The sequence below is a fragment of the Ceratotherium simum genome, chromosome 5 (assembly GCF_057802395.1).
Source record: "Ceratotherium simum simum isolate JZ-2026a chromosome 5, ASM5780239v1, whole genome shotgun sequence".
Taxonomy (NCBI): domain Eukaryota; kingdom Metazoa; phylum Chordata; class Mammalia; order Perissodactyla; family Rhinocerotidae; genus Ceratotherium; species Ceratotherium simum.
In genome coordinates this window covers 71,402,657-71,546,835 of record NC_141904.1, presented here as the reverse complement: position 1 = coordinate 71,546,835, position 144,179 = coordinate 71,402,657, and the positions used below count along the sequence as shown (strand labels likewise).

The following is a 144,179-nucleotide window of genomic DNA, read 5'->3' as shown; positions in this document are numbered from 1 at the left end:
TATAGGTGGGGAAGGCCTCAAGTAGCCAATGAAAAATGACAAACTACGAAAAAAGGAGCATCTGGAAGTGGCCAGGTCTCACAGACATGCCTTTCCCAGGGCCGGGCCAGTCTGGAGGAAGCTCAGGCAGGCACATGATGCCTGTGGGTGCAGAGTCAGGGGAGTCCTCTCTCTCCAGGGGAGCTCGTCCAGGCTTGGGGCTCTGACACTTCCTGCACTGATGACACCCCTGACTTCTGTCTCTCTCATGACCAGCAGACCTGGCACCCAGCCACCTGCCGTCGTCTCCACTGGGGTGTCTAAAACACATCCCTGCTGTGTCAGGGCTGAAATAGAGCTCCCGGTTTTCTCTTGCAAACCTGCTGCTCCCCAAACTCTCACAGACAGTTCTAGTCTGAAAGCACAGCCACCCCTCTGATTTCTCTCTTCTTCTACCCTCTCATCCAACCCACCAGTTCCTGTCGGGTCTACACCCCTCAACAGGTCCCACATCCATCCGCTTCTCCCCAAGCCGCCGTGCTCTCCACTCTTCCCCTCTGGCTTCTCCCGGCCTCCACACAGCAGCAGAGGGAGCGTCTAACACAGAAGTCTGATCCCTGCGTCCTGCCTCTGCTAAAGGGCCTCATCAGACTTAGGATTAATCTGTACTCAGCCACATTGGCCTTTGTGTTCCTCACACAACCCGGGGCGGCGGGGGGCGGGCTCCCACCTCAGTGCCTCTGCGCTTGCTGTGTGGCTGGCTCCTTTCATTCAGATCTCAATCTCTAAATACCACCTTGTACAAGGCAAACGTGTGTTGTGAAGCCCCAAATGGGGACGTTGTTAGGGGCTCTGGCCCTTCACCCCCCTACACCTGGGCCATGAGCTCCGGGGGGGCCTGGGGGTCTGAGAAACCACCGACCCAGCCAGAGAGCAAAGGAGCTGACAGTTGATGCTGAGGCCAAGAGGATACAAAACGTGGGGACTGACATAAAATGGAGTTCCCAGAGATCTAGCTTGGAGGTAGCCTGACGGCCCCTCCAGCCCGGGTTGGGGTCGGGGCTGGGGGGCCACCTCCACTTCCCAGGCCACCATGAGAGGTTTGTTTCATGTGACAAGAGGATAGGAGATTTATATGGATGCACTGTAGGTCGTGTGTCGGAACTTGTTAGCTTTCAGCCTGCTGGTCTTAAATGGAACATCCCAATCAAGAGTTAGCATATCTCAGGGCTGGCCTGGTGGTGCAATGGTTAAGTTCACGTACTCCTCATCCACAGCCCGGGGTTCGCAGGTTTGGATCCCGGGCATGGACCTATGCACTGCTTCTCAGGCCGTGCTGTGGCAGTGTCCCACGTACAAAATAGAGGAAGATGGGCACAGATATGAGCTCAGTTGTAGTCTTCCTCACAAAAAAAAAAAAAAAAAAGAGTCAGCATTTCTCTTCTATTAAATCTGCTCAGCCTCTTGGTTTCTCAGTATCAGACAAAACTGCATCATTCTTGAAGCCTCCCACGTTGTAGCTGACTCCTGCTGTGCCCTCCACTCTTGGCCATCTCCCCACCCAACACCTAGTTGGTGTCTGCCTGTGTGTCCCTCTCTGGAGCTCTCTGTCCCTCAGCTGGCTCCTCTCTCTGCACCCGGGTTTTCTCCTGTCTCTTCTCTCCTACCATTGCTCCTTGACCTTTCTATATTACCCCTTTGACCTTGGCACTTCATTGCTCTGCAACTTTTCATGGCTGCCCAGTGCCTTAGGGAACCGAGTCTGACTTCTGAGTCCTGCCTTGAAGCCATCTTATAATCTGTTCCCCAAGGCTTCTTTCTCATTGCCACCCCACCTTCACACCTGGTCCAGCCCCTGGTCCTTGAAGATGCTAGAGTTTTCCTCATCGAAGGGCCTGCCTTCAGGTGTTTGGCCGTACCTAGAGGGCTCTTAGCCTCATCACTTTCTCCAAAATTTATCTATCCTTTGACACTGAGTCTAATTCCATCTTTTTTCCTCCAGGTCTTTCTTGTAGCTTCTGTAATCTCTATTCATTCACTCACTACCTCTGCTCGTTCCTTATTCCATACACGTTGATTGCTGCCATGTGCGTGCAAAGCTGCATATTGATAGGAGTGAAAGACATGGAGGGGTCATCTCCCTAGCTGGGGACAAGGAGCTCTGGGTGTAGTCCTGGCTTAATAAGGACCAGCTCTCTGACCACAGGAAAGTTAGTGTCCGATTGGTAATGCCTTCCTTAAAGTGAAGTCTGATTGAATAGAAGGACATATGTCAAGTACTTAGTGGTTTTATTTGGAAGAAGCCATTTCCAGTTGAGGTTTGAGTTTCCTGGTATTTTGAAGCAGCCCCGTCTGCAACAACTCCAGGAGGGCGGGAGCCTTGCCTATCTAATCCATCTCCAGCACCAGGAGAGTGATTGTCGCATAGTAGGTATTCAGTAAGTACTTCTGTTTGATTGACTCAATGATTCTTCCTTCTGCATTCTAGAGGAAGTGAGACATGTCATTCTGAGGCAGAGAAGGTCATTTGGAACTGACAAATTCCCTGCTATGCTGACAAGTTTAAAAGCTGAGTTTGAAAAACCAACCAAATTCCAGTCACAGTTTGAGGGCAGAGACTGGGACTTGGTCAAGTCTTGGTCTGAGCCTTCAGTCTGAGGAGACAGATATTTAAGACTTCAAGGGGTCTGGTGTTGTCCATGCAATTTCTGATATGCCCTCCACTCTTATGGAGCCTCCAATTTTACTGGGAAAAGGAACTCTACTGTATATTAAAGATTTTATTTATTCAGCTTTTTCCCCCCAAAGCCCCGGTAGATAGTTGTATGTCATAGGTTCACATCCTTCTAGTTGCTGTACGCGGGACTCGGCCTTGCGTTGGACGGAGAAGTGGTGCCTCCGGGCGCTCCCGGGATCTGAACCCGGGCCGCCAGCATCAGAGCGCGCACACTTAACCGCTAAGCCACAGAGCCGGCCCACTACTGTATATTAAAATATTAAACTTGTTGAAGATATTGTAAAAGGGTACATAGGTCGTGCTTCATTTGTTTACGTTAAGTGTCTGCCAAGTGTCTCCCAGGGCTGGTTTAAAATAGAATGTATTTATGGAAAATTTGAGGTTCAGTAAGGCCAATAGATCAGGAGATGATGAAAAGATAGTTTGTTATTTACAGTTCCCAGAGGAGAGGGCACGCCATACCACGCAGGGCCACACGGGGAAGCACCCGGGTGGTCAGGAGGCAGAGGGAACAGGGCAGCTGTGGGCAGGAGCCTTTACTGTGGGTTCTGCAGGAAGGAGCAGCAGGGCGGGGTAAGCAGGCTTAGGACTGGCTGGTCTGAATAATCGCACAAGCTCTGGCCATAGGGGCTGTCCCAGTTGTCTGGTACCTGCCCTAGATGATGAGGGCAGGGGGATAGTGGCCGGGAGTATGAGTGTGCAATAGAGGAGATAGTTGGGGTGTGGATGGACACTGGATTGGTTGGTTTGTATTTGAAAATAGGGCCCAAGAAGGAGGGTTCTTCCTGGGGGTGGGGAGGACGGGGTGACAAGGGAGGCAGGAGGCCGAGTTGAGGGGATTCAGAACAAGGTGTGTGCCGTGGATGCACGCAGGACAGATGCTAAAGCATCAGGTTTACAGAAGCTAGAAACATGGTCCAGACAAGGGCTCGGCTCAAGTGATACCTCCTCAGAGATTTCCCTGCCTACTCCATCTACAGTGACAGCCTCCCCACCCCAGTCTCCCTGCCGTCACCCGCTTCATTCCCCTCACAGTGTTCAGGGCCCAGCCGCCTGCTCAGCACCCTGCCCTGACTCTCCCCACCAAGAGGAAAAGTCCTCACTGGGGCCCCCAGGCCCTGCACCATCTGGGGCCCTCCACCTCTCTCAGCTCCTCCCACCACTGTCCCCCTCGTCCCCTGCCTCCTGATCCCTGAGCCCTGCTTTTCCTCTGTAGCACTTCTACCTTCTAACCTGCTGTGCTCTTCTCACTCTTTGTCCCCCTCTGCGATGTTGGCTTCAGAGTTTGTTTTCTCGTCTCCTTCACTGCTGTTTGTGCCTACAGCCTAAGTCAGGGCCAGGCACAGATTGGGGCTCCATAAACAGCGAACAACACTTAGCACTCCTGGAAATCTGCTTGTTTATGGTCTGCAGCGTTCACTCACCCAGCGCACATCACTGAGGCCCTACGGCACGCTGGGCCAGCTCCAGACACCAGACACAGCAGCAGGTGAAGCAGGCAGAGGTCTCCATCCTCATACAGCTGACAGCCTAGTGGGGAAGACAGAGAAAAGATGAGTAAAATATACATAAAGTCAAGTGGTGACATGTACCATGGAGAAAAATAAAGTCAGGAAAGACGTTTGAGCAAATTCCTGAAGATATTTAGGGAACAAGCAATGCAGAGGGTAGAGTGTTCCAGGCTGGGGGACCATCAAGTGCAAAGGCCCTGAGGCCACAGTGGGCTGCATGTTTCAGAGTCTTTTGTTATCAGTGTGGATTCTTAGTTTTGTCTCCAGTCTGTACGCTTTTGTTTGTAATCCTTGGTTTCACCTTTCTAGCTAATTAACCTGATTGCAGCAAATTCTGTTCCAGTGATTTATAGTAGAAACAGGCAGATTTGGGTTAAGTCAGTATGTGTTTATTGAATGGCCTCCCTGGGCCCAGCTGTGTTAGGCACCAGGAGGCTGTGAAATCAACACGGCAGTCTCCACCTCGACGAACCCAGTTAATGAACGTCCTCGACGTCCTCCAGCCCCTTCCACTGCCCCTCTGCCCCATCTCATCTGGGTCTCAAGCTCCAACCCTGACCCTCTGTCGTACTTTTACCGCCACGTCCAGCTCCTCCTAGGCTTCTCTGTCTGGGTGTCTCCTGAGCTTCTCAAAGTCAGCGTGTCCCATACCGAGTTCAACCCTTGCCGCATGACTGTCTCCTCTCCATGAAAGCCCTCTTGATGAGGGAGCCACCACCAGCGGGATCCTCAACCACCAAAAAGGGCTCCTCCCCACGCCACACTGCTGACACGTCCCACACCATGGATCCACCGCCTCAGGAACCCTGTGATCCTCTCCCTCCTGTCTTCAGACTTGGGCTGCACACCAACCTCCCGCTCTTCACAAACCCCTGAGAGGCTGGTACAGTTACACATGGGGATACGGAAGTGACACGTGCGGGTGTGGCTGGGAGTGATGAACAGTATCCCAGAGCAGAGGGCAGACCAGGGCTCCTGAGTGGCCAGAGCATGGCTATTGTGGGTGCAAGACTGCCATGAAGGGGCTGAGGCGGGCACCCCACTGCAGCCCCTCCCTACGCTCCCCAGGGTGCAGCTTGGGCTGGCTGCCCCTCCTTGCTGTCTTTTAGGTGGGTGCCTATTCATTTGTTCACTCACTCATTCGTTCATCGTGTATTTGGTTCCTGCTCGGTACCAGGCCCTGGCTAGACGATGGCTCATCCTTGGAGGCCCAGCTCAGATGTCACCTCCTCCATGAAGCCGTTCTTGGTCTCCACCCCCTCCTGCAGCCCCCTCTGGCCTCACCTGGAACCCCCCAGTGCTGTGATCACACTCTGATGACCTCTCCAGCCTGTGAGCTCTGGGAGGGCTCCGGGCCAGGTGCAGAAAGGGGCTCAGGAAAACGTGATGACAGCTAAAACACTGAATAGACGAAAGGATTACCCACGAGCCGCGTGGGGGTCCAGGTCACCTCCTCCCTCTCTCCCTCCAGGACCAGGGCTCCTTTGTTATCAGGAACCTGAGGGACCTTCTCTCACCGTGTGCTCATTTAGACCATTAACAGTCTGGATTTTGTTTTCAGTTTTAACTTTTTTTAAACTTTGAAGGCATGTCATGAGGGTATCCCTCAGTAACGAGAAACTTAATTATCACTTCAAGGGCGGGAATCCATCTGTTGTGTCTGAGCCAGGTCAGGACAGTATGGAAAGAGCAGAATGCTGAGGAGGAGCTGGCTCGGGGTCTGGGCCTCAGGGTGGCAGGAAGAGGGGCGACAGAGAGAGAGATGGAGGCACAGCTGCCAAGGCCGGGGTCAAGTGGGAGGAGGGGGAGTCCAGGGGCTTCCGCGTGTGAGGGCGGTGGCTTCCAGTGTCCCCCTCTGTCGCATACAGGCCGTGTTTCTCACGCTGCAGCACACCTCCAGGCCATTGCACAAGCCGGGTCCTCCAGCAGGAATGCCTTTCCTCTACGCACCAGACAGCAATGCCCTCACGCTGCAAGACTCTGCCCTTCTGGGGATTGTTCCCGAGCCTGCCTATCCAGTGTCCCCGCCCCACCATGACACGCAGCCAGCTCTGTGCTTAGTTCACCTGATTGTCATTGCCTGAGCTGGCCTGTCTCCTTGCGTGAGACCGGCAGACCTACCTTCCAAGCCTTTCGAGTCTGCGTGACCTTGGACAAGTCCCTTGTCCTTTGGATGTTCAGATTCCTACTATAAATGGGTCTGGCAGTGGCCCCCTCACAGGGCACTGTGCTCTATGAGCTGCTGGAAATGGAGCGTTAGACAGTGCCTGTTGCTGGTGACCTTGGTGCTGACCCTGGGGTCATGGCCCCAGCATGCCCCGGGGTTTATGGAATGCCTGGATGCAGTGATGCATGAGGGAGTGGGAGACGGGCAGGAGGTTAGGGTGCAGCTTTGGAATTCCTTAGGGACACTTGCCAGAGCCCCTGGTCCCGTGCCTCGCCCACCTGCACCCCTTTTCATCTGCCTTCGGGGGCACGCAATGAATCCCTGCTTTGAGGGCTGCATTCTCAGTCCATCTAACCTGCCTGCCCAGGCTGGACACTGCTGTGGTCCTCATGTGCCAGGTGAAGACGTGAAGCTCCATGCAGCTAAAGGGAGGATTACAAACTCAGATGCCTCCAGGGGTCAGGCCCGGAGAGGCAGGGGGAGGGCCTGGGCCAGGGGGAAGCTTAGGGAGTGGCGGGGACTGTGGCAAGCTCAGGACACAAGCTCCGTCCGGAGAGCGGCTCCAGCTCAGCTCCAGAAGACCGTTGCCCTGAGGGACTGTCACAGGTGGCCAGATCTTCTCATTTCATACAAAAAAAAAAAAAACAGCTAGACATAGATTGTGATGATGGTTTTACAGATATATACTTATCTCCAAAGTCATCAGGTTGTATGTGTTAAATATGCCCAGCTTTTGTATGTCAAATATACCTCAGCAATATGGTTTAAAAAAAGTAAGAATGGGTGGAGAGGAAACTGATTTGGTCTAGAAAGCTACTGAAGGCCTCGTGGACAAGGGAACTGGGACACTTACAATCCTTGTTAACTGAGCAAAGCTGGCATAGAATGATATAAACTGTCATTTTGGCTATATAAAAAAATGGATAGAATACAAAGCCCAGAAGTAAACATGCAAAAATACCACAGTGATTACCTCCAGGTGGTGGGATTACAGATGATTTTTACTCGTTTTTCTTAAGCTCGCCTGTATTTTTTTCACACAAGACAAACAATAGAGGTGATTTCAGAATCTGAATTTGTGCCAATCGCAGTGATTAGTTGCAGACGACAGAATCCACTCTTTCTGGTTTGAGCAGACGGGAATTTATTTATGGGCGTTAGGACTAAGATTCCAGGACTACCAGGGGATGGAGCTTGGATGCCCCATGGCCAGGGACAACAGTAACAGTCACCTGGACAGTCACTAACCACCCCCAAGACTGTTGCCATGGAAACCCCCTGCCTGTGATGCTCAGGCCCGGACACTGGCGCTCGCTGCTGTGGGAGAACCAGACCCCTCTGTTCACTGCCAGCCAGGAGCCCCATCCTCCACCACCTTGGGTCGCTCACTTCCACCTTTTAAATCTTGGGCAGGCGTCTGTCCAGAGGAGCTGAGGCCACTGGCAGAACTCTAGCTGAAAAGCAGTCAGGGAAAGGTAGATTTCAGTTTTTCCAGAGACTCACATGCAGCCAAGCATAGAAGGAGGGGGTTGGCACACGTGTTGAATGAGTCAGCCCGCAGGGTCCAGCACAGAAGTGAAATAGGAGTGACAAAAGTGATCACTTGTACCCTGGCCTTCCGGAGGCTCCATGAAGGCTGAGTTATCCACTGGATTATATGATAAGGACAGCAGGAGGCTCTCGCTTAGTCCAGGGAGCACCGACTGTCAGAGCCCCTCGCCCTAGCCTCTCAGTGCACACTGGCCTGACTGCCAGCTGCCAGCACTCCTCTGCCTGGGGACTCGCCTTACTGCTGGAGGCTCCTTGGCCGCCTGTGTGACAGGCTGAAGTGTGGAGACTTGCTGTCCCCCAGGAGCACCTGCAGCCGCACCCGTCGGGTGGGAGAGCTCTGAGGGGCGTGCTCTGCCCCGGCTGCCAGGGCTCCCTGGTGGATCGAGCTTCTGTTGCCCACAGGGGTGTGTGTCCAGAGCGGGGGCCCCCGCGATGATGGGCAGCTTGATAGTAGCCGTTACCAGCCGCCTTCTCTTCCTTCTCTCAATTCCCGACCCTCCTGCCTTCACCTCCCAGATAAACTCCTTGCTCCAGAATCCTCCTCTCCACGTCTGCATCGGGCGCTGTACAAGCTGAGGCGCCCGTGGCCTGAGCGTGTGCAAGTGTAAAGCCGTGTCCTGGCTCTGAAGACCTGCTGGGCACGGTCCCCTGGGCCGTGAGTTCACAGGTGTGAGGCTGCTTCTGTGACCTCACATCTGTTCACCGCAGTCTGGAAAGTCATCCTTCCTGGTTCTCATCCTCGTGGGCAGGAAACCAGAGGGCCCCAGGACACTCTCAGCTGCCCGATGCCCCACCCCTGCTGCCACTAGGACCACGTGTACACACAGGCATCATCCGCCCCAGGGTTCTGCCCGGCCCCTCTCCGCCTCTTCTCCCCACATCAGTCAGGACTCCTTCTGCCCTGGGACCAGCGACGATACTCTGTGGAGTTCAACGGCACCCTCTGAATGTGCCATGCCTGGTTTAAGTGGGACTCTGCTGTGTGTTGCTGTTAGGGTGTGAGCTTGGAGGCAGCTCTGTCATGGGTTCACACAGCAGACGTTCCCCTGGAGCCCGCTCTGCTCAGTGTACGAGGACGCTGGCTCCGGCCTGGGGATGCGTCATCTCCTGTGACATCAGCTGCCCTCCTTGCACTGTAGGTCTGCCCTGGAGCAGTCGCCCAGCAGCCTAGCGGCAGGGAGCTCGTGTTCTCGAATTACACCTTCAGGCAGGAGGTGGGAGAAGCAGCTTTACCATCATCTAGTCTGGTGCCAGGCCTGTGCCTCGTCTCCTTACAGCATTCTTGGGGGCTAATGGTTGCTATCATTCCCAATCCACAGATGAGGAAACCGAGGCTCCTACAGGTTGAGTGACTTGAGGTCGCTTGGGCCTGGGGCTGGGGCTGGGGCTGGGGCTGGGACCGGGAAGGTCTGACTCAGGGTCTGTGCTTGTTCCCTGGCATGTTGTGGCCTCTCAGACACGGGACACCCCAGAAGGATGGGGCTCCTGGTTTTCTGCATTGCTGCCCCTCAGCCATTTCACAAGGAGCCCCTGTGTTGTCTTCCCACTGGGGACCCTACAGTGAACCTAACAAATCCCTTGTCCTCCTGGGGGTTTCCTCCTAACGAGGAAGAGAGAGACAGCAAAGAGACATCAGTAACAAGGCGTCAGGTGGCCCTGAGGGAAGGCTGTCACGCAGGTGATGGCGGACAGGCTTTGAGGAGGAGGCTGTCTATTGCTGGGGAAGAAACGACCCCACCCTTGGCAGCCCACAGCAGCAAATGTTTATTGTGTTGGTCCCTGGGCGTCAGGAACCCAGGAGCAGGGTGGCTGGGTGGTTCTGACTCAGGGCTCTCGTGAGGTCACGGTCAGGATACCGGCTGGGGCCCCATTGTCCCAGGGACTGGGAAATCTACCTGTCGGCTCACGTGTGTGGCTGGTGGCAGGAGGCATCAGGTCCTCTCCACGTGAGCCTCTCCACAGGGCCGCTCACAGGCAGGGCAGCTGGCTTCCCAGGGGGAGAGACGGAGATGGAGATGGAGACTGAGGTACATACACGCGCACGCACGCACACACTCACACGCATGTGCACAAGCGCCCCTGCCTGCTTTCCTTCCGCATGGCTGTGATGAAATGGGAAACAAATCAAGGAACAAGCACCTCCTCCCGCTGCTCCCGGGCTGCCCTTCCTCACCGCCGGTGGCTTGCTGTCCTTCAGGCTGCCTGAGGATGTCCTTGGAGAGTCGTCCAGCTGACAGAGGGCTGTCTGCACCTTGTCCCTGTCCCCTGGGGCAAGGGGACAGCACAACTTTCTGCAGGCCATTCGGGTCTTCCGTCACTTGCCAGCGCAGGGGGCAGTGTGGCGGGCACCGATGCCTGCTCGGAATTGCTGGACAGGGAGTCCCCTGTCCTTCTAGAACAAGGGGTTTACATTGAGGTAGCTGGAACGCACATTGCTGGGAACTACCTGCTCTGGGTCTTGCTTGCTGCTGGCGAGAGTGCGGGGCAGACTGGGCGCTGCCAGGGGATGCCGGGTGGTCCCCCTGGGACAGCGGGCCTGGGTGTTCGAGGAGCAAAGTGGGGGCTCTCTCCCCTTTTTTAAAAATGATAATCCATCACTTTATTGAACAAGTGCTCATTTTTTCCATTTTAATGTTGTAACATACACACAGAAGACACACAAACTACATATGCATACATATGTATATGTGTGTGTATACAGTTTAAAGATTCACGTGGTATAGACATCTGTATTCACCACTCAAGTCAGTAAATGGGACATTTCCAGCAGCCCAGAAGCACTCAAGTCCCTCCTGACAACAGCCCCTCTCCCCGGGGGACCGGTGCCCTGACTTTTGTGACGGTCATGTCCTTGCTCGGCATCCCAGTCTCACTCCCTGGTGGGCACCTCTCAGCTGAGGTGTTCCATTTTGCCTGTTTTTCTCCATTCACATGGATTGTGATGCGTGCCCTCTCTGGGGACCGGCTGCCTGGGCGACCTTCTCGGCTGCTGGGGGTAGTGAGGGTGCAGGCATTCCCGTGGCTGTTTAGTGTCCCTTGTGTGGATGGGCCACGTTCATCCATTCTCCGGTTGAGACCCACTGGTCCCATTCGCGCTCAGGGCTCCAGGAGCACACTGCCCGGGCCGTGTCCCATGCTTCACTGGCGTTTATGACTAGGAGCGGAACTTCTGGGTCAAAAGGTGCCCTTACCTTCCTGGGCAGTGCCGCTGTCTCTTCTACAGGGGAGCACTTGTGTGTGCCAGGTCCTGTGTTGAGCTCAGGCTGGGCAGCGTCCCCCCAGGCATCTCAGCTGCAGACTGGCCTGTGCTGTGGCGGAGGGGCAGGCTGCTTGCAGAGGGATGAACAGGGAGGGAGGCCTGGCTGAGTGTGTGGAGGGCGGTCAGAGATGCCCCCCTGCGTCAGAGAGACAGTTGCTGAGATGACCTATGGTCAGACGTTAAGCACATGGAGCGTTCCAGGCAGGAGGAGTGTGTGCAGAGGCTTTGAGGCAGGGGTGACCCGTCAGCTCAGCTGCCACAAGAAAGTGCCAGAGACTGGGTGGCATGAGCAACAGAAGTTCATTTTCCCACAGTTCTGGAGGCTGCAAGTCCCAGGTCAGCATCTGGCAGGGTGGGTTCCTGGTGGGACCCCTCTTCCTGGCTGGCGCTTTCTCCCCATGCCCTCACATGGCAGAGAGAGAGCTCTGGGGTCTCTTCCTCTTGTGAGGGCACTAGTCCTGCCGAGTCAGGGCCCCACCCTTATGGCCTCATTTAGCCTTTAGCACCTCCTCACAGGCCACATCTCCTGATACAGCCACCTTGGGGGTTAGGGCTTCCACATATGAATTTGGGGGCCACAACCATTCAGTCTGTAACAGGGGGTGAGGGGAATTTGAAGAACCGGAGCGTGTGTGGAGCAAGGGGGTAGGTGGTGTTTTAGTTATCTGTTGCTGTGTAACAAACCACCCCTAAACTTAGTGGTTTAAATTAGATTCATCATTTATTTACTCAAGATTTCACAGTCTGGGCAGGGTCCAGTGGGGACAGCTCCTCTCTGCCCTATGTGATGTCAGCTGAGGCCTTGCTCACAATGGCTGGCGAGGTGGTGCTGGTTTGACAGCCAGCTGTCAGGGGCTGATGGCTGGGGGCCTTGGTCCTCCTCCCCGTGGCTCCATGGGCTTCATCAGAGCGTGGTGGCTGGTTTCTAAGAGTGAGAAAGCACAAGTTGCCAGTCCTTTTGAAGGTTGGGCCTGAGCCTGGCAGGAGTGTCATTTCTGCCATCGTAGAAGTCACAGAGTCCGAGTACAGCTACTGGCCATTCATATCACAGATCTCTCTTTTTTTTTTAATAAAAATGAGATATATTTAAGGTGTACAGCGTGTTTTGGTATATAGATACATAGGGAAATGGTTGCTACAATAAAGCTAATTAACATGTCCGTCTCTTTACATAATTGTCTTTTTTTCCCATGGTGCAAGCACCTGAGATCTATTCTTAGCAAATTTCCAGTATATGAAATGGCACTGTTAACTCCAGTCATCGTGCTGCGCATTAGATCTCTGGACTTATTTATCCTCCCTCACGGCAGCCGTGTGCTCTTTGACCGATCTCTCGATTTCCCGCCACCGGCCCCTGCTGACCACACAGACCGTGTCTTCTCTCGGCCACGTGCTGCAGGAACCGCGCCCCTTTTGTGTTGGGCATCACCTCCTAGGCTATATAGCTCCTTGGCCTTGAAGCACATATTGGCGGCTCTTGCCCCAAGCCAGCACAACCCCAGATGGTTAGACACGGGGCGGGAGCACACCAAAGCCGAGAAAGTCAGGGCTAGCTGGAAGAAAAAAGAAAAGTGGACCATTCACCCGGCTCAACGGAGAAACTTCCCTTGTCCCCCTCTTCCATAACAAACTCTCCTAAAAATAGTGGGCAGGGAGCTGCATTTGATGACCAGAAAGGCAGTGTCTGGATTTCATTAGCTTGGCTCACTGAGGTATTGATGGATGCCAAGAGCTAGTGGTCTTTGCTAAGTGGGAAGAAAATGAACCCTGAGTGTCCCCCCTGTACCCTACCCCTAACCCCAGGGGTCCCTGCTGGGTGAGGTTATTTTTCTTTAGACTCAAGTGATCCTAGCTGCTACCTTTCTGGTTGGCTGTTTCAGCCTCCCCGAGCAGCAGGGAACTGTTTTTACCGGAGAAACCTGTTTGTGAATTCGTGTGCACTATTTTCCCCGAGGTGAGACATTTGCAAGATCGGATGTATTCATTTTCCACAAATGAAAATGTTACCAAACTGGAAGTGGGTTTACCCACCCGTCGCGCAGCAAGCCGATCTCTGACATGGGGTGTAGTGGAAGAAAGTAGGAATTTTATTGCAAAGCGCTGAGCAAGGAGAACAGGCAGCCAATGCTGTAATCCCAAACTCCCTGAAAAGCTACACACGAGGGTTTTTATTTGGGGATTTAGGTAGGGGAGGGGGAGCATCCATGTGTCCTTGGGGGCTGAAGTTTGAAGAGTCCTCTGCCCAGGCACGACTGTCTTTCATGTTTCTTCATGGGGCGCGTTTGCAGATTTGAGAGGGTTCTATGTGTTGCACGTGGCGGAGTTTTAGTCTGTGACGTCTAAACTTTACAATCAGTCATTTTAGCTTCTCAGTGCACCTGCGCGATGTTTAGTCAGGCACGGGACGGGGCGAGGCTGTCAGCAAGCTGCTCTCTTAGCAGCAGCAAGCGGCTCCTGGCCAGGAGCAGCCGGTGAAATCCGAGGACTGCTTGTTTGGGGAGCATGGGAGCTGCTTCTGGAGAAAGTGGGCTCAGTTACAAATGTCGTCTTAATTGGAACCAAGATGTGTAAGTGAAAGCAATTAGTCAATATTAATCCATTTTCCCGTGAACTCTCCGCTCTGCACCAAGGCAAGACAGCCTTTGTAATTAACCAGGCCTTTTTCCCCAAACCCAAAATGAGAACGTGCAGTTTATTTTGTGTGCAAAGAGGTACGAAAATTGCTGAAGGTGGCAGACGAAGCTGGGAATGTTTGCTGTGTGGGGTAAACAGAGCTGAACACTCAGTCTCCAGGACAGAATGAGAGCTGGCCCCAAATCAGAGATGGCCTGGGGGCCCTTCTCCTGCAGCCACGTCTGGAGGTGCTGGACTAAGGGCTGAGCAGATGCCCTCGGGAGGTGAGCAAACATTTCTCAGCACCATGGAATGGAAGGAGTAGAGGCACTGGGGTCAGACAATTCTGAATTCAAATCCTTTCTCCTCGTCTTACCCTCTGTGTCACCATGGACCAGACACTGAACTCTCCAAGCCTCAGATTTCACACTCGATCAACAGTCTTGATTGAACACCTACCGCGTGCATGTTTTTGAGCTAACCACTAAGGGCGTGAAGGCCAATGAGATATGGTGATTATCTGCTCCACAATGAAATGGGAGCGAAGATCTCAGCCTCACAGCCAATGGACCCATTAAGTGAGGCTGTAGATGAGACAGTGTGTAACATGTAGTAGCATTCAGTTAACATCCACTTCCTTCTTTCCTTTCTCCTCTCTCCACTATAGTCTCTGGACACTCGCCTCCTTGGAATCCTGAGGGAGGGTTAGAGGCAAGCCCACATTTGCTTGAGAAGGCAATGCTAGCCCCAGCTTGGGCAATATTCCATTTTGCTCTCTTCCATCCTCCCTTCTCTCCCCTGGGGTTCTGATTCAAGTTTCATGGGCCTTCCTGTCTTTCAGAGCCTATCTTTTACATTTCCATCTCCTTGGCTCTCTGTGCTACATGCCGAGCAATTTCCTCAGGATGGTCTTTCAGTTCACAATACTCCCTTCAGCTGTGGATGTCCACTGTGGGCTGAGGCCCCTGGATGGGGTCCATATGTGTTCAGCCTGATTCTGGAGGCACTGCTGGTCCTCTCTTCACACAGAAAGTAGAAATATCTTATAGGATCCAGATTCAAGTCCCTGGGCAAAGAACCCATCTGGCTGGATATTTTAGCAAAATCCTCTGGTGACTGTCTAGAAGATGGGCCAGAGATATTTGAGGGGTATCAAGGCAATGCTGGCCCCATAGAATGAGTTAAGAAGTGTTCTTTTTCCTGAATTTTCAGGACGAGTTTGAGAAGGATTGATGTTAGTTCTTTAAATGTTTGGTAGAATTCACCAGTGAAGGCATCAGGTCCAGAGCTTTTTTAGTTGAGAGGTTTTTGATGACTGATTCAATCTCCTTACTAGTTATAAGCCTATTCAGATTTTCTGTTTCTTTGTGATTTGGTCTTGGTAGGATTTGTGTTTCTAGAAATTTGTCTATTTCATCTAGGTTATCCAATTTGTTAGAGTACAGTTGTTCATAGTACTTTCTAATAATTCTTTTTATTTCTGTAGAGTCAGTAGTAATGTCCCCACTTTCATTTCTGATTTTAATAATTTGAATCTTCTCTTTTTCCTTAGTCTAGCTAACAGTTTGTCAATTTTGTTAATCTTTTCAAAGAACTATCTTTTGGTTTTGTTGATTTTTCTCTGTTGTTTTTTTTGTTCTCTATTTTATTTGTCTCTTCTCTAATCTTTATTATTTCTTTCCTTCTGCTAGCTTTGGGTTTAGTTTGTTCTTCTTTTCTAGTTCCTTAAGTTGCATAAAGTTAGATTGTTGGTTTGAGATCTTTCTTGTTTTTTAATGTAAGTGTTTATAAATTTCCCTCTTAGCACTGCTTTGTTGTTTCCCATAAGTTTTGATAAGTTGTGTTTCATTTTCCTTTATCTCTGAAGTATTTTCTAATTTCCCTTGTGATTTCTTCTTTGACACATTGGTATTTTAAGACCATGTTGTTTAATTTCCACAAGTTTGTGAATTTTCCACTTTTCCTCTGTTACTGCTTTCTAACTTCATCCCATTGTGGTTGGAAAAGATACTTTGTACGATACCTATCTTTTTTTTATTTTTATTTTTTTAGAGTGCAAAATGCTTCTTATTAAATACGTCAGTAACACAAAAGTGATTTGTTTTTAAACACAGGAATACTTTTCTGAAGGATCGTCACCACAGAGACATCCATTGCTGGCAATGGTTGTTGAACAAAACTGCCAGCTTGGGGAAAATGCAACCTTCAGATTTTGCATTCGGTTTCTGTGCCTGTCCAGATGACCCCATTCATTTTTATAAACTCGTTGTTGGACTCTGGTACATGCCCATGTATGCATCACAGAGAAGTCTTTGTGCACAGCCTTGGATTCTTCTGGAGTCCAAGGAATGCAGGTCTTCTAGAAACATTTTCAAGTATTCTCCTACTTCTGCACATGGGGTAACTTGAGGAATGTTGAAGCCATTTTGACCACCATCCCCATCAGCCATGCTGTCAAAGAAGAGCCAGGCAGAGTCATCTTTCCCGTACTTCACAAAAGCAACATAGTGGCTTGTTTCTATGCAGAGAACAGAAAATAATTCCATCTTCTGGCAGGGGATGCAGCCGTGGCTCCAGTCCCAGTCAAGTAAATCTTTGGTCGGTGACACTGGGTTATATTTGTGATTCAGTCTTTTGGGATGAAGGTGGACTTGAGTGTTGCAGGTTTTACAAAACTGCTTGATTTTTCCAGGGGAGATGTCAGGATCATCGTAGCATTCTCTGCACTCATCCGTGGCAAGGCCTCCACATATCTGGCACTGCCTGGGAGTGTCTTCAAGTAAATCTGTTATGTTTAACTCCAGAGAAGGAAAAAAATTTTAAATAGTTTAAAGTCTTTTCCAAATTGAGGCATCTGAATAATCAGACATGATGGTGGCTCTGCACATTTCAGGTTACTGTTGATAAAAGACCATTCTAACAACTGCTGAATTGTAGGAACCCCAACTTTCTCACTTTTTTCCATAAAAATTTGACAGTAGTAACAATCTTGTACTTTTTGACCTGCTGGTCTTATTCTTTTTTTTTCACATTTTTTTGTTTTTATTCTGAAATTTTTGTTGTACATTATTTTTTATCAATCACCTTATAACTGCATCCCTCCACCCCTGGTAACCACCAAACCATTCTATCTGTGCGTGTGTTGGTTTATCTTCCACATATGAGTGAAATCATGTGGTGTTTGTCTTTCTCTTTCTGGCTTATTTCACTTAACTTAATACCCTCCAGGCCCATCCATGTTGTGGCAAATAGGACGATTTTGTCTTTCTTTATGGCTGAGTAGTATTCCATGGTATATATATACCACATCTTCTTTATCCATTCATCAGTCATCAGAGGGACACTTGGGTTGCTTCCATGTCTTGACTATAGTGAATAATGCTGTGATGAACATAGGGGTGCAGAAACCTCTTTGGATTGTTGATTTCAGGTTCATTGGGTAGATACCCAGTAGTGGGATAGCTGGATCACAAGGTATTTCTATTTTTAATTTTTTGAAAGGTATTTCTATTTTTAATTTTTTGAGGAATCTCCATACTGTTTTCCATAGAGGCTGCACCAGTTTGCATTCCCACTAGCAGTGGATTAGGGTTCCCATTTCTCCACATCCTTTCCAGCATTTGTTGCTTCTTTTCTTGGTGATTATAGCCATTCTAAAGGGTGTGAGGTGATATCTTAGTGTTGTTTTGATTTGCATTTCCCTGATGACTAGTGATGTTGAGCATCTTTTCATGTGCCTGTTACCCATCTGTATGTCTTCTTTGGAGAAGTGTCTGTTCATTTCCTCTGCCCATTTTTTGATTGGGTTGTTTGTTTTTTTGTTATTCAGTTGTGTGAGTTCTTTATATATTATGGAGATTAATCCCTTGTCAGATATACAGTTTTCAAATATTTTTTCCCAGCTGGTGGGTTCCCTATACATTTTGCTCCTCGTTTCATTTGCCTTGTAGAAGCTCTTTAATCTGATGAAGTCCCACTTGTTTATTTTTCTTTTGTTTCCCTTGTCTGAGTAGACGTGGAATTCAAGAAGATCCCTTTATGGCTGATGGCAAGTAGTGTACTACCTATATTTTCCTCCAGGAGTTTTATAGTTTCAGGTCTCACCTTCAGGTCTTTGATCCATTTTGAGTTAATTTTTGTGTATAGCAAAAGAAGGTGGTCTACTTTCATTCTTTTGCAAGTGGCTGTCCAGTTTTCCCAGCACCATTTATTGAAGACGCTTTCCTTTCTCCACTGTATGTCCTTAGCTCCTTTGTCAAAGATTAGCTGCTCACAGATATGAGGTTTTATCTCTGGGCTTTCAATGCTGTTCCATTGATCTGTGTGTCTGTTTTTGTACCAGTACCATGCTGTTTTAATTACTATCGCTTTGTAGTAGGTTTTGAAGTCAGGGATTGTGATGCCTCCAGCCTTGTTCTTCTTTTTCAGGATTGCTTTAGCTATACGGGGTCTTTTGTTGCCCCATATGAATGTTAGTATTCTTTGTTCTATTTCTGTGAAGAATGTCCTTGGGATTCTGATTGGGATGGCATTAAATCTGTAGATTGCTTTAGCTAGTATGGACATTTTAACTATGTTTATTCTTCCAATCCAAGTGCATGGAATATTTTTCCGTTTCTTTATGTCATCATTGATTTTGCTCAATGATGTCTTACAGTTTTCATTGTATAGGTCTTTCACTTCCTTGGCTAAATTTACTCCTAGATATTTTATTCTTTTGTTGCAATTATAAATGGGATTGTCTTCTTGAGTTCTCTTTCTGTTAGTTCGTTGTTGGTATATAGAAATGCAACTGATTTCTGTAAGTTGATTTTGTACCCTGCCACTTTGCTGTAGTTGTTGATTATTTCTAATAGTTTTCCAATGGATTCTTTAGGGTTTTCTGTATATAAGATCATGCCATCTGCAAACAGCAAGAGTTTCACTTCTTCATTGCCTATTTGGATTCCTTTTTCTTGCCTAATTGCTCTGGCCAGAACCTCCAGTACTGTGTTGAATAAGAGTGGTGAGAGTGGGCACCCTTGTCTTGTCCCTGTTTTCAGAGAGATGGCTTTCAGTTTTTCCCCATCGAGTATGATGTTGGCTGTGGGTTTGTCATATATGGCCTTTATTATGTTGAGGTACTTTCCTTCTATACGCATTTTGTTGAGAGTTTTTATCATACATGGATGTTGGATCTTGTCAAAAGCCTTCTCTGCATCTATTGAGATGATCATATGGTTTTTATTCCTCGTTTTGTTAATGTGGTGTATCACACTGATTGATTTGCGGATGTTGAACCATCCCTGTGTCCCTGGTATAAATCCCACTTGATCATGGTGTATGATCTTTTTAATGTATTGCTGTATTCGGTGTGCCAATATTTTGTTGAGGGTTTTTGCATCTATGTTCATCAGGGATATTGGTCTGTAGTTTTCCTTCTTAGTATTGTCTTTGCCTGGCTTTGGTATCAGGGTGATGTTGGCCTCATAGAATGTGTTGGGAAGTGTTCCATCTTCCTCTATTTTTGGAATAGTTTGAGAAGGATAGGTATTAAGTCTTCTTTGAATGTTTGGTAAAATTCTCCAGAGAAGCCATCTGGTCCTGGACTTTTATTTTTGGGGAGGTTTTTGATTACTGTTTCAATCTCTTTACTTGTGATTGGTCTATTCAGGTTCTCTACTTCTTGATTCAGTTTTGGGAGGCTGTATGAGTCTAGGAATTTATCCATTTCTTCCAGATTGTCCAATTTGTTGGAATATAGTTTTTCATAGTATTCTCTTATAATCTTTTGTATTTCTGTGGTATCTTTGTAATTTCTTTTTTTTTATTTCTAATTTTATTTATTTGACCCTTCTCTCTTTTTTCCTTCATGAATCTGGCTAAGGGTCTGTCAATTTTCTTTATCTTCTCAAAGAACCAGCTCTTTGTTTCCTTGATCCTTTCTACTGTTTTTTTAATTTCAATTTCATTTATTTCTGCTCTGGTTTTTATTATTTCCCTCCTTCTGCTGACTTTAGGCTTAGTTTGTTCCTCTTTTTCTAATTCTGTTAGGTGTAGTTTGAGGTTGCTTATTTGGGCTTTATCTTGTTTGTTAAGGTGGGCCTGTATTGCTATGAGTTTCCCTCTCAGGACTGCTTTTGCTGAATCCCATATGAGTTGGTACAGTGTATTTTCATTTTCATTTGTCTCCAGATATGCTTTGATTTATCCTTTAATTTCATCAATGATCCATTGGTGGTTTAATAGCTTGTTGTTGAGTCTCCACAGCTTTGTCACTTTCCCGGTTTTTTCCTTGTAGTTGATTTCTAACTTTATGGTATTATGGTCTGAAAAGATGCTTGTTATGATTTCAATCTTCTTAAATTTATATAAGTATGCCTTGTTTCCCAAAATATGGTCTATTTTGAGAATGTTCCACGTGTTCTTGAGAAGAATGTGTAATCTGCTGTGTTTGGATGGAGTGCTCTGTATATGTCTGTTAAGTCCCTCTCATCTAGTTTTTCATTTAGGTCCATTATTTCCTTATTTATTTTCTGTCTGGATGATCTGTCCATTGATAAGAGTGGGGTGTTAAGATCCCCTACTATTATTGTGTTGTTGTTAATATCTCTTTTTAGGTTTGTTAACAGTTGCTTTACATACCTTGATGCTTTTGTATTGGGTGCATATATGTTTAAAAGTGATATGTCTTCTTGGTGGAGTGTCCATTTTATCATTATATAATGCCCCTCTTTGTCTCTCATTACCTGCTTTATCTTGAAGTCAACTTTGTCTGATATAAGTATGGCAACACCTGCTTTCTTTTGTTTGCCATTAGCTTGGAGTATTGTCTTCCATCCTTTCACTCTGAGCCTGTGTTTGTTTTTAGAGCTGAAATGTGTTTGCTGGAGGCAGCATATTGTTGGGTCTTGTTTTTTAATCCGTCCCACCACTCTGTGTCTTTTGATTGGAGAGTTCAGTCCATTTACATTTAGGGTAATTATTGATATATGGGGGCTTGTTGTTGTTATTTTATCACTCTTTTTCCAGTTGTTTTGTATTTCTTTTGTTTCTCATCCCATGTGTTTCAGACTACCAATGCAGTTTGGTAGTTCTGTGTGGGAGTTCTCTTGGTTTTCTCTTTCTTTATCATGTGTGATTCTGTTCTGATTTTTTGGTTAGTGTTTACCATGAGGTTTGTATAAAAAATCTCGTGGATGTGATAGTCCATTTTTTGATGGCCTCTTATTCCCTTAGACTAAATCGATTTGATCTCTTTCCTCTTCCCTTTCTATGTTATTGTTGTCACATCTTATTCCTTCTTGTGTTGTGAGTTTGTGTTTAACATGATGAGGTTATATTTATGCTTGGTGCTTACCTTCCCTTGATCTTTGGTTTTATAATTAAGTGTTTGCTAATCTATTTTGATAGAGGACTGCAATTTTTCCCATTTTGATGACCTATTTTCCTCCTCGTTCAAAACTTTGAATCCCCTTTCTCTTTTTTTCCTCAGGGATGAGGGCCTTCTTGAGCACTTCTTGTAGTGGGGGTCTTGTGGCAATGAATTCCCTTAGCGCAGTTTCCTCTTGCTGGCGCTGGGTGGGGGTCAAGGGCTGTGTAATCTGACCCACCTCAATCCGTGGGCACTCTTGTCAGCCCCTAGCTGATCTGTAGTGTGGCTGAGTGGAGGCTGCTCGGGGGGAAGTGTGGAAATAGCTGGAGCTGGAGTGCAGCTAGGCCAAAGCAGCTGGGGCTCAGGTGTGGGTGGGTTGAAGCAGCAGCAGCTGAAGTGCTGCTGGGCCAAAGAAGCTGGAACTGAAGTGTGCTGGGCTGAAGAAGGAAGAGCTGGAGTGCCGCTGGGCCAAAGAAGCTGGAACTGGAGTGCACTGGGCCAAAGAAGGAGGAGCTGGGGCGCTGCTGGGCCAAAGAAGCTGTAACTGGAGTGCACTGGGCCAAAGAAGCTGGAACTGGAGTGCGCTGGGCCAACGAAGGAGGAACTGGAGTGCGCTGGGCCAAAGAAGCTGGAACTGGAGTGTGGTGGGCCGAAGTTGCTTGCACCAAGTCAGCTGGAGCCTGCACATAGGCCAAGCTAAAGCAGTCTGGAGATTCCAGCACCTCAGTCCTCGGGTGTACGGCTGCCTAGGTGCCTCACATGTCCCCTGTGTTGTGTGAATAGCTTCTGTTGGAATATGAATGTCCTTTTTGTTGTGTCTTAGAGGGGGAGAGTTCAATGGGGGAAGCTCACTCCACCATGATGCTGACGTCACTGGTCTTATTTTTAACAATAGTTCTACCATAAAATATGACGAAACAGGATATTCAAGAATTCTTCAGGATCTTTTTCTTCAGAGGTAAATCCTGATGCAGCCTCAACTTTTTCAAATATTTTCCTCAATTTCATAGTGTTTGTTGCACACACATATCCATATATTCTCAGAGGATTGACAGTTTCTATCCTCAGCAGCTCATGAGTTTCACTATAATGTTCATTCTTTTCTTTGGGTCTAAGTAACACTGTGTCCAGAACAGAACTAAAAGCAGACAAGCAGAGTAAGGTTGAGTATATATAACAAGAATCATAATAACCCTGGATACATTTCTTCTTTCCAATCAGTATTTCTAAACCTTCTTTTTCCATTTTTGGTGGAGACTTTTCTTCTACTACGTCACGGAGGTGGCCTCCAAATGCTAAAGAGTCACAGCATTGGATCTGATTGGAAACCGGCTGCAGGGATGCAAACCTTGAGTTGGTCCTGCAGCTCTTCAGTTTCATGACCAGCACCTTCTTCAGGGCACGGGGAAATACCAGGTGCCCTGAAGGTCCCGTCTGTACTGCCCACACACTCGTCTTCCAGTTCCAGTCCATCTAGTACTTCATTGAGTCCTGGTGGCTGACCAATCCAACAGATGACTCCATAGAAAGGAGGGTTCTCTTTGACTTCAGCGAGTGAGCCCACTTCCAGACCATGTGAGTTACCAGAAGATCCGACTCTCCTGTACAGGTGCGTTGTTTAGCTCTCCCATCACAGACTGAACTGACAGAGAAAGAAGACTGTGGCCAATACTTCCATTGATATTGGGCATCTTTGTCAGACTGAATGGTAAAGAATGAAATCTGTTCTCGCTGGATAATGAGTTCACAGAAGGAGCTTGCAGCGTGTCCCAAGTCTGGAGATATCTCTATAAGCGATTTTGCAGGGTCTTCAGCAACTTCATCAATGTACCACATATTTTTTGATTTGGATTGTGGTTGTGAGTCAACAGAAGACCCATTTAAGGTGTAAAATAATTCAGATGTGTTTCTACTTCAAGGGTCTGAGGTAGATCCTGTAGCCTTTATTATGGCTGGATGAATGCTGGTCCCCAACACCTCTTGACATAAAGGCAAGTTTGGGAGGCCTCCTTTCCTGTGTCATGCTATCTGTGATGATATCACTGGTATGCAAGAGAATTGTAGTTTCAACACTTGCAAAACTACAAAGCTGTACTCCATCAAATCTCCCATCTTAGTTGCCAATAGGATTATCCATGTCCACACAACGAAAGATCCTAAGCTTTCTTTTCCCAGAAAAACATCACAAAATATAACTGTTCCAGATTCTATAGTTTCTCCAAGCTTCAAAGAAACTCTTGAGTTTATTTCCAGATGGGGATGTTCAACCTGTATTGTGTCCACTGGACCTGCATAATCACTTTCCAATCCGTTGTCATCATCTTCTATGATTTCTAGCTTGTCAAATGCAACAAATACTCCACAATCTTCACCACATTGAAAAAGCTTTTCCCTTGATATATCCCATCAGTGAAACCATGGCCACGACCTTCAGTAATTCTACTCCAAAGAATATTCCCGATATTGTCCTCTCTGCTAATAAGAGTCCTCTGAAGCTCACAACTCCAGGAAATTTTTCTTCCCTAGATCTCAGCTGTACTTTCACAGGGCAGCCACATCTATTCGGAGGCCTTTACTTAGTCTGCTTCTGTTTTTAAACAGGCTGAACTTCTCCTCACAATTGGTAATTGCCAAAAGTAACTCTGAATTTTTCATTTATTTCTACAACATCTTTTTCATCAACAGAGAACTGCATGTGGTTGTGTCACAAACTAGGTGCCCCAAGAAACTCAAGGGTGGGTTTGGAAGCAATTAACTATTTTCCCAAGTTGTTGTTTTCCCTTTTGTATGTTAAGGAGATGCAACCACCAACCACCCTGAAACTGACCAAACCTTACCACAAGAGCTACAGCCCGTGACCTTTGCCTTCTCTTTAATGCAAAGATCTCTCCAGGAGGAGCTTAGGCCTCATTACTTAACCTGCAGTGTATATGGAAGCATGTTTTCCAACTGAGCCTGCGCAAGCGAATACCCACCTCTCCCTTTTGAATATTCACTCCCCATCCAAAATAAAAGTTCCTGCTTCCCTTTGTTCGAGGACGCCATGACTTTGGAAATGATTCCTCATGGCCTCCTATTTGCTGCAAACACACTTTACTCTGTGAGACAACTTCCACTGGTGTAGAGTCTTATTTAACTCACCAGGAGGCAAGCCCGCCTGGTTCGGTAACAGTTGCTCTAGAATTTTTAATCCCATCTGATTTTTCTTGCCTTTTGCAGAAGGAATCCTCGAATGCCCCACAGAATGATCTTGGATATACTGTCCTGTACTCCCCTTTGGTACTTTAAAGAGCTTTTGTGTTTGTTTGTAACACTGCGTTCTTGAAGAAACAAATAAAAAATCGGCTCTTCCCAGTAGGGTGAAGTAACTTTTCCTTGGCTCCATGAGCCCAAACTCATTGTGATATTAATTCCAAAAGATTAACTCAAAAAAAGAGGGAACTATCAAGTTTGTAGTAAAACCGCAAAAGATAAATTCACTGGCAGTCCCAAAGCAAGCTTTTAGCAATTTGTTGTCCACACTGTAAAAACACAGCAAATCAAAATGCCTTATTTCAACAGAGTGCACCTTTCAACTAAACTCCAGGTTGTTGTGTAAAACTATCCTCACCCTGGAAAGAGGGAAACTCAGGCGGCGGGGCGTTGCCCCTTCCCTGGCCTTGTTAGCCCGCGTCCCAGGCCAGGGGTCCCAGGCTGGCCCCGGCGCCCTACACCCACCGCCCTAGTATTTACCTCCAACGTGCTGATATCTATCTTTTAAAACCTATCAAGGGCCGGCCCCGTGGCTTAGTGGTTAGGTGCGCGTGCTCCACTGCTGGCAGCCCAGGTTCGGATCCCGGGTGTGCACCAACGCACCACTTCTCCGGCCATGCTGAGGCTGAGTCCCACATACAGCAACTAGAAGGATGTGCAACTATGACATACAACTATCTACTGGGGCTTTGGGGGAAAAAAATAAATAAATAAAATTTTTAAAATAAATAAATAAAAATAAAACCTATCAAAACTTAAATTGTGGCCTAATATATGGTCTATCCTATGTAATGTCCCATGTCCACTTGAGAAGAATGTGTATTCTGTTGTTGGGTAGTGTCCTGGGTATGTCTGTTAGATCTAGCTGGTTTATTGTGTTGTTCAAGTCCTCTGTCTCCTCAATTATATTCTGCCTGGTTGTTGTATCCATTATTGAGAAGGGGGTATTGAAGGCTCCAAATGTTATGTAGAATGATCTATTTCTCCCTTCAGTTCTGTCAATTTTTGCTTCATATAATTTGATGGTCTGTCATTAAGTGTGTAAATGTTTATTATTGTTATATCTTCTTGCTGTATTGAACCTCTTATTAATATATAAAGTCCTTCTTTGTCTCTTGTAAACTTTTCTTTTTGTGAGGAAGATTTTTTGTTAGCCCTGAGCTAACATCTGTTGCCAATCCTCCTCTCTTTGCTGAGGAAGATTGGCCCTGGGCTAACATCCGTGCCCATCTTCCTCCACTTTATATGGGACACCGCCACAGCATGGCTTGATAGGTGGTGCACAGGTCGGCACCCGGGATCTGAACCTGCGAACCCCAGGACACTGGAAGCGGAGCCCGTGAACTTAACCACTGTGCCACTGGGCCGGCCCCTCTTGTAAACTTTTTTGATATGAAGTCTGTTTCATCTCACATTAGTACAGGAACCCCAGCTCTCTTGGTTACTGTTTGCGTGGACTGTCTTTCTCCACTCTTTCATGTTCGACTTTTTTGTGTCGTTGGATCTAAAGTGAGTCTCTTGTAGACAGCAAATAGTTGGAGAATTTTTTCATTTGGTGAGGAAGATTAGCCCTAAGCTAACATCTGTCGTCAATCCTTCTATTTTTTCTGCGGAAGACTGGTGCTGGGCCAACATCCGTGCCCATCCTCCTCTACTTTATATGGGACGCCGCCACAGCATGGCTTGACAAGCGGTGCGTCAGTACATGCCCAGGATCCGGGCCTGCCAACCCCAGCCAGCCGAAGCAGAGTGCGTGCACTTAACCACTACGCCACCTGGCTGGTCCCTGGATAATATTTTTCTATCCGTTCTGCCAGTCTGTCTTCTGATTGGAGAGTTTAACACACTTACATTTAAAGTAATTACTGATAAGGAGGGACTTACCTCTGTCATTTTGCTGTGTGTCTTCTTTACGCCTTATAGCTTTTTTGTCATTCCTGCATGACTGGCTTCTTTTACATTTAGTTGACTTCCGGTAGTGAAACATTTAATTACCTTCTCATTTCCTTTTGTGTATATTCTTTAGCATTTTCACTTGTGGTTACCTTGGGATTACACTTAACATCCTAAAGTTACAGCACTCTAATGTCAATTTAGACCAGCTTAACTTCAGTAACGTACAGAAACTCAACTCCTATACAGCTCTGACTCCACGCGCCTTCAGTTATTAATGTCACAAAATTACATCTTTAGGCATTGTGTGTCCAAAAACATATAGTAATAATTGGGTTTTTTGATACTTTAGTCTCTTAACGTAGAAAACAGAAAGGGGAGCTACACGCCAAAGTTCCAATAGCCCTAGCTTTTGTAATCATCCACGTACTTGCTTTGACCAGAGATCTTCATTTGTTCATAAGGCGTTGAGTTACTGTCCCCTGTCCTTTCGTTTCAACCTGAAGGACTCCCATCATTGGAGGGCAGGTCTAGTGGCAAGAACTCTCTCAGCCTTGGTTTATATGGGAATGTCTTAATTTCTCCCTCATTTTTTTTTTTTTGTGAGGAAGATCGGCCCTGAGCTAACATCTGCCAATCCTCCTCTTTTTGCTGAGGAAGACTGGCCCTGGGCTAACATCCATGCCCATCTTCCTCGACTTTATGTGGGATGCCGCCAGCGCATGGCTTCATAAGTGGTGCGTCGGTGCGTGCCCGGGATCCGAACCAGTAAACCCTGGGCCGCCGGAGCGGAGCTCACGCGCTTAACCACTTGCGCCACTGGGCCGGCCCCTCTCCCTCATTTTTGAAGGACAGTTTTGCCAGATATAGGATTCTCAGCTGGATTCTTTTTTCCTTCAGCACTTTGAATACTTCAATCCATGCCATCTGGCCTCCCAGGTTTCTGATGAGAAATCTGCTCATGATCTTCCTGGGGAAAATACGATGAAAGCTCTCTTCCTCTCAGCTTTATAAATGCTGATGATGTCCCTTCTCATGTCTTATGCAACAGACCATTTTCCTGTAGTATTATAATATCAGTTAAGTTGTAGGATCATTTTGAGACTAATCAGAGTTTAAGGAAAAGGAATATTTTAAGTGTAGACATTATGAGGTCTTTAAAAGCCAAAAATTATTACAGATTTTTAAATTAGAAATGAAAAGGCCACTGAAGTATCCTACATATTTTAACTTCCAATAAGGTAAATATCACTCTCTAATATCCCACATAAATAAAAAGCTCTTTGGGGTCATTTTTTTTTTAAGAGTAAAGGGGTCTTGAGACCAAAACGTGAGAAAACCACTGTGGTTATCCCTTGCCGTGACTGGCCCATTTCTTGCTCTGACCTCAGAAGGAGCCATTGTGACGGAATTTACCAATACCTATATAAGTCTCTGGCCGGGCCTAGGTTTTTGGTCCTTATGGCTGAGGAAGCTCCTTTGTGGTGACCTGTAGCGCTTGGACTGTGGTTAGCTTGTTTTCCCATTTTGTTGTTTTTTCTTTTTTTCCCCATTTTCTTTATTTTTTCCCATTTTCTTTTTTCCATTTTTGTTTTTTCCCATTTTGTTTGTTTTTTCCCATTTTGCTTTTTCTTTTTTTCCCATTTAGTTTATTTTCCCTCATTTTTCTTTTTCTACTGTTTTTCTCTTCTTCATTTTTCTTTATTATTATTTTTATTTTTATTTGTTCTCCTTTCTCATTTTGTTATTCGTTTTCTCTTTTTCTCTCATTTCTTTTTTCTTTTTCTCAATTTTTCTTTTTTCTTTTCTCATTTTTTCTTTTTTCTTTTTTTTGTTCTTTTTCTCATTTTCTTTAAATTTTTAATTTAATTTATTTAAATAAATTTATTTTATTTTTTTATTTTGTTAGTATTATTAGTACAGTTAGTATAGTTATTATTGTTGGTATAGTCAGTATAGTTAGCATATTAGTGTTTTAGTGTTATTTATTAGCATAGTTAGTAAGCAAAGGTGGCATTGTTAGTATCATTAGTTAGTATTAGTTAGCATACTATAGTTTTCTTTGTTAGCATAGTTAATAAGCATAGTTAGCATTCATTAGTTAGTATTTTTAGTTAGTGTAGTTAGCAGGTCACCATGCTTCCAGGCCCTGCGGCTACCTCTTCTGACAAGAGGACCCTTATTAACAACTATGAGTTCATTAAGACCATTGGGGAGGGCAGCTTTGCCAAGGTGAAGTTAGCCCACCACATCCCAACTGGGACAGAGGTGGCCATTAAAGTCATTGAGAAGAACCCACTGAGCTCCACTGGCATCAAGACACTTTCCCTTGAATTCCAGAGCCTGAAAGCCTTGGAGCACCCAAATATCATCAAATTATTTGAGGTGATTGACACCAAGGAAAGATTATTTCTCACTATGGAGCACATGAGCAGAGGAGACATGTATGATTACCTGGAAGATCACGGCCCCATGACAGAGGAAGAGGCCCGGGGCAAATTCTGGCAGGTGGTTTCGGCTCTCCACTACTGCCACCAGAAAGGCATCATCCACCGGGACTTGAAGCCAGATAACATTCTTCTCGACACTGAACTGAATGTAAAACTCATGGACTTTGGGCTCAGCAATGTGTTCACGGGTGGTAAGCTGAGAACGTACTGCGGTAGCTTCCATTGTATGGCCCTGGAAATCTTCCAGCACCAAAACTACGATGGCCCCCCTGTGGATGTCTGGAGCCTCGGTGTGCTCCTTTATACTATGGTCACAGCGTCCCTGCCTTTCCCGGGAGATGACTTTGTTACATGGGAGCAGCAGGTACTGAGAGGGCGATTCTTGCTTCCTATGCACTTACCATCGGAATGCAGAAGACTCTTGAAAAAAATGATGACCCTCAACCCTAGGAAGAGAAGAACTTTACAAGATATTATGAACGACCCGTGGGTAAACATGGGCCAGGAGAAACTCAGGCCTTACAGGGAGCTTCCCTGTGACAAGAGGGACCCCTGGGTGACAGACGGAATGAGGAACAAGGGCAGTTCTCCCCCAACTTGCAAGGTGCAGCCAGAGGTCTCTGTTCTCGGAGTAAGACACAGTCACAGCCAATCTCGTCTTCCCACCTGGTTCCACAAGGCAGATCAGCGGGCTGAGGAGCACCAGGGGTCAGGGCTGAAGGCTGAAGAGCCTGCCAGTCCCCTACCCAGCCTGGAGTCGAGGACCACCACCCCCAGGTCAACCCCCCAGAGCAGCCCTGGGGCCGTCCCCTCCACCCACAGCTCCAGCAAAAGTAGAGGAGCCCCAGGGCGAATCAACTGCCCCCATGGTGGGCAGCCTGATGGGGTGACCCCGGCCTCTCCCTCTGGCCCCAGCCAGGGCTGGTGGGGGGCGACTGGGAGATTCTTCAGCTTTCTAAGATGTTTCTGTTTTTGTCTGCCCTGCAAGAAAAAGCATGGCAAACGCAACAGAGTGAAGCCACTTTAATGTCAAGGCAGGGACAAATCACAGATTGTGGGGAGGTCAAGCCACACCCCTGCATTTTAAATGGAGAGCAAGATGCTGAGCTCCAGGGAGCCTGGCAGCGTAGTGTGTGAGTTTGGACAGAGGCTGGACACATTCAGCTGCGAGTGGGAGCAGGGCAAGCAGTACAGGCTGTCTGTCCACGGACATCTGGGGAAGAGGATTGGGTCCAGTGGATGACAGAGATGTGCAAACTGCTGCAGCCTTCTCTGCACGGGATTCAAGTTGCAATGGTATCTGGCACCCGCATGGCCTTCAGAAGCATCGTATCCAGAATACTTGGTGTACTTAGAGGATGGTCTGGAGGAGAGGCCTCCCTAGCTGCAGGTCTGCCAGACCGGACTCTTCTTCCTGGGGCACTTCTTCTCTGTCTCTTCTTCCATGTTTGTGGGGAAGAGGGACGGTTCTTGTAAAGTACTTGGTTTTCCAAGTCTTGTAATAAACTTGATGCTCCAGAAAGATGTGGCACAGGGACGCTGTTTTGCATCCTCCCTGCACAGGATGGGGCTGTGCGTGCTCGAGTGTGAGAAGTGTGCAGTGATGTAGTGCTTGAAGTTAGTCAGAACAACTAAACGGGGAAGCGACTTAGAATTATGATGGTAACTCTCAACAGCAATGAACGTGGTTCTGAAGGGAAAAGGCTGTGAGCCATATTGCAGGGCAGAAAGGCAGAAACTGGGTACTGACATTACCTAACATTCTCAGAAGGCCCAAGAGAAACTTCAGTGGCCTTGATTAACTACAACCAAGAGGTCCATAATAGCATAACAAAGTCCCGTGAGCCAGCCTGTGTGGGGCGTCAGAGAAGTGGCATGTGTGTGGGCCCCCAGAGCGGCTTCAGGGTCGCTTACAAGTGAAGCTGAGTTTTCTGACTACAACACGGGAGTTGGGCCTTTCCACTGTGAGGATTTCTCCTGTTTATAACAGTGGCACAGAGCAGTCCCTCTAAGAGTCCTGACCGAGGTATGGGCTGTTCAGCCAGCTCAAGGTTCCAGGGGAGCTCCAGGGGCAGCCAGACATCCTGGGGGGTCCAGAGGGAGGGTTCCTCTATCAGGGAGCTTCCACATGGGCTCCTAAGAAGCCCAAGGAATGTCCAGGAGGCCCCTGGCTGCTTCTCGAGGGGCTGGGTTGCAGTGTGTGCAGAGTCTTTCAACGTGATCACGAGACTGCCCAGGGACGGCCCCAGCATCTGGCCGGTCAGAGAAGACTTTCCTTCTCCCTCTGAGAGCAGGGCCAGGGGAAGTAAGCAGAGGGCTGGGGATGGGCTGGGAGTCTTGTGACTCCCCCGTCATGTCCGCCGTTTTGGTTTTCTTGACACTAAACAGCCCAATGTGTGAGGAAACAGTGTCGCTCTCCTTGAGATCTGTCCATGGCTCTCATTCCCTTCAAGGCAAGTCCCAGTTCCTTAGTGGGCTTTCGGGACCCTCTGTGAGCTATCCCCTGCAGACCTTTTCCCTACCACCCCATCCTTGCATTTGACTCACACTGAATTGTTCAGTCTCCCGCAGATGCTCTGCCCATGAGGTTTACTCTCTGGGAAACCGACATGCCAGGCACTTGGCCAAACTCCATCGGGCTCCCTGAGATGAATCAGACATAGGTCCCACCCGAAGAGCACGGTCCAGCTGGGAGAGAGACAAGACACGGACCTAACTATAGTACGGTCACCTGTTCACAGGTACAAAACAAGGACATTCACAACACAGCACACGCTCACCTGATGCTGGCGGTATCAGGACAGCGTCTTGAGGGAAGTGGCATCTAGCAGGGCCCTAATGCATGGCTCTGATCATAAGAAATGGAGAGGAGGCATTCCTAACACATGTTCCAGTGATTTCACTCTGCCTGGGGTGTTGAGTTCAGCTCAGGGCACCCGGTTTGAGCGGAATGTTAACTAGCTAACTGCAGTGTGTGGGGGGCTGGGAGGAGCAATGAAAAAATAGGGGCAATTGATTCTGAGAAAAGAAAACTTGGGGTCGGGGGCGGGGAGGTTGAATGCTGTCATCAAATACGTGATGGGCTGTAGGGAGAGGGTCTGGGTGTCAGACAGGGTGACAAGTTACGGGCAGGGAGACGTGGGGTTTCATCCACAGGAGACATTGGCAGTGACTGGAGTGCCTGGGACTGAAATGAACTTCCGTGGAGAAGGAAGCCGTGGAGCAGCAGCTGGGCTGCACTTGAAGAGTCAGCGGGCGGCATGACGCCAGTGTCCCCATCCCTGCCCGCACACTTCAGGGCACCCCCATCCAGCACCTGCATTTCTCCACCTGAGGCTCTCCCCCTGCACCCATGCTCTGCCGCCCACAAGGCGGGCCAGAGGCCCAGGGGGTCCCGTCCCTCGGGAGCGGCTCTTCACCCACATTGGTGGGTAAAGACCCCAGCTGCCCCCCTTGGGGGGTAACTCTGCGTTGTGGGGTCTACCCTGTCCCCCGGGGCTCCCAGCAGGGCCACGACTTGGTGAGGCAAGAGAGATGTTCCCTCTCAGGGCCGTGCAAACTTTTAAAGCCTAAGAATTATACAAGTTCATCATCAAGTGTGTAAAATTTAGGTTTTTTTTTTTTACTTTCTGAGTGGAAATCATTGTCTGAGCCTGAGACCCCATCCCGCCTGAGAGAAGACAACATACAGTCTCATCACATTCAGATTTTCCCTGTGACTTCTGGGGCTTTCTCCATCTCTTTGGGTTTAACATCCAGACATTCAGCTGGTTTCCCTGGGTCCCCTTCTCCCTCCTGGGGACTTGCCAGATACCCCCAGGGCGTCCAGGGCCCCAATCCTGGCTGGCAGACCCCCTTTGTCTCTCTTCGCTCAGCTCCCTCTGGAGCTAACAGTCCCCTGTTCTGTGAGTTTCCATCTTCTCTCTTGAAACCCTGTTTCCGTCTTGTGCTCACAGCTTTAGAATTGCACCCTCTGTTCCTCCTCCTCACAAGGGTCCCCAGCACGGGGTGCACCCCCAACACATCATGCATGCCTGAGCACATCCACAGGGAAGCCAGAAGGCCAGAGAGCACCTTGGTGGATCGCTGTCCATCCCACTCACTCAGCTGTCCAGCGGGCACTGCAGTCTCAGTGCGTGCAAGACCTGACTCCCGGAGGGCCCCATGCAGAGTCTCCCCATCTCCATATGTGGCAACTGCTTGGGTCAAAAACTTTGGCGTCACCTTGGCTCACTTTTCTCTCACAGCCCATATCCAATCTGTCAACAAATCTTGTCAAGCCCACCTTCAAAATGTATCCAGGGGGGCCGTCCTGGTGGCGTAGTGGTTACGGGCCCATGCTCTGCTTCGGTGGCCCAGGGTTCCCAGGTTCGAATCCCGGGTGTGGACCTACGCGCCACTCATCAAGCCATGCTGTGGCAGCATCCCGCATACAAAATAGAGGAAGATGGGCACAGATGTTAGCTCAGGGCCAATCTTCCTAACCAAAAAAAAATACATATATATGTATATATGTATCCAGAATTTCACCACTTCTTTGATGGAGAACTTTCCTCTCTCTCTCTCCCCCATTCCTCTCCATTGCACTCAGTTTCTCTCCTTATCATGCTGTTTCATTGTCTCCACAGGACTTTTCACTTTCTGAAATTATCTGGTTCATTTGTTTCCTTGTGTGTTTATTTCCTGTCTCCTCTCTCTGAAACGTAAGCTCTGTGAAGACAGGGACACTGTCTTCTTCGTGCCTGGGTAAATGGATAAATGAAGGAACCAAGAACTTGCATTCTTAAAAGCAGGCAGCAAACTCAGCTTCCAGCAGCAGAAAATTGAACATTGAGGTTCTGTCCTTCCTTTCCATTAATGCTCTGCCTCCGTTTCTCAGCTGGTTTTCCTTTGGGTCCCTGTCCTAATTCTCACACACCTGAGCGTGACTTACACCACTTCCCTTTCAGATTGTATTGTTTGTCCTTCAAAATGTCTTTGGCACATTTCACTGAAAGGCTCTGTCGACAAGGCTCCAAAATGTGCCTACATATCTTCTGCTGTGGTTACTTTGAAGTTTGTTGAATTGTTTTGTTTTGACAGGACTGTCACATCTCGAAACTTGTTGCTGACTAAAAACATATGCAAGACCTTTTTTCCTTCTCTTTTTCTTTATTTTTACTTTTAAAGAAAAACTCCACCACCATCTTGCAACTAAACATATGGCCACAAGAGGACATCACGAGGCTGTGCTTCTGCTCTGTGTGTAAAAGTGGACAGAACATTGAGAGACCTGGCGGAGGTGGTGCAAAACGCGGGACCCTTATTAATCTTTCTTCATTCCGTGATCTGCTCTCTCAGTGGTAGTACCCCCTTCGGGGAGCAGGCTTAGAACACTCAACTCTGGTACAACATTAGTGACAAGAATAACAACAAACGATAACAAGCTGCAGAACTTCTTCCAGTGAATAGGGACGTTACGAAGCACCACATTAACTCAAATATGCTTCTTTCTAAGTTCTTTTATCAGGGTTGAGTGAAAGTGTATATAGATCAAGAACGATAAGCATAAACCAAAGACATCTGAAACTGCAGTCAGTTACAGCCTTCAGAAGAACTTCCTCTGTGATAGAATCTCCAGACAAGGTGATAGAGGAGTTGGAAGGGGTGAAGAGGACTCAGGCCCCCTTGTCGTAAAGAGGGCCGTTCACACTCCATCAACTTCTTAGGTAGTTACGACCTCAAAGGGAACTTTGGACCTTCAGTAAAACTGTGAAAGGGATTGTTTGATGGATTTGGAAGAACCGGGGAGAGGGAGGAATAGGAAAAGGTTTTAAACATGCAGGCAAATGTTATAAATTGCCCTTACATAGGGTTGAGGCCAAAAGGAAAACTGAGGCTTTGACATCAGAGAACCTTTTTCATTATTTAACTAGCTGTGTGTCATTAGAGAGGTTAATTTACCTCTCTGAGCCACCTTTTTTTTTTTTTTCTCTCTCTACAATAGGGATAATAACAGTACCTATCTCCAAGTGGTGAGGTTTAGGAATAGGAAATCTAATCACCTGATGCATATGGATGCCAAAATGGCTACAGTAACGATCATTCATTTTGCATGCCCAGGCTGGACTGGTGGTATGACTTGAGAAATGCCACTTCTGAGTGTCAATTTAAAAAGAAATGTTTCTATGTTGCTATAGGTTATGAATTGGATCCCTTTTGAAATTCCTCAAGAGACACCAGGAAAGATTTCAATAGTTTTTTTTTTATAAGCTTCCATTTAGATTATCAAATTAAACAAATATAAAAAGTGTATTGTTAAATTGTTATAAAAATTTCTAAACACTCTCAGTTTCTGTATTTATATCATTGAGGACCGATAACAGTTTGCAGAGCAATACTAGTTTTCAGGCTACATTTTGAGTAGTATGGATTTATAATTCACCGTCCATCCCCCCTTGGCCTTTCAAGAGAGATTGATAATTATTTTAGAGGCAGAAAGCTTTGAATAACAAGACATCTGCATAATATTGAGACCCTGGAAACCACGCACACCCATACAGGTTACTGTCTACATTAAGGGGACTTTATCATTCCCCTATCTTTATCAACATAACTTTATTCCAAAAAACTCTTGCACAGAAAGATTAAAGTTACAAATAATTTCTTTTTATTCAAAGACTTCCCCCAAAATCTCATTGAAATAAACATAAAACCCTTAAACTTTTCAATAGATAGCATTAAAAAGACTTATTTACTCTTGTCTTGCCTTGTGTTCACTAAACCTATACTACTCTATCACAAGCCTTAGCCAAAATAAATCAAGCATCACCCCATTGAAAGACCTGCCTTAAACTAGATTCCAAAACCTTATAAATATCCCCACTTTGACCTCCCCCAGTCCAAAATGCTATTAAGATTCCGCCAAGGCAGGGCTTTTCTTACCCTGATATACAATAAACTCAGTTTTACCTTCTTTTTTTTTTTATTTTTTTTATTTTTTGTTTATTGCAGTAACATTGGTTTATAACATTGTATAAATTTCAGGTGTACATCATTATACTTCTATTTCTGCATAGATTACATCATGTTCACCACCCAAACACCAATTACAACCCATCACCACACACATGCGCCGAATTATCCCTTTCGCCTTCCTCCCTCCCCCCTTCCCCTCTGGTAACCACCAATCCAATCTCTGTCCCTATGTGTTTGTTTGTTGTTGTTATTATCTACTGCTTAATGAAGGAAATCATACGGTATTTGACCTTCTCCCTCTGACTTATTTCACTTTGCATGATACCTCAATGTCCATCCATGTTGTCACAAATGGCTGGATTTCATCATTTCTTATGGCTGAGTAGTATTCCATCGTGTAAATATACCACATCTTTATCCATTCGTCCCTTGATGGGCACTTAGGTTGCTTCCAAGTCTTGGCTATTGTGAATAACGCTGCAATGAACACAGGGGTGCATGTATCTTTACGCATTGGTGTTTTCAAGTTCTTTGGATAAATACCCAGCAGTGGGATAGCTGGATCATATGGTAGTTCTATCCTTGATTTTTTGAGGAATCTCCATACTGTTTTCCATAGTGGCTGCACCGTTTGCGCTCCCACCAGCAGTGTATGAGAGTTCCCTTCTCTCCACATCCTCTCCAACACATGTTGTTTCCTGTCTTGTTAATTATAGCCATTCTGACGGGCGTGAGGTGATATCTTATTGTAGTTTTTTTTTTTTTAAAGATTTTATTTATTTTTATTTTTTCCCCCCAGAGCCCCAGTGGATAGTTGTGTGTCGTAGCTGCACATCCTTCTAGTTGCTGTATGTGGGACTCGGCCTCAGGATGAACGGAGAAGTGGTGCCTCGATGTGCACCCGGGATCCGAACCCGGGCCGCCAGCATCGCAGCGCGCGCACTTAACCACCAAGCCACAGGGCCGGCCCTATTGTAGTTTTGATTTGCATTTTCCTGATAGTTAATGATTTTGAACACCTTTTCATGTGTCTGTTGGCCATCTGTATATCTTCTTTGTAGAAATGTCTGTTCAGGTCTTTTGCCCATTTTTTAATTGGGTTGGTAGTTTTTTTGTTGTTGAGATGCATGAGTTCTTTATATATTTTGGAGATTAACCCCTTATCAGATGTATGGTTTGCAAATATCTTCTCCCAATTGTTAGGTTGTCTTTTCGTTTTGTTGATGGTTTCCTTTGCTGTGCAGAAGATTTTTAGTTTGATGCAGTCCCATTTGTTTATTTTTTCTATTGTTTCTCTTGCCTGGTCAGACATGGTGCTTGAAAATATGTTGCTAAGACTGATGTTGAAGAGTGTACTGCCTATGTTTTCTTCTAGAAGTTTCATAGTTTTAGGTTTTACCTTCAAGTCTTTAATCCATTTGGAGTTAATTTTTGTCTATGGTGTAAGATAAGGGTCTACTTTCATTTTTTTGCATATGGCTATCCAGTTTTCCCAAAAGCATTTGTTGAAGAGACTTTCTGTTCTCCATTGTATGTTCTTGGCTCCTTTGTCAAAGATTAGCTGTCCATAGATGTGTGGGTTTATTTCTGGGCTTTCAATTCTATTCCATTGATCTGTGTGTCCGTTTTTGTGCCAGTACCATGCTGTTTTGGTTACTATAGCTTTGTAGTATATTTTGAAATCAGGGAGTGTGATACCTCCAGCTTTGTTCTTTTTTCTCAGGATTCCTTTAGCTATTCGGGGTCTTTTGTTGTTCCATAAAAATTTTAGGATTCTTTGTTCTATTTCTGTGAAAAATGTTGTTGGAGCTTTGATAGGGATTGCATTGAATCTATAGATTGCTTTAGGAAGTATGGACACCTTAACTGTGTTAATTCTTCCAATCCAAGAGCACGGAATATCTTTTCATTTCTTTGTGTCTTCTTCAATTTCTTTCAGCAATGTTTTATAGTTTTCGGTGTACAGATCTTTCACCTCTTTGGTTAAGTTTATTCCTAGGTATTTTATTCTTTTTGTTGAAATTGTAAATGGGATTGTATTCTTAATTTCTCTTTCTGCTACTTCGTTGTTAGTGTATAGAAATGCAACTGATTTTTGTGTGTTGATTTTGTATCCTGCAACTTTACCATATTCGTTTATTACTTCTAAAAGTTTTCTGGTGGATTCTTTAGGGTTTTCTATATATAAAATCATGTCATCTGCAAATAGTGAGAGTTTCACTTCTTCCTTTCCAATTTGGTTCCCTTTTATTTCTTCTTCTTGCCTGATTGCCATGGCTAGGACTTCCAGTACTATGTTAAATAGGAGTGGTGACAGTGGGCATCCTTATCTGGTTCCTGTTCTTAGAGGGATAGGTTTCAGTTTTTCACCATTGAGGATGATATTAGCTGTGGGTTTCTCATATATGGCCTTTATTATGTTGAGGTACTTTCCTTCTATCCCCATTTTATTCAGAGTTTTTATCATAAATGGATGCTGTATCTTGTCAAATGCTTTCTCTGCATCTATTGAGATGATCATGTGATTTTTATTCTTCATTTTATTAATGTGGTGCATTACGTTGATTGATTTGCGAATGTTGAACCATCCCTGCATACCTGGAATAAATCCCACTTGATCATGGTGTATAATCTTTTTAACGTATTGTTGTACGTGATTTGCTAGTATTTTGTTGAGGATTTTTGCATCGATGTTCATCAGTGATATTGGCCTGTAATTTTCTTTTTTTGTGTTGTCCTTGTCTGGTTTTGGTATCAGGGTAATGTTGGCTTCGTAGAATGAGTTAGGGAGCTTCCCCCCCCCCTCAATTTTTTGGAAGAGTTTGAGAAGGATAGGTATTAAGTCTTCTTTGAATGTTTGGTAGAATTCACCAGGGAAGCCGTCTGGTCCTGGACTTTTATTTTGGGGGAGGTTTTTGGTTACTGTTTCGATCTCCTTACTGGTGATTGGTCTATTCAAATTCTCTACATCTTCTTGATCCAGTTTTGGAAGGTTGCATGATTCTAAGAATTTATCCATTTCTTCCAGATTGTCGAATTGGTTGGCTTATAGCTTTTCATAGTATTCTCTTATAATCTTTTGTATTTCTGAGGTGTCTGTTGTAATTTCTCCTCTTACATTTCTGATTTTACTTATTTGTGCCTTCTCTCTTTTTTTCTTGGTGAGTCTAGCTAAAGGCTTGTCAATTTTGTTGATCTTTTCAAAGAACCGGCTCTTGGTTTTATTAATTTTTTCTATTGTTTTTTTAGTCTCTATTTCATTTATTTCTGCTCTGATTTTTATTATTTCCCTTCTTCTACTGATTTGGGGCTTTGTTTGTTCTTCTTTTTCCAGTTCCTTTAGGTGCATTGTTAGATTGTTTATTTGAGATTTTTCTTGTTTGTTGAGATAGGCCTGTATTGCTACAAACTTCTCTCTTAGAACTGCTTTTGCTGTATCCCATAAATTCTGGCATGTCGTATTTTCATTTTCATTTGTCTCTAGGTATTTTTTTATTTCTTCTTTGATTTCTTCATTGACACAGTCATTGTTCAGTAGCATTTTGTTTAATCTCCACGTATTTGTGGTTTTTCTGATTTTCTTCCTATAGTTGATTTCTAGTTTCATACCACTGTGGTCAGAAAAGATGCTTGGTATTATTTCAATCTTCTTAAATTTATGGAGACCTGTTTTGTGGCCTAATATGTGATCAATCCTGGAAAATGTTCCATGTGCATTTGAAAAGAACGTGTATTCTTCGGTTTTTGGATGGAATGCTCTGTATATATCTACTAGGTCCATCTGTTCTAGTGTGTCATTTAAGGCCAATGTTTCCTTATTGATCTTCTGTTTGGATGATCTATCCATTGGTGTAAGTGGAGTGTTAAAGTCCCCTACTATTATTGTGTTACTGTCTATTTCTCTTTTTATGTCTGTTAATAATTGCTTTATATATTTAGGTGCACCTACATTGGGTGCGTAGATATTTACAAGGGTTATATCCTCTTGTTGGATTGTTCCCTTGATCGTTATGTAATGCCCTTCTTTGTCTCTTTTTACAGTTTTTGTTTTAAAGTCTATTTTGTCTGATATGAGTACTGCTACCCCAGCTTTCTTTTCATTGCCATTTGTGTGGAGTATCTTTTTCCATCCCTTCACTTTCAGTTTGTGAGTGTCTTTAGGTCTGAAGTGTGTCTCTTGTATGCAGCATATATATGGGTCTTGTTTTTTTATCCAATCAGCCACTCTATGCCTTTTAATTGGAGCATTTAGTCCATTGACGTTTAAAGTAGCTATTGATAAGTATGTACTTACTGCCATTTTTTATCTTTTTTTTTCCTCAGGGTTTTAGTAGTCCTTCTCTGTTCCTTTCTCCTTCTATACAGAATTGATGGTCTCTTTAGTTTGACCTCTGTCTGAAAGCTGTACTCTTTAACTCCCCTCCTCCCTCATTTTATGTTTTTGGTATCATATCTAACCTCTTTTTTGTGCATTTATATCCATTACCCTCTTACCATGGAAATAGATAATTTTTCCTATTTGTGGTCTTCTCTTTTCCCCTTAAATCAGTCCCTTTAACTTTTCTTGTAGCACTGGTTTCTTGGTGACAAACGCCTTTAATTTTTGCTTGTCTGGGAAATTTTTTATCTCTCCTTCCATTTTGAATGATAACCTTGCTGAGTAGAGTATTCTTGCCTGTAGGTTTTTTCCTTTTAGCACTTTAAATATATCGTGCCACTCTCTTCTAGCCTGTAAGGTTTCTGCTGAGAAGTCAGCTGATAGCCTTATGGGGTTTCCTTTGTATGTAACTTGTCTTTCTCTTGCAGCTTTTAGGATTCTCTCTTTATCTTTAATTCTGGACATTTTGATTATGATGTGTCTTGGTGTGGGCCTCTTTGGGTTTATCTTGTTTGGGGCTCTCTGTGCTTCCTGTACCTGGATGACTGTTTCCTTCCTTAGGTTAGGGAAGTTTTCATCTATTATTTCTTGAAATAGACTCTCTGCCCCTTTGTCTTGCTCTTCTCCTTCCGGGACACCTATAACACAGATGTTAGTGCACTTGATGTTGTCCCAGAGGTCCCTTAGACTGTCCTCACTCTTTCTAATTATTTTCTCTTGTACCTGTTCAGCTTGGGTAATTTCTTCTAGTCTTTCGTCCAGCTCGCAGATCCGTTCTTCTGTATCCTCTACTCTGCTTTTGAGTCCCTCTAGTGAATTTTTCATTTCCAGTATTGTATTCTTCATTTCTGATTGGTTCTTTTTTATATCTTCCATTTCTTTGTTGACATTCTCACTGAGTTCATCTATTCTTCTCCCCAGATCAGTGAGCATCCTTAACACTCTTTGTTTGAACTCTCTGTCGGGTAGGTTGCTCATTTCTGTTTCACTTAGTTCCTTTTCTGGGGTTTTGTCCTGTTCCCTTACTTGGAATGTATTCCTTTGCCTCCTCATTTTGCCTCTTTCCCTGTGCTTTTGTCTACATATTAGGTAGGTCAGCTATGTCTCCTGCTCTTGGATAGGTGACCTTATATAACTGATGCCTTAGGAGGCCTGCAGTGTGCTTCCCTCAGTTCTCAATGTTCCAGGGGTGACCCCTATGTGGGCTACGTGTGTCCTTCTGTTGTGGCCTGTTTTCTCTCCCTGTAGGCACCCAGGGAGGCCGAGTTATGCTCCTGGCCAGCTGTTGTAATGCTCAGCTGCTTGTAGTTGTTGTGGGCCCTTCAGTCTCTTTATCAGGTGTGGGGAGCCCCAGCACAGTTGGCTGCAAGATCTAATACCACATTTGTGTTGCAGTATTTCTTTTAAGTGAGTAGGCCCCCAGCGTGGCAGGTTGTTAGGCTCAGGGGCTTACAATTGCTATAAGCCTCCAGCCTATAGGTGTCTTGTCAGCTCTCTGAGGATTGCAGCTGGGTGGGGCTGGCCTCAGGCATGGGAGCACCCAATTGTTTCAGGCTTTGGAAGGTGGGGCAAACCCCCTATGTGGGTCTTTGAGAAGCACAAGTCTTCTGTAGCTGACAAGCCCTGCTGCCCACAGGTCCGCACACACAGTCAACACAGTCCTGCCCCGTGTGCGTGCCCCGACCTCCTGAAGTGGACCCAGTCTCTCCACGGCGGGAGCCCCACATTCTCCACCTGCTCCTTGTGCATGGCCTGTCCCACTGAAGTGGGCTCAGTTGCCAGGCTGCAGAGAATCCAGTCACCAATCTATGCAGGCCCACAAGTTGCCTGAGGGCTTGTTGTTGGGTGGGGCCAGTCTCTAGGGTGGGCTGCCTGCCCTGGCTGAGCTGGATTAAATTGGTGCTCTAGCGGGTGGGGGAGACCCTGGGCTAGCAGGCCCCAGGGAGAACTCAATGGCGTCTGTGTCAGCACGCCCACACCAGGCCACAACAATGGCCGCCGCCAATGTCCCAGTCCCTGGAGAGGTCTCACCTCTCACCAAGATGCTCAGGACCTATCAGGTGAGTCTCTTTTCACCAAAGCACTGTGCACCTTTCTTTCTGGTGATTTTAGGTTGCTTTCTGAAACAGGTGAGTTTGCACATGGGCCCTTTAAGAGCTGGTTTTAATTTCCTTGTGAACCAGCTTTTCTGGGGGTACTCCCCAATGTTTTAGCAGCAGGCAAAGTCAGATATTACGCCACTCGTCTCAATTGTGCTGGGTCCACAAAATGCCCACAGCGGCGGCGCTCCCGGCTCAGGGCTCTGTGCCTCCAGGGAGGGCTGCATACCTTTGGGTTGCTCCTGGGCGGCCATGAGGCACTGCAGCTTGTGAAGGCGGCATTTTTCCTCTCCAGAAGGGAATTTCTGCCTCTTCCACCTCAGTTAGGATGGTCGTTTGTTGCAGGAGTTCCTCTTATCCAGTTTTCAGTGCTGTCTCAGGGGTAATTTTTCCACGAGTAGTTGTAAATTGGCTGTGCACGCGGGAGGAGGTGAGTTCAGAGTCTGCTTATGCCACCATCTTGACTTCTCCCCTCAATAGTTTTTAATTCACATTAATTCTTGGAAAGCATAATCTCTTGATAATTGCCATTTGCTTTAGACATTCCTACCATAGAGCATTGAGATGTATTTAAAGACCTACTTTTAGGTTTTGTTGACATCAACATCAGGCCAATGGCTGAAGTAAAAGCATCTTCAAAATACTTTTTAGACAGCATTCGAGAGACACAGTTTTCAGAGAACATCCAGAGCCTGCTTAGGGCAATGTTTGGGATGGGGGGGTGGAGATGGAGGTGCAGAAAGCTCACCTCCTGCTTTAAAGTATTCTCTCTCAATAAAGAAGACAGGGGCTTCAACAACAAAAGATAGCACAAGAATTCACTGGAAGATCACATCAGCTAAACTGAATTTCAGCTTTCTATCAACCACAAGGTGTGGGGCCCAAACTTAGATTTTATTAAAGAGCACATTTCTGCTTTATGCTCGGCCAACCTCACATGTTCGTTTTCACCATCATGCTGATCTCCTCACAGGAGAAGGTGACTGTTCCCTTCAAAACTTGGGTCTGATTACATGTAGGCAGAGGAGGTCAGGAGAGGGAAGAGAGAGGGCAAAGCGTACAGAGCAGAGAACAAAGCACTTTCTCCTCATGAGGAAGCGCTTCCTGTGGACTTCTGCCTTCACGTCCTTGACCAGAGCTGTACGATATGGCTGCTCCCAGCAGCTGGGGGGCCAGTGGTCCCTTTCCAGCCTCCACAGTAAAGGCAGGCAAGGGCAGAGGGAATGATAGCGGCTTTGGGGTATCCATCAATAGTCTGCCAAGGGGTCCAACCAAGGGTTTTCAATGTTTTATGTTACCAATTAGACACGAACACACACCACCAACTCTCACCTATTACCTCCATCACTTCATAAAAGAAAGGAGATTTTAACACTGCAGAAGGAGGAAAGACAATCTCAGAATAATGATCTGTTCTATACATTGCATCCATTTAGTTATCTAAAAATATTCTCCACATTGTTTTTAGTTTCTGCATTTCTTCAAAAGCCACTGAAAACTTCAACACAGGTGGTTACCAGTCCTGGGAACAGGGTGGGGCATGGCTGCCCCACAGGTCTGCAGTGAGACAGGTGAGAACAACAACAGAGAGACTCTGGATTTTGGAGACTCAACACAGAAAAATGTTTTTCAGATTTGTTCATACACGTGACCATGGAAAAAATTCTAGGGGAATTAAGTCTTGTTACCAACTTTCACAAGCTGTCATAAATGGAGATGTAGATTATTAGGCCAAACTAACACATCTGTTTCTGTTCCAGATGATTAATATTCTACTCATAAAAACCAGGTTAGCTGGGGCCAGCCCTGTGGCTTAGCAGTTAAGTGCGCGTGCTCCACTACTGGCGGCCTGGATTCAGATCCTGGGCGTGCACCGACACACCGCTTCTCCAGCCATGCTGAGGCCACGTCCCACATACAGCAACTAGAAGGATGTGCAGCTATGACATACAACTATCTACTGGGGCTTTGTGGGGGGTGGGGCGGAAACCAGGTTAGCACCTGAGATTCCAACTCCTAAATGAGACGTCAGAACTGATGCGGAGGCGGGTGGGGGGGGGGAGATGTCTTCAGGAAGAACACCTGAGCCGCCAGCTCTGTCCTCGAAGGCCTTCACAAAGAAAGGAGCAGATCAGGTGAAGTCTTGACAGAAGCAAAGACACAGAGTCAATCCTCCCAGTCTGGGAACCCTGGACTCAGGCATCTGGCTGATGCAAACTTGGGCCGCTGTCCCTGCTCTGGGCCCCAACTGATGAGGAAACCATTGTGGATGGTAGCTCCAAGGGGGTGTGTTGTCCTTTCTCTTCTGAAGAGCTCACATGGCTAGGTAGTTTGACTATTTCCCTCCTTTTCCCCAAAGAAGATTCTGTGCCTCTCACAAGAAATAATCCCATTTAGGGGAAAAAAGCAATTTTCACCTGGAAGAGAAAACAGACCTTAAGTCTTTTGTCAGTGGTATTATAAGTTATTTCTCCACTAGACAAATTCTAGGTGTTTCAATGATTGATAGCAGCCTTTCAAATCTGTTTTTCTGCTAATTTTCCCCCAACCTCGGTTAGGCTCTGAATCGTCAAAAGTAGGACCAGGCTAGTCACGAGTGACTACAAACTCAGAGGACATAGGTATGCATTAAAACAGCAACCCCTTAGAACAGAGGTCGGCAGATTTTTTCTGTAAACAGTCACGTAAGTATTTTAGGCTTTGTGGACCATATGGTCTTTGTCGCAAATACCCAACTCTGTGCTCGCAGTGAGAAAGGAGCTGTAGATGATAAGTAAAGGAACGGGCGTGGCTGTGTTCCAATAAAACTTTATTACAGACACTGAAACTTGATTTTCAAATAATTTTTCACGTCACAAAATATTACTTTTCTTTTGTTTTTCTTTCAACCATTAAAAATGTAAAACCATTTTGGGGCCAGCCCAGTGGCGCAAGCGGTTAAGTGCACACACTCCGTTGCGGTGGCCCAGGGTTCGCTGGTTCAGATCCTGGGTGCGCACTGATGCACCGTTGTTAAGCCATGCTGTGGCAGTGTCCCATATAAAGTGGAGGAAGATGGGCATGGATGTTAACCCAGGGCCAGTCTTCCTCAGCAAAAACAGGAGGATTGGCAGATGTTAGCTCAGGGCTGATCTTCCTCACCAAAAAAAATGTAAAACAATTTTTATCTCACCGGCCATACAAAAACAGGCAGTGGGCCTGTAGTTTGCCCACCTGAGTTAGAAAATGAAATAGATAATGCACTCAGGAGCAAACTTAAGAAAAACATGCAAGCCTACATGAGGAAATTTACAATTTTTTAAAGTCACAAAAGTGAACAGAGAGATACAGCATTTCTCGGTTAGAAAGATTCAACATCAGAAAGGTGCCAATTCTTCCATAGTTTAATTTCAATATATATTACGATCAAATTAAAGTACCAACAGATCATTTTTCTGGAATCATACAAGCCATTTCTAAAGTTCATATATAGCTTATAATACTCTATAATAAATATATTTGAAAGTTGCTAAGAGAGTAGATCTAAAATGTTCTCACAACAAAAAAGAAATGGTAATTATGTGATGGGATGGAGGTGTTAGCTAACACTATGGTGGTAATTATTTTGCAATATATAAGTGTATCAAATCAACATGTTCTACACTTTAAACTTAAACAATGTTATATGTCAATTATATCTCAGTAAAGCTGGGGGAAAAAGTACATATGAAAACATAAACAAGCAAGATTAGGTCTGAAAAACCCAGGAAAAAAAAGAGAAATAAGGAGAACCAGCTGTACTAGAAATTAAAATACACTAAAACATTGGCAATTAAGCCCATGTGGTATCAGCCCACGTGTGGGCAGATAGAACAACACAACAAAGTGGAAAGTCCAGTAATACACCCAAATTCACCCAGGAATTTACTATGTGATAAAGGCAGCATATCAAATCAATGTGATAAAGATAAGCTTTTTAATAAATGATGTTGGGCCATAAAGACACACTTAGATTCAAACCTCACACTACACATCAGGATAAACTTCAGGTGGACCGAATATTCCATGTAAGAAATGAAACCACACAACTTAAAATGGAGGGAAGCCTTTCTAAAAGTAAATTAAAGATTAATTTAAATCCACAATCGTTAAAAGAAAAAACTCATCAAGTGACAGCAGCATCATGGCAGAGTGAGCTTTCCTATAAACTCTTCCCCCAGTAAGATACAACAAAAGGGACATTCACAGACCAACAAGGGAGTCTCACACAGCAAAAAGTGACCTCAGAAAGACCCACACTGCTGCACATCTGAGAGTGGATGTACTGGGGCCCCTGGAGGAAGTGGGGAGAGGTAAGGAGAAATCCTCTCCCTTCCCATCAGATCCGCGATTCAGGTCCTCACGGGTCCCAGAGAGGGGGGAGGGGCAGCTCTCTGCAGGGAAACCGTAGCTCTTTGGTTTCTCTCAGCCAGTGGGAAACTCACACACAGAGGACTCAGAACCGCTGCAGGGGTGCCATCAACATTTGAGCACCCCAGGAGAGCAGATAACGAGGGGCGAGAAGCCCCTCCCCCCAGGGACCCAGCAGGCAAAGGAGAGAGCCCCTCCCGACCCCCCTGCATGCCTGACGTTGCAGCTCAGCCGCATGACTCTGACTCAACCAGTCAGAGCAGCCGCCGCGGAGGGCAGGCAGCCGCCGTGGAGTGCAGGGGGCTTAGATTACACAGCCCTTCACCCCCACACAGTGGCAGTAGGTGGAAACTGCAACCAGATATTTCCAGGATGAGGAAAAACAAAGTGAATACAGTAACCACAATGCAAAGATACATTAAATTGCCAGACTAGAAGGAAAATGACAAGCACCCATAAATCAACCCTGAAGGCACAGAAATCCATAATCTAAATGACAGAGAATTCAAAATAGCTATCAGAAAAAAGCTCAACAAAATACAAGAAAACACAGATAAACAATTCAATGAGATAAGGAGTTTCTTCACAAAAGAGATTGAAATCATAAAGAAAAAACAATCAGTGCTGATGGAGATGAAGAACACAATGGAGGAGATAAAGGAGAATCTGGGATCTTTAAAGAACAGAGCTGACAATATGGAGGAAAGAATTAGCATTATAGAGGATAGGAATACAGATATGCTCCAGATGGAGGAGGAGAGAGAACTAAGACTAAAAAGAAAGGAAGAAAGTCTCTAAGAAATATTTGACTCTATTAGGAAATGTAACATAAGAATTATAGGTATTCCTGAGGGAGAAGAGAGGGAAAGAGGAACAGAGAGCCTATTCAAGGAAACAATAGCTGAGAACTTCCCAAATCTGGGGAAGGAGCAGGAAATACCAGTAAGTGAAGCCAATAGGTCGCCTAAATATGTCAACAGGCAAAGGCCCACGCCACGGCATATAGTAGTAAAGCTGGCAAAAGTCAATGACAAAGAAACAATATTAAGGGCAGCTAGACAAAAACACAAAATAACGTACAAAGGAACTCCCATCAGGCTCTCAGCGGATTTCTCAACAGAAGCTTTACAGGCTAGCAGAGACTGGAATGATATATTCAAAATACTGAAAGACAAAATCTTTCAGCCAAGAATACTCCATCCAGCGAAAATATCCTTCAGATATGATGGAGAAATAATAACTTTCCCAGATAATCAAAAGCTAAAGGAGTTCATGGCCATGAGACCCCGACTACAAGAAATGCTCAACAAGGCCCTCATGCCTGAAAAAAAGAAGAAAAAGGGAATACAAAGCTTGGAGTAAGGAGAAAAATAGGTAGACAAACTCAGAAAAATAGTAGATCTTTACTGGAATAGGTTAGCAACCACTTAAGTACAAAAATCAAAGATCAAAGGAAGGAAACCACCAAAAATAAATATAACCTCATCACTGTAAACACACACCCACAACACAAGATAGAATGTTGTGACAAGAATAACTTAGAAGGAGAAGAGGAAAGAGATTGAATTGACTTAGTATAAGGAAATAAGAGGCCACCAGATAATGGACTATCTCATACACAAGATTTTTAATACAAACCTCAAGGTAACCACTAAACAAATAATTAGAACAAAATCACATATGACAAATAAAGAGAAAACTAAAAGAGTCATAAGACAGAACAACCAAACTGAATTGGCAGTCCGAAACACACAGGACAAGAAGCAAAGGAAATGCAAAGGAACCAGAAAATAAGCGATAAAACAGCAACATTAAGCCCTCATATATCAATAATTACTCTAAATGTAAATGGATTGAACTCTCCAATCAAAAGATATAGAGTGGCAGGATGGATTAAAAAGCAAGACCCAACAATATGCTGCCTCCAGGAAACACATCTCAGCTCTAAAGACAAGCACAGGCTCAGAGTGAAAGGATGGAAGACAATACTCCAAGCTAATGGCAAACAAAAGAAAGCAGGTGTTGCCATACTTATATCAGACAAAGTTGACTTCAATATAAAACAGGTTAAGAGAGACAAAGAGGGGCAGTATATAATGATAAAAAGGACACTCCGCCAAGAAGACATATCAATTATAAATATATATGCACCCAACATAGGAACACCAAAGTATATAAAGCAACTATTAACAAACCTAAAAGGAGATATTAACACAATAATAGTAGAGGATCTTAATACCCCACTTACATCAATGGATAGATCATCCAGACAAAAAGTCAATAAAGACATGGTGGACTTAAATGAAAAACTGGACGAGATGGACCTAATAGACATATACAGAGCACTCCATCCAAAAACAGGTGACTACACATTTTTCTCAAGCACGCATGGAACATTCTCAAGGATAAACCATATGTTGGGAAACAAGACAAACCTCAATAAATTTAAGAAGATTGAAATCATAACAAGCATATTTTCAGACCATAATGCTATGAAACTGGAAATCAACTACTAGAAAAAACTGGGAAAGTGACAAAGATGTGGAGATTAAACAACATGCTACTGAACAACCAATGGATCACTGATGAAATTAAAGGAGAAATTTTTAAAAAATCTGAAAATGAAAATACGCCATACCAACTCATAAGGGATGCAGCAAAAGTAGTCCTGAGAGGGAAACTCATAGCAATACAGGCCCACCTTAACAAACAAGAAAAAGCCCAAATAAGCAACTTTAAATTACACCTAACAGAACTAGAAAGAGAAGAACAAACAAAGCCCAAAGTCAGCAGAAGGATAGAAATAATAAAAATTAGAGCAAAAATAAATGAAATTGAGACCAAAAAAACAGTAGAAAGGATTAATGAAACAAAGAGTTGGTTCTTTGAGAAGATAAACAAAATTGACAAACCCTTAGCCAGACTTACTAAGAAAAAAAACAGAAAAGGCTCAAATAAATAAAATTAGAAAAGAAAGAGGAGAAATTACAACAGATACCATGGAAATACAAAGGATTATAAGAGAATACTATGAGAAACTATATTCCAACAAATTGGACAATCTAGAAGAAATGGATAAATTCTTAGACTCATACAATCTCCCAAAACTGAACCAAGAAGAAATAGAAAATCTGAATAGACCAATCACAAGTAAAGAGATTGAAACAGTAATCAAAAACTTCCCAAAAAATAAAAGTCCAGGACCAGATGGCTTCTCTGGAGAATTTTACCAAACATTCAAAGAAGATTTAACACCCATCCTTCTCAAACTATTCCAAAAAACAGAGGAAGATGGAACACTTCCTAACACTTTCTATGAGGCCATCACCCTGATACCAAAGCCAGGCAAAGACAATAAAAGAAGGAAAATTACAGGCCAATATCGCTGATGAACATAGATGCAAAAATCCTCAAGAAAATATTGGCAAATCGAATACAGCCATACATTAAAAAGATCATACACCATGATCAAGTGGGATTTATACCAGGGACACAGGGATGGTTCAACATCCACAAATCAATCAATGTGATACACCACATCAACAAAATGAAGAATAAAAACCACATGGTCATCTCAATAGATGCAGAGAAGGCATTTGACAAGATCCAACATCCATTTATGATAAAAACTCTCAACAAAATGGGTATAGAAGGAAAGTACCTCAACATAATAAAGGCTATTTATGACAAACCCACAGCCAACATCATACTCAACGGGGAAAGTCTGAAAGCCATTCTTCTGAGAACAGGAATGAGACAAGACTGCCCACTCGCACCACTCTTCTTTTGTTTTCTTTCTTTTTTTTTTTTTTTTGTGAGGAAGATCAGCCCTGAGCTAACATCTGCCAATCCTCCTCTTTTTTTGCCGAGGAACACTGGCCCTGGACTAACATCTATGCCCATCTTCCTCTACTTTATATGGGACCCCGCCACAGCATGGTGTGTTGGTGTGCACCCGGGATCCGAACCTGCGAACCCCGGGCCACTGCAGCAGAGTGCGCGCACTTAACCGCTTGCGCCACCGGGCTGGCCCCCACTCTCACCATTCTTATTCAACATGTTACTGGAGGTTTTGGTCAGAGCAATTAGGCAAGAAAAAGGAATAAAAGGAATCCAAATAGGCAATGAAGAAGTAAAACTCTTGCTATTTGCAGATGACATGATTTTATACATAGAAAACCCTAAAGAATCCATTGGAAAACTATTAGAAATAATCAACAACTACAGCAAAGTTGCAGGGTACAAAATCAACCTACAAAAATCAGTTGCATTTCTGTACGCTAATAGCGAACTAACAGAAAGAGAGCTCAAAAAGATAATACCATTTACAATTGCATCAAAAAGAATAAAATATCTAGGAATAAATCTTATCAAGGAGGTGAAAGATCTATACAATGAAAACTACAAGACATTATTGAAAGAAATCGATGATGATATAAAGAAATAGAAAGACATCCCATGCACACGGATTGGAAGAATAAACATAGTTAAAATGTCTATATTACCTAAAGTAATCTACAGATTCAATGCAATCCCAATCAGAATCCCAATGACATTCTTCAAGGAAATAGAAAAAAGAATACTAAAATTCATATGGGGCAACAAAAGACCCTGAATAGCTAAAGCAATCCTAAGAAAAAAGAACAAAGCTGGAGGCATCACAATCCCTGACTTCGAAACATACTATGAAGCAACAGTAATCAAAACGGCATGGTACTGGTACAAAAACAGACACACAGATCAATGGGACAGCATTGAAAGCCCAAAAATAAAACCACACATATACGGACAGCTAATTTTCAACAAAGCAGCTAAGAACATACAGTGGAGAAAGGAAAGTCTCTTCAATAAATGGTGTTGGGAAAACAGCCACATGCAAAAGAATGAAAGTGGACCATCTGCTATCGCCATTCACAAAAATTAACTCAAAATGGATCAAAGACCTGAAGGTGAGACCTGAAACTATAAAACTCCTAGAAGAAAATATAGGCAACACACTATTTGACATTGGTCATAAAGGAATCTTTTCAGATGCCATGTCTACTCAGACTAGGGAAACTAAAGAAAAAATAAGCAAGTGGGACTTTATCAGATTAAAGAGCTTCTACAAGACAAATGAAACCAAAATGAATAGACAACCCACCAGCTGGCAGAAAATATTTGCAAAACATATATCTGACAAGGGGTTAATCTCCATAATATATAAAGAACTCACACAACTGAACAACAAAAAAACAAACAACCCAATCAAAAAATGGGCAGAGGAAATGAACAGATACTTCTTCAAAGAAGATATACAGATGGCCAACAGGCATATGAAAAGATGTTCAACATCACTAATCATCAGGGAAATGCAAATCAAAACAACACTAAGATATCACCTCAACCCGTTAGAATGGCTATAATCACCAAGACAAAAAAGAACAAATGTTGGAGGGGATGTGGAGAAACAGGAACCCTCACACACAGCTGGTGGGAATGCAAAGTGGTGCAGCCTCTATGTAAAATGGTATGGAGATTCCTCAAAAAATTAAAAATAGAAATACTCTATGATCCAGCTATCCTACTACTGGGAATCTATCCAACGAACCTGAAATCAACAATCCAAAGAGGCTTATGCACCCCTATGTTCATTGCAGCATTATTCACTATAGCCATGAAGTGGAAGCAACCCAAGTGTCTCTCCACTGATGATTGGATCAAGAAGATGTGGTGTACATAGATACAATGGAATACTACTCAGCCATAAAAAAAGATAAAATCGTCCCATTTGCAACAACATGGATAGACCTGGAGGGTATTATGTTAACTGAAATAAGTGAGAAAGAGAAAGAAACACTGTATGATCTCACTCGTATGTGGACTATAAACCAACACATGGACAGAGAAAACTGTACTGTCGTTACCAGGGGCAATGGGGGTGGGGGGTGGGCACAAGGGGTGAAGGGAGACATGTATATGGTGATTGACAAACAAAAATGCACAACCAAAATTTCACAATGTTATAAACTATTAAGACATCAATAAAAAAAAAAGAAAAAATATACATTCAACTACAGAAAAATAATTTTTTTGCTTATGATTTTTTTTCCATGCAAAGACCAAAGGAAACGGGCCGGCCCCGTGGCTTAGCAGTTAAGTGCGCGCGCTCCGCTACTGGCGGCCTGGGTTCGGATCCTGGGCGCACACCGATGCACCGCTTCTCTGGCCTTGCTGAGGCCGAGTCCCACATACAGCAACTAGAAGGATGTGCAACTATGACATACAGCTATCTACTGGGGCTTGGGGGAAAAAAAGGACTAAGATTGGCAATAGATGTTGGCTTAGAGCTGGTCTTCCTCAGCAAAAAGAGGAGGATTAGCACGGATGTTAGCTCAGGGCTGATCTTCCTCACACACACACACAAAAAAGACCAAAGGAAAAAGACCAACTGGAAAAAAAATGATTGCAACTCCTACCACAGAGTAAGAGTTAATTTCCATAATGTATAAAGAGTTCTTGGAAATTCTAAAGAAAAACGACCAACAACCGAATAGGAAAATGGGCAAAGGACATGAACTGAGAGGTCACAGAAAAATACCAACGGCCCTTAAACATGTGAGAGACCCACACCGTTGGTGAGGTCGTGGGAAACAGGCACCCTCATACACAGCTGGTGGGAGGACAAAGTGGCATAACCCTTATGAAGGGTTTTTTTTGCCGGGAACACCCAAAATACTGAAGCAGTTACCTTTTGACTCAGGATCCCTCTTCTGGGAATCCACCCTCCAGACACCACTGCACATGAATCAAATGACATATTTACAAGGGTATCTATCCACTGAAGCCTTATTGTAGGAGCAAAAGATTGAAAACAAGTGTACATCGTCCTATGAGATACAGTAAAGAGAGAATGAAGATGATCTCTTGTCTTGGGTGGGGGGTGAGCACCAGGATCTATAAAGTGAAAAGGGCAAGGAGCACAACAGTGTGTTTAGTGTGTTACCTTTGGGTAGGATAGGGAAATAAGACCATATATTTTAATTTGCTTGTATTTGCATCAGGAAACACTGGAAGAAAAAGCAAGAAACCAACAAAAACAGTTACCTACAGAGGGTTGAGGGGATGGGGGATGGGGACACGGGTAGGAGTGAGTTTGATGTCATCTTGACATTTTAACTATTCAAAAAAAATCTAATTAAAAAAATGATTTCAGTTGTTCATTTAAAAAAACTTATTGAGCAATGTCCCAGACTCATATGAATACCTGGGTGGGGGTGGGGGTTGGGGAGTAGGTAGACAACGTGACTGCATGGTCATAAATGTGTCTATTTTTACATATTGAAAAATGAATCTCTGAATATCTGCTTTGGTGTCAATGGAAAATAATTAAGTTCCATTATTAAGAAGCCAAATCTAGTTATTAATTGGAAATGCATGAGTATGAGAAAAAGAGAAGAATTCGAGGGACCCCATTCAAGATGCAAGTGCGTTCTCAGAGACAGACAGTCGCTGCCTTCGACGGAGCAGAGCCCCTCCAGGGGGCACACCACCACACTCAACACAAAATGTCATTTCAGAGACACCCTATTTAAAATAGGACAACTCTCCCCCACTCCCCATCCTCCTCCCTGCTTGATTTAGGTCCAGAGCACTTATCACCGTCTTACATATATTTCTACTTACCTTATTTGTCTTCATTAATTACTGTATTCCCAGACCCAGGCTCATAAGTAGTCCCTGAACAAATACATACAGATGAACGAAGGAGCAGGTCACTGCCTGGATTCATTGATGGCTCTCTCTAAGATGTTTGATTCCAGCATGCTCGTTTATCTTCTCGGAAATCTGGATGCATCTCTCAGTTGCCGTCGGCCAGTGGTGGTTGTGGCCACTGCGAGAGCATGTGCAAAGTGGTCATCACTGTTCATACTGCTGTCACTCCAGTTGAGTTCTGTGCCTGGCTGGTACACAATATGTGTTGAAATTGCCACTGAAAATGTCTCTAAAAGGCTTACACTACAAATCCCCATTGAGACAAAAAGTTATCATGCCTCTCCAAAATGAAGTGATCATGTCCAGAAAGTGATGGAAACAGAGTAGCAAGGAATAAATCTGGCATGAGTAAAGCGAGTATTCGTCTTTGTCGGAACGACTGAAATTCCGTATTTTCTTGCCAAGCAACAACCAAGAGTTTTGCAGAGCCTAAGAAAGGGAAATACTCACAAAGAGGTGAAGCTGTGTTCTGTTTAATTGCAGGACTGCCCATCACAAGCCAAAGCAGTGCAAACGATGGAGAAATTGCAAAACTCTTCAGAAGATAGGAAGTTGTCAAGCCAGGAGAGACTGTGTTCCATGCACTGTGCAGGAATCTCACCAAGCATGTGTCATATTCCAATGGGCGGCTTATTTTCTTACTTTACATGAAATAAGTGTATCTTACAATTTTAGATGGCTCGAAATATAGTGTGTGGTTTGTCTGACAGATAATTCCCCATCCTCCCCTCCACCACATCCCCAAGGGCAAGGGGTCTATGTCACACGTTACTTAATAATTCTTTAAGGGATAAAGTTCAACGGCCTGTTTAGTTTAGTTTAGTTTTGCTGGGGGGAGGCGATTTTAAATGTCCCAGTCTCAAACTGCTCCAACTGAGCAAGCAATGGCCACAAGTCAAAATATTATGAGGTCGGGCCAGGCCCGTGGCTTAGCGGTTAAGTGCGCACGCTCCACTACTGGCGGCCCGGGTTCGGATCCCGGGCGCGCACCGACACACCGCTTGTCCAGCCATGCTGAGGCCACGTCCCACATACAGCAACTAGAAGGATGTGCAACTATGACATACAACTATCTACTGGGGCTTTGGGGAGAAAAAGAGAAAAAAAAAAAAGAAGAGGATTGGCAATAGATGTTAGCTCAGGGCTGATCTTCCTCACCAAAAAAAATATATATATATTACGAGGTCACTTAGAGGGGGGCTGGTTAACTAAACTATGGTTCACCTATACACTGAAATACCAAGCAGTTGTTGAAATGACTGGGGTGGCTTTCTAGGTCCTGATGCAGAGGTATCACAAAAATACATAGGGAAGGGAAAAAAAGGCAGGTGCGTTTCAATGTGTAATGTGCATTCACTATGGAAAGGGGTGTCAGGGGAGAGGGAGGGACGAAACTTTCGTGCTTGTTAACAGTGTAACTTTATCTTTGGAAAGATATAGTAAATGTTTTCGAATTGCTGTTTTTTGAACTCATATGCGTGTAGCGCTTACTATATGGCCAGACCCTTTTCTAATGGTTCATCCTCATAACAGCCCTATGAGGTAGGTACCTCATCCTTATCTTACAGGCATGCAGAGATCACACAGCCAGCAAATGGCAGAGCTGGGATTCAAATCCACGGAATCTGACCCAGAATCCTTGCTCTCAAGCACTATGCCCCACTGGTCAGAGCCGAGTGAGGTGGAGGGTATAACTGAGGGATTAGGAAGCAAGGGTAGTAGGACAGAAACAGTCTGATAGATACGATTTTGTTCTATTTGAATTTTTGCCCGGTGTGCATTATCTAATTTTTAAAATAAAATTTAAAAATAGATCGTGTACTCAAAATATCTAGCTGGAAAAACATGGGCGATAAAAAAAAAGAAGGTGAAGCTAGATGGTGAAGTACGTGGAGTGTGAAACTGAGACGTGGGTTTGAGATGACGAAGCCTTGGATGTACCTGAATGCAGGCAAGTCTAAGCGGCTCTGAGAGCCTCCGGATCCCTGGAACGGCTTCTTCTCTGCTGCCCTCGCCCTGCTTCTATAGGCCTTCCAAGACTAGACAGCACCCATGCACAGTGGATAAGAACCAACGGGTTTTGGAGTCAGAGCCCCCAACTCCCATTCTGACCTTGCACTTTTGAAGGGTCCCAGGGCAAGCTGCCTTTCTTTACCTCAAATAGCTCTTCTGTAAAAGGGGGATATTGAGCATCTCATAGGGTTGATGGGAAGGTTAACTGAGGTAATGCACGACATGTGCTAAGGGCAATGTAGAGCATCAAGTGCTCAATTAGTGCCCGCTGTATTATCCTGGTATTGACCAGGATTGAAGCCTCCACTTTGATTCCACTAAGTGTTATGTTCCCCGAGGTCAATACATCTTTTCCCCTCCACGTCTCTTCTCCTTATGAGAAATATCAGGTCCTGGACTAGACCTAGCTTTATACCCATAATTACATTGGATGCTCCCAACAATCCCACCAGATAGACACTATTATTTCACCCACTTGATAAACGAGGAAACGAAGGCTCAAAGAAATACTGTAACTTATCCAGTGTGACTCGGCGGGGGATGGTGAAGCTGTGACTTAACCCTATGACTGCAACTCCCATGCCTCTCTACTCTGCCAATTACACCCTGCCACCTCCCTCGTTATCCTGCTCATCTCTGGAGGCTGAGCTGAACCTCACCTCATCTGAGGAGCCCTCCCAGACTGCCACAATTGCACTAACGTGTCTCTCCTGTGCTTCTCTTCAAGTGACAGGCCAGTTCTAGATAAAAACTTGCATTGCTTATTGTTCTCCACAGGTGACTGAATTCTTCACAGGTCAGAAATGGACTGAGTCTACTCTTTTAGGCCCCCAAATACATAGCAACTCATACACGTTGCCACCTAACCAGAAACACGTACTTTTTCTGCATGTGTACGTAGTGTGTACCTCTTCTTTCCTCGTCACAATAAGTGAAATTGGACAACCATAAATGCATTACATGGAACTCAAACTGAACACTCAAACACCTGGAATTCTCTCCGTGGTCTATTAGTTTTTAGAAGAAACTATGAAATGCATTGGAAACTTATGTCCACCTCCTGTATCTGTAATACACTTCTAATCAATACAATACAAAAACATCATGACAAGACACTGCAAATTCTATTGCACTCTGAATCACCAAACATTAACATTTATTTAGTAGTTTGCATTAACCCATAACCCCTAACTTTAAAATAACTGACTTATTTGGTGAGCTGTTGGACCCTCCCTGACACACCTAAAGCTATGGCGTTCTCACTTGCAGTCACAACTGTGGCAGAGGCATTTTTGACAACTCCATGTTAGAAATTGGTCATCTTCCAATTGAAACATTATAAATGCTTAACTACTATAATTCACTCACATTAAAGACTAAACAGCTTCATGTATAATGGTCTGAAAGTTAACTATATTTCTAATAATTTACATAAGAAACTGTATTCTAAATTCCAACCATGTAACTTAATTTTAGGTACCCAGTCAGGGTGAAAATGTGATCTCGTGCATTCCTAAACGCACATGGGAGCTGTTAGTCATCAACTAAACTTACCCTTCCATTCTGTAGCCTTGCAAGCAACACAAAGGTCAACAGTACGATCCAAAATGAAGACAGCCATTCGAATTACTGACCACATATTTACTCCTCAAATTCTCAGCAAATGTAAGCAGCATTAAGACTTTGAAGCCTACTGACAGCAAAGAAAGGCTTCAGGGACGAACTCAGCACCCTTGAAGCAGGCAGGAAGTAGTTGCATGATAGGTAAAACTTAGGAAGCTAAAGTGGATTGTATAGACAGTAGCCACAAAGCCTAATTGATTTCAACTGTTACCACTCGCCAAACACAGGGCTAGCTTGTAAAGTTAAAATGAGTTAACAATGGACTCTGCAGACCAGGACACGCAGAATTGCTGGCATTTTTTCTGTCATTATTTTTAGTTAAAAAAAAAAAATGCACTGCCTTCGGAAAAGAAAATCCTGAACGTTTACAAATAACTCCAAAGACCACCAACTCTACTGCTGAATTTTAAACTAAAAAAATGTCTGTTGTGTTGAAATTGCTAGAATACAAGGGAATAGTACACTCTACATTCTCCACAGGCAAGTAGCCTGAGATTGTGCATTTTATTCCAGTCAGTGGAAGAACTAGTCTTCCTATCATTAACCCAAAACTCAACACTAGCCATATCACTTAGTAAATAATAAAGTGGGGTTAAGTTAGAGGTCAAATACGAATGAGAAGCTGAAATCCAAAAATATTTAAATTCAGAAACATGATTAGTACATACTACCTTCTGAGTTCAGAGCCACAGAAGTTACCCTCTACTGTCATCTACTGCGCAGTAATCTGTATAAAGAACGAGAGCCCAGAATTGAAAGCAGAATCTACCCTCTCCACTTAGGGCAATTCTACACTTCTTACCACGTGGTTGTCTGATGAAAGTGAGATTTCTAAAATGATTCTAACACAAATGTTGTAGATCTGTGCGTGCAAACTAGTGCCAAATTACGTCAAAAGAGAAGTTTTTACGTGGTAAATCTGGACTTTGCCAGCTATCAGGCTTGAGTTGCCCAGCAAAGAACTGTCCATTCAACTCAGATGTGTCCTCTCTGCAGAAATACAGTTATCACTTAAGAAACAGAGCTGTTAACACAGTCATGCATTAAGCTTTCCTCCCTATAGATGAGGAACTGCCCGTGGATCCTGAACCATCCGAGACGAGTGGAGAGGGGGAAGCGGAGGCAGGTGGTGTGAACTACTACAGCAAATAAAGTAATTCCACACATGTATTATTCTAATTTATATTTTATTGCATTATGAAAATAATACATTTGGCAAAGTAATCTAGGCTCCAAGTTGAACTAAAAGAAAATTCTGAAGTGTACTGATTATTTTTTTTAATGTGAAATATTCAGATGTAGTCTAACCAATACATACTAGCATTCTTATTAGGCCAATAATCCAGTAAACCTAATTATAATAATTCCATATGAAATTACAAGGTGCTTTTGCATTCATCCATTTTATGATTAGCACAAATCTCAAGACAGAACTGAGCTTCATTTGATCAAAACCAATGTGTTTAAGAAACTCCTGTTCAGAAGACAATTTGAAACACTACAGAAAATGTTTATTTCCTTTGGTTCTAACAAGTTGCATTCTCATCCTTACAAGTCACATGTCCCATCATCAAGCACTCTAGCAGCTTTAGATTCTGCCCAAGTACCTTTAGAAGGAAACTAGTATATGACATTTACATTACTTGAAAAACTGCTGATTTTACAAATGCAAAAATGCGTAAAAACATGCCTATCTACACCAGCAAAACAAAATACTTGAACCTCCATGTCTTAACAGGCCATACCTCCCGGCCCAGGATTTCTGGGACGCCTTGCCAAGGCAAAGCGTTATAGCTCCCTGAAGGGCAACTCACTGCTCTGGCCACACTTCTGAAAGGTGTAGTTACAGGAAATCCTAAGCAGATTAGTTCAATTGATCTAACAATCAACATTTAAAATATAACATTTTCCACTACTCGTTTCTGTTTCTGCTACATTTTCAGAACTGAAAAGGTATTTTTAAACTTTTTACAAGGGAAAAGTGCTAAAAACATATGACATATATATTCTCACTTTCCTCATCAGCATTTCAAATTCTTTTTATATGTTAGGTTCAGAGTCTAGAGTCTAAGAAGTAAACAATCTGCTCAAGGCCAAAAAGGAAAATATTTTTAATCACCAAGGTCGATTCTTCATTTAGATCTTTTAATATGACTTTGCTAATGTGTTAAGAAAATGTGCCTAAAATAAGCCTTTTAAAAATTCACATCTGAATCAGTTACTATTAGAACTGACATTTTCATGAAGCAAAGCCTGTGTAAGTGCACCTATTCACACTTGTGTCAATTTACTTCCAAATGGACATCAGTATCTTAAACCAGCTGAACAAGGTTTCCCAGTTTAACTACAGAAGTATTCCACCTATCCTAAAGAAAATATTCCATGAGTATTCAACAATTATCTGTATAAACAGCAACAAGTTTGATCTATGATCAACATATGAATATCTAATAAATATTAAAACTATTAAACTATAGATTAAAATGCAGATCTCTCATAGAGTTAAGTGATGGCATTTTGGTACATTCACCATTATTGTACTTTATTTAATAAAGAAATACACTTGCCCTTGCAAAAATAGCAATTGCAAGTTTACAAACAAAACCACAGACCTCCAAGTCATGATGGTAAATCTTCAACTTATAACCAACAAAAGTAAATCAATTTGTTTACAAATGGTCCATGGCACAATTAAAATAAAAAATATCAAAAGGTCACAAGATCTTAAAGAATAGGTTTATTGACAATAATTTCATAAATATTCTAAAGAAAATTTCAAAATTTCTAAACTTAAAATGTTTAAAATCTGTTCTCATTGGCAAAATATCCCTCAACAAAATAAAGTAATAGATCACTACAAATGAATGTCACATTTAAAATTTGCTTCATTTTAATATTTTTTGCAAAATTAAAAAAAAATTACAATGTGTGATTTTTCTCCTCTCTTGGGTACAGCAAATCAATATTCAGTTTTTATTTCAACTATTAGACACATTCATAAATATATCAACTAGCTGCTGTGAACCTGACGGTCAAGTCAGTCAGTAGTATATTACTCTACAAACATAAACAGAGCCAAATCATTTTGGTATTTTTAGTTATAGCAATTTAAGTAGTCAAAACGTAAAACCTGTGGTTGCTGCCCAAATCGCCCCAAAGCATAGGATACAGTGTCAGAAATTGTTTGCATCACTTTTATAAGTTCATCTGTGTACTTCAGGTATCTGAAACTAAAAAAGGGATTCTTTCATATTTTGATAAAAATGTACTCGAATATTTCATAACATTAATATTTATTGCTTTATATGAATACTGTATTGAAAGCCCAAGCATTCAGTTTACACACAGAAATTATACAATTATATACCGCTTCACAAAGGCAGTGAACACATTACATTCTACAAAATCTACTGTACAGAAATTTAAAAATTCTAAATATCAAAAGGTACAGCTGAAGAAACAGGTATAAATTTGGCAGCCAGTAATTTTGACAGGGAAGTTGCAGCTTGCATGACTTTAAATAAGTGAATTGAAAATATTGAGTTTAGAGTAATCATTGTGCTTTGTGTTGATCTGAAAAATATAACACTGGCTGTCAAAGAAGCATGTTCAAAAATATTTAATTCACTTCAAAATGTCATACAAATTATGGTGGTTTCTATGCACCCTAAAGCTTCAGTCATTTAGCTCCGGTACATTACTAAAGTAATATATTAATTCTTCCAGTACAGTGGTGTTTCATACCATTGAAATCTGCATACTCTAGAATAATTTAGAAACAAATGTGTAATATTCACAATGTTCAGAAAAGCAAGCAAAAGGTTAAGGAACCTGCCCAGTTCTTCTGAGATGGTCTCATGTCAGCTTTTATAAGCATTCATTCTACAAAACAGTAAGCTAAGTTTGAACACAATTTCCAAGATAAAGCACATTTTTTTCTCATAAATAATGAAGTCTTTTTCTCAGGCACCTCAGAAGTATACAAAAGAATTTTAGTTTGAACAGATCTCTTGGAATGTGTTTAACCTGGTATTTCAACAGACCTAAGATTTCCAGGGTTTCACAAGGGCCAGATTTTATTTGAATTACTCGAAGAAGAGAAAGAAACTGTCTTCTGAAAGAGGTGAACTCAATCATTATCAATAGAAAAAGTATCCACTGTATTCATCTCTTATAGAAACAGAAAAATATAACATTTCCCCCCTTAGAATAATATATATATGTATATATGACTTAAAGTTCCATTGTACATAGTCAAACAATAAAATCTGGAAACCAGCATGAAACCCTATAATTCACATGTTAAAATGTTGAAACTATGTGAAACTGCTAGAGCTGTCAGAAAGAGACAAGACAAAAAGCTTTCTTGTGTATGTATCAACTAAATGGGATAATCTCCAAAAGGTTTTCAAAATTATAATTATTACCTTCCAGTTTAAAAACTTGAATTCTAAATTAAAAAAAAAATCTATACACAAACCACTGATTTGACGAGACCAAAAAAAAGTCAGCGGTAAGAAGGACCCAGAGGAGCTGATATTCACAGTTCTTACATGTACAACTCTTTCAGGATTTATCCCATAAAGTACTTTATTTTACAACCTGCTTCTCTTGTAAAACTAAAGGTCCACTTTATTACATAAAAGTTTTATACAGTGTAAAACCAGAACTGTACGTAAAATACTGCATCTAAATGTTTCTACATTGTTAGTCTTGCTCCATTGGTTCATCTGTGACTTCTGTGGCTTTGTCATCATTTTCCATGGATGATTCTGAGAGAATCTCTCCAGTTTTACTGGAATTGGATCCTACTATTTCTTCTGTTTCATGGCAAGCAGAACCACTACTTACAGAGCCTGTATTTGCACTACCTTCAGAATGTAAATCTTTCTCAGCTTGAGTCAGATCAGATTCCTCCATTTGATTATTTTCCTCAGAAGTCTCTTCATTCACAGTTAAGGCATCATCAGATTCTTTTTCTTGATTTTTTCTTTCTGGGATCATTTCTCTTGATGTCATAAAAGATTCTAAAAATAAGCAAATGTTGTTGTAGTTAAATTTTATTTTCAAAATACCTCCACAGTTAAGTTTCATGAATTCTGATATTCTACAGTTCAAATCATATCCCCTGAAACTCAGCAGCAACTACATACAGGTGGGAGAAAAGCCCAACATCAGAATTATAAAGAGTTCCATTATGTTAAATTCTTTCACGCAAAAGTGAAGTACAAGAATTTGAGGATCTCCTTACTCCACCCTTTTACAGATGGTCTCTAAATACCTTCTTCTTCCTCTTCATCCTCTTCTTCATCCTCTTCCGTACAGTGCTGCCTGGTACAACTACTTTCCTTGTCTTTATCCTGAGATGAAGATGATGCTTCTGTTCCTTCTACCATAACTGAAGAAATTTCACTGGCAGATGTTTGACTGGCCATCTCTCTGACTTCACTTTCTTTGTCAAATCTGAGTCTTTTTACCTCACGCCCCTCAGCTTCCACAGCATCTTCATCTGGGTGTTTATTTTTTATAGGGCTCACTGAGGAACCTTCTGATTCAGATGTCAGAGAGTCACTGTAAATGTTTTGTTAAAGTGTCATTAATAAGATCGTTTCTTCATCTTCTACACTCTATTTTTAAGGTCTAAATTTTTTAATTGTATTTCACTGTCAAAGTTAAATTATAAAAGCTGGGCAAAGAAAAACACAAGAGAATAATTTTGAGGAAACCTCAACTGCTTAACAAATATTTCCCACTAGGAACTAGTCAACAAGTCATATGACCTTTCTGTTCAAATCCCCAGTAAGTTACACATCCTCTTATAATAAAACTCTAAGTCTTCCATATGGACATAGTCTTTAAGTCTTTCCCTTAATGTGATGCAGAAAATTTGAGATGGGATATAAATACAAGGTTTCCTTTTATGATCTACAATGAGAAATTATTTACAAAATTTCAACTCATTTACAAATAGCTTTTCTCTTTTCAAGTAACTTTTAAAAACAAGAAATAAAATGCATCATGACTACTTTACTTTCTTAGGACTCTATTATAAACAGGATCTCCCCAAACTAGCAATTTTAAGCCTTTTGTATGCCCATCTTCAGCATGTGCTAATGATGCAAACAGAAGCTATAGCTCCTACAACCACAATAAAACCTTGTTCTACCCCTCAAAACAATTCTCAATTGTAAATGAGTGCTGAAAACCATCAATAAATGTTAACATTTTATGAAACATGAAAACATTTTTTGTTTTTAAATATAAATCACATACAAACCTGTGATTTTTGTCCTCATTTTGCTGTAAGTTTGACTCTTTGCTGTCTGTGCTCTCAGGCAAGCCATTTGTTGTCATGGGGACTGACAAAGAAACCTTTGGTCGATTAAGTGGCCTAGGTGTTCCAGGCCCATTTATATTAGACCTACGGTAAGATAAATGAACATCATTTTCCCATTTTTGTAAAAAGTCACCCCTCCCGGGGCCGGCCTGGTGGCGTAGCTGTCAAGTTCGCATGCTTTGCTTCGGCAGCCCGGGGTTCGCGGGTTCAGATCCTGGGCGTGGACCTACACACTGCTCATCAAGTCACACTGTGGCGGCATCCCACACACAAATAGAGGAAGATTGGCACAGAAGTTAGCTCAGGGACAATATTTCTCACAAAAAAAAAGGGAAAAGAAGAAGAAAAAGGTCATCGCTCCCAAGGTTTGTTTATACGAACACATCACAAAAGTTTTTGCTGAAATTTTGACTTTCAGATCCATGGGTTACCAAATTAACTAATTCTGTTTAGCATGTCCTGTTTCCTCCTTAAAATGCCCAATTTTTTAAAAAGTATATTGAACCTGCTACTCAAAATTAGGAAAATGCAAATTCTTTGGATATTAAAAATCAATAATCTCACCTCTCAGTATAACTTGGTGAATTTCCAGGAAACATAACACCATTCATTCGATTTAAACTATTAGAATTGTTTTTCCTATGAGAAAAGAAAAAACATTGTTATGGATGGTTTACTTCTTTAATTTTGACTAACAATCACAAGTCTGCAAGATCTTTTGTGAGATCTCACTGTCACAGAACCAAACAAAATGACTTCTTCAAGAAATAACATAATTATGGGATTATCTTATTATCTCATTTAACAACACAGGTATATTCTTGAAAGAGTTTTAAAACAACTTCGCTAGGGGCCGGCCCCCTGGCTTAGTGGTTAAGTGCGCGTGCTCTGCGACTGGCGGCGCAGGTTTGGATCCCGGGCGCGTACCGACGCACTGCTTGTTCGGCCATGCTGAGGCGGCGTCCCACATAGAGCAACTAGAAGGATGTGCAACTATGACATACAACTATCTACTGGGGCTTTGGGGGAAAAAAGGAGGAGGACTGGAAATAAATGTTAGCTCAGAGCCGGTCTTCCTCAGCAAAAAGAGGAGGATTAGCATGGTTGTTAGCTCAGGGCTGATCTTCCTCACACTCACACACACACACACACACACACAAGACTTCACTGTTATTGTCTATGAAATCAGAGATATTTTAATCTTAAACCAGCGTTTCTAAACAGGGGGCAACACCTTCCTCACAACCCCGCCCTGCATCCCCAGGGGACATTTGGTAATGTTTGAGGACATTTTTCAGGGGGAGAGAGGGACACTACTGGCATCCAGTGGGCAGAGGGCAGGGACACTGCTAACCCTCCTGTAATTCTTTCCAGGACATCCACTCATAAAATGTCAACAGTGGCAAGGACTGTGCCCTGAACTGACACCTTAACTTGCTATATAAATCTTGACAACTGGAAACACTTTTCCATCATGAAGAGGAATGTCATCAGGCAGCTATTCCAAACCTAAGAGTTACGCCCTAGAGATGCCCTGGAAAAGTATCTAGGATGGGATCCCAGGGCCCTAAGTGCCATGACAGTCCCTAAATCCAACAACGTTAAGACTACAGTAAATCACCGATCTCTTTAATCCAAATCCCTTTACTACAAAAACACGTAAGTAATGTTATTAGTAACACTCTACTTTAGGGACTGGGTAATAGATTCACAAGTATTTATAAACGTTATTGTGTTTAATTACATGTAAAATAAATGCAACCTATTTTAAGACTAATATATTAGAAATGATGTAATAATTAGAATATACTAGAAACAGAAAAATCTCTATACTTACTCTGAAGAAGGATAAACACAGCTAACAACCATCACATTCTGCAATAACAAAAATTGGTGATTTAAAATGAGGGAAAGTACTACAACATCAAGTTTAATCATTTGTTTTTAATTTCTCAAAATCACCCTGAAGTTAAGTTTCTATTTACTCAAATTTTACTAAGAAAAGAAAAGAAATGGTTAAAAATGAAAACTTCCAATCAAGCAACAAAAACTAAAACAATAACAAAAGATCAAAATCTAATATCCTACTAAACCATTTATTTTTTTGCCAGTCTTATTTTTTTTACTCTAGTTAATTTGAAGCCCTGACATTATTTACATGTAATAGAGCAGAACCATGCTCTCTTATTTTAGATAGAATCACCCCAAGATATTTAGAGACTGAAGTCTCTAAATATCTAAATATCTAAAAATCTAAATATTTAGGCAGAGTATAATGAAGTCCTTCATAAAGCAGTACCGAATCCAAGGCTTGATGTGTAGCAACATAAACCCCAAGGAAAGAGACTCAAATCTCTTTTATAATATCATCTTCTTGCCAATAACTTTATTAACAGTCAGTAGTCACTGAAAGTTTACTATGAGCCAAAGTAAGTGCTTTACATTTAATCATCCTCACAGCCCTATTACTATCCACATTTTACAGATGAGGAAATCGAGACTTAGGTTAAGTAACTGGTCCATGGTCATACAACTACGAAACACTGATTTGAAGGCAGGGCCACTCCTGGTATGACTACTGTGGCACTGCCTCTTCATCCAAAGATCACCAAAATGTAATTATTAAAAGTCCCTGAGCTGAAATATAAGTACTGACGAAAGATCTCAATATCCTGCCCTTCAGAAATTAATTTGAGCACATAGAAGCTCTACAAAACATAGTAATCCACCAAGGCCCTAAGATCTACGGTAAATCACTAAGAAATGGTTAGGATTCCTGCTCCAAGGGTAAAATAAATTGAATTTGAATTAGAACCTTAAAATGAACACTGGACTATATTTTAGGATCAATCACCACCTGAGTGAATTAGCAACCCATTGGTCCAATCTTGGTTCCCACAGAACTTACTTCTTCTTTCTTCATTCCAGACAAGTAAATTTCTTACTTTTTAATACCTCAAATACCTTGATGTCTTTGTTCATCACGTTGTTTCCTTTGTCCAGAGTGCCCTTCCCTTATTACTAACATCTCCTCACTCACAGAAAAGCTAATGCTTCCCTCATTCTTAAATCTGACCTGTATCTTTCTCAATATCTAATTTAAACACTTTGCATCAGCGATTTCCCAAACTTGTATCCCTCTGAATTCCAGAACTGAATAAATTCCGTGGATTAACAAGTTTGCAAAACACTCTATTAAAGTTAAAATGTCAATTATAAAACTTCACAGAACCTTTAATAAGTTGATGTATACAATGAATTTCCAAGAAACAATAATGTGCTTTTCCCAAACTTAATTGATCACAATCCCTCCTCTGCCCCCTCCTATTAAAATCTCTCCCTGAAACTTAGAACACAACTCGGAAAATAATTTAGGAAAAACTTCAGGTAGGCTGAGAAACCTATTTCAAGAAAAGGTGCCTGAAACAGATCTTACTCAGTGTTCTTTTCTGAAATCTATTATGCTACAGTATAATATAATTCCAATGATAAAATAATACCTTTTCTACTCCTCTGAGAAATTTGTCTGTTCCTGTATAGTTTCTCCTTGGATCTGTCAGCAATTCACATAGTCGCTGAATAGTAAAAGGGATACTGCAAAAGAATATAATTTTATATTTTGAGGCCATTAATTACCAAGAGAATTAGAACATTACTATACTTGCTATTTAAAGCTTTATCTAGTCACCCATGTGTTAAGCTACAAAAGAAAATGAGGGAAATGAATGGATGAGTCACTTAAAAATAGCCAAGACAATAAGCACACCTGTCTTTTTATTTAACAAGAAAACCATTTTCCCTTCCTTGCTTTAAAAAGCAATAAAAAGGAACATCCAAAATTAACAAAAAGCTTCAAAACTGAGAAAAGTGTTTGCATTCTGAATTCTGATGATTCAATTTTAAGTTTACAAGCAAAGGAACACAAATAATAATAATAAAGTTAGAGTTTATTTTAAGACAGAAACTTTTCCCCAAGCGTTCTTTTGCACACACAGATTTCCTTCAGCATTCAAATAAAACTACAAGCGTTTTGTTATTGGATAAAATAAGACAAGTGATTCCAATGAAAAAGTATTATAAATATGGCTCTGCTCCATAATTACAACTTTATATACAATCTACATATTTCATCAAACTTAAAATCATTTTATAAATATAAAATGATTGAACATATTGTTAGCATTCCTCAGAACTACAATCTGAACAGCAAACATGAGATTAGATATGACAAATGCAGCTAAAAAGCACAAACTTCAGACTCAAGTATCTGCAATACATATCTATTTCTTCTTCTTATAAAGAGAATTACAAAGCCTCAAATTATTAGAGTTAACATTCACCAAGTTCTTTACTGTTTATAGGCAGTTTGACACAATACTCTCTCCCACAAGGTAAGGCAGCGATTGAGTAATATTGCCAGGACTCACACCCAGTTTCCCTAATGTCAAATCCCATGTCCTCCTTTCCACTATACCACACACATTTAAAATTGTAAGTTTATTTTCTAATCGGACAAACTACATTTAGTTCTCATATTCTTAGCATCAATACTATTCTTATGTTCTTATAAAGTCAGTGTAAGATTGACACCAAATTTTGAAAACGTACAGAGTAAATGTTAAATAAAAACAAACATTTTAGTTATCTGAGAGACCAAGAATCAATCTTGAGACTTCTCAAGTAGCATCAGAACCTAAAAGTCAGAAAACCATCATTCTGCCAAAAGACTGGGCACTAACTAAAGATGAAATGTTTGCCTGATATCACAAATATTCAGAAGCAATTAGAAATACAGAACTTCTCTGATGTTCATCATGACTGTCATAGGAAATTCCTTTGCGTTTCTGAGAAAAATACTCTTCTCCTTGCTTTTGAAAATCTATTCAGAGTGAAGTATACTGTCAAAACTAAGAATTTTTAAAATGGAAAAGAGAAGCAGAAGGCACACCACTAACATTACTAATAATGAAACAGTAAACTAACACATCTACTTTGTTCATTCCTATAAAGAAACACATACTTGGAAACCTACAGCTAACATACAAAACAACTGTTAACTCCATTAAAAAAAAAACTTAAAGCATTTTCCCAAGCTACATATATAACAAATATCATCAGTTTCCAAACTGTCTTTTCTCATGTTTGAAAGCTTCTTAAGGGCAGGATCTCTTCACATATGTTATGTTCAATATATAATGTATTTTTTACACATCTATCTGAACTGCACAACATGACTGCAGAGTATTAGTGGTACACCTGCACCTTAGCCCCTCTTCTAGTTCACTACTCCCCACACCTAAAACACACCCACCACCTATTATGCTATTCCCTCAATTACCTCACAGTGATACTGTAATTAAAAGTTTATACATTATTCAAAAATAAACAAAATAGCACCTAGTGTTAAGAATATTCAAACAGTACCTAACTGGCAAATACTTCAACAGATATTATCTAGTTACATCTTTTCCTCCAACCAAATTTCTTTCAAAAAACACCAAAAACTAGTATGTTCTCTTAAATTAAAATTAGCTTTAAAAGACGAATAACCTCCTATTTAATAACGGTTACACTAAATGTTTTCGATAATTTTCTTTAGGAAGGTAAGTAAAACTGTAGCCAATTATTAACACCGTATGTGTTGGTGAATATTAATACTGCTTTTAGGGGAAAAAATGTATTATGTTTCCATAGCAATGTCAGCAATAATAGCCAATGATAAAATGAGTTTACAGTCTTAAGACACTTTCAGAAGCTTTTAAAGTCATTTTACCAAGTGTCCAATAGATGGCACTAAAATGTCATACAACGCGTCCTTCCTCACATGAACAGGCTAAAATACATAAATGGAACACTACTCGTAAATAAAAGTATCCATTGAAAATGCTAATATAATTTTGAGAACTGCATTAAAAGGTTTCTTTACAGTTTCTACTTTTTAACCTTTTATATAAATATGAAGCCTACTGTAAGCTAGAAAAACTTACTTGCCAAGCAGATAGACATGTAAATAATTACAATTACAAAAACAAATGCTAATAAAATTGTGTACACATGCTATGACAATAGAATAAACTATATGCCAGGAAAGCAAGCATGAACCTTAATTGGAGGCAGGTCTTTAAAAGGAGGCATAGGAATAAACCAGATACACAGATCCAGAAAGAATGCTTGGTACAACTGTATGAAAGGTTTGCTTGCCGTTACTCTTCCATTAGACATAGCACATAAAATAGTTTTCCTGAAAACATTAAGGCTTTTCCCAATAAAAATCACGGGCTAAAGACACATGTGCTAAGAAGAAAAAATGCACGCTACCCACTCTCAATGAAAAATCTGAACCAGAATCCCCAGATTCGGGCGAATGGAGGAAGGATGTTCATTAGCAAAGGTAGATTGTAAAATAAATAACTCAGTAGAAAAGTATTCTGGGTTATTTCAAGTAAAATACATTCAGTTTACTCTGCAATATATTACCTTTTTTGCCCAGACAGTAAGATGAAAAACTAAGATTATATAAGGAACTAAAAAAAAAGCTTTTAAAAAAGACATGACTAGCTAGCATTAAAAAAAAAAAGTATGCCTACAAAATCCAATAAAACTTGGGAGAAAAAAACCAAAACCACATATTAAGTAAAGGATCCAAAAGTAAGAGGTCCTTTCAAATGGTATTACTCAGAAGCACTACAGAAAACGGTCAACCAGTCCACTTTTAACGTACAAATTATAGAGCAGTGTGGTTAAAAAACAATACTGGCTAGCCCACGGGGAGACCTTGGCCAAGTTGACTTTACCTCTCTTAAGGCTTCATGTCCTTATCTGGAAAACAGGGATTCTGATAGTGTACTTCTCACATGATTGTCATGAAGACTAAACATGACATGATATATATAAATCACTTAACAGCACGTGAAATATTTTGTAAAGTGTTCAATAAATCTTAGTTTCTGCCATCATCCTGATCCCATCTACTATTTAATGAGACTGTGGGAAGGCACAAACACTCCAAAAACCAACTACAGACAAACAAAATCAAAAAGTATATCTTTGTCTTTAAAAATATTTCTTTTAATTCCAAGGAATGCAACTAACTCCGATTAAAGAGGATCACGCATTTTACATTAGCTATATATCTTGATTTTACCGCAATCTGTCCCCATTTACTAATTAAAAAAAAAAAAAAAAAGATCAAGTCTTGTATACCTGAAAGCTATGGCAATTTAAATATCAAGAAAAGCTACCGAACATCAGAGAAAGACATCTAAGCATAAATTAGCAATTCAATGCTATCTTTTAAAAGATAGAAATTTTAAACACTAAGGCTAAGCCATAAAGGAATAATTTCCCATCTTATATTTTAATCTGAGATTAGACTATAGTTTGACTAAAATCTTAATCTGTTTTAAATGTTTCATCAATAAGATGTACAAATATTCTGGATATATACCAAGGTATTCAGTTGGACAAAAGGTATTCAGAATATATAAAAAAAAGAAAAGTAAATTTCATTCAGACTCTAAGAAAAAAATCAGATAAATGACTACCTTACTCTATGTTATACAAGCAACTTTCTTCATGAAAAAGATAACAGAATATAAAATATAACACAGAGGTCATTAAAGTAAAAAGCTACATAATCATAAAATCAGACATCCTGTTAAAACAGCCAATTCACTTTTGTTTTATGCATAAAAATATGGTTTTTACTACATCTTTATTTTCTGACTATTAATGGCCACATTTATACTGTGCCTCAGTTAACACAATTACGTAAGTCAGACCTGAACTATTTAGGTGCAAACTAACTTAAATCTCTCTGTTATCCAAGACTGAGAGATATTCAGTTTTGTTTACTCTTAAGTACTACAAATGTCAGAAATACCATTGGAATCTGTGATATTATCTTTACTTAAAGCAATGTGCTCTTTCTGTACTAAGGCTTTAACATTTGTATAAATATACACATACATAAACAGTCTTATGCATGTATTTTACACCTCAAATCAAATGTCAGAAATTCTGAGATTTACTGAAAACAACATTATGAAATGTCATGTATTAAAAATTAACAAAATGAAGAATTAGCCTCTTTCAATGATGGTAATAACTCTAAACTAATATAAGTAAACTAATATCTGCACCATTGCCCATTCCAAAATAACTCTACAGCAATTGTTGATGTTTTTAATCAAATTAATTACCTTTTATAGTGCCTAGAGTAGTCAGAATTATTTTACTTGCATCCAACAAAACTGTCAAGAAAAAATTAGATTTCTGCTAATTCCTATCTTTCAATTTTAAAAATTTTATTAGAGAGAACATCACATCAAACCGTATTACCAGGAGACAAGACAAGGTGGGGAGTAGAGTAAGGAGGGAAGGCTACTAAATAATTCTGATTCTCAACTAGTTATGCCAAGGAGAAAAAAAAGGAGTGAAGAAAAAAGAAATAAACACATTTTAACTAATAGATTCAATATACCCAACAAACATCAATACAAATAATTAACAAAAAATGCAAAAACTATTTTTCCCAACTGAGGAGCAGAAAATTCAGCAAGCAATAAAATAATTAAGGGAGTAAGAGAACAAAGTAACAAAAGGCTTGAACCCATTCTCTACCCCTGAATAATCTCGAACCAACTGTAAAGCAAGCAATACAAAATCAAAAAAGGACCATGTGTTTTATAGCTACAATCCAGATTTAAGAGTATAAAAATCTCATATATGACCTTTAAAACAAGTATGAAGACGTAAGCTCTCGGGTAAAGAAACTTACAAGAGGTGTCTGTGTTCATGCATACACACACAAAACAATCATGTAAAAGTTTTCAGGGCTAAGCAAAATCTGGTTAATCACGTATATTACAATAACTTTGGAGAAAATATTCAACAGTCAGACTATCATGCCAAAAGATGATAAGCACTCCTCAGCTGTGACTATACCTGCCTAAGAGACGATATAACAAAGATTTTTAGGTATTAAATGGTTGTGCACTTTTTCCAGACTCCCTCATAAATACAGAGCCATGCTACTTTAGTCAACTGCCCACAATAAGTGAAACTTCCTGTTTATTTTAGAGAGGTCTTAGGTCTAACACCACTGTCAAAAGAGCGGCAAGACTTCAATGATTAATTTACTTTTACATTCATTATTCTTCCCTTCTAAACTTAGAGGACATAAAAAGGTCTTTTGAAAACTATTAGGCATGTAAGTTACATTCTCTCTACCCCTCAAAATCCCTCTTTGTGTCCCATTATAGGAATGAACTTGTAGCTACTAGCAGTTTCTAAATTATATTCACAGTGTCTATGATAGGAAGAGGATTTTCACAAATGGCCCTGGTTTGACTAAGCCCATACACTCTTGTTCATTATAATCCCAAGCAGAGGGCATAAAATGGCAACAAGTATCTTTTAATCCACCAGTCCATTAAAGTTTCTGATTTTGTTAATTTTAATTTTTGGTGTTTCTCACCTAAGAAACTGTAACTTCAGTTCTGGGGGGTAGCTATAATCCATCTTCTCCTATAAAATTTTAAAGTTCAAAAGTAATTTTAAAAAGACAAGAAAATATAACTAAAAAAAAAAAAAAAACCTCAAGTATTCAACTATGTAATTCTATCTACCATGCCCCATTAAACAACATACAGATACAGAACTGTGCTCTTCTTCCTTTCATTCATTCATTCAGTATTGTTTGTTTGAGAGCCTCCTAGCTCAGGTATTCACTGTTCTAGGCCTTGTTTGGAAAAGACAGTTACCCCCTGCTCTCCAGAATCTTACAGTTCAGGAAATCAAGCAACAAGTAAATGGACAAATTTCTGTTTCAAAGAGGAAAAACGTGTATGATGAAAATATACTAAAATAATTTTAGAAAATGAATAATCTTTGTCATGACAAAATACTATGAAGCGTTTAGTACAGAGCTTTTATACTAATTAAAAAAGCAAACCAAAATAACAAAATAAACTTACCAATTAGAAAATTACCAGAAGATAAGAAAAACAAAAAAGGATATGAAATCACAATTCATAAAAGAGCCAATAAGGACACAAAAAGATATTCAATTTCACTTGCAATCAGAGAAACAAATCCACACACATACACAAAAATACTGAAGAATTACACTACCTGTACTTACATACACATAGAAGCATAAATTAACATTCTGTGAGGTCAATTTGGCAGTATCAATAAAAATTTTAAGTGTGCACACACTCTAACATTCATCAACACAAAAAGTATGTACAAGGATGCTCACTACAAGCACTACTTGTGACAGCCAAAAAATAAATGCCCACCACCAATGGGGATGGGGCAAACGAATTATACCTGTTCATATAATAGAAAATGATGCAGCCATTTCAAACAGAGAGACAAACAAAAGACAGAGCTGTAAAGTGTACTGACATAGGAAGATTCCCAACCTCTTCTAAAAGGAAAATACAAGCAGCGTATAACATGATCCTACTTTGATTCTTTCCTTTATGTACTCCTACAACATTTGGGGATCTTTTTAAAACTATGAACATGTATCACTTTTGTAATTTAAAAAGATGATCTATTACAAACAGTGGGAGACGTATACTAGAAAGAACAAACGCTCAAACTGGTCGAAAAAGAACAAAATGCCACTTCTACCCACTCTTTTAGCAAAACTTTTTTTAAAAACAACTAATTTATATATATTCAAACCACGAAATTGAAAAAGATTATAGACACGTTTCGATCTACCAATATATACCAATATATTATAATACAAAAAAGGTTAAATTTAAAAATAAAAAATATTAATGTATCACTGATAAAGACTTGGATTCTGCCTGATTGGGAAAAATGATTCATAAATTGCCACTCTGAAAAATCAAATTAAAAAAATATAAGTCCAAAATACGGTTCAAGACAGGAATGTTTTAAAAGCAATTATGTTTAAGTATGTTTAGACATTTAATGACTGTTCAGGTCAATTACCTGTTTTCCAGATTAAGAAATCACAAATATTTAGGTGTACTTAATAACCTACATATCTGTGTCTACTCCACTTTAATTTTAAAGAATTGAAAATGGTATTATTAATTCAGAATCACAAGTAAATTAGCTTAACATTCACAAAGCAGTGGTATGTGGCCTGTTTCACCTTAACTCTTATTTTTAAATGGTAGCCATAATTTATTGAATAAAAGATGAATCACCGTAATGTCTAAGTACTATCTATGCACTATTTATAAACAGTCCCTTATGTTGAACACGCTCAGTTCAATAGTAAATCTTACGCAACATACTTCTAATAACATAACATGTAACTTCTGAGTATGTGCTTAAAAAACAGTTAACTATTATTAACAAGGAACTACATGGATATGGTTAAATAACTTTCAACAGTACAACAGGGTACACACAGTGAAGATAAGTCTCCTTCCCATCCCAAACCCCCAGGGGCAACTATAATTGATGGACCTCAAAGATAAAGCTGTGATTTCTACCCCCCCAAAATATTTTAGCAACAGCCCCCAAACCAAAGCATAAGGATTTGATATTTTAAGCAAAATGCCTAAACTTAAAAACAGGGGAACGTGACATATAACAAAGGGTTGATTGACTTACACTATCTTGTTGCAAATCCCAAGTGATTAAATATCTGAAGAAAAGAATGAGACTGTTTATGCTATCAAAAAATACTCACAACTGAAATACCTTAAAATAAAATCTGCTCCTAAATATGAATTTATGGTTAACATATCCACAATTCACTAAATTTGGTATTGGCACCCCACACTCCAAACTGTTAATGCCAAACTAAATACCAAACAATTCAACTTCACCAACACTTCTTCCCTTCAAGAAAAGAAACCCTCAAAATGCAACATCCTAAAAAGAAAGTATTTAAAATGAAACAGAATATGAGACACAGCAACATTTTTTACAAGATTAGTTTTATTTTAGTGCAGAGTATCTTTTCAGCGCAACGTTTTACAAAGGGCTAAAAATGGTTACCTTTCGGTGGAGAAGAGAGACTCCAAAAAAATTTTTTTAAATAAAACATCATCACTAAGCAGAACACTTTCATAAATTGTTTTTTTCCATTTTAAAAGAAATGTGACTTATCTCAAATGATATACAGGTTCTATACAAAGTATAAGAATTTACAATACCAAATATAAAATGAAAAAAAAAAACATTAAAATATTTCCTGATAACTGAACGTTTCTATATACCCATTTAAAGTCTGATGCCAAAAGTTGTAAATATTTTAAATACTTGTAAGCTGAAAATCAACAACTACTATATATGTCACTAGAGACAGAATTTATTCTAATGGATAATCAGTTATCAAACAACCAGACATATCAAAATTTAAAGAAAAATATATAACGTTCTACTAAAAATTAAACCTTTAAAATAGTATTAAGTGCATACCCATTAAATCCAGTGACAATTTTCAGTATTCTTTCCTTCATTTCATCAAAGGGAATATATTCGACATTAGGGTTGGGAGGACCTCTTGGTTCAGGAGCTGAAGTTCTGAAATCATCCATCACTTTCTCCAGTTTGAAAATAAAATAGCCTTTAAATTGGGACCATTGAATCCTACAAGCAAAATATTAAAAAAATATAATACCATGTAGCTTTACAATTCTTGAACACAAAGCATAAATACAGAATTTACCATGACACTAATGCTAACAAAATTAAGAGCTGAATAAGTAGTAGCAAGAACGTTTTTGTTCAGTAGCATGCACCTTGCCTGACCAATCTGATTCACAAACTCCAATCTGTTTCCATCCAATTCTCCCAACTCCTGACCCAAACAAAGGCTAAATCTCTGATAAAAACCTTTAAAATAAAGTATCTCCGGCTGAAAGTCTACTGTGTGCTAAGTCCTATTCTTAGCATTTTTAAAACATTTCATTTTGACTCTATCCCTCATAACAAACCTAACTAGGGAGATGTTATCAATTTTACAAAGGTTATTAAAAACTGGCCAAAGTTCACACTTATAACTTTAAGTGGACGAGTCAGAATGACTACATACCCGAAGCTCTTAACATCAAAACTATAATGCCTACATAGACTAGTAAAGGTTTCTTGTCTTGTATCTGTTAAACAGCAAAAACAAGCTTAATTTCTCCTTTTTCTTTTGCTTTCAGCTATTATTTTCAGGATCCTTTGTCCTTTAAAAGGTATACATCATAGGTTCTATCCAACAGGTATCTGCAAGGTAAAAATATATAATTTCCTTGTGTACTTCTTCATATCTATTGATTTATTAATATAAACATCTTTTTATCCCTGTCCCCTCACATTTTACCACTAACATAAGGAAATTTTGTGATGATACCTGCCTGAACAGCCTAAACTCCAGGAGATGCAAGACTGCCAACCATTTCCTCAGACAGACAGAAACCATCAAGGGGAGTGCTGATCTGAAATCACTCTTCCATCCCATCCAGCGACCCTATAAGCTAGGGCAGCAGTTCTCATAGCGTGGGCCAAAAAGTCAAAGCTATTTTCATAAGCATAAGAGTTGACTTTTTCACTGTGTTAACGTATAACTGATGACACTTTAGCACAAATCAAGGCGGCAGTACCAGACTGTACTAATACTAGTCATCAACTTCACCACCACAAACTCACAGTAAAAAACAAAAAAAAGTTTCACTTAAAGTTTAATAAAACAAAAAAAAAATTTACTAATTTTATTAAATCTCAACCTCTGAATAAACAGCTTTTTAATATTCTGTAGAACAAAATGAGAAGTATACATAAAGGACTTTTGCTGCATATCAAAATACTACGGACATCTCAAGCAACAACAGTTGAACACTGCTGCCAACTGAACTAGCTATTTTTCATAGAAAGCCATTTTTACTTGAAATGACTGTCAAACAAATAATGCTTATTCAGACCAGGAGATATCTGGTAAACATTTTCTCAAAAATGAATGAAGGGAGTTGAGCACTTCAAGAGAAACAACTTAAACATTTGTAGCCATAATAAAATCTGAACCTTGAAGCAAGAAAAATTAAAAGTCTAGAAAATGTTTATTCTTCACCGTGAGCTTGGAAGGTTTCTGATACATTCCCAAGACATTTCAAAATCAATCCACGTTGATATAAAAGATATTGTGTGACACCCAAAAAAAGCACAGGCAACAGAAGAAATACATAAAGTGAACTACAGCAAAATAAAAAACTTGTGTGTATCAAAAGACACTATCAACGAGAGTGAAAAGGCAACCCAGAGGGCCGGCCCCGTGGCTTAGCGATTAAGTGCGCGCGCTCTGCTACTGGCAGCCCGGGTTCGGATCCCGGGCGCGCACCGACGCACCGCTTCTTCGGCCATGCTGAGGCCGCGTCCCACATACAGCAACTAGAAGGACGTGCAACTATGACATACAACTATCTACTGGGGCTTTGGGGTGGGGGGGGGGGGATTGGCAATAGATGTTAGCTCAGAGCTGGTCTTCCTCAGCAAAAAGAGGAGGATTAGCATGGATGTTAGCTCAGGGCTGATCTTCCTCACACACAAAAAAAGGCAACCCAGAGAATGGGAGAAAATATTTGCAAATCACATAACTCATAAGGTGTTAATATTCAGGATATATAAATAACTGCTACAACTCAACAACAAAAAAACAAACAACTTGATTAAAAAATTGGCAAAGTACTTGAATAGACATTTCTCCAAAGATACACAAATGACCAAGAAGCACATGGAAAGATGCTCAACATCACTGATCATTAGGAAAATGTAAATCAAAACCATAATGAGATAGAACTCGACATTCATTAGTTTGGCTATTATCCAAAAAACAGAAAATAAGTACTGGCTGACAAGGATGTAGAGAAATTAGAACGCTTGTGCGTTGCTAGTGGGAACATAAATGATGAAGCCACTGTGGAAAACAGTCTAGTGGCTCCTCAAAAAAATCAAAGAATTACCATATGATCCAGCAGTTCCATTTCTGGGTAGATACCCAAAAGATTTTAAAGGAGGGACTCAATCAGATACTTGTACAAAAATGTACACAGCAATATTACTCACAATGGCCAAAAGACGGAAACTACCCAAATGTCCATCAACAGACGAATGGATAAACAAAATGTAGTATGCATATACAATGAGTATACTCACATACAATGAGATACTATTCAGCCTTTAAAAAAAAAAAAGGAAATTCTGACACATGCTACAACATATACTAATCTTGAACACATTATGCTAAGTGAAATAAGCCAGACACAAAAGAACAGATATTTTATAATTCCTCTTCTATGAGGTATCTAGACTAGTTGAATTCAAAGAGACAGAGAGCATACAGGCATTTGCCAGGGGCTGGAAGAAGGGTAGGGTGAGGTGTTGATTGTTTTATGTAGAGAGTTTCAGTTTGGGAAGATGGAAAAGGCCTAGAGATGGATGGATGGTGGTGGTGGTGGCGGCATAAGACTGCGAATGTACTTAATGCCACTGAGTCGTACACTTAAAATGGTAACGTTTATGTTATGTGTATTTTACTCCAATAAAAAAGTTTTGAAAAATGGGCAAAAGATTTGAATAGGCATTTCTCTAAAGAAGACAGATAAATGGCCAATAAGCACATGAAAAGATGCTTAACATTATTATCCATTAGGGAAATGCAACTCACAACCACAATGAGATACCATTTCACATCCATTAGGGTGACTATAGATAAAAATATGGACAATAAGTGTTGGGGAGGATGTAGCGAAATTGGAAATCTATACATGCTGGTGGGAATACAAAACGGTGCGGCCGTTTTGGAAAATAGTTTGGCAGTTCCTCCAAGTTAAACACAAAGAGTTGACGTGTGACCTGACCATTCTATTAAGTGAGTGAATTATATGGTACGTAAATTTCATTACTATTATAAAAAAAATTTGGTGAGAATGATTATTAGAAGTTATTTGCATGAATACTTTTTCCATCCTTTCCCTAGTCTATTTTGGGAAGAGGAATTTGCGGTTTAACAAGCAGAGGCAACACATAATTTTTCACATGCCTAATATGAATTTTTGATCGATATAAAATTGTCAATGGTTACTAAAATTTATCTTTAAATCTCACTAGACTGCCCACAGGCATTTAACTAATACTTAAAAACACCAGGGAAAGTTATCATTGAAATAGGAGTCTTACATCTTTTATTTCTTAAATCAAGAATTCCTTTTGTGGTTTTAATAAACACCCACTAAGTCATAATCTGTTTTATGAATTAGGATTTACACACACACAGCATTTTTTTTTGCCCCATCTTTCCATTAACCACTTGCCAATCCACCCATGACATCCTCCCAAACACACGCACACACACAAATGGGAATAGCCAGGCAAGAAGTGATGGAGCCCAGGTAAAGCAAACTATGGAGAGCTTCAAAAACTCGACAACGTTAACTTGTCACACAGAAATCAAGTCCTACAAACTGAAATGAATTATATACACCTTGTATTTTAAGTTTCAAATATACCAAGCAGAGTTACTCTAAATTAGATCCAAGAGATGCACTTCAAGAGTTACTACACCATATACAGATGAAAAACTACTTATAAAATGTGAAAGACATAGCTTTTTGTTGCAACACAACTATCTGACAAAAAGACCGAAAATGCTTCCCTGAAAATTATATAATTTAAAAACAAAAACAGGCCATGAGTAAATCAACTAAAAATTTGGCAACAAAAGTAATTTTCTTAGGAATGTACTCACTGGATGAGTAGAAACTAGAAAACAACAAAAAAAACCCTTATTTTCCAACATGAAAATAAAATTATGCTAAACAGATGCTCATGAAACAAACAGATTTTCAACTCAATTTCTCCACATAGAAACTTCCCCCCAAAATAGAACACATACTCAGAATTTAAATCTACTTTGCTAAAGTAACAAGAATTTAGTGACATTCATTACCTATTAATTTTTTTTAAGTAACCTCACCTCCCTTCGCTTCCTTTTCTTCTCTTTCCCTTCCATTTTTTTCTTTATGCAGTTTCTCCTCTAGGAAGGCAAAACAACTCATATCACTAATAAACACATCCTCCTACCAAACACCACACTGACATTTTTTCTCCACAGGAACTCACAAGTCTATACTAAAACAAACATGTTTCCCTCACAATTCTGAGGTTAAAGGTATTTTTCAGAGGCTCAAGGGCAGAAAATCCATCTCCTTTTCCCAGCTGGTTCTGCAACACTTGAGCGGTCAGTGCCCACCATTTTAACTTGAAACCTCTGTTGTAACCTCTTATAGTTCCAACTTCTATTAAGATTACTCTCTACTCATCCTCATTGCTTTCCACACAAAATCTGGGTAGGAAACTAACACAACAGAGCACAGAAGAGTCCTACTATACCTCCAAGGGACAGCAAATACTGCAGCATTTGTAAATATCAATGGGAAATATGGGAAGAATGAATGAATGAGAAAACAAAAGGAGATTTAATGGGGCTGATCATTCACGCAAAGTGACAGGCTTATAAAACACAACCTTCAAAATGCAGCTATTTGAATCAGGAGACAAAGTGTCGTAGAATTCAGTCTTTACATGACTGAAGCAAACAAAAACAAGTAAATTTAACCTGAATATTGAATTGAGTGAAAGACTGGCAAAAATAGGAAAACACTGTGAACTGCTTACACAAAATCATGAAAACATTTTTAAGAACTAATTTTAAAATACAAATGACTAGCTCAGAAAACCTCTATAAGCAGGGCCCCAATCAAGAGAACATTCCTGGGGCCGGCCCTGTGGGTTGGTGGTTAAGTGCGCGCGCTGCAATGCTGGTGGCCCGGGTTCGGATCCCGGGTGCGCATCGAGGCACCACTTCTCCGTCCATCCTGAGGCCGAGTCCCACATACAGCAACTGGAAGGATGTGCAGCTATGACATACAACTATCTGCTGGGGCTTTGGAGGGAAAAAATAAAATAAATAAAATCTTTAAAAAAAAAAAAAAAAAAAAAGAGAGAACATTCCTTTTGCATTATTATACCATATCATACTATATTTTATTGATTAATTGAATAAACATTAAAATATATCAGTGGAGGAGAGAGCCCAGAAACAAACCCATACATAAACGAAAATTTAGTACATGGGAAAGGACAGACTATTAAGTAAATAGTCTGAGAAATGACAGGACTGTTACAAAATTTTACTCGAGTTTAAAAATAAAAGAGATGTCTTTTTTTCTTTTCTGATTATACCAATAGCACAGTCACTGTAAAAAATTAGATAATACAGAAAGACAGAAACAAAATGAAAATTGTCCATAATCTGCCCAATGATCATCACTAAAGTATATTTTAATTATTTTTCGCTAATCTTTATTTACTAAATATTTGTTTACTAAAATTTGGCATCCTAGTTTAATATCCCTTTGTTTCCCCACTCTACTCACCATGGGTATTCTTATGAGACAAATAGTCTTTGAAAGTAAGGCTTTTAATTTGCATCATATGGTTGTATCATTATTTAGTAACCACCATTAAAAAAGTAATAATAATTTAGGTTTGCTTCCAGCTCGTTAAAATTAAAAATAATTCTGTGGTTAATATCCTAATAATAAACTCTGTAGGCATCTATTATCCTAGGATAGATTCCTATAAGTGGAATTATTGAGTCAAAAGTTTGAAGTATAAATATCAAGACTTTTGATACACACTTTGAAAAGACCCTCAGAAATGCTGTACCACATCACAGTGCCATCAGTACAGAAACGCCTATTTCATTCAATCATCATCATCTTTTAAAACTTCTGTCAATTTGATAATAGAAAAACACTTTAATTTATATTTCATTCATTGCTGGTGAAACTGAGTATTTTAACCTGTTTACTGGCCAGAAGACATTTCCTTTGTGTGTGAACAGGTCCTCTGCAATCCCTCATCCTGGGGTTCCTAAACTTTGGCACCACTGACACTGTGAGCCAGATAACTCTTTGCCATAGGGGGATGTCCTGTGTATTGAAGGATGTTGAGCAGCATCCCTGGCCCCTACCCCCTAGAAGTCAGTAGCACCATAAATGTCTCCAAAGATTGCCAAATGTTCCCTGAGAGACAAAAACTGTCCCCAGTTAAGAACCACTGCCCTTTAAAATCGCCCCCAGTTAAGAACCCCCACTCCTTTAAAATTGTCTTTTTTCTTACTCTCATGGCATTATGGAAAAAGTAAATTACATGTGACACAAGTATGAACGTAACTTTTAGATTCTCATTTTGTACTGACTGCTTCAAAAATAAAAATTGTTTTTATATAAATGTTAAAGTGACACTAAAACGTTTGTCTAATTGTTCCTAGTGTGAAATTACCTAGAAATGTTACCCATTTTCTTGCTCAGAAACTCCTATCTGAAGATCGCATGGTACCTGCTCCAAAGCAATAAAGTTCGGACACAAATTCTGAAGGGAAAGTATTCGCCACTAAAAGTCAATTTTTCAAAAGGATCCAATCAGATGCAAAAGAAAGACTCAACAGGTAACACAAACGTTCAGATAATACCTCAGTGTAAACTTGGGTTTCTCTTTTGGCAACTTGTATATTCATGATAAGGATTCTAATATGTCTAAAGATTCAAGTTACTTTCCTCCACTCCCTCACCTCTCCCTACCAATTAAAAAAAAAAAGTTCAAGAAATAGTGTGTTCTGTTAACTTGATTTACGCTTAACTCAGCCAGCCTTTGACCCTTTGTTGAAAATCTTTCAAAAATTTATTAATATACCAACATGGACCCTTTCCCTTCCACATAAACAGCTGAACCAAACAAAGATAACATATTCTCTAACAGCATGGTTCAGGCTTAACACAGCCAATTCAGAATTCAGAGAGTATTGGGTTTTTTAAATAGTACTAGCTTAATGGCTGCAGTGGATCTACTCTCCTCATCACTTTTACCACTGCTGCTATCATATCCTCCACAATCCATGTGATACCAATTCCAAACTGCCATCAACAGGGATTGATCCATTCCCTCACCCCACATCTGCCAGAGTGTAGGTAGCACCTGGGTCCTTTTCTCATTCTGCCAACTCACACTATAACGTCAGGATCAACAGCAGTTAGAAAAACACGGAAGAAATATAAGACACTGATTTTTGACTTCCTTGACTAACAAATATTAGTTTGGAAAACAAGACATACAGACAATAAACAAATGGACAAAAGAAATAAGACATCATAAACTATCACAGAGATTTTAGTGATGGTACAACAGAATCTAGAGAAAAGAAACACGAAATGTAGGTTTCGAGCCATCAAGGAAAGGTTTCACGACAAAGTGACTTTAAACTGGACCCTAAAAGGATCAGTAGAGCATGCAAAAAGGAAGTACAACGGTATAGGACTTAAAGATAGAAGGAGCTTAATACAGACAAAAGAATTTCTCAAACCCAGCACTACAGACATTTTGCGCTGGAGAGCTCTACCTTGTGGTGGGCTTGTCCTGTGGATTGCAGGATATTTAGCAACATCTCTGGCCTCTACCATTTGATGTCAGTAGCACCCCCACCTCAAGTGGTGATGACCAAAAATGTCTCCTCCAGACAGTGCCAAACGAACCCTGGAGGGGGAACTGCCCCCCACCCTCCCGCTGAGAACCACTACAATACGACATCCCTTTTGTTGAGGATTTACATTGGTTCCTGAAAAATAATAAGGCTGGGAAAATCAAAGCTGCAAAATCAAAGTCTCACAAAATTTGAAGAATAAAATAGCATGCATATATTTTTTTAAAAGAGGAGGAAGAGAAAGTCTAAAATGCACATGTTATTTCAAAAATAAATAACTACTCATTAGCATTATAATCTATCTCATGAATCACTTCCAGTTATACAGCAAAATGTGCTGTGGAAATCTGACCTAGAATTTTTTTCTTGGGTGTAGTCTTCTGTGTATTGAGAAAGGTGGAGGAAAAAAACCCAAAACACCAACAAAAAAACCCTTTCCATGCCAACTAACTCGTGATGCAAAGCAAAGGAAGCAATAACTGCTCAATTTTTTTTTTCAAGACTGAAATGTACATACGTAAATGATTAAGGCTTTACAATTTGTTATTGAAATATAAAAATGAGTTGACACAGCCACAGGTGGTGAGAGATTACTGTACACTTTAGCACAGGTTTCATCCTGGACAATCTTGAGTTTGAAGGTGAGACTCAAAGTGTCTTTAACAGCGTAGCGTTTACAATATTGGCTTGTAGTAGTCTGGTATGTCTCTATTTCATACAGATTATTTTTATTGGTGTTTTGAAGTAGGTCCTAGCTATATACTACTTTAAAATTACTAATTAAAGAGGGGTGACGTCAGCAACACAGCGGAGTGAGCTGTTCCCTGTGTCTCTCCCCCTTCAAATTACAACTAAAAGGACATTCATCGATCAGCGGAGGATACCCACACAGCACACCAGGACGCCTGAGAAATCCAAGCAGCTGTATATCTGAGGGTGGATGGACTAGCCCCCGCCAGAGGTGGTGGTGGATGTAGGTGAGCACCCTCCGGATCTCAGGCAGCCCAGCGCACGTGTGCGACTGCTTTCCTGGATGGAGCGAGCAAAGCATTGCCGTGGCCCTGAGGGTGGGAGCGTACCTCAGCATGACTGTGGAAATAGGTGATGGCAGCCCTGAGCTCCCTGTGTGATCATTTCTCCATCTAGTGGGGGAGCCCTCAGGGCCACGGAGCCCACAGAGAGCGGCACAGGCTTGGACCCAGTGGGGAAGTCCCGCCCGCCAAGCACAGAGGCCGGTGCTACCTAGGAGCAGAGGGCAGCTGAGCTTTCGCTTGGGCGAACAAGCTCCTGGCTGCCGTGAACACCCATAGTACTGCTGCAGCCCCAAAGGGGGCAGCGCATCTTAGCGGGACTGTGAGAGCGGGCGGCAGTGGCCCTGAGCCCATGTGATCACTCTTTCCTCTAGTGGGAGAAACCACAACCCCACTGTGGTCCCAGGGAGTGGCTCTGGCTTGGTCCCAGAGGGGAGGTCCCACCCACCAAGCACAATGGCTGGTGTGACCTAGGAGCAGAGGGCAGCGGAGATCCCAGTCCTGGCGAACAAGCTCCTGGCTTCCACGAACACCCATAGTACCGCTGTGGCCCACAAGCAGGGAGCACCACCCCTGGGGTCTGTGGGAGGAGGTGGCAGTGGCCCTGAGCCCCCCACGTGACTACTTTCCCATTCGGTGGGAGACCCCACAGGGCCACTGTGATCCCAAGGAGTGACCCAGGCTTGGACAGGCACAGCTTACAGGGATCACGGCAGTGGGCTCAGATTACACAGCTCCTGCCCCCCCCCCCCCGAGCGGCAGCAAGTGGAACCTGCATCCAGAAACTATCACTACATGCTGGCACAAATCCACTCCATCAAATGGTATAAAGAAGTTTATTAATACTCCAGACCAGAAGCAAAAACACAAACGCCCAGAAACCAATCATGAAGGCATGGACATCTACGATCTAAATGACAAAGAATTCAAGACAGCCATCATAAGAAAACTCAATGAGCTATAAGAGACTTCTGAAAGACAGTTCAATGAAATCAGGATCCAAATTACTGAACAGAGGGAATTCTTCACAAAAGACAGAAACTATAAAGAAAAAACAAACAGAACTGTTAGAGATGAAAAACACAACGGATAAGATGAAAAATCTGGAGTTCTTAAACAAGAGGGCTGATAATATGGACGACAGAATTAGCAATCTGGAGGACAGGAACACAGAAATGCTTCAGATGGAGGAGGAGAGAGAACTCAGACTAAAAAGAAATGAAGAAATTCTCAGAGAAATATCTGACTTAATTAGGAAATGCAACATAAGGAGTATAGGTATTCCAGAGGGAGAGGAGAGGGAAAAAGGAGCAGAGAGCCTGTTCAAAGAAATAATAACTGAGAACTTCCCAAACCTGGAGACGGAGCTGGAATTACATGTAAAAGAAGTCAACAAGACTCCTAATTACATCAATGTAAAAAGACCTTCTCCAAGGCATATATTAATAAAGCTGGCACAAGTCAATGATAAAGAAAAAATATTAAGGGAAGCAAGGCAGAAGAGAATAACCTATAAAGGAAGCCCTATCAGGCTTTCAGCAGATTTTTCAGCAGAAACCTTACAGGCTAGGAGAGAGTGAGATGATATATTCAAAATTTTGAAAGACAAAAACTTTCAGCCAAGAATACTATATCCAGCGAAAATATCCTTCAGATATGATGGAGAAATAAAAACTTTCCCAGATAAACAAAAGCTGAGGGAGTTCACTGCCACAAGACACTCCCACAAGATTTGATCAAGAAAGCCCTCATACCTGAAAAAAAAGAAAAGGTTTACAAAACCTTGAGCAAGCAGATAAATAGGCAGACAAAATCAGAAATTGCAACTCTCTATCAGAGCAGATTAGCAAACACTTAATTATAACTCTAAAGATAAAGGAAAAGAAAACATCAAAAATAAATATTATCACTCCCTTTAACCACAAATTCACAACACATAACGGAATAAGTTGTGACAACAATTGAGAAGGGGGAGATGAAACCTGCTTAGACTAAGAAACAAGAGGCTATCAGGGAATGGACTATCTCATCTACGAGATCTTTTATACAAACCGCATGGTAACCACTAAACAAAAAATCAGAACAAAGATACAAATGATAAATAAAGAGAAAACTGAGAAAACCATAATAGAGAGCCACCAAACTGAATTAATAGTCCAAAATACATGGGATGAGAAACAAGGGAAATGCATAACAATTGAAAAACAAGAAATAAAATGACAGCATTAAACCCTCATATATCAATAATCACGATAAATGTAAACGGATGGAATTCCCCAATCAAAAGACACAGAGTGGCTGGATGGATTAAAAAACAAGACGCAACAAGTTTCTGCATCCAGGAAACACATCTCAGCTCTAAAGACAAACACAGGCTCAGAGTAAAGGGTTGGAAGATGACACTCCAAGCTAATGGCAAACAAAAGACAGCAGGTGTTGCCATACTTATATCAGACAAAATAGACTTCAAGATAAAAAGAAGGTAACGAGAGACAAAGAGGGGCAATATATAACGATAAAAGAGACACTCCACCAAGAAGACATAACACTTATAAATATATATGCACTCAACACAAGAGCACCAAAGCACATAAAGCAACTATTAACAAACCTAAAAGGAGATATCAACAACAACACAATAATAGTAGGGGACCTTAACACCCCACTTCTATCAATAGATAGATCATCCAGACAGAAAGTAAATAAAGAAATAGTGGACTTAAATGAAAAACTAGACCAGATGGACTTAACAGATATATACAGAGCACTCCATCCAAAAAGAACGGATTACACATTCTTCTCAAGCCTGCATGGAACATTCTCAAGGATAGACCATATGCTGGGAAACAAGGGAAACCTCTATAAATTTAAGAAGATTGAAAGCATAACAAGCATCTTTTCTGACCATAATACTATGAAACTAGAAATCAACTACAAGAAAAAAGCTGGGAAAGTGACAAAGATGTGGAGACTAAACAACATGCTACTGAACAACCAATGGATCACTAAAGAAATTAAAGGAGAAATCAAAGAATATCTGGAGACAAATGAAAATGAAAATACACCATACCAACTCATATGGGATGCAGCAAAAGCAGTCCTGAGAGGGAAATTCATAGCAATACAGGCCCAACTTAACAAACAAGAAAAATCCCACCAATCACCAGTAAGGAGATCGAATCAGTAATCAAAAACCTCCCCAAAAATAAAAGTCCAGGACCAGACGGCTTCCCTGGTGAATTCTACCAAACATTCAAAGAAGACTTAATACCTATCCTTCTCAAACTCTTCCAAAATTGAGGAGGGGAAGCTCCCTAACTCATTCTCTGAAGCTTACATTACCCTGATACCAAAACCAGACAAGGACAACACAAAAAAGAAAATTACAGGCCAATATCACTGATGAACATCGATAAAAATCCTCAACAAAAATACTAGCAAATCGCATACAACAATACGTTAAAAGATTATACACCATGATCAAGTGGGATTTATTCCAGGTATGCAGTGGATGGTTTAACATTCGCTTAAATCAATCAACGTAATACACCACATTAATAAAATGAAGAACAAAAATCACATGATCATCTCAATAGATGCAGAAAAGCATTTGACAAAGATCCAGCATCCATTTATGATAAAAACTCTGAATAAAATGGGTATAGAAGGAAAGTACCTCAACATAATAAAGACCATATATGAGAAACCCACAGCTAATATCATCCTCAATGGTGAAAAACTGAAAGCTATCCCTTTAAGAACAGGAACCAGACAAGGATGCCCACTGTCACCACTCCTATTTAACATAGTATTGGAAGTCCTAGCCAGAGCAATCAGGCAAGAGAAAGAAATAAAAGGGATCCAAATTGGAAAGGAAGAAGTGAAACTGTCACTATTTGCAGATGACATGATTTTATATATAGAAAACCCTAAAGAATCCACCAGAAAACTTTTAGAAGTAATAAACGAATATGGTAAAGTTGCAGGATACAAAATCAACATACAAAAATCAGTTGCATTTCTGTACACTAACAACGAAGTAGCAGAAAGAGAAATTAAAGAATACCATCCCATTTACAATTGCAACAAAAAGAATAAAATACCTAGGAATAAACTTAACCAAAGAGGTGAAAGATCTGTACACGAAAACTATAAAACATTTCTGAAAGAAATTGAAGAAGACACAAAGAAATGGAAAGATATTCCGTGCTCTTGGATTGGAAGAATTAACATAGTTAAGATGTCCATACTTCCTAAAAAGCCATCTATAGATTCAATGCAATCCCTATCAAAGTTCCAACAACATTTTTCACAGAAATAGAACAAAGAATCCTAAAATTTATATGGAACAACAAAAGACCCCGAATAGCTAAAGGAATCCTGAGAAAAAGAACAAAGCTGGAGGTATCACACTCCCTGATTTCAAAATATACTACAAAGCTATAGTAACCAAAACAGCATGGTACTGGCACAAAAACAGACACACAGATCAATGGAATAGAATCGAAAGCCCAGAAATAAACCCACACATCTATGGACAGCTAATCTTTGACAAAGGAGCCAAGAACATACAATGGGGAAAAGAAAGTCTCTTCAACAAATGGTGTTGGGAAAACTGGATAGCCACATGCAAAAAAATGAAAGTAGACTCTTACCTTACACCATACACAAAAATTAACTCCAAATGGATTAAAGACTTGAATGTAAGACCTGAAACTGTGAAAGTTCTAGAAGAAAACATAGGCAATGCGCTCTTGACATCAGTCTTAGCAACATCTTTTCAAACACCACATCTGACCGGGCAAGAGAAACAATAGAAAAATAAACAAATGGGACTACATCAAACTAAAAAGCTTCTGCACAGCAAAGGGAAACCATCAACAAAGCGAAAAAGACAACCTAACAATTGGGAGAAGATATTTGCAAACCATACATCTGATAAGGGCTTAATCTCCAAAATATATAAAGAACTCATGCATCTCAACAAAAAAACTACCAACCCAATTAAAAATGGGCAAAAGACCTGAACAGACATTTCTCCAAAGAAAGATATACAGATGGCCAACAGACACATGAAAAGATGTTCAAAATCACTAACTATCAGGGAAATGCAAATCAAAACTACAATGAGATATCACCTCACGCCCGTCAGAATGGCTATAATTAACAAGACAGGAAACAACATGTGTTGGAGAGGTTGTGGAGAGAAGGGAACTCTCATACACTGCTGGTGGGAGTGCAAACTGGTGCAGCCACTATGGAAAACAGTATGGAGATTCCTCAAAAGTCAACGATAGAACTACCATATGATCCAGCTATTCCACTGTTGGGTATTTATCCAAAGAACTTGAAAACACCAATTTGCAAAGGTACATGCACCCCTGTGTTCATTGCAGCCTTATTCCACGATAGCCAAGACTTGGAAGCAACCTAAGTGCCCATCAAGGGACGAATGGATAAAAAGCTGTGAGTATATATACACAATGGAATACTACTCAGCCATAAGACGATGAAATCCAGCCATTTGTGACAACATGGATGGACATTGAGAGCATGATGCAAAGTGAAATAAGTCAGAGGGAGAAGGTCAAATACCGTATGATTTCCTTCATTAAGTAGTAGATAATAACAACAATAAGCAAACACATAGGGACAGAGATTGGATTGGTGGTTACCAGAGGGAAGGGGAGGGAGGAGGGTGAAAGGGATAATTGGGTACATGTGTGTGGTGATGGGTTGTAATTAGTATTTTGGTGGTGAACATGATGTAATCTATGCAGAAATAGAAGTACAATGATGGACACCTGAAATTTTTACAATGTTATAGACCAATGTTACTGCAATAAACAAAAATTAAAAAAAAAAAACAAAAAAAAAAAAAGAAAAAATCCCAAATAAGCATTCTTAAACTACACCTAACAGAATTAGAAAAAGAAGAACAAGCAAAGGCCAACACCAGCAGAAGGACGGAAATAATAAAAATTAGAGCAGAAAGAAACGAACTTGAAACCAAAAACACAGTAGAAAGGATCAATGAAACAAAAAGCTGGTTCTTTGAGAAGATAAACAAAATTGACAAACCCTTAGCCAGACTCACCAAGAAAAAAAGAGAGAAGGCTCAAATAAATAAAATTAGAAATGAAAGAGGAGACATCACAATGGATACCACAAAAATACAAAGGATTATAAGAGAATAATATGAAAAACTATATTCCAACAAATTGGACAATCTAGAAGAAAAGGATAAATTCTTAGATTCATACAACCTCCCAAAATTGAATCAAGAAGAAATAGAGAACCTGAATAGACCAATCACAAGTAAAGAGATTGAAACAGTAATCAAAAACCTCCCAAAAAATAAAAGTCCAGGACCAGATGGCTTCTCTAAAGAATTTTACCAAACGGTCAAAGAAGATTTAATATCTACCCTTCTCAAACTATTCCAAAAAAATAGAGGAAGATGGAACACTTCCTAACACATTCTATGAGGCCAACACCACCCTGATACCAAAGCTAGACAAGGACAATAACAAAGAAGGAAAGACCTTCTACAGACCAATATCGCTGATGAACATAGATGCAAAAATTCTCAACAAAATATTGGCAAACCGAATACAGCAATACATTAGAAAGATCATACACCACGATCAAGTGGGATTTATAACAGGGACACAGGGATGGCTCAACATCTGCAAATCAATCAATGTGATACACCACATTAACAAAATGCGGAATAAAAACCACATCATCATCTCAATAGATGTAGAGAAAGCATTTGATAAGATCCAACACCCATTTATGATAAAAACTCTCAACAAAATGGGTATAGAAGGAAAGTACCTCAACATGATAAAGGCCATATATGACAAACCCATAGCCAACATCATACTCAACTGGGAAAAACTGAAAGCCATCCCTCTGAGAACAAGAACAAGACAAGGGTACCCACTCTTGCCACTGTTATTCAACATAGTGTTAGAAGTTCTGGCCAGAGCAATTAGGCAAGAAAAAGGAATAAAAGGAATCCAAACAGGCAATCAAGAAGTGAAACTCTCGCTGTTTGCAGATGACATGATTTTATATATAGAAAACCCTAAACAATCCATCAGAAAACTATCAGAAATAATCAACAACTACAGCAAAGTTGCAGGGTACAAAATAAACTTACAAAAATCAGTTGCATTTCTATACTCTTAACGACAAACTAACAGAAAGAGAACTCAAGAAGACAATCCCATTTACAATCGCAACAAAAAGAATAAAATATCTAGGAAAAAATTTAACCAAGGAGGTGAAAGACCTATAAAATGAAAACTGTAAGACATTATTGAAAGAAATCGATGACGACATGGATTGGAAGAATAAACATAGTTAAAATACTACCTAAAGCAATCTACAGATTCAATACATTCCCAATCAGAATCCCAACGACATACTTCATGGAAAAAGAACAAAGAATACTAAAATTCATATGGGGCAACAAAAGACCCCTAATAGCTAAAGATATTCTGAGAAAAAAAGAACAAAGCTGGAGGCATCACAATCCCTGACTTCAAAACATACTACAGGGCGGCCCCATGGCGTAGCGGTTAAGTGCGCACGCTCCGCTGCTGGTGGCCCGGGTTCGGATCCCGGACGCGCACCGACGTACTGTTTGTCAGGTCATGCTGAGGCCGCGTCCCACGTACAGCAACTAGAAGGATGTGAAACTATGATGTACAACTATCTACTGGCGCTTTGGGGGGAAAAATAAATGAATAAAATTATTAAAAAATAAATAAATAAATAAATAAAATAAAATATTAAAAAAAAAAACATACTACAAAGCCATAATAATCAAAACAGCATGGTACTGGTACAAAAACAGACACACAGATCAATGGAACAGAACTGAAAGCCCAGAAATAAAACCTCACATCTACGGGCAGCTAATCTTCGACAAAAGAGCAAAGAACATATACAATGGAGAAAGGAAAGTCTCTTCAATAAATGGTGTTGGGAAAACGGGACAGCCACTTGCAAAAGAATGAAAGTAGACCACCTGCTTTCACCATACACAAAAATTAACTCAAAATGGATCAAAGACCTGAAGGTGAGAGCTGAAACTACAAAATTCCTGGAAGAAAACGTAGGCAGTACACTATTCGTCATTGGTCATAAAGGGATCTTCTCAAATTCCATGTCTACTCAGACAAGGGAAACAAAAGAAAAAATAAACAAGTGGGACTTCATCAGACTGAAGAGCTTCTGTGAGGCAAACGAAACCAGGATCAAAATGAAAAGACAACCCACCAGCTGGCAGAAAACATTAGCAAACCATATATCTGACAAGGGGTTAATCTCCATAATATATAAAGACCTCACACAACTGAACAACAACAAAAAAAACAACCTGATCAAAAAATGGGCAGAGGATCTGAAAAGACATTTTTCCAAGGAAGATATACAGATGGCCAATAGGCATATGAAAAGATGTTCAACGTCACTAATCATCAGGGAAATGCAAATCAAAACTACACTAAGATAGCACTTTACACTGGTGAGAATGGCTATAATCACCAAGACAAAAAATAACAAATGTTGAAGAAGACCTGGAGAAAAGGGAATCCTCATTCACTACTGATGAGAATGCCAACTGGTGCAGCCTCTATGGAAAACAGTAGGGAGAAACCTCAAAAAATTAAAAATAGAAATACCTTATGATCCAGCTATCCCACTTCTGGGTATTTATCCAAAGAACTTGAAATCAACAATCCAAAGAGGCTTATGCACCCCTATGTTCACTGCAGCATTATTCACTATAGCCAAGACATGGAAGCAACCCAAGTGTCCATCAACAGATGATTGGATAAAGAAGATGTGGTGTATATATACAATGGAATACTACTGCCCATAAAAAAAGACAAAATTGTCCCATTTGCAACAACATGGATGGACCTGGAGGGTATTATGTTAAGTGAAATAAGCCAGACAGACAAACACTGTATGACCTCTCTCATATGTGAAATATAAACTAACACACGGACAGAGAGAATAGTTTGGTGGTTTACCAGGGGGAAGGGAGTTGGGGGGAGTGGGCACAAGGGGTGAAGGGGCGCATTTATATGGTGACTGACAAATAATAAGGTACAACTAGAATCTCACAATGTTATAAACTATTACAACATCAATAAAAATATATATATATTAAAAAAAGTGAACCCCCCCAAAACAAATTATTAATTAAAGACATAATTGTTTAGAAAGCATTTTTCTATATCTACATATTCTCAAAACGAAGAGAAAAAAATCATAATTAAAAGTACAGATCTACTGCAAGAACAATTTGTACTCTGGCCCAAGAACTGTCTGAACATGTGAAGAATGAACACATCAACACTAAAACGGATAACCCTTCCTGGGAACCTCCATCTACGTATGATGAAACTAAGAGGATAAAGTGGAAATTTTTTTTAGCTGGAAATGTTTTTAAAAACGACAAAACCAACAAGCCCACAGTTAACATCATACTCAGTGGTGAAAAGCTAAAAGCTCTTCCTCTGAGCTCAAGAACAAGACAAGGATGCCCACTCTTGCCACTTTTATTCAACAGAGCAATCAGGCAAAAAAAAGAAACAAAAGGCAACCGAGTCAGAAGGGTATAACTGTCTCTATTTATAGATAACATGATATTATATATAGAAAATCTTAAAGACGCCACCAAAAAACTGTTAAAATAAATGAATTAAAAGTAAAGTTGCAGGATACAAAATTAAAGTATAAAAATCAGTTGTGTTTCTATACACTAACAACGAACTGCTGGAAAGAGAAATTAAGAAAACAATCCCATTTACAACAGCATCAAAAAGAATAAAATACTTAGGAATAAATTTAATCAAGGAGGTAAAAGATCAATATACTGAAAACTTTAAGACACTGATGAAAGAAATTAAAGACACAAATAAATGGAAAGATATTCATGCTCATGGACCGGAAAAAACTTGGCCATACTACCCAAAGCAGTCTACAGAGTCAATGCTATCCCTATCAAAATCCCGATGGCATTCTTCACAGAAATAGAAAAAACAATCCTAAATTTGTATGGAACCATAAAAGACTCCAAATAGCCAAAGTAATCTAGAGAAAGAACAGCAGAACTGGAGGCACCACACTTTCTATTTCAAACTAACAAAGCTATAGTAATCAAAATAGTATGGTATTAGCATAAAAAAGACACACAGATCAATGGAACAGAAAAGACCCCAGAAACAGATCCATGCACGTACCGTCAACTGATTTTTGACAAGAGAGCCAAGAATACACGGTGGGGAAAAGACAGTCTCTTCAGTAAACGGTGCTGAAAAAACTGGCCAGCTACATGCAAAAGAATAAAACTGGACCACTGTCTTACATCATACACAAAAATCAACTTAAAATGGAATAAAGACTTGAACGTGAGGGCCGGCCCCGTGGCTTAGCGGTTAAGTGCACGCGCTCCGCTCCTGGCCGCCCAGGTTCGGATCCCGGGCGCGCACCGACGCACCGCTTCTCCGGCCATGCTGAGGCCGCGTCCCACATACAGCAACTAGAAGGATGTGCAGCTATGACATACAACTATCTACTGGGGCTTTGGGGGGGGAAATAAATAAATAAAATCTTTAAAAAAAATAAAAAAATAAAAAAATAAAGACTTGAACGTGAGACCTGAAACCATAAAACTCCTAGAAAAAAACAGGAAGTAAGCCCCTTGACATCGGTCTTGGCAACAAAAGCAAAAATGAACAAGCAGGACCACATTCAACTAAAAAGCTTCTGCTCAGCAAAGTAAATCATCAACAAAATGAAAAGGCAACCTATGGAATGGAAGGAAATACTTGCAAACCACATATCTATAGAAGTTAATACGCAAAACATACAAGGAATTCATACAACTCAACAGCAAAAAAATAAATAATCCCATTTAAAAACGGGCAGAGAATCTGAACAGACATGGCCAACAGGTACATGAAAAGGTGCTCAACATCACCAATCATCAGGGAAATGCAAATCAAAACCACAATGAGAGATCACCGCACACGTGTTAGGATGGTTATTATCAACAAGACAAGAAATATCAAGTGTTGGTGAGGATGTGGAGAAAGGGAACCCTTGTACACGGTTGGTGGGAATGTAAACTGGAAGAGTCACTGTGGGAAACAGCATGGAGGTTCCCCAAGAAATTAAAAATAGAATTACCGTATGATCCAGCAATCCCACTTCTGGGTATTTATCTTAAGGAAATGAAACTATTATCTCAAAGAGACATCTATACTCCCATGTTTACTGCAACATTATTCACAACAGCCAAGGTACGAAAACAATCTAGGTGTCTGTCAACAAATGAACGGATCAAGAAAATGTAGTGTATATATACAATGAAAATATTATTCAGCCTTTAAAAAGAAGGAAATCCTGTCACTTGCAACAACATGAAGGAACTGGAGAGAATTATGCTAAGTGAAATAAACCACACAGAGAAAGACAAATATTGCATGGTATCACTTATTTGTGGAACCTAAAAAACAAAGTCAAAATTCATAGAAACAGAGAGTAGAAAAGTGGTTGCCAGGGGCTGGGGGGTGGGAGAAATAAGGAAAGGTTGGTCAAAAGGTACAAACTTTCAACTATAAGATAAATAAGGTCTGAGGAGCTAATATATAACTACAGTTGGTAACACTGTATCGTATAACTGAAATTTGCTAACAGAGTAGAGCTTAAAAATGTTCTCACCAAAAAAAAAAAAAAATTATATACATATGGTGATAGATGTGTTAATTAACTACATGGGAGGAATCTTTTCACAATGTATACATATATCAACACATCACACTGTACACTTTAAATATCTTACAATTTTATTTATCAATTATACCTCAATAAAGCTGGAAAAAAAGGAATATACTGAGTGCAATAAAAGGGTTAACATTTTGGGGAAAAAAAAAAGAACTACTCATTAAATCGACCTAGGATTTTTGAAGATGAAAAAATTGGAGGAATAGGAAACTCCACATGCTGAGTAACGCAGTGAGTGAGTTTTCTCAGTATCTGGATAATTCTGCACAAAAAGAACTACTGATTTAATAATGGCATCATTTAACACACTTTTTAAAAGAAGGTACACTAAGACACAAAAAAAGAAAGAGGAAAGCAATCAGAAAATTAGAGTAGCAGGAGAGGTCCCAAGTCTAAACGACTAGAGTTCAAAGAAAATAAGAACAAAGAAAAGGGAGGATAAGAAATCAACAATTATTTTGAATCAAAAACATTTCCCAAAACAGAAAATAAACACTGGCAAGAATGTGGAGAAACTAGAACCCTTATGCATTGCTAGCAGGAATGCAAAATGGCGCAGCCACTTTGGAAAACAGTTCCTCAAAAAGTTAAACATAGAATTACCATAAGATCCAGCAATTCCACTCCTAGGTATATACCTGAAAGAACTGAAAGCAGGGACTCAAACCGATACTTGAACCAATGTTCAGATAGCAGCACTATCCGCAATAGTCTACAGTGGAAACAATCTAAATCTCCATTAACAGATGAATGGAGAAACAAAATGTGGTATATTCACACAATGGAAGATTATTCAGCTTTAAAAAGGAAATTCTAACACATGCTACAACATGGATGAACCTTGAAAACTATGCTAAGTCAAATAAGCTAGATACAAAAGAAAAAATATTCTATGACTCCACTTACACGAGGTATTCAGAATAGTCAAATTCATGGACAGAAAGAAGAACGGCAGCTGTCAGGGGCTGGGGGGAGAGGAGAATGGGGAGTTACTGTTTAATGGGTAGAGAATTTCTGTTTGGGATGATGAAAACGTTCTGGAACGGATAGTGGGGATGGTTGCACAACACTGTGAATGTACTTAACGTCACTGAACTGCACACTAAAAAATGGTTATACGACAATTGTATCTCAAAGCTGGGGAAGAAATGGTTAAAATGATTAATTTTATGTATGTTTTACCACATTAAAAATAAATAAAATTTCCCAGAATTAAAAAATACTAGTTTTCAAATTGAGACAGCTCACATGGGTTGTTGCAAGTGGCCAACAAAGGGGATGAGAGAGAGACACAACAGCAAGCCACATCATATCACAGTCAAATTGCATAATTTTGGAATCAAAGGGAAGATCCCACAAAATTCCAGAGACATAAAACAGGTCACACACAAAGAGGGCTTCAGACTTATCAACAATACTAGTAAGAAACCAATGGAAAGGGGCCGGCCCTGTGGCTTAGCGGTTAAGTGCTTGCGCTCCACCATTGGCGGCCCGGGGTTCAGAACCCCAGGCGCACACTGACGCACCGCTTCTCTGGCCATGCTGAGGCCACACAGAGCACATAGAGCACATGAGTCCCACATAGAGCAACTAGACGGATGTGCAACTATGACATACAACTATCTACTGGGGCTTTGGGGGGGGGGAGGAGGTGGATTGGCAATAGATGTTAGCTCAGAGCTGGTCTTCCTCAGCAAAAAGATAAGGATTAGCACGATGTTAGCTCAGGGCTGATCTTCCTCACAAAAAAAGAAAGAAAGAAAGAAAGAAACCAATGGAAAAATGCCTTCAAAATCTGAAGACAGAACTCCTTCCAACCTAGAATTTTATACTCCAACTATTCATTTAAGTCAGTAAGAATAAACACATTTCAGACATTGAAGGTATATTTGCTACTATGCTGTCTCTCACCACCAAAACAATGAAGTAACCAAGATAGAGCATGACATGGTATCTAGGAAACTGAAGACCCCAAGAAAAGAAAAGTGAATTTCAGAATAATGATGAAGGCAGTTTCCAAGGTAGGATTAACGCAAGTCTAGAGAGCAACCATTCCAAAATGGAGCAGTTAAGAAGGCTTCACAAGAGATTTTTTTAAAACATAAAATTGGTAAAGGACCTAACTAATACAGCTCAATATATTGCAATGAGATCTTAAACAACTAAAGTTTGGGGCTAAATTAGTCATAAGGACGTGGAAAATTAAATGAAAAAACAGCATTCACAGAGATAATGTATATAACAAATGAGCTGACCAAAATTTCAATATAATTATACTGGAGAAACTGGGCAATGGAAGTGGGAGGTAGGTATGCATAGAGTGAGGAGGAGCAGGTGAAAGAAACTGAATCTTCATTGTCATTGGTAAGAAATCAATAATTAATTTCAAAAATTAAAAACAAAGTAACATTTTAGGACTGTTACATAGAAATAGGAAGATAAACCCCACAAGAAACAATGATTTTAAAGTGGTTGTCTCTAGGGAATAGGAAATAGAGGAAAGCATGCAACAGAAGACTTTTGTTATCTTTGTGGTATTAATAAACTCACTAAATCTTCTGCATGTAAAACTTTGACAGGGCCAGGCCCATGGCTTAGCCATTAAGTGCTCGTGCTCCGCTGCTGGCGGCCCGGGTTCGGATCCCGGGTGCGCACCGACGCACCGCTTCTCTGGCCACGCTGACGCCGCGTCCCACATACAGCAACTAGAAGGATGTGCAACTATGACATACAACTGTCTACTGGGGCTTTGGGGAAAAAAAGGAGGAGGATTGGCAACAGATGTTAGCTCAGAGCCGGTCTTCCTGAGCAAAAAGAGGAGGATTAGCATGGATGTTAGCTCGGGGCTGATCTTCCTCACAAAAAAACAACAAACTTTGATAAAAATGAAAACAAAAAGGTAAAAAATAACTATTTAAAAAGAATTGGATGGTGCTAGAGTCTGGAAGCTTGAGTTTAAATTTCAGTTCAGCCACTTTTTCATTTGTACAACCTGAGACAGATAACTCTAGCTCACTCTAGTCTCTTTTTCTTTCCCCATCTGTAAAATGAGGATAACAGGTCTGCTTCACAGAACTGCTCTGAGAATTAACATTAACGTAAGCAGAATGCTTAGCAAAGTGACTGACACCTAGTAAGCATTCAATGGTTGTTTTTCCTCAAGAAACTCAAGATGAGGAGAACATCTGAGTAATATAGTAGAGCAATGCAGAGAGCTTTCCAGATGAGTAAAGCATCTTGAGATGGAAATCACTAAGAAAGGATTGGAATAGTGAGAAAGATCTCTTTTAGATCATAATAAAATGGTTGGGCTTCTTTTATGTACTGTCACACAACAGATAACAACTTGAGGCAATCTCTCCAGCCTAAGAATACCTCTAGAAACTCTTTCAATTATTCGCTTCTATTAGAGGGATGAGAAAATTCTTTACCCAATATTCCTTCTCCACCCATCCACCAGACTATTTGCCTTTTTAAAAAAAAAAAGTAAAATTTTCAGCTAACAGATAAGAATACATAATAGAAAAAAACCCCTTTATATCACCTAGCTTTGTCAAAAGCTAGTCGTATTTTCACAGTTACTGATGAGCTAGAAGATACTGACATAAATTGCACTTACTCCAAAAATACTTCGACTCGACCAGGATCTCCAATCCATTGATCCTACCACCTTTTTACTGCCCTTCACCCCCTTTGATATCCTCTTCCTTGATTATCCAGCTTAAATTATAATAATTAATCATTATAATCACCCCCTTGCACACAGTTGATTCTTTAGTCCCTCTCTGGCTTCACTGTACTCAAAAAATCAACTTCATTGGTTAAATGCAATCTCACCAAATCTGTGCCTATTTGACAGTGCACATGGGGATGAACACAAGGTTAGAGAAAAATGCACAACCATGCTGACTTGTCTCAAGTACAATATTAATGCTGCCAGATTATATTTCCCTAGTTTATTCACTCCCAGACTCTTCTAGATAACTATTTCATATCTTCTCTCATCCTCACACTCAATGCCCTTGCCTCCTATTTCACTTATAAAACTGAAGCAATGGAGAGGGAATTTCCAGAGTCCCACCACATTTATCCACCTACTAGCATGCTCATGTACACACTCTGAATTCCCACCTGTTATCACAGATAAACTGCCCATGCTCTCATCTATTTACATACCAAATTCTCCCTTTGTGTATCTGTTCAAGAGCATCACTTGTATAATTCTCTCCTTTCTCCCATTAACTACACCTATATCAACTTTTTAATCTGTAAATGCGTCATTCCCACTACCATACAAATGAGGCGATATTTCTCCCATGTCAAAAACTCTTCCTTGGGGCCGGTCCAGTGGCGTAGTGGTTAAGTTCACGCACTCCGCTTCAGTGCCCTGGGGTTCCCAGGTTCGGCTCCTGGGTGCGGACCTACACACCGCTCATCAAGCCACGCTGTGGCGGCATCCCCCATACAAAACAAAGGAAGACTGGCACAGATGTTAGCTCAGGGACAATCTTCCTCAAGCAAAAAGAGGAAGATTGGCAACACATGTTAGCTCAGGGACAATTTTCCTCACTAAAAAGAAAAAAAGAAAAGAAACAAAACGTTCTTTCCTCCACTTATTCTGCCAGCTCCCACATCATTTATTTGCTCTCCTTTGCAGGAAAATTCCTTCAAGAGTTATCCTCCTCCCATTATTTCTCAAACCCACTCCAGTCAAGCTTTCAGCCCCACCACTAAAACTAATCTGCTCTTATCGAGGTCATCAATGACCTTAGTATTGCTAAATCCAATGGTCAATTCTCACACCTCATTTAATTGCCCCATAAAGAGTATTTCACACAGTTGATGGTTCCTTCTTAATTACTCTCTTGGGTTTTCTTTTATCTCACTGGTCTTTCCTGTTCCTTTTCCTTTTCTGGCTTCTCAAAATGCTTAATGCTAAAGCAATCCGAAGCTCAGCCTCTCTCTCTCCTCTATCTACACTTGGTGATCTTACACAGTCTGGAGATTTTAAATACATACTATCTATATGCCAATTATATCTCCTGATCTACACACTCATCCATCCAACCACTTCCTCCACATCAACATAACACTCAGCATTTCCAAAACTGAACTTCTGCTCTTATCCACAAGTTGCTCCCCCCCCCATTCTTTCCCATTTCAGGTGTGAAGAAATTTCACCCTTCTAGCTGCTTAGGTAAACCCCAAGTCATTCTTGACTCCATTCTTTCTCTCACACACCACACCCTGTCAGGAAATCCTGTCAGTTGTAACTTCAAAATATATAAAGAATGTGACTAATTCTCACCACCTCCTGCTACCACTTAATCCAAGCCACTGTCATCCCTTCAATAATATCATTATCTTCAATAAACTCCTGCTTCTAGCTTACTTTATACCTAAAGCGTATTTTCAGCACAACCATTTGTAGAATAATCTTAACACTTAAGTCTGATAAAGTCACTTCTCTGCTCAAAACTCCTCAATGGCTCCCAATTTCACTCAGAGTAAAGGCCAAAGTCCTTACAATGGTCCACAGTGCCTTACACGATCTGACCCCAATCCTCTTTACCTCTCTGACGTCCTCGAGTGGTCAGTTTACTTGAGCCACAGTGGCCTCCTTGTTAAGGTGTGAAAAAGTGGGACACATTCCTACTTAAGGGCCTTTGCACTGGAAGAGTCCTCCGCCTGGAATGCTCTTCTACTATTTACTGCATGGCTAACTTCCTGTCTTGCTCAAATGTCTTCTTCTAAATGAGGCTTATTCTGACCACCTTATTTAAAATTACAACTACCTCTCTATCCTTAACTCTCATTTCCCTTACCCTTTTTCTCATTCTTCCATTGCCTTTACAATCTAGTAACATAATACCTAATTTATTTGTATATTTACTATCTGTATGTCCACATATCTGTTCACTTATATGTTACAAGTACCAAGAATGTGTGTGGCAAACAGTGTCAATAATTATTTGGTGAATATTCTGGAGCCTACTTTGGTGGGAATAATATTCACAACCCACCTACTGTGGAAAAAAGAAATCTAGTAACATAATACCTAAATTAAGAAATAAATTAGGTATTATAGGAAGAAAAACGCCACTTTCCAAGCAGATTTGGCAATTATTATATGTGCAACTATTTTAGCAACAGGAATATAGATTCACATTTCAACTGTAACGCATAACAATAATAGCAGCAAACACCTAATCACAATGCCAGACACTATTCTAAGCACTTTGGACATATTAACTCAATCCTCACAACCACCCTTTGAGTTAGGTAGTACTATTTCACCCATCTTATTATCAAGGAGGCCACAAGGCACTAAGAAACAAAGAGGTTAAATAACCAAGGGTGCACAGCTAGTGTCAGAGCCAGGATCTCAATCCAGGCATTTCTGGCTTCAGAACCCATACTCTTACTAAGTCATGATATCCAGTTATAGGAAAAGTATAAGGAAAAAAACCAAAAAACAACAAAAAAAAGTCAACGCCAATATGCATCTCTAAACTACTCTAGTAGGAAAAGATACAAAAGAGAGTCTAGTTGCCTTCAGGGAATTCACAATCCAAACAAAAATGACAGCATAGCAAAATACACACACGATGATGGAAGTAATCATAAAGTACTATAAGTGGGTGAAGGCACACTTAAACCAGGGTCAAGGAAAGTTTTCCAGACCCTTAGTATGTATCTTATAAGATGTGCACAAAAGACAAGAAAGGTCTTTGTTCCAGGAAGAGGGAACAACATGTGCAAAGGCAGTGAGATGAGGGAGCATGATCCACCAGAGAATTCTGAGCAGGAGAGCAGAAAAACAAAGGGAGTAAACTGGAGGATAATAAGTAGATACAATCATATACATCTGAAATTTTAACTTGAGTAAGGAGGATGCATAAAGTTTTAATTATGGGAATAACATGATTTTTACATTGTTCACAACCACTGCTAATAGCATAGATTAGCGAGACTAGAAAGGGCAAGCAAAACAGCAGTTAGGAAACCATTCAGAAAGCCTATATAGAAACTCAGGCAAGATGAGAATGATGAATAGATAACATCTACAGAACCATAACCAGATGCTGTCTGTGAATCTTCACGTCCATTCCCACTAACACTGCCCTATTTCAAGTTCTCATTTCCTCCAGCTTAAACTCTCATAATAGCTTCCTGAGTGATTTCTCTGACTCCCCTGAATTAGACACAAGATGCCTAGGGCAAAGCTCTGATTTCTCTCTCCCATGCTCAAAAACCTTCAATAACTTATAAAGTCTTTCTAAATTCAAAATCCTACGTACTAGCAAGACACTCTCTGATCTATCCCAAATCCACCTTCATAGCCCTGCACTTTTTCCTGACTGTTCCTTTGCTTACTGTTCACTCTGCCTGGACTGAGTTAAAATGCCTCTTGAACCACAAAGCGTTCCCTAACTCTCCTTGCCGGAAATCAACTTGTTACTCCACTGCTCCCAAAGCACTTGGTTTATAACTCCCTTAAAGCAACTATTATATCCTGCCCCAGACCATAATCACTAGTCTTGTCTTTTTTTCCTTATTAAGATCAGGTTCCATGAAGCTAAGAATCACGCAACAGAATCTCTCTTTCGGGAAGGAACTGTCTTTGTCATGAAAACACTTGGATACTAACCCAGCAAAAGCTACAGCCTCAAAAAATTGTAAGCATTTCAGCAATTCAGAGATGTTGGTAAGAACAGTGAATTTCTCACAATAATAGAAGAAGGATTACCGCTAATTTTATCTAAATCATTAAAGGTCAGGTGATTTCCTGCTGACATGCAACTCACAGTTATAACCTCACAACAGTTTTAAGACAATTTTAATACACTTTACCTGTATGATGAATTGGGGGTACTATATATGCATATAAGCTGGTTACAGTATATAGCAATGAGTTGGCCCCCCAGCTCATGGTTCCCTCTTTCCTAGAAAGAGATATAATACACAAGCATGGGCCTCCAGTAGCCAGCTGTTTCCCTGCCCATCGTACCCATCCCCCTGCAAAAAGCAGATAATCCTGGGGTAGGCCAGTTGGATGTTTTCCCCCAGAAATGTGAAATATGGAGAGACCAGAGACTGGAAGTTACTGGAGCTAAATCATCCCTTTGGCAGCAACCTAAAAAAAAAAGTCTGCCAACTTCTACAGCTGAGGTCCCCATGGTACCCCATCCTCATATCCTTGGCTTGGTGGTATAGCTCAACCTTGATTCTAAGTGCTACCTCAATAACCTTCCAATAAATCTTTCTTTCCCTTCTCTCGCTTTCTTTTGGGCTTAAGTGAACCAAAATCAGTTTGTGTTGTTTGCAAGCAAAAAAGTCTTAAATCAAGTTGATGCTTTCAAAAAGCCAAATATTCTTTTAGGATTAAATGTTTAATGCTCTAGCTTTAAGCAGAAACTTAAGCCATGAAAAAATCTCTTCTAGATTTTCAAATTACAATTTAAAAGTTTATTTCTTATATTTTAATCTTTAAAATGCTGTGACACTAGTAAATTAATTCAAGTCTAAGTGGATGGTCCCAAATGAGCCATCTGAATGTTCAGTCTAGTAGACTATCCATGGTATTCAGAGAATTTGGTTTTTAGTCCAGTTCTCTGCATGTAACTCGCCAGAATGTCAAAGATCCTATATGTTGTTATACACACTGACAATCTCTTTAGGAGAGACCCCTGCCAATAAAGTAACTTTATTGCTATTTTCTTCATTATTAGAACTTTATCCCTTGATTATACTTTGGTGAATTTTATCTTTTTCCAATATAAATATCCTAGGTCTTCAAAATATATGAATGTTCCTGATCAGCCCTAAAGCCTAATTGTCCTATATTAGAAATTAGATCTGAATTTATAAACATATATATTTATGAATTTAAAAGTCTGAAGAAGGTTGTACATTTCAGCCAATCATACCTTTGGTTTTTCTTTTTAATGTGAGCTTTTTACCTTTTAAAAGTATAAAAAAGGTAATTGCTGTCAGTCAGTGAAATTACAAATAGAGAAAAATTAAGCTACTAATGGCGAAATTTTATAATTCAGAAATAAAAACATTCAAACTGAATACTAAAAAGTAAAGTTGATCCAAATTATATCTTTAAAGGGCTACTGGTATTTCTTTTTCAAGTATACCTGAAAAATATGAATTCAATTCACTAGAACACAAATTTTACTCAAGTATACTTTAGTTTTTCCTGGTGACTTTTTTTTTCTTTTTTAAAGCTACTTACTAACTAAATTCTCACTTCCATTTTGTATTTTATTGAGTGCATATAAATATTAAGCATATTCTGGGGCACAGAAATAAAGAGATTGTTAACTTCTTCCTTTTATGAAATACTACATTGTTCAAATTGTTTTAATTCAAGTATCCCACTTTTATAATAAAAAGTACATTTTAAATACTTGGCCACAATTCTTAACACTCTATGCCTCATATCAATACCAAATTCAGTAATTTTAAAAATCAGCACATTTAGAAAACCTCATTCCATTAACGTGACTCTATAAAGTTTTTGTACCGTTCAACTACAAATTTTTAAAAAGCAAAATCTTCAGTCACAAATAAGGATGTAATTTTATCCACAAATTCTCATACTGACCTGAACAACTTTTGAAGACTGCAATATACAAAAAAAGCAATATACTAAAAAAATTTTCTTAAAACCTTTTCTTACTTGAAACATGCCAATATTTATATCAACCTACTTATACTGAATACTCAAAAGCCTTTCTTTCAAGAGTGAATGAGTATTCCAAACTGTCTGTGCTTTAAATATGTGCTTATCCTAAACCTTCAAAGAGTTAACAACACTATTCTCATCAAATCTAAATCAGGATCAACTGTAAGATTCTCCATTATTTTAAGAATTCTAGGACACTACTGATGTTTCAAAGACATTAATTTCACCGATATTAAAATGTGCACAAAACATATACTGATGAGGAATATTTAGCAAAGTTTTAATTCCAAAATGTCTTTTTGGGTAGGAGAGATTCTAAAGTCAAACCTTTATTTTAATAAAACTTGTAATTATGTCAAAATTTTGAAGACTATCTGGAGTTTATATATATACACAGCAGAAAAATTCGAAAGACAAAAATGTAATGCAATTTCAATTTTATTCCCATTCCCATCTAATCTAATAACCAAGCTCTCTCTATTGCACTTCATACATTATAAGGCTACTATCACTTGATACTAAAGCTTTCACCTCCCCACTCAAAATTTAAAAATAGAAATGTAGAACAAAAATAATTATTATTGGTTGGCTCCTCCTATACCTGATTAGCCTTAGGCTCAGAGCATATGGTGATTTAACAATCAACTGAAAAAAATTACTCTCTTAAGGAACTACATGTATAAAAGTTTCCCCCAGTCCTAATTTTAAAAATGAAGTTAACAAATACGGTACAGGCAAATACTGATAAAAGCAGTGAGCAAAATATTAAAGTAAGTAAAATACTTTGCTGTTAAAATAATAAATACTACAAGGGACTGTGGTTTGCTTGCTCACCACTGCATCCCCAGTACCTAGCACAGTACCTGGCACAGAAAATAGGCTCAGTAAGTATTTGTTCACTTAAGGTAAGTGACATCTCAATAAAGATGTGAAGGAACTGAAGCAAACTTAATGCACAATCAGAAATTACACAAATATTAAGTGGCAAATAGTACATAACAAAAGGAACTTCTGGGGGCCGGCCTGGTAGTATAGCGGTTAAGTGCGCACATTCCGCTTCGGCAGCCCAGGATTCGCAGGTTCAGATCCCGGGCGTGCACTGACGCACCACTTGTCAAGCCATGCTGTGGCAGCGTCCCATATAAAATAGAGGAGGATGGGCACAGATGTTAGCCCAGGGCCAATCCTCCTCAGCAAAAAGAGGCGGATTGGCAACAGATGTTAGTTCAGGGCTAATCATCCTCTCTCTCTCTCTCTCTCTCTCACACACACACACACACACACACACAAACTCAAAAGGAACTTCTGCTTTCAGAAAATTGCACACCAGCATTTTTTTACATAGAATGTCACATAGTATGCATTCAAAAGTCCCAGCCCCTTCTCCTTCCTACTTTCTTTTAAAAAAGGTACATTTAAAATATTTACTTCACAAAACTCAACATCAGAATTTTCAAGAACATATTTGCATAAACAATCCATACCTGAATTTAATCAAACATAAAAAGAGAAATGTTGAAATTCACATGTTGAAGCCCTAACCCACGATGTGATGGTATTTGTAGATGAGGTCTTTGGGAGATAACCAGGTATAGATGAGGTCATGAGGATGGGCCCTCATGATGGAATTAGTACCCTTATTAGAGAAGACACCAGAGAATGAACAAACAAACCAATCATTTCTCTCCCCACCCCATGAGCAAAGAGCAAGAAGGTGGCCATCTGCAAGCCAAGAAGAGAGCCCATGCTGGCACCATGATCTCAGACTTCCAGCCTCCCTAACTGTGAGAAAATAATTTCTGTTGTTTCAGCCACCTAGTCTACGGTATTTTGTTATAGTAGCCTAAGCTAACACAGCAAGTCTACTACTTCAAAGGAACAGTGACACATGATATAATGATCAAAAAACCAAATTATGACCTCTAAGGAGCCTAGCTTGGCAGGAGACATAATGTTTATATTAAAATACCCATAATACAGAACAGAAAATAGTAAAAAAGAGAATTTAGAAATGCAAGGTTACTATCTTGTATGAAAATCTGGGAAGGCTTAGACACAAGCAAAGTTGACAAAGGATCAATACAATCTGGACTCAGGGAAACTGAAAGGGAAGAGAAAAGCAAGCTTATCTGAGACTATTCACTCACACACACACACACACACACACACAGAGCTCAGATTCTGATACCAATAATATTTTCTAAAGCTATAAAAAATATTTCTTTAATAGATGAAGACAAGACTTTGATTTGTTTTTCTTCCATTTATATATTGAATCCAGCTCCTACTTTGTGCCATGTTTTTAGCAAGGCAATCTCAGCCCCCTCAAAGCATACAGAATCACAAGTAGAAACAGACTAGTTAGCAAATATCTCTAATAGAAAACGTGATCAATGCATGTCAGAAATATGGCAGTTTCTATGGAGAAAAGGGGATCTCAGAAAGCTTTTCAGTAGACTAGTATGTATTTGAATGGAGCTGTCTGAACAGTCTTAAAAGGCAAGTTGAAGTTATCCCATGAGGAAGAACATCAGAGGCAATGAACAGAAAGATACTATTAGAATTTAACACTAGTTGGGGCCGGCCCTGTGGCACAGCGGTTAAGTGCGAGCGCTCCGCTGCGGCGGCCAGGGGTTTGCCAGTTCGGGTCCGGGGTGTGCACCGACGCATTGCTTGTCAGGCCATGCTGTGGCGGCGTCCCATATAAAGTAGAGGAAGATGGGCACGGATGTTAGGCCAGGGCCAGTCTTCCTCAGCAAAAAGAAGGGGATTGGCAGATGTTAGCTCAGGGCGGACCTTCCTCACAAAACAAAAAAAGAATTTAACACTAGCAAAATAAGAGCACTGCATATTCAGTGAACTGCAAGTAATTTGAGAAAGTTACAAACAGTGGCAAGAGACAAGATTGAAGGTAAAAAGAGCCCAGATCAAAAAAGAATTTTAAAGAGGAGGACAGTGTTTGCTTTACTAATAGGAATATTAACTAATAATGCTATACAAGGAGACTTCAAAGGAAACAAGGTAGAGTGACAATACATCCCAGTTAGAACAGTCCTGGTCTACATCTGCATACCCAGGGTTCCACCCATTTTACCATTTGTACTATATTTACTGAAGTATTATTAATTACTGCATTAAAATATGCTGGTTTGGTAGACCTCTCCACTTTGTAATTCCAACTTCTGCTACAATCTTGACTGTTTGTGAAATGCATGCATAATGAACAGAGTCCTCACTTTAACGTGCAATTAAAGCTCAAAGATGATAGAAATAACCAATCTATCTTTCTCTCACCCTTTCCCGACAATGTAGCTAACGCTTCCCTTTCAGCACAACATGCAGGGGATTCTCCAGTGGCCAGGGCAGCTAGCTCTATTGGAGGTAGGAGAAGTGATCAAGACTGCTGCCACTAATGTTCCACTGGTGTGTCAGCCAAGTGTGTGGTGGCCTGTCAGACTTGGTCTGTGAGATACATATAGCTACCAGGCTATCTGCGAGCAGACGTCATGGGAAATTATATATTAGGCACACGAGAAGCAGTTAATGAAGACACAAAGCTAGTTATCCATCAATGAAGTGAGGAATTAAAGGTTCTCTCTTCCCTATGTATGTAAGAATGGTCCACTGAAGCTACCTAACAGATGTATTTGTAAAATAATAAGAAATACATATACACGTCTCTGCCTCTGGTTCCTAACACAAAGCTTCTAAAACCCTTGAAAATAGGGATGGTAGGAGAATCTTTTGTCCTAATGTTTACTCTTTGGCCCCAGTTCCTGGCACAGAACTCCTAAATTCCCTGGAATTCCCTGGGTGATAGAAACATCTTTTATTCTAATGAGATGACTCTTGCTGGACTCCTGGATGGGGGCTGGTCACCAGAAAGACCAAGTCATGATTAGAAGCTTAATTAAAACTTTCAGCCCTACCCCCTCCCATTCTCCAGAGAAGGGAGAGGAGCTAAAAGCAGAGTTAATAATCGACCATGCCTACATGATGAAGCCTCCACAAAAATCTGTAAACTATGGAGTTTGGTGAGCTTCCACGTTGGTAAATAAGAATGCATTCACATGCTGGGAGGGTGGTGCACCCCAAACTCCACGAGGACAGAAGCTTCTGTGCTCAGGACCCTTCTAGACCTCGCCCTACGTGTCTCTTCATCTGGCTGTTCATTGGTATCCTTTAATATCCTGTGTAACAAATTAGTAACCTAGTAAGGAAACTATTTTCCTGAGTTCTGTAAACCACTCCAGCAAATTAATGGAGCCCGAGCAGGGGGGTGATGGAAATATCTGGTATTTCGTCTACTGTTCAGAACTGAACTGAATTGTAGGACACTCAGCTGGTGTCAAAGAACTGCTTGGTGTGGGAGAAAAACCCACACATCTAGCGCCAGAAGTGTTATATGAGAGACAAAGTTTTCCTAGACAATATTTGATTAGATAAAAGGCAAAACATCTGGGACTTTCATCTTTACTGAAAATCAGGAAAGAGAACACATAATTAGACTATGAATCTCTAACAAGTAGTATTTATTTCTCAAAATTAGACTTTTCTAAGTTTCTCAAATAGAATTCTCAAAGGCAAAACTACATGCCTTGGTTAAAGACCTTAATGGTCTTATTATATCCCTCACTGTTTTTATTTCACAGGTCACAGAACAAAACTATAAGACACTTTTTAAAGTTTAATGTATGCTTTTTCCTATGAAGTAGAATCTTTCAACCTCGGCACTTTTGACATTTTGGATCTGATAATCTATTCTTGGGGGCTGTCCTGTGCACTACAGGACATTTAGCAGCCTCCCTGGCCTCCACCCACTAGACACCAGCAGCATTCCCCCACTTGTAACAACCAAAAATGTCTCCAGACATTGTCACCCCTGGCTGAGAACCACTGCTATGAAGGACTGAAAAGAAAGGTGAACACAAATATTAGAGCATTAAATGCAAATTTGAAGAAAAATCCCACACCTCAAAAGTCTTACACATCTTCAATTACTGTCAATTTATTGCCAAGTCTTACTAGCTTAAGTAGACAACATAGGTCAAATTAATATTTTGCTAACATTTAAATAAAAGTATGCATTTATTCAAAACTAATTTTAAGATAGTAGAGAACAATCTGAAGATATGTCCATTTTTGCAAGTGGTTATTTTCAATCCTTCTACTTGAGTAGGACTTGATGACATTTCTGAGATCTCAGAGTGCTCTCAGTATTCAGTCAACCTAAGAGCAGAACGTAATTTTTTCCCTCAAACTCACTCATTTGTTTTGGCCTATTTACAAATAAATAGGCCAGGACTAGATTGAGGGAAAAAAAATTACAAGGACAAAATTTCAAATACAGTCATAAAAATTAAAAGGCATTGCTCACTCTTTGTATTTGAAGTCTCTTTTACTGATAAAATACGACTACTTTTCTTTGGAATGTGATTGAAAAGACACATATGCCAGAAATAACAGTTCAATCCATCAATCATTACAGACTATCCTTTGCTATGTAGTTGTGACCATCTTTTTAAAACAACTTGCTGCTTGAGATTGTTTTAAAGTCAAATTATTCCTAATACAACAAAAGTACAATTTATTTAGAAGTAAAGTTATCACGCTACTTTATTATTTTTATCAATAAAAATCTAGTAAAAAACCGAAAAAGGAACAAATCATACCTTAATAAGTGAGGAACACAGAAAATTACAAATTGCAATAAACAAATGAACAGATGCTGGCACAAAATAAAAGGAAGCAAAATTAAAAAGAGACACCATTTTTCATCTACCAGATTTTCAGATTTAAAAGCCTAATAATGCTTAGTGCTGACATTTGGTACAGGGATAACTTGCACACCCTGTTGGTATAAGCATATGTTGAAAAAAAATTTTTGGAAGGCCAACTGACAATATCTGTCAAGATAATAATGCACATAAACTTCAACCAATAAATTCCATTCTTGGGGCCGGCCCTGTGGCTTGGTGGTTAAGTGCGCGCGCTGCGATGCTGGCGGCCCGGGTTCAGATCCCGGGTGCGCATCGAGGCACCACTTCTCCGTTCATCCTGAGGCCGAGTCCCACATACAGCAACTAGAAGGACGTGCAGCTACGACACACAACTATCCACTGGGGCTTTGGGGGGAAAAAATAAAATAAATAAAATCTTTAAAAAAAAAAAAAAAAAAATTCCATTCTTGCAATGTACCCACATAAATGTGTTCACTTCCTGGGCAAAAAAAGAGGAGGATTGGCATTGGATGTTAGCTCAGGGCTGATCTTCCTCACACACACAAAAAAAGCTACGTCATGTTCCCTCCCAGAGATACACAATAGTGCAAAAATTACAAATTGCACTTGAAAGACTTCTTACAACTCTCAAATTTCAAACACTTCTAAAGCATATATTTTCTCCAATTTCACCACCTGTAAATGGGTACCACCTACCTCCCAATATCGCAAGGATAAGATTTTTGGTTGACTGAGAATAACAAATCCAAGATGCAGACATTAAAGAGAAAGCTAGGCTCACACACTTTCAGCTAAAATACATACATCAGTCTCATCAAATATATGCTTCAAATTTACACCTCTACAAAATTACAATTACTGTAAGTTTTCAGCCTTTGAGGTCACTAGAAAATAGTCAAAATTACAAATGTTAAGGGTACATCAAGTCATCTACCTTATTGACCCCTTCAGTATCTCCTAACATAGTTTTCTTAAATCGCAAACCACCACACCCAACCTATGTATACTTGCCATAATCTCCTTCCCCAGGAAACTACCTACGGTGTCAGTGCTTAGAAGGTCATATTATGATGTGCCACAAGGAAAAGAAGGCTGGACAGGTACATGAGGTAAGGCTCAGGTAAGCAGCATGAAAGGCTCAGAAATAAGAGTGTTTATTATTTAACTGCTACCAAATGCGTAGCTTCAAATTCTAACAGAGGCTTTGAAAGGATTCTGAGACTGCTACAGTAAAGAGGAGAGATGTGAGAAGACAACTGAACAAGGGACAAGTGGTATAATATAAAGTACAAGTGATGCGAGGGTCTGAAATCAGAAGGCCTGAGTTTAAATCCCAATTCTGTCACTTACCAGCTGCACAATCTTGGGCAAATTATTTAAGTTCTGTAAGCCTCAGTATCCTCCCTTTTAAAAAGGAGAGACACCTACTTCAGAGAGTAATTGTAAAGATTAAATTAGGATAGGCATATAAAACATTTGATAGAGCCTGGCACAAAATAAATGTTCATTAAATGTTTGCCTTTTAGGAAGAAGGGCGATAACTCAAAACAGAAGTTCCTTTGTGAAAACTTTAATCCCTTAAAGGTAAATCACAATTTCAGGTTCACTATTTTAAAATCAATCAAAGACTCTGGCAAGGTAGGAGTACTGAGAAGCAATACATACAAGAAATAAGATTAGAAAAATAAAATTTAAAGAGGGTCAAAAATACTTAAGAGGTCCCAGCCCGTTCACGGAGCCTAGACAAATCACAGGGAGATGGGAAGAGAAAGTACAATGTACTGCATGTCTGTGCGTCTGAGTCAGATCTCATTACAGGAAATAAGGAAAATAAAATAACTGAAGCAAAGTTGTGGCAAGCAAAACGAATGGTTAACTCAGTCATAAGTACAAAGAAGCTTGATGAGACTTAGAAAAGTATTGGGCCTGTGTTTTCATTCTTAGAACTTCATTTCAATAAGCTGCAAAACTTTTAAGTTATCAAAATTGGTATTAAATGTTATTTTTACTACTAATAATTTTTATTTTTCATATCACAGTGTATAAACAAAATAAGGAATCTAAGATTTATTGAATGCCTGCTATTTCACAAAAATTCTGTGAAATAAGTGTTGCTATTCACCTTTTCAGCAGGGGAGCTGAGGAAAAGAGGGCTTAGGTAACTAACTGGTTCCATCATGGTCATTCAAATAGGTTACAATAGGGCCGGCTCTGTGGCTTAGCGGTTAAGTGCGCGCGCTCTGATGCTGGCGGCCCGGGTTCGGATCCCGGGAGCGCCTGGAGGCACCACTTCTCCGTCCAACGCCAGGCCGAGTCCCGCGTACAGCAACTAGAAGGATGTGAACCTATGACATACAACTATCTACTGGGGCTTTGGGGGGAAAAAGCTGAATAAATAAAATCTTTAAAAAAAAAAAAACAAATAGGTTACAATAAAACTAGAATTTTAACCAGGACTATCTTCTAAGCTAGGATCAAGCAGACTATAATCACAGAGGCAAGAGATATCCTGACATATACAGCTCCAAGTGCGTCTTCACTCCACCTTAGAGCCTCTCAATAAAGCTTTTTCCCCCTACAAAGTCAAACTGCTAAGTGATAAAAAAAGCCCTACTTGTACTATCACATATATGGCACATTTCAAAAAAGCACTGGGGGCACTATTACTATTCTTTTATAGTATTACTAATTTGAGACTTAAGTTAGCTATTATTCACTTTACATTCAATCACGTAAATTCTCAATAAAATTCAATGTATTTGGCAGGAATGGAGTTTGGAGGGTGGTTACAGAAGTGCCTATACAACGCAGATTCCATACAAGCAGTGCCAAACCCAGGCAGCTGGATATACAAACAGGATTGCTGTGGGTGAAACCAGAAAGAGCCAAGACAAGCAACTGAACACATCTGAGGACCTCTCCAAAATGAAGACCTAAAATACATTTCTCAGATTCATTAGGTATCTTTAAAGTATAATGCTTTCACAGGCATATATATTAAATAACAGCCATCATTCGTCTCTTCAAGCGTCTATACTCATGTTTTAGTCTTTGATTAGATTTAAGTTTTTTGGCTACTGACGCTCAAACTTGATTTAGGTAGACACGTACACACACACACCCCCAATCACCTCAGTAATAAACTCCCACATCAGAAGGGTGAGAAAGCTACAGTCCACAAAACAGAGGGAAACCATAGTAAATTCTGGACCATAAATTCCTTATCTTCTTACTAATGAGATGTTCTGAAGCAACATGAAGTTTTTAACAGACTTCAATAATAGTCCATAAGCACTAGGAACTCATCCGTTCATTGGCAGGCACAAAGAGGATTCTGGATGTAGATAAAACCACACATATGTATTCAGATAACACTAAGAGAGCCATTCTGGGAACCTCTTCGTGACTCTAAAGAGTTAAATGGTAACAGTGACTGGTATTTCTCATCCAGGTCAAGACAACTGATTCTCAATTTTTTTTACTGTCTCCAAACCATTCACCTATGTAACAAACTTCCAACAGTTAACACCTTTCACTACAAGCAGACATTTTAACATCAGCCACTATCACCACGCCCTGTTCTCCACCCTTAAATCACTACTGCTGCAATACCACCCCCAGGTAATACTGTTACAACAAAGAGACTCCCATAAGCTTTTCAAGCTGGAAGGAACCTTGGACATCATCTATAACAAGCCCCTCATTTAGTATCTGAGGAAACTGTGGCTCATAGTAATTTAAGTGATTTAAATAATGGAGACAAAAATAGTTATAGTAGCTTCCCTTTGGGAGGGGAAGGGAGTCACTCACCATGTGCCAGTCACTGTCTTAAGCACTGTATATGGATAAACTCATTGAATCCTGACAACATCCCTTGAGATAGATTTACTTTACTATCCATAATTTACAGATGAGGAAATTAAGAAAAAGTCAGCCTTAGTCACATGGTAACTAAGTGGTAGAGGTGGGAATTCAAACCCAGGTCTCCCTTGTGCTCTCCTGACCCTCAAACCAGAGCTCTTTCCACAAGATTAAGTACCTCAGATTTATTTCTTCACCCAAATTCACTCTATTTATGCCCAACATATAGACAGTTCTAATTTTTACTTTCTCCCAAATTTTAATATCTATAGCTATATACTCTCATTTATTCAAGTCCTCACAATAGCTGAGGCAACCATACAGTATAAACTCCATTTTTCAAGTGAGGAAACAAGCTCACAAATAATTTGCTCAAATTCACATACAAGCTGCCAAGCTAAATTCAGAACTCAAGCCAGGCTCCTTCCAAGTATGACATTACCACATGCTAACTCTCATGAAATTAGGGGACTAGCCGACTACTAGTAATAATCTGGACTGAACATGAAAACTATGAGCTCACTTAGGCACCAAAGAGATGGAAGATTTGAAGTTAACTCTAGTTAGCAAACAAAGTTGGCAACGTGTCTAACTTTCAGTGCATCATTCAGTAGATTGTGTGCAGTGTACATCAGGTTTAAAGCATGATGTGATTAAAGAAATAAAAACTACAATCTTCTTCATGTTCATACCTTAATCACTGCAGTTTCTGGAATATTTAAACCGAAAAGGGCATCCATTTAACTAATATTTAGTGAAAATCTACTGTGCTTCCCATGTACCACTGCGATGATGGTACATGAGAGGACCTTAGGTGGCACATGGATAATTCATATTTATTACATATTTTAGTATAGATTTTAAAGTGACAGATATAACTAATGCAACAAACCAATGATTTCAGATCTTATTTTTTTCACAACAAGATTAAGGAAAAAAACTAATATACTGATTATATTTCTGGGGAGGGACAAAATGAGGGCTTGACTTCATCTGTAATATTTTTCAATTTTAAAAAAATCTGGGGCCGGCCCGGTGGCTTAGCGGTTAAGTGCAAGCGCTCCGCTGTTGGTGGCCCGGGTTCGGATCCCGGGCGCGCACCGACGCACCGCCTCTCTGGCCATGCTGAGGCCGCGTCCCACATACAGCAACTAGAAGGATGTGCAGCTATGACATACAACTATCTACTGGGGCTTTCGGGACATACAACTATCTACTGGGGCTTTCAGGGGAAAATAAATAAATAAATAAAATCTTAAAAAAAAAAAAATCTGAAGAAAAAAAGTAAGCCAAGCTAAAAGAGAGTATTAAGTAAATAACTGTACAGATGTTATAAAGATGTGGCAAAAATCATGAAGGTAGTATGTGAGACTGACATTTTAGAAACAACGTTCAAATATTCAATAAATACTATGTTAGACAAAACAAAATTCCCTCCCTTAAGAAACCCACAGAAGGATCTAACAGTTTCATGGGCTTAAGGAGATTTTATTTATAATAATGCAGGTCTTAGCTGTTGATAACTACTTTTAAGTAATCTAACTTTTATTTTCTTACTAGTATGTCAAAATTGCTGAATACAAAAAACTTGAAACTGTAGAGAGAAAAAAAAAGTAGACTCAACATAAGCAGTATAAACACAGTAACAAATACTATTTATTGAGCATTTACCATTTACCAAGCACTGTGCTAAGTTTTCCATGTACTACCTACCCATACTATGAGGTATTACTATTCCCATTTTATAGATGAGGAAACTAACTTAACAGGGACTGACTTAAGTTTTCCTAAAAAGTGAAATTCTGAGAAGATGGCAGTGGTGCTAGAGTTTGTCATCTCTCCAAAATCCTGTACATTAGACATAACTAGACAGCAAAACCAAAAACCAATGAACAAAAACATTTACAACAAAACTAGCTGACAAGGTAATCTGATAAACCCCAAAAATAAGTGAGGAAAAACTGACAGTCACGTGACCTGTACATTATCAGGATCTGTGCAAGAGAAGGCAGAGATAAGTCATGGTGCACCTGAAGGGCCTAGGAATAGGAGAATCACAAAATAGCCAACAGGTATTCACTAGAAATTATGCCAGGCTATTTTGAGAACAGCAGTTGTAACTAAGCTGGGATGTGCCCACTCCAGTAGTGAGTGAGTAGAAGGGCTCTGCAGTGAAAGCTGAAAGGGAGAAGTAGTCTTGCTCCCATGAGCTCCTGAAAGTGACCTACCAGAGCTCCCAGCCAGAGGTGACCCCACAATGAGGAGAACAGGACAACAGAGATGAAAGAAAGACAAGGTTCAAATAAAAGTAGGAGTGGAGGGGCTGACCTGGTGGCGCAGCAGTTAAGTGCGGGCGCTCTGCTTCGGCGGCCCGGGGTTCACAGGTTTGGATCCCGGGCGCTCACCGACACACCGCATGTCAACCCAAGCTGTGGCAGCATCCCATATAAAATAGAGGAAAATGGGCACAGATGTTAGCCCAGGGCCAATCTTCCTCAGCAAAAAGGGGAGGATTGGCATCAGATGTTAGCTTAGCGCAAATCTTCCTCTCTCTCTCTCTCTCTCTCTCACACACACACACACACACACACACACAACACACACAAAGTAGGAGTGGAGAACAGAGCCTAGAAATTTCAGACAGCAAGCTGCCATGTTCTTTAAACACTTTACAGAAACAATGAGAGCTCTGTGAACCATGCCTCCTCAAAGTTCAGAAAAACTAATTTCATGTAAAAATGCACAACAGAAAATATCAAGGTCAAATCCAACATGAAGTTATTACAAGAAAAAAGGAGAACAGGGAGCAGAATAACATCCTTACAGGCAATCAAAGGAAGCTAGAAAGACTTGTTCAAAAACAGATCAAAACTGTATGATACTATTTCAAAATGAGCTAAAGACACTGAGAAAAATGATACAAATCAGAATTAGAGAAACACAGAAAATGGAGGGAATTCAGCAAAGAATTAGAAATAAAAGAAATAATTACTTTAGGAAATAAAGACTAAACTACAAAGTACACAAGAACAAAATGAACACCACAGATAATGCAGTAAGAATCCTTCAAAGAAGGAAATTTTCTAAAATTGAAGTAGAATTAAATTAAAAATTTCACTTTGAAAGACACCGTTGAGAATGAAAAAACAAGTCACACGGTGGTAGCAAGTATTTGCAAATCATGTGTCATATAAAGGACCTGTACCCAAAATACATAAAGAACTCTCAAAACACGATAAGAAAACCCAATTTTAAAACAGGCAGGGGCTGGCCCTGTGGCATAGCGGTTAAGTGCGCAAGCTCTGCTGCTGGTGTCCCGGTTCGGATCCCGGGCGTGCACCAATGCAGTGTTTGTCAGGCCAGGCTGTGGCGGCGTCCCATATAAAGTGGAGGAAGATATGCACAGATGTTAGCCCAGGGCCAGTCTTGCTCAGCAAAAAGAGGAGGACTGGCATGGATGTTAACTCAGGGCTGATCTTCCTCACACACACACACACAAAAAGTGGAAAAAAACCACATTAAAACGGGCAAAGATTTGAACAATTTACCAAAGAAGATATATGTTTAGCAAATAAACACATGGAAGGATGCTCAACATCACTAGTCATTAGGGAAATACAAAGTAAAACCACTATGCAATAAGCATCTATTAGAATGGCTAAAGTGAAAAAGATTGGCCATACTAAGTGTTGAAAAGAATGTGGAGAAACTGAACTCAACCCCCATAATGCTGGTGGGAATGCCAACTGGTATAATCACTCTGGAAAAGTCTGGCAGTTTCTCAAGAAGTTAACCTTACATCTACAATATGATCCAGCCATTCCACTCCTAGGTTTTTATCCAAAAGAAAAGAATGCAGGTGTCCATACAAAGACTTGTACACACAATTTTCATACTTGCTTTTAAATACAAAAAACTAGAAATTACCCAAATGTCCACCAACAGGTGAATGTATAAAAAAATTGTAGGATTTCCATATAATACTACTCAAAAATAAAAAGGAATGAACTGCTGATAACCATAACAACATGGATCAATCTCAAATAATTATATTGAGTAAAAGAAGCCAAATAAATACTGTATGATTCCATTTATATAAAATTCTAGAACATGGAAACTAATCTAGAGACAAAAAACAGATCATTGGGGAGAGGAGCACACACAAAGAGGAAAGATTACAAAGGGGCACGAAGAAAACTGGGAGTAATGGATATGTTTACAATCTTGAGTGTAGTGATAGTTTCGTGAGTATAGATGTCAAAACTTAGCCAACTATACCTATTCAATAAATGAAATTGACTGTATGTCAATTATACCTAAATAAAGCTGTTTTTTAAAAACAGGAATGAAGAAAAAGTATTCAGGACAAAATAACAAATACTGAAGATGTGTGAGTTGATGCAACATAGTCCCTGAAACAGAAAACCAAAGGAAATAATTCAAAAATCACTTTCCTGAAATTAAAACAAACAAAAAAAATTTTAAACATACATACTGAAAGAGAACATCACATACCTGAGTATACTGATTCAAAATCCCAAACACTAAGATATAGTCTAGAAAAATTACCGCACTTCAAAGAAAAAGAAAAAATCCTTTGGGAAGCTAGGCAAAAAGAGTAGGTGGTTTATAAGGTAAAGAAAATTAGATTATCATCAGATTTTTGCCAGTAACTCTTTAAACTGGGGAAAACAATGGAATTAACATATTTAAGCTACTCAAGGACAAAAAATGTGAACCAAAGATTTTATTTCCAGTCAAACTGACCTTCAAGAACAAAGGTCACAAACTGTTAACATACAAGAATTCAGGAAGTATTGTTCCCATGAGCTCTGCCTGAAAAATCTACCAGAGCATGACCTTCAGACAACCAAACTGACTAGAGACACTGACATAAGGCCTGGTGGCGAGCATTAAATATATAGCTACTGTAAAACTAGAGTAAATGACGGTTAAAAAGGAAACTTATGTAACAGCTACATGTTCAGATAATATAGACACAACTACTTTTTTTTTAATGGGGGCTAGAAATTGGGAGAGTATATGTAAAAATTTTTTAATGTTCTTAGTAATTATATTGGTGGTATTATTCTTAGACTCTTTGGTGTGTAATGTTAAATATAGTCAGAAAATATGAGATATCCTAACTCTACTATCCCCTATGTCATTGAGGACCAGGATTTTTTGGTGTGGAAGAAGTAAAACATCTCGTAGTCCTGATTTTGACCTGGAACTATAAGTATGAATCACCAAGTATTTTAGCTAGTCCCGTCCACTCAAGAGGCTAAAAGCAATGACCAACTCAGTAATAATAAGCATCTCTAGCACCCAGGCTGTAGTCTTTAAAAACCATTTCCCACTAAAAGGAAGACAGGGTTTCTTGAGAAATGGCTGATTCCAGGTATGGGGCAGGAAATGAGCTTAGAGCATGTTCTTAGACCAGACAGTAAGGATGCTATCAAAGACTACTGGGGTCAAGTCAAAAGGACTCTGGAATCAACTGGAACAGGCTCCCAAAGGCCAAAGATGGGAGAAACTGACCATCAAAAGAATTAGCACAACTAAAACCCATCAAATATGTTTAAATCCATGACTAAAATCCATCAAATGTTTATGACTGAAACCCACCACATATGTTTCTGTTCACTCAGCACATAATATATACTTGGCATTAAGTTAGGAACTGTTACCTTCAGAGAAGGGTTGCTCAAAGAAATGTCCCATTTTCAGGAGAAACTAACCTTTTCAACATAAATATTTTTCTCAAGTGGCCCAAAACAACTAATTTGGGGATCATTAGACGGATAGATATGTCTCTCTTCATAACCATTTGGTACCCTGTGTCTTGGCATCTTTCCCAACTTCCTAAAATAGATATTTACAGGTAATTTCGAAAAGACTAAGAAGGAAAACTGCTCCAATGCTCTTAATTTTCCTACAACCTCCTCCTCATTAAGAACCTAAACTTACAATTCCAAAATCTCTCTCAAGTTAAAAACACAAGTGTCAAATTTTTTTAAATGGAAAATAAATATCCTAGACATGCTTCTTCTGTTAATGACTTCTTGCTATAATGTATCAATGAAAATAAAAACAGAATGGAATTCTTATCTTAAGCAACTCATCCATCCTAAAACATCAAAGATATCTGACTTTTCCTTTAGACTTTCATTCTCGTTACAATCTTAGAAGTTAGAGCTCAGTTTAGCCATAAACGCATGACAAAAACTCAACAAATTTCAGTATCACAAGTTAAGACATGCCCATTTTGATTTAAAAAAAAAAAAAAAACCACAAAAGGGGCTGCCCCGGTGGCATAGTGGTTAAGCTCATGCGCTCCACTTCAGCAGCCCAGGGTTCACAGATTCGGATCCCAGGCACAGACCTATGCACCGCTTATCAAGCCATGCTGTGGCAGGCATCCCACATATAAAGTAGAGGAAAATGGGCACGGATGTTAGCCCAGGGTCAATCTCCCTCAGTAAAAAAAGAGGAAGATTGCAACAGATGTTAGCTCAAGGTTAATCTTCCTCACCAAAAAACCCCAAAACCCAAAAACACAACCAAAGCTAAATAAAGCTAAATGTATAAACACCAGCTGCTTGAACGAGAAATTAAAAAATATTTTCCAAACTCCGTAAAGAATCTACCACCACCAATCATTTTAATACAAAATATTTGAAGTAAAATGTACAAGCACCTAACCGGAGGGAGGAGGAGCTAGTTTAAGTTCTCTATCAGGATAAAATAATTTCCCAGAAACATCAGGTTAAATTTCCCTAGCCACTTGGTGATCCAGTTAGACAGAATTTTAAAAAGCTTTCTTTTGGAAACTTTCAACTATTTATACATTTATAGACAATATATTTCATCATAAAGGAAAGGCAGTTTATACAGACCTGATAAGCTAAATAAGAGAAGAGCTTTTAAGTATCTATCCCCAGATAGTTTAATATAATTTTATGTATCCAAAATTCTGAAAGTAAAATGCTTTTCCTCTTGATATTCTTGAGAGGGGTAAGTTTGGACCAACTAGCATTTCAAAAGAAATAGTGGCAATCTAAGCATTTATGATTTAGGAATTATTTTTGAAAGCTGGCATCTAGTCATTTTTAAGCTTATTTACATAAATACCAGTTATTTTGCATCAATTTTTAAAAATCAAGATGTTCTAAGACACTATAATTCAGAGGCAAAAGTGACTTTTTTCCCCCTAAAGGGTTCCATTTTTAAAATGTAATAAATATAAGATTGAACAGATCACAGTCACATTCTCAAGTTGACTGGTAATCTTAATAATGCATTAAGGAAGTTCAGCTTGTCTACAGGACCATTAAAGAAGTTTTTTTTCCTTTCTAAAATTAGGCTAATTATTAGAAGGCTACACTACAACCATAAGCAAATCTTGTGAGAAATGAACATTTGCTAATAGTGAAAGAAAGTATACATCACTTGCTGAAGCTTCCACTCTTATATTGGGCCTCAAAATGAATTTTAAAATAGGCAAGAAGTAGGGGAGCCAAAAGGAAGCCCACTTATTAACACCGCAGCCAAAGAAACCTTTCCCCTTCCTGCTCCGCACTCCCTACCCAAAGAAAAGACTAAAAGGAAGTTACCAAATCTGCACTGCTCTCTACAAATCAACTTAGCCACAGTGTGAAAACAGCTCCTGCCACACAAACTACTCACATATCAAACTGGAATGTTCTTTTGAAAACAGTCCTAACTTCATAGTATAAGTTTCAAATTCACAACACTTGGAAACAAGCCTAACAAAATGCTGAGCACATGTAACAAGTTAGCTATCCTAGAAAGTTTACAGGACAGTCAAAACTGTAGCATCTGGAATTTGTCAGATAATCACCCTGAGTCCTCAAGAGAATAAACAGAAGTGACACTTCAAACACCCACATACATAAATATGACAACAAAGGGCTGGATACAGGACAATATGAGAAAATACCAGCAACAAAAGAATCTGAAACAGAATCAAAGCCACAAAATTCTGGGAATAAGCCTGTTATGGCCAAAAAGGGTTATAATGGGAGTAGGCATTCTTCCTTTCTCCGGCTCTTTTAGACCAGTAACTTCTAAAAGTACCAAGGCTATAAAGAAAAACTTAACAAATTTTAAAAATTCATTACAGAGCATGCATAAAGTAAATAAAGTGTATGTACTTAGTAAATGTTTTAAATGACTGAACTGAACTTGTACAGTTCAGCTAGATGGATTCTTCAATTCTTCTGAAAAACACTTTTTTCCCTTTCCTAAGCAATTCTGAATGATACATAGGTCTATAACAACGAATACATGTTTTCAACTCACATTGTTTCTCCAGTCTTGGCTACATGACAAAGAAACTGATCCAGGACCGGACAAACTTCCTTTTTCCCTCTCTTCTCAAAATCTAGATAAGAGAAGAAAGAAAAGTTATCAGTATTTCTCAAAGTCCATCGACCATCTCCAATGCCCTCTACAAACAAACTTTCCTCCCAGTCCTTCCTCACATTAACAATAAAAAAAAAAAAATTAGCCTCTCAACCAAATAACCACCTTGACTCTCCCAAATTCAACTTCCAACATGTCACCCTCTTCACAGGTAACAAGAATCCTCCTAAAGGGAGCACTCAACTTCTCCACAAACCATCCTTAAGGCAGTGTTTCTCAAACTGCAGTCCGGGGGCACACCAGCATCAGATTCACCCGGGAAGCTGGTTAAAAAACAAATCCCAGGCCCCCACCCCCACAAATTGTTTATCTAAGGAAGGTTCATAAATCTGCGTTTAAGAAACACCAGCTACCGCCTGTAGCCGTCCCCAAATGACTCTGGATGTCAAAACACAATTCTCGAAACGCTGAAACCACGCTATTCTAAGTTTGAGAACGCTGTTCCCAAGCCTGTTGCTTAGAAGGCGACCGATCAAGAGCAGCGAGAGCGACCACTTAGAAGGAGGGCGCGTGGAAAGATGACTTCAGAAGCCCCGCAAAACGCTTCCCGAGACACTTCAAAGTTGCTCTGCCGCCCCCTCCGCCCCCGACCTTTTACTTTTTCTCTCCCCCCGACGCCTGGCGGGCGGGGGCCTGCCGGGGAACCGAGCCCGCCGGGGAGCGGGCTGCGGGCCCGAGACCTGCACCCGGAGGGGTGGGAGAGGGGCTGGGGCCCCGGCGAGAGCGTCCCCGGCTCCCCTCCCCCAGCCCAGACGCCGGCGGCCGACACAAAGCCCAGAGCGGGGCGGGAGGGAGCTGCCCACAGGGCTCCCCGCCCCTGGGGAGGCGGGAGGGGGGATGGGAGCCGGGGAAGCGCGCCGCCCGCGCCCGGCCCCGGCCTTCGGAGCCACCCGCCCCGAAGGGAGAGGGGAGAGGGCCGCGCGGGGTGGAGGAAGGGAGAGGGGGCAGCTACCCCCACCTTTCAGCGCCTCCTGCAGCCTCTCGACGTCCATGGCTTCCCGGAGTCCCTCGCAGCCTCCACCTCCCTCCGCGGGTCTCCCGGGCACCGGAACGCCTCCCCCCACCCCCCCGCCGCCCTCCCCCTCCCTCGCACACACTCCGTCACGCAGGCGACCGGGGGGGGCACCGAAGGGAGCCGGGGGAAGCGAGCGAGAGACAGCGAGACCGAGAGAGCGAGCACCTCCCCGAGCCGCTACCACCAGCCCTCCAACATGGCGCCCGGCACGTCACCGCGCGCACGCTCCCCGCCGCCGTCCTCGCGCCCGCCGCGCGCCCCGACCCGGAGCCCGAGAGCGCGTGCGCGGCGGAGGCGTGCCCCTAGGGCCGACCGAGACTCGGCAGGCGCCGGCCGCTCCCTTGCTGGTGGCCCCCGCCGTGCCTGCGCGGTGCTGGAGACCGAGTCGTCAAGGCAAGGGGCTGGAGGTAGACCCCTGGCTTTGAGTGCCTGTTTTTTGCTGGCTGTGTGACCTTGAGCAATTTACTGAGCCTCTCTGAGCCTTAATTTCCCCATCTCTACAATCTAGTACCGACCACCCTGTTAGTTGCTGTGAGAATTAAATGAGCGTGTGTACACACAGCGGTCCGAGTGTGCGTAAACAAACAGTCGGTATTACTAACAATCGAAACAAGAATACCTCCCTGCCTGAACCCAGCGTTCGTCACTGACTCACCCTTGAAGAGAAGCAATGCATACAGCAAAGGGATTAAAAGCTTAGGGATTGGACCCAGCTAGATTCAAAGCCCAACTCAACTATTTACTCTCTGTGTGACCCTGGACTAGTTATTTAAACTCATGGAGCCTCAGTTTTCTCATCTACAAAGTGGGGATTTGTAAAACAGCCGTGAGGCTTGAGTGAAATGGAGAATATGAAGCATTTAGCACACTGTCTGATACAGCGCCACAGGTGACAGGATGGCCTTAAACAAGCCCGGGCAGGGTTCTCATCTGCTGTATGCTGGGTCACTCGGAGTCGGAGTCGATTCCACGGCACTAACGACAACTAGAACTTGTAAGCACTCAGTTAACGTGGCTGTTGTTTTTATTATCATGATTCTGATGACATTGCGTAAGCGCCCAGGAAGTTAGAGAGGGCGGGGACCTCGGAAGTCCTCTCCAGGCCTGGCATTTTTACCAATAGGATAGCTGAGACGTAGAGAGCTAGCCTGGAAAACAGCACCAGAACCCAGAACATCTGGCTCCCAGCCAGCGTGTGGACATTTTTATTGTCTTCTCTTGTCTGTGAGCTTTTCAAGGAAAAGATCTTAACTTGTTCCACCTTCTCCTCTCAAAGCCTAGCACAAGGAAGGAAGGAAGGGAGGGAGGAAAGACTATTTCTTTTCTTGTCTTAGAAGGTGCAGATTTGGACACAAGCCGTTGCAACTGTTGACTCTCTTAAAAGACGATGGCCCTGACCCTGACCCTAACCCTGACCCCACGTGGCAGAGGTAGGCAAAAGCTGCCCCCACACAAAATACTTCTCTCAATTTTGCCATCAGAGAACCAGTCCCCTGTGTCTTGAAACTCTTCCATTGTTCAGAGCATCCAGCTCAATTACAAATAGCCTTGCAGGGGGGTATAAGGGAGTGTCATCATCAAACACTTGGCCAGCACTCACCATGGATTTAGTTTATCTGGTCCCTTCTGATCTGAAGGGGCCTACTCTCTACACAGCAAAGCTTAGTCTCCACTTCTCCCTGCCACCCTGTCCTCTATTCAGGCAGGCCTCTTCCTGTAAGAGCTGTGAGGGACAATACAGTTGGCACTAGCCATGTGTGGGTATTTAAATTTGAATTAATTAAAATTAAATAAAATTTATAATTCAGTTCCTGAGTTCTTCAGTAAAATTCAGTCCCTCGGTCACACTAGCCACATTTCAAGTACTTGATAGCCACAGGTGGCTAGCGGCTTCCATATTATATAGCATGGATAAAGAAAATTCCACTATTGCAAAAAGTTCTTTTGGAACTTTCTGTTAGACAATATACCATGCTAATTTCTTTCACCTTGCTTTGTCCATTTTCATCAACTGTTCCCTCACTTGGGGTTGCCTCAACTTCTAAACACTGGAAAAGTCCATGACAGGAGACAAAGTACACACAGCAGCAGCAGCCTAGGGGGATCAGAGAAAGTTTCCCTGGAGGAAGTAGGTATTTAAGCTGAGACCCGAATTATGAGAGGAAGGTAGCCAAGAGGAGCTTTCATACAGGAAAACCATCAGTGCACAGGCCTTGAAATGAGAGAGAAGAGCCAGGTGGGTTCTGAAGAGCCATAAGAAATTCAGTCTGAATTGAGCTGAGAGTGCAAGGGCAGAAGTGGCAAGAGATGAGGGTGAAGAATTATTTCTGCGGTTCATTTCTTCCTCCTTCCTTGGAATTCTCTAGGCAGCATGCATCGCAATGTCTGTGATTGCTAGAGCCTCTCACTGATACTAATCCCTTTGGAAGAAAACAGAATGTAAATGTGACAGCCAGCCTCTGAGATTGCCCCAACTGTGCTGTCTCCTGGGATTCACGCCCTAGTGTAGTCTCCTCCCACACTGAATCAGAGCTGGCCTGTGTGACCAGTAGGAGTGTGGCAGAGGGAATGGTGTTTCACTTCTGAGGCTGGGTCATAAAATATGCTTTGGCATCTGCCTTGGGCTCTTGGATTGCTGGCTCTAGAGGAAGCCATCTGCCATGTCATGAGAACATTAGAGCAGCCCTGGGGAAAGGTCCCAATGGAGAAGAACCGAGGTGTTAGAAGTGGGTCCTTCAGCCTACAGAAATCCTTCAGATGACTGCAGCCCCAGCTGGCATCTGGACCACAACCTTATGAGGGATCCCAAGCCAGAACCACCCATCTAAGCTGCTCCTCAATTCCTGATCCACAGAAACTATGAAAGATGACAAATGTTTATAATTGTTCTAAGTTTCCAAATTCTGGGATAATTTGTTACACAGCAATAGATAACTAATACGACAAATGAGAATATTAATAGTAACAGCTAACATTTATTAAGTATTCTCTGTTACAAAAATAGCCAGTGTAATCCTAGCAAAAATCCTATGAGATAGGTGATATTATTATCCCACTTAATAGAAGGGAAAATTGAGGTATAAAGAGGTGAACTAACTTGCCCATGGTCACACAACTACACAAGCAAGTGACTGACCCATGTTTCAGACCTGGACTGACTTCAAAGCCCCCAAACACTTTCTTGTCCTCAAGAAGGTTGCAAACTACCAGGAGAGATAAGAGTACGCTGTAAAAGTATAGTTTGGTATATCAGAGCATAGATTCTGATGCAAAGTAGAAGGGGTGTATGCGAACTGGGTGGTCAGAGGCCTTTGAAATCTCTTCCAGGCAGGGATAGAAGTTGCTCTTTAGAAAGGCCTTGCTTAAAGACTGGAAAAAGTTTGCACCTACAGGGAAGAGACTTCCAGGCAGAGGGAATGGTATTAACCAGGCAAACAGTCGTTGAGGGCCTCCTGGGTGTAGGGAGAAGATGTAACTAGACTCTATTTCCCCCACGGAGCTCATGGTCTGATGGAGGAGATGGACCTTAAATAAACGTAAACCACACGTCAATGTGGAAGACCGGCCCATTGCTCCAGGAATATGCAAGAGGGAAAAAGCCCGAACTTGAGAAAACACAGAGTAGGAGGTGGAAGATGGAAACAGAAAGAGAAGTGAGAGAGAGAAAACAGCTGGGACCATGTCAGAGAAAATGCTTGAGGATCTTCTTATAACCCCAGGGAGAATTACTGGAGTCTGACCATCCCTCGGGGATGAGGCTGTGGGAAGGGACATGAAGAGGGGATTGAGGAAAAGTCTAGAAAAACTCACACCCCATCTACAAGGATTGGAGGACAGGGAACAGGCTGGGTTAAAACACCACTACAGAAAGCCTTGGAGGCTCTTTGAAGATTTTATTTATTTACTTTTTCCCCCAAAGCCCCAGTAGATAGTTGCATGTCACAGCTGCACATCCTTCTAGTTGCTGTATGTGGGACGCGGCCTCAGCACGGTGGAGAAGCGGTGCGTCTGTGCGCGCCCGGGGTCCGAACCCGGGCCGCCAGCAGCAGAGCATGCGCACTTACCTGCTAAGCCACGGGGCCGGCCCTGGAGGCTCTTTGATTCTCATGGCCTTTTACTCATGCCTTTTGGACCTTATTTATATGTCGTAGTGGGTATCAAGATGAAGCTGAGGTAGGAAGGTGGACAAAATAAGGGGAAACAATTTTCTAAACAGTTAAGAGGGTAGTTTCACGTATCATCAGGGTTAACTTTTTTCTAGAGACTCTCCAAAGCTGACACATTTTTATTGGAAATAAGGATAACAAAGGATCTGTTCTGAAAGACTCTGGGTTGCTTCCTGTGGTGCCACAACCGTGTGATTGCTGCTGGTGGCCGTGTTGAGCTGAAGAGCAGTGTTAGGAGAGGAGGCTCGCAAAGAGGAGTACTGCCGAGCTGGATGACTTCGCTGAATTTGACTGCAATAATGGGAGTTCACTTCAAATTGTGTGAAAGAAAATGGGAATTTGGTAGGAGAGTAGGGTACTCCATGGCATCCAGGACTCTAACTGAACCCAATACCATTCTCTTCTTCAGGTCTGCACATTTCTCTCTCTCTCTCTGAATCAGTGTTTACTGCTCACAGATAGGTGGCCTCATTTCCAGTGACTTGCTAAGACAAGTGACCAGCATCTCTCAGTCGCAACCAGAGTATCTTGGGCCAAGTGTTCACTCAACTGTGGCCTGGAAAGTACAGAGGCTCCTAGCGTAAACCCTAACACTTTGGCTGTGGATGTGGGGCATCGAGGCCAGGCAATAGAGGAGTGGGGGAAGCGGCAGCCAGAGACCCCCAAAGATGACTACAACAGGGGCCTGACTAACCCTAACCAAACTCAAACAGCAGGCAGGATGGTGCAGTGTGGAGCCCAAGCAAACAAGCAATCTGAGAGAAAGTTCGTCCTAACTGTGGGTGTCGTTTGGAAACACAATCCCATCCCCATGTGAGAGTACACTCCTCCAGTGTGTGTAGGAAATGGCATCTCCCCTCTCCCTCAGGCAGGGCCGGATAGACACTAATCAATTCTTGCTATCAAATGTCCACTTTTTAGCCTAGTCTCTCTCTATATATATATAGATAGATAGATATGTATATCTATATCTATAAACACACACACATATATTATATGTATATATACTGTGATGGTTAATTTTATGTGTCGACTTGACTGGGCCACGGAGTGCCCTGATAGTCAATCAAACATTATTCTGGGTGCTTTTTGAGAGTAACATTTAAATCAGACTAAGTAAAGCAGATTGCCCTCCTTAATGTGGGTGAGCCTCACATCCAATCAGTTGAAGGCCTGAACAGAACAAAAAGGCTGGCACCCCCTCCCCCGCTGAGTAACAGAGAATTCTTCCTCCCTGATGGGTTTCAAACTGAGACATTGGCTTTTTTTCCTACCTTTGGACTCAAGCTGAAATACCAACTCTTCCTGGGTCTCAAGTCTGCAAGCCTTCGGACTAGAACTACATCATTGGTTCTCCTGGGTCTCCCGCTTGGAGAATGACCCTGCAGATCTTGGGGCTTGCCAGCCTCCATAATCACCAATTATAATAAGTAATTATAATTAATTATATTAATTAAATATTATAATAAAGAAGCCAATTCCTTATATAAATATATATACACACACATATACATCCTATTGGTTCTGTTTCTCTGTAGAACCCTGACCAGTACATATACATACACACATATAGATGCATACATATACACACACAATATTCAATAATTGAATATGATAAAATTGAGTGGTGTGCTAATTAAGAGAAAAGGGTCTAAAATCAAACAGATCTGGGTTTAATTCCTGCTTATCACTTCCTAGCTGTGTGAACTCTGGTAAATGATTAATATCAAAATGCCTCAGTCTCCTCATCTGCAAATTGCAGTTAATAATAGTACCTCACTCATAGGTTTGCTGTGAGGATTAAGCAAGTGATTTGATTCAATCAGCATTAGTTATTGTTGTTATTTAGGTTAAGAAGTACAAAGATAATATTTGTGATTTTGTTTCCTTTTTCTTTCGAAATCATTTCAAACTCATAAAAGATTTGCAAGTATGGTACAAAGAACATTTTGTTTCTAAACCATTTGGGAGTGAGTTGTCCAACTTTTACCCCCAAACCCCTGAAATTACACACCCTTTAGCATGCAATTCCTTCAAGGCCATTCTGCTACATAAAGACAATACTATCAAGATCAGAAAATTAGCATTGATATATTACCTCCATCTCATCCTCTGACTCTATTTAAATTATACCAGTTGAATCAATAATGTCCTTTCTAGAAGAAGGATCCAGTCCTGGGTCACGAGTTGCATTCAGTTGTCTCTTTAGTCTCCTTCAGGCTAAGAGAGTTCCTCAGTCTTCCCTTGACTTTCATTACCTTGATCCTGTTGAAGATTACCATTGTAGACTGTCCCTCATTTGGGGTTTGTATGACATTTCCTCGTGACTAGATTCAGGTGATGCATCTCTGGCAGGAATGTCATAGAAGGGATGCTATGTTTTCTCATTTCATCCTAGTGGTGGCCCACAATTTCAGTTTGTCCCATTACTGATGTTCACTTTGATCACGTGATTAAGGTAGTGCCTGCCAGATTTTGCCTCTGTAAGATTGCTCTTTTCCCCTTTGTAATTGTATGTTTCCTGTGGCTGCTGGTAACAAGTTACCACAAACTGGGTGGCTTAAAACAACAGAAATGTATTCTCTTACAGTTCTGGAGGCCAGAAGTCTGAGATCAAGTGTCAGTAGGGCCATACTCCCTCTAGAGGCTCTAGGGGAGACTCAGTTCCTTACTTCTGCCGGCTTCTGCTGTTCCTTGACGTGTGGCTGTATCACTCCCATCTCTGCCTCTGTGGTCACATCCCCTCTTCTTCTGTCTGTCAAGTCTCCCTTGACCTTACTCTTAAAAGGACACTAGTTATTGGATTTAGGGCTCACCTAGATAATCCAGGATGATCTCCTCAGCTCAAGATTCTTAAATTACATCTACAAAGACCCTTTTTCCCAATAAGGTAACAATCACAGGTTCCAGGGATGAGGACGTGGGCATATCATTTTGGGGGCTACCATTTAGTCCACTATAGTAACTCAAATTGTTTTGTGAGGAGGTACTTTGAAACTATGTAAATATCTCATTTCTCATCAAACTTTCACTCTTGAGTTTTTGCATCCATTGATAATTCTTGGCTGAGTTAATTATTACTATGGTGGTTGCCAGATGCTGGTTTTCTAATTCCATCATTCATTTTACATTTATTAATCAGTATTCTAATATAAGAGAGGATTCATCTTCTCTCATTCATTCATTTTTTTAAATTTATATTAGTTTGGACTCACGGATTCCTATTTTATTCAATGGGTTATAATCCATTACTATCATTATTTATTTTGATACATAAATTGTCCTAGACTTGGCCAGTGGGAACTTCTTTGAACTGGCTTCTGCATCCTTTTGACATGTCCCCATCATTCTTGGAGCACTTCTTTATTTTCTGTATGAAAAGCTATTCCAGGCTCATCTTGCATCTTCCCTCTCCCACCCCTGAAATTAGCCATTTCTCCAAGAAATCCTGATTCATTTTAGTGGAGAATGCTATTTAGGAACCTAGATGAGGCTGCTAGGGTCTTCACTGCCATTGAGATGTCATTGCTCCCAGGCCCTATTGACAGACAGAGCAAGAGAATATATACATGTATTCATATACACATCCACATTCACGTATATATTTATTTCTGTACTAGCTATATAAATATAAATATATATATGTTTATTTATTTAATTAATTTATTTATAGAAAACTATGAGTTCACAGCGTCCAATGCCCATCTAACACTGGAGGGTTCATTCTAGTTTTCTCCCTTGCCGTATGTAGAACTCCAACAGTAAAGAAACTGGCTGCCATTATTCTCAATATGTTGACTTGCTGGATCAATCTCCATGGTATGCAACCGACCTGTTACCACTGCCAATCTTTTAACAGTTGCCGTTCTCACCTCTCTTGCACTCTGACACTCTGCACCAGGCTTCCTTCCCCTACCCCCTTGCAGATTCCTACTTGTCTCGGCTACACCTGACTGGTTTTAGACTGAATTATTCTGGAAGAAAGGGTAAAAATTATTAGTATTTATAATAATAATAGTAATAAAAGTAATTTTTAATTCCTCAAATAACTGATAAATAATGTTTCATAAAGCAACTCAAAGAATACAGGGCAAGCAAAAGTCTCTTATGACCCTCTCCCTGACCCGACACCCACCACAGCTATATGAAGCATTACGAGTTGGCTGTGAGTCTTTCTGGATGTTTATGTGGTGTATGTGTCTCACCTGTGTTATTACGACAGCCTCCAAGAGCTCTTCTGCCTTCTATCCTTGCTTTCCTACAATTTATTTTCAATACAGCAGCCAGGGTCCTTTGAACAAGAAGATCAGATCATGTCACACCTCTGCTCAAATCTCTGCATTGCTCTTGTTTCACTCAGAGTAAAAGCCATGTCCTTACAATGAGCCACACTTCGGCCCCCTAGGCGTACTCTGCCACTCCCTTCTCTCTCTAACATTATCTCCTACCCCAACCAGGAGCCCTTCTTTAAGCTGCTCCAGGCTTGCTGGCCTTGGTGATGTACCTTTAACCTGTGGGTACACTCCCTGCTTAGGACCTTGCCCTGGCTCTTCCTTCTGCCTGATCGCTCTTCCCTGGGACAGCCACGTGACCCCCCCACCTCCTCCAGATCCATCTTCTCAATGAGGCCTCCCCTGACCACACTAAGTGACGTGGCACCCTCCATCCTCCCCTGCACTCCTGACCTGTTTCTTTTGCTCATTTTTGCTCATTTGCCCTTTCCATCTCCTAACAGGTTACGTAATTTCCGTTTTAAATTGTGTTTGCTGTATGTCTCTGCATTACTAGAACATAGCACCCTGAGGACAGGAAACTATGTTTTGTTTACTGATTGTTCCCACGCATCTTGAAGGCTTGCACAGTGTCTGTATCCCATAGGTGCTCAATAAATAAATATTTGTTGCATAAATACATATTGAAGTAGTTATTTTTGGCTTAAATTTCTCTCTCTGAATAGTAATGTATTCTTCTGCAATTTAATTTTTTTGACTTAGTAATATGTCTTGGGATCTTTTCATTTTATTTTATAAATACTAATCTAAATCTTATTTTACATAGTAGTTTGGAGTATAGATAGAATATTATTATTTAACCAGTCATCTATGAGTGATATATAGGACTAACCAGTTTTGATCTGTTATAAACAAGATCTTGGATAATTCAAGTCTCAGTGTCCTCTTTTATAAAATAGAAATAGTATTCACCTCATAAAAGACTGAGATCTCATAAAAGACTGAGATCCTAGGGTAGTGCCTGGCAAATCTTTTATTATGTTTTCATATTATTATTATTATTACCTGTGCTACTGCCGTTGCTGTTACTATTACTATAAGACTCTCTGTGCCTATGGAATACTATTTTTCTAGGAGAGCAATTGCTGGATAGGTGCATTTTTAATCGACAGTGCCAACTGACTCCCTCAAACAGCGCTGTCAACTTCCCAAAGTATGTAAGTGTACACACACTTGTGGACTCACTAATTTTCATCAATCTGATAGGTAAAAAAATGAATACCTTTGTGTTGTTTTGATTTTCATTTCCAAGGTTTATCAGTTAGTTGCAGCATTTATTTCCTGTACTTTTTGGCCAAGTATGTAGTTTCATCTTTGTTTACATTTCAGCCCCTAAAAACTGGTGAGACCACCCAAAGTCACATTGATTGGATTTGGCTATTTTCTGGTTTGTCATAAGATAGGTCACTTCTGCAACTGCCTAATTGCATGTGGATTTTATTACAGATTTTATTCTACCCAGAAGGGTAGAATAGGTAGGGGGCAAGGGGATCAGCTTCTATCAGCAAAGTCATGGGCTTGGACCCCAGGAAATTCTCAGGGCTGAATATTTCCTGAGTGTGTATTTTATGCCAGGAACTGGTCTGTGGAGACAGCGGTGAACAAGGCAGACAGGATCCTTGCCGTCATGGATCTTACAGTCTAGTGGGATAGACAAATGTAAAGGAAGTAGACATTTACATAAAAGCCCAAGAATTGTAGATTGTAGTCCCAGTGCCATGATGGAAATAAACAGGATAATATGGTATGATAGCCATGGGGGGAGGTCACTTTGGATGGGGTGATCAGGGGAGGTCTCTCTGAAGAGGTGGCATTTGGGTTGAGACCTGAAAATGTTGGGGAAGAGCTAGGGAAACAAAAGATGCAAAGGCTCTGAGATAGGAAAGGGCGTGGTATGTTCAAGGAACCTGGAAGTGAGTTGGAGCCTGGTGGGTGAGAGGAGAGCAGAGCTAGGACAAGGGAGGGAGAAGCTGGTTACCGTGGGTTCCACTAAGCCATCCAAGGATGGCTCATCTTAAGGGTGATGGAGTGTAGAATGTTTTAAGCAAGTAAATGGCATAATCCAATTTATGTTTGTCAAAATCATGGTGGTTTATTGTCCAGTTTTCCTTTCTAGGAGCTCTGAATGGCACACTCCTCTTCTAGCGATTTCCCAGTTCCTGTCATTTCCTCTAACATCCTAAAACCTACAACTGATAACATGCCACCTAGACTGTCTGTCTCAAAATTTAGAGTGGTTAGAATTACTTGTGGAGCTTGATAAAAACGGGTATTCTGGGTCCCTACCCCAGAGATCCTGATTTAGCAGCCCTGGAGTGGGAGCCAGGAATCCTCATTTTAGGAAACTCCTAGGTCAGTGTTTCTCAAACTTCAGTCTGCATCAGAACTACCTGGAGGGCTTATTGAAACACAGATTACTTGGCCCCATCCCCAAAATTTCTAATTCGGTAGGTCTAGGGTAGGGCTCAAGAATCTTTATTTCTAACAAGTTCCCAGGTAATACCGGTCCAGGAACCACACTTTAAGAACTACTGCCCAGTGTGGTTCTAATAAAGGTGATCCCTGGGACCGCACTTTGAGAAACACAGGCCCAGGGACTAAAGCCAATCTTACTAGTATGTCATAAAGGGCCTTTGTAATGTTCTCCCAGCCTATCCTGCCAGCCTCACCTTGTTCCATCCACTCTCTGCCCTGGGCCACCCGCTAGCATTCTTTGCCCTTGGCACAGAAAATTTCTCAGCACGCCTAGAGCTTCTGATGACTGTGCACACTTCCAGGCCTTTGCACAGGCTATTCCTTTTCCTTGCAATGCCCCTCCCCCAAACCTTCCCTTAAGACTCCCTTAAGACTCTGCTCAAATGTCATCCCTTCCGTGTTGTGTCCCCCAACTCTCTGCTAGATGTTAATTGCTTCTTTCATTGCACTGCCTAAAGCTTTGTTTGTGTGTGTGTGTGTGTGTGAGGAAGATCAGCCCTGAGCTAACGTCTGCCAATCCTCCTCTTTTTGCTGAGGAAGACTGGCCCTGGGCTAACATCCGTGCCCATCTTCCTCCACTTTATATGGGATGCTGCCACAGCGTGGCTTGACAAGCGGTGCGTCAGTGCGCGCCCGGGATCCGAACCCCGGGCCGCCACAGCAGAGCCCTGCACTTAACCGGGCCGGCCCCCTCATGCTTTGTATATATCTCTAACACAGGGGCTTGAAAACATTTTTGTTCAAGACCTGTAGTAAAAAATTCGTTTCATGTTGCAACCCAATAAACATAGACTGATGTATAAAATTAAAATGTGATTTTATAAAACAATACTTACCTTAATATGCACTCTGATATTCTATTTCATTTAAAAAAAAAGGCTGACTGTGACTTTTTAAATTGACTGCGGTATGAAACACACAGTTCTAGTACACTTTTCTCATATCACATTATAATTATTTTTATATTTATCTCCTCAATTAAAGTGTAATCTGTTTGAAGGTTGGGGTTGTAGCTTATTCATCATGTGTCTTCAAAGCCTACTAAGGACTTTAGTATTAAGTCCTTAATAGATACTCAATAGACACTCAATAAATATTAATTGAATAAATGAATGAATACAAGGGCCTATTGCCTTTGATTGTCCTATCCAATATTGATCTAAACATTAATGTCTAGCTAAACACAAGCCAGTGACTCAATTGTTGAAAAAACTGGATACCTGTATGGAAATCAATGAATGTCAACCCTTATCTCTTCCTGTACATAAAAATTAACTCAAAATTGGTCGCGTATCCTCTCAATGCTGAGAGAGAAATCATGTCTTTTGTGTTTCTTCTTATAAGGGAATTAATCCACCCTTGTAATTTCCTCCCAAAGGCCCCACCTCCCAATACAATCACATTGGGGATTAGGATTTCAACATATGAATTTTGGGGAGACACAACATTCAGTACATAACAAAACCTAAAACTATAAAATTTCTGGAAAAAGACACAGAAAGAAAATATTTGCAACTTGGGATAGGCAATCATTTCTTAAAATGAAAAGCATAAAACAAAAAAGAAAAAGTTGATATATTGGACTTAACCAAAATAAACACTTTTGTTCTTAGAAAGACCTTGTTAAAAAAATAAAAAGGTAGGGGCCAGCCCCGTGGCCTAGTGATTGGGTTCAGCATGCTCCGCTTTGGCAGCCTGGGTTTGTGAGTTCAGAACTCGGCCGTGGACCTACACCACTCGTCAGCTGTGCTGTGGAGGCAACCCACATGCAAAGCAGACGAAGATTGGCATAGATGTTAGCTCAGGGGGAATCTTCCTCACCAAAAAAAAAAAAAAAAAAAGACTAACCACAGACTAACAAAAAATATTTGCAACACATATATCAAAGGATTTGTGTCTAGAATATGTAAAGACTCCCAAAACTCAATAATAAGAGTTGCACAATGCAATTTTTACAAAATGGGCAAAAGCTTTGAACAAATATTTTACCAACGAAGGTCTATGAATGTCAAATAAACACATGAAAGGATGTTCAACATCATTACTCACCAGGAAAAAGCAACGGAAAATCACAAAGAGATACCACTTCACACTCACTAGATTAGCTAAAATTAAAAAGACTGTCCACACAATCTTGGCAAGGATGCGGAGCAACTGGAACTACTAGTGGAAATGTAAATGGTACAACCAATCGGAGAACAGTTTAGCAGTTTCTTGAAAAGTTAAACATACATCTACCGTACTAGTCACCCACTCCACTCCTAATTTTTACCCAAGAGAAATGAAGAAATACATCCAAAGTCTTGTTCATGAATGTCCATAACAGCTTTATTTGTAATAGCCAAAAACTGGAGACAAGCAAATCCATCAACAAGAGAATAAATAAACAAATTAGGGTTAATCCATAGAAAGAAATACTACTCAACAATAAAAAAGAATGAACTATTGATACATGCAACAATATGGATGAATCTCAACTATGCTGAGTGAAGGAAGCCAAACAAAAAGGGTACATGCTGTATAATTCCACTTACATAAAGTTCTAAAATATGAAAACTCATGTACAGTAACAGAAAACAGACCAGTGGTTAGCTGGGGACAGGTGTGGGGAAAGGGATGGATTGAAAGGGGCAAGAACAGCCTTTTAGGAGTGACAAAAATATTTGTTATCTTGATTGTGGAGATAGTTTCAAGGGAGTATACATAAGTCAAAACCAATCAAATTGTACGTTTTAAATATGACTAGTTTATTGTATTTCAATTACATCATAACAAAGTTGTACAAAAATATTGATGACTAGCTAAACACAAGTCATAAATGCAGAAACAAAACAAAAATCCTACTCTAAAATACAATGCATTTAAAATGCATTCCCTTAAAAAGAGAAATAAAGGATAATAGATCTCAAAGCATCTGGAGATCTTTGGAGTTAAAATAAATCACCCAACTATGTTATTATTCAGAATACAATTAAAATAACAGCCATGCCACCGACTGGAGTGTAAATGTTATAAACCTTGAATATGTAAAATAATAAAGCTAATAAAATCTAGTGAAGGGAGAAAAGTAAATATGAGGATATATAAGAATGCTGATTTCCAAATATTCTGTGCAGGGAATTAATCCAAATTTTCCAAAATGGAAATGAGAAGGGAGAGGAGGAGGAGGAGGGAAAGGGGAAGGGGAAGAAGAAGAATTGTTCTCATAATAACTAAAATAAGATCATAAGTATAATTTATTTTATTTATTTATTTTTTTGTGAGATCAGCCCTGTGCTAACATCTGCCAATCCTCCTCTTTTTTTTTTTTTTTTTGCTGAGGAAGACTGGCCCTGGGCTAACATCTGTGCCCATCTTCCTCCACTTTCTTTTTTTTTTAAAGATTTTATTTATTCATGTTTTTCCCCCCAAAGCCCCAGTAGATAGTTGTATGTCGTAGGTTCACATCCTTCTAGTTGCTGTACGTGGGACTCGGCCTCGCGTTGGATGGAGAAGTGGTGCCTCGGGGCGCGCCCGGGATCCGAAGCCGGGCCGCCAGCATCAGAGCGCACGCACGTAACCGCTAAGCCACGGAGCCGGCCCATTCCTCCACTTTCTATGGGACACCGCCACAGCATGGCTTACCAAGCAGTGCGTTGGTACGCGCCTGGGATCCAAACCAGCAAACCCTGGGCCGCCCCAGTAGAGCGCATGCACTTAACCGCTTATGCCACCGGGCCAGCCCACCCAAATATTTTCTTAATTAGTTCTTGACCTTATCTAAATCTCCTCTCATTTGAACACGTCTTCTTAGTTTTATGTTAACTCTCTTTGACATCACCATGCATGTGCAAACAATAGCAGAATATCAGGGGAACCATTACAAATAACTATCAAGTTTTAAACATTTAATATACCAAAGCTGCTATCAGTCTTTTTATTTTTCCTTCAACTCTGTATGCTTGTAGTCATTTCTAATAACCATAATTTAGACGCAGGAGAATTCAATTTCCTAATATGACATTTAGACTTGCTTTTGTCACTAGACCCAAAGTAGCGATCCTAAAAAAGGAAATGCTATTATTTTGATAAACCCTAACTGCTCAGTAAAGAGACAGACACAGGCATTCCCAGGAGTCCCTTTGTAGTCATAGCCTAAGAAGACATATCTACATTCATGATTTTGACTATCACTTCTGGGTGTCCTTGGGGACTGTGGAGTTGAGGAATGGTGGTAAGCATTCTCGTCCAACAGATCAAGTTTATGAGAATGCACTCCCCCCCCAAAAATCATCCATTCATATTAGATTGTTGAATCATTTCTGGTATGAGGGCTTTGTTTGATTAATGGTAGTTCTCAACGAGGGGAAAAAGATATATTACGGTTGTTTTAAAACATACACCAGGAGAACAATTTTCTTGATGTTTTGACTCAGGTTGGTAATATCATTTTCCAGCTGGACATGGAGACAATCTATTTTTCCAAAGAGGGAATGATTCTTTTGAAATGACATGAAAATTTTATGGCTGGAATCCTAGAAGGATGTGTGGTTTTCTTTTTTTTTTTTTTTTTTTTGAGGAGATCAGCCCTGTGCTAACATCTGCCAATCCTCCTCATTTTTTGCTGAGGAAGACTGGCCCTGGGCTAACATCCATGCCCATCTTCCTCCACTTTATATGGGACGCCGCCACAGCATGGCTTGACAAGCAGTGCATCGGTGTGCGCCCGGGATCCAAACTGGCGAACCCCGGGCCGCTGTAGTGGAGCGCGTGCACTTAACCGCTTGCGCCACCGGGCCAGCCCGGATGTGTGGTTTTCCATAAAATATTAATGAAAAAAGTCTCGTTAAAATGATGCATTTCCCTTGGCACCATTTGAGCCTTTGAACCCAGAGCTATTTCTGGATTTTTCACTTACTTGTGCCAATACATTCTTTTTTTTTTTTCTTTCCTTTACTAGTTTGAGTTGTGTTTGCTGTCACTTGCAATTTAAAGAGTTTTAACTAATATAGACATTGGTACCAGGAGTGGGGTGGTTTCCAGGCAGCCAAAATCCCACAAATGTCTACAACAGAGCCGTAAAGAACAAATTATGGAAACATAGAGCATTTAAATAGAAAGGAACTTAAACATCTGACCCAACCATGTCATTTTATGGGCAAGTAAATAAATCTCCAAGAAATTAAATGAATCAATATACTTTCGATGAATGAGACTTTATTATATAGGTTATTATGGCCCAGCACCCTGAACAATTACAGGAAAAATTGTTTTTGAGAACACCATTCAAAATCAATGTAGTGTGTTGTAAAGCTTTGCTGATAGGAATTGGTCTCAGTTCATGATGCAGCAGAATCACTTTATTTATTTTCAATAAATATTTATTGAGCACCAGAAATGTATTAGTCATTGAGTTAGGTGATGGGTGTAGAGTAGAGAACAATGTCAGCAAGGACTGTACCCTCAAGGAACTTTGTGTCTAGTGGGGAAGGCAGTCAATAAACTAATAGTTTTACCAAAACAAGTATGCATGCATAATACATATTGCAAAGAAAAAGTGCAGGCTGATATGAGCGAATATAAGAGGAGGACCCGCCCTGATATGGAGGATCAGATGAGGCTTCCATAAATAAATGACATTTAAATGGAGACCTGAAGGATGGTAGAAATTTGCCAGGTGAATTTGCAGGGTGGAGGATTCCAGGCACCTGCAAAGCCCCTGTAGTGGGAAAGAGCTGGGCTTCCTAAAGGAACAGAAAACAAACCAGCATAAGTGGAAAGTAGTGAAGTGGGAAAGAGTAGCTCAAGATGAGGCTAGGGAGATAGGTAGGAGGTAGATCACACAGGGACTTTCTGAGATGTTTGGAAAGGAGCTTGGACATTATCCTAAGAGCAAAGGGGGACCACTGAAGGGCTTTACATGGGGTGGGGGTGGGTCATGGTTTTGAGGGGGCCAGAGTGAATGCAGAGATAAGAGAGGCAATAGAACAACAATCCAGGCCAGAGATGACAGGGACCCAGAGAGTAAAGGTTTGCGTGGAGACAATAGTGAAGATAAACAGAGGAAGCTGACTCAGTTACTATTCAGGAGATAGAAGCAATACACTCTCTTTTTTTCTGTACTAGTTTGAGTTGTGTTTGCTGTCACTTGCAATTCAAAGGATTTTAACTACAACAGAAGCTGGTACCAGGAGTGGAAGTAACAATTTAGTGATGAGGGTGATGTGAACTTCAGGGAGAGGGAGGAGACAAGAGTAACGGCCAGGTTTCTGGGATAAGGCAGGAGGTGCATGTTGGTGACATTTACTGACTTACGGAACAGTGGAGGAGGAGAAGGGAGGGGAATATCATGAGATCGTGACGAAGGAGAGGAGGGCTACTTTTGAGCTGTGTGTGAGCAAAAAGTCTTGATAAAGAAGCAAACAGGATTGCAGTGGGAATGGCAAAACTACTGAAGCCAGAGATTCTCAAACTTTTCCACTTAGGTTCCTTTCAAAAAGACAAAGCAGGCAGAATCCCAGCATATGGACTTTCTGGTTAGTAAACATCTGACACCATGGCAGACTAATAAGTTGCCATTCCTTCAATCTAATAGTCTTTAAAAATCCATTAGTCATTTATTTAGTGGAGGTAGGAGGCCACAGGCAAAGAATTAAAAAAATTTTGACATTTCATGTTTTTGGGTTTATTCCTCACGACAATCTATGAGGAAGGTCATGGTCAGCCCTATTCTAGTAGGTGGGAAGTCTGAAGTGCAAAGACGGTCAACCTTGAGGATATTACGCTAAGTGAAATAAGTCAGGCAGAGAAAGACAAACACTG

General features: G+C 40.8%; 1 protein-coding gene and 3 pseudogenes across 2 annotated transcripts; 1 reads left to right on the top strand and 3 right to left on the bottom strand.

Moving 5' to 3' along the window:
- Positions 1–16,072: 16,072 nt before the first annotated feature.
- On the bottom strand, positions 16,073–16,884 carry LOC147917073 (ubiquitin carboxyl-terminal hydrolase CYLD pseudogene; annotated as a pseudogene).
- Positions 16,885–22,068: 5,184 nt separating this feature from the next.
- Positions 22,069–23,866, bottom strand: LOC101392739 (ubiquitin carboxyl-terminal hydrolase CYLD pseudogene; annotated as a pseudogene).
- Positions 23,867–28,001: 4,135 nt separating this feature from the next.
- Positions 28,002–30,048, top strand: LOC147917072 (serine/threonine-protein kinase MARK2 pseudogene; annotated as a pseudogene).
- A 30,654-nt stretch (positions 30,049–60,702) lies between these two features.
- On the bottom strand, positions 60,703–126,631 carry LOC101388206 (serine/threonine-protein phosphatase 4 regulatory subunit 2). Of its 2 annotated transcripts, none has more exons than XM_004419925.3 (9): positions 126,389–126,631; positions 125,308–125,389; positions 76,738–76,908; positions 67,818–67,911; positions 66,155–66,192; positions 64,882–64,956; positions 64,258–64,401; positions 63,262–63,551; positions 60,703–63,007 (listed from the first exon to the last, which is right to left on the bottom strand). In XM_004419925.3, exons 1-9 carry the CDS (start codon positions 126,420–126,422, stop codon positions 62,688–62,690), a joined length of 1,248 nt encoding a protein of 415 aa, XP_004419982.2. In that variant the 5' UTR covers positions 126,423–126,631; the 3' UTR covers positions 60,703–62,687. The 2 variants fall into 2 exon arrangements, with proteins under 2 accessions (XP_004419982.2, XP_087287475.1); XM_087431349.1 differs by lacking the exon at positions 126,389–126,631 and adding an exon at positions 125,536–125,717.
- Between the last annotated feature and the right edge of the window lie 17,548 nt (positions 126,632–144,179).

Coding starts and splice junctions, on each gene's coding strand:
- LOC101388206 (XM_004419925.3), bottom strand. CDS start 126,422: ATGGACGTCGAGAGGCTGCAGGAGGCGCTGAAAG. Junction 76,909..125,307: donor GCCAAGACTGGAGAAACAAT/GTGAGTTGAAAA, acceptor TTTTGCTTGTAG/GATTCAATGGTCCCAATTTA. Junction 63,552..64,257: donor AATGAGGACAAAAATCACAG/GTTTGTATGTGA, acceptor AAACATTTACAG/TGACTCTCTGACATCTGAAT.